The sequence below is a fragment of the Microtus oregoni genome, unplaced genomic scaffold, assembly GCF_018167655.1.
Source record: "Microtus oregoni isolate MIOR12 unplaced genomic scaffold, Mior012 000042F_ref0000377, whole genome shotgun sequence".
Lineage (NCBI taxonomy): Eukaryota > Metazoa > Chordata > Mammalia > Rodentia > Cricetidae > Microtus > Microtus oregoni.
Genome location: NW_024543209.1, coordinates 9,614,681 through 9,758,859, shown reverse-complemented (window position 1 = coordinate 9,758,859; position 144,179 = coordinate 9,614,681). Strand labels below are relative to the sequence as shown.

The 144,179-nt window shown below is 44.5% G+C and overlaps 2 protein-coding genes across 3 annotated transcripts; both read left to right on the top strand.

Moving 5' to 3' along the window:
• The first annotated feature begins 51,787 nt into the window (after positions 1-51,787).
• LOC121434153 (desmoplakin) lies at positions 51,788-101,740 on the top strand. 2 transcript variants are annotated; one of them, XM_041632995.1, is made up of 24 exons: positions 51,788-52,245; positions 64,850-64,952; positions 67,599-67,747; positions 68,637-68,811; positions 72,971-73,099; positions 73,996-74,046; positions 75,176-75,337; positions 76,503-76,607; positions 77,449-77,544; positions 81,929-82,054; positions 82,530-82,682; positions 84,506-84,660; positions 85,410-85,536; positions 86,326-86,527; positions 87,134-87,360; positions 88,436-88,602; positions 88,919-89,057; positions 90,024-90,217; positions 91,026-91,188; positions 91,754-91,837; positions 92,793-92,900; positions 93,521-93,619; positions 94,458-94,955; positions 97,854-101,740. In XM_041632995.1, the coding sequence occupies exons 1-24, from the start codon at positions 52,049-52,051 to the stop codon at positions 101,088-101,090; spliced, it is 6,846 nt and encodes a 2,281-aa protein (XP_041488929.1). In that variant the 5' UTR covers positions 51,788-52,048; the 3' UTR covers positions 101,091-101,740. The 2 variants fall into 2 exon arrangements, with proteins under 2 accessions (XP_041488929.1, XP_041488928.1); XM_041632994.1 differs by having other exon boundaries at positions 51,906-52,245; positions 94,458-96,752.
• Positions 101,741-106,015: 4,275 nt separating this feature from the next.
• Positions 106,016-128,029, top strand: Snrnp48 (small nuclear ribonucleoprotein U11/U12 subunit 48). The gene is made up of 9 exons (XM_041632765.1): positions 106,016-106,197; positions 109,994-110,107; positions 110,320-110,380; positions 111,278-111,352; positions 117,095-117,283; positions 118,151-118,272; positions 122,357-122,442; positions 122,943-123,101; positions 127,292-128,029. Exons 1-9 carry the CDS (start codon positions 106,042-106,044, stop codon positions 127,338-127,340), a joined length of 1,011 nt encoding a protein of 336 aa, XP_041488699.1. The 5' UTR covers positions 106,016-106,041; the 3' UTR covers positions 127,341-128,029.
• The last annotated feature ends 16,150 nt before the right edge of the window (positions 128,030-144,179 follow it).

The window sequence follows — 144,179 nt, the reverse complement described above, 5'->3', positions numbered from 1 at the left end:
GGGAGAAATGAAAAAAACATTTAAGTAAGGAAGCAGGGAAAGGTGTCCTGGAGAGGTAGGAGGAGAGGCCAGTGGTGTTTGGGGAAACCCTTGAGTGCAGTCACAGACAGGGAGGCATGGGAGCCTGGCTAGTTCTGCAACAGCGCATGTGCAGGCCCTGGGTTCCACAGTAAGCAACACTGCAGCAAGGAAATAGGGCAGCAAACCAGGGGAATGAGAAGATGGGGAGGCACCCAGGAGGATGTGTAAGAAGTGCACAGAAAGGAAATAATTAATTTAAATGAAATTTTGATTTCTTTTTTTGTTAGACAAGACTGGGTTTTAACTGTGTCTTTAAATGTGTACAGATGTCTGTCATGTGACAGACAGCAAATGATACTCAACTCTTGTTCTGAGTATCAAGATGTCTTGAAATGCCCATGACTTAAAGCTCCCACCTCTCTCCTTCTCCCCTCCTTTCCCTCTCTGTCTCTTACTGTTGTTTTGAGGCAGGCTATTACTATGCACTTCAGGCTAATCTGGGCACAGGAACCTAGACAACACTCCCCTTCTTGCCTCTGAGATACAGGGATTACAGGCTTGTGCTACACACTCAGCCTGGAAATTCTGTTTCTGAAAAAAAATATTTCCAGTAGTCAAACCGTAGAAATGACCTAAACATCCTTTTAATGCATGGTTCCATTTTTAGGACGTATTCACAACAGGCGAATCCATGAGGCAGACAGCAGGTTAGAATGGCTGCTAGGGACGGCAGCAAGGACGAGGTTGGGGAGAATGGGCTTTCCCTTTGGGGTGAGGAGCTGAAGCAAGACAGTGCTGCTGGGATAGTGATATATAAATGCTAAAAGCCACTGGACTGCAACTTTAGGGTGAATTTTGTGTGTAATTGTGTATTCGCAAATAAAAACGCATTTCTAGGGCTGCAATGAGCGTACTCATTTTGTTGTTATTTATTTTACCTTCCTGGAAATACTGTTATAATCACACGATCAACTCAAAATCCTCTCACTTCCATGCCCTAGCTACTCCATGCCTAGCTCCAAAAAGCCAGGGATATTACCTGTTTCCATGCATAGTCACAAGAGTCACAGATTTTTATGTACACAGGCAAATGAATGCATAGATGCATTCTGCTCCCCTTTGAAGTGAGTAGTGACTTTCGCCTGGTTCTGTACTTTGCCGATCTCCTTACAGGGCGTACATTCACATCCTACATAACCATGTCAGCCAGCAATGGACCTCACAGACAACAGTGGCCTCAAAACATTTTATCATTGTAAAAGGCACGCCTCCAGGACCTACTTCCTACACACACACACACACACACACACACAAGCAAAGACTCACAACTGCCAGGTCAGTACCTGACACCAAGCGTTGCCTGGAACAAACAGTAAATTCTTTCATAGCCTTGGGTCTTTCCAGATTAAGGGGCTGGTTTTCCCCAGGGACTGGAGCGAGATCTGGGAACTTCACTGATACAGGAACTGGTTGCTAAGGTGCTCTGCTCATTTCTTTGGACCTCACACATGAAGATCCCCATGTATACGTAAAATTAGTAAAATGGGTGTAGTTTTATTCAGCACCTCAGAAAGGGAGAAGCGGGGGTACACACCTGTGATCCCAGCACTTGGGAGGTAGAGACGGAGGATTAGAAACTCAAGGACATCCTCGGCTGTATTAAAGGGAGGTTGAAGCCATCCCGGGCTGCATGAGTTTTGTAATCCCAGCACTTGGGAGGTAGAGACGGAGGATTGGAAACTCAAGGACATCCTCGGCTGTATAAAAGGGAGGTTGAGGCCAGCCTGTGCTACCCCAGTCCTTGTCACCAACAACATAGAAGAGAACACGAAGGACAGGGTGAGAAAGTCAGTGTGTTGTGACCGAGAGAAATGTCCTCTGCCTTTCAGACAGCATCGGGCAGGGACTTGGTAGAGTACCTGCCTAGCATGTGTGAGGCCCTGGGTTCCATCCCAGTATAGGAAAATTAATATGTACATACATGTAGGAACTCAAGCAGGGGCCTGTGCTTTATACTTGGAATCATTCAAAAACAGATGCAGCCTGTGTCTGTCAGTGAATGGTTGGGTAAACCCCATGTGCTGTACGTATACAAGGATAAAACATCGTTCAGGCTCAAGGGCTGAGCTAGGGAGAGGGCAGAATGGAGAGCTATTCCTCAATGTTTCAGTTTCATCAGACGAGAGATAGTTAAACGAATGGATGCCGCCCAACTATGTACTTAAAAGAGGTTAAAATGGCCTGTTTTCTGCTGTCTTTTTTTTTTTTTTTTGGTTTTTTTTTTTTGAGACAGGATTTCTCTGTGGTTTTGGAGCCTGTCCTGGAACTCGCTCTTGTAGACCAGGCTGGTCTTGAACTCACAGAGATCCGCCTGCCTCTGCCTTCCGAGTGCTAGGATTAAAGGCGTGCGCCACCACTGCCCGGCTGCTGTCTTTTATTTTACACACGAAACATCATTTTAGATTTGTTCATTTTGTTTTATGTATATAAGCATTTTGCCTGCCTATATGTCTGAGCGCCATGTGCATGGTGCCTGGTGCCTATGGAGGTCAAGAGGGGCTTGGGTTCCCTGGAAGTGGAGTTGCATGTGGATGCTGGGAATTGAACCTGGGTCTTCTGCAAGAGCAATAAGTGCTCTTAACCTCTGAGCCATCCCTCTGGGCCCTTTAACACACACACACACACACACACACACACACACACACACGAAGGAAATTCAGACACATGGAGACCTGTGGGGACATCTTGCGAGGTGAAATGCCAGCCACAAAGGACCAACGCCGGATGATTGCAACTGTTCTTGAGAGACTCAGAGAGCCCCAAGGGCTGGGGGAGAGAAGAAAGTAGTGTTTAATGAGACAAAGTTTCAGTTTTCCGTGCTGTCAAGTTGGCTCAGTGGGTGAAGGTGCTGGATTGTTGCTCAGTGAGGGAAGATGGACAGTCTGAGTTCAGTCCCAATCCTCAAACCCTAAATAAGACAGGAAGAGAGAACGGACTTCATGAAGTTGTCCACTGACTTCTACATGCATGCTGTGATACACACACACACACACACACAAGTGCGTATGCACACACACGTACACTAATAATAATAAATAAAATGTTAAGAAAACATATCACATATCACAGTCTCTTAAAAATAGTTTTTGTTTTTCAAGATGAAAAAGTTCCGTGGATAGAAGAGAGGGCAGCTATACCTAATGCTTTTGAACTACACATAAAAATGATTGAAATGGTAAAATTTATATATGTAACACAATAAAGAACTTGTTGCTGGACATAGTCACACATACAGAAGGTTGAGGCAGGAGAATAGAGATTTTAGAGGTCAGCCAGGGTTGCATGACAAGACCTTGCCGAAAAAAAAAGGAAAGAAAAAAGAAAAAGACAAAGACTAATAAGAAATAAAAAATAAAGAAAAACTACAAACTCAGAAAAGGGAGAATACTCCTCCCCCCACCCCCTTCCATGTATCTTGCATGGAAAACAGTGGGCAGATGATAAGAGAACAGATCAACAATTTGTTCACAGGGAAGTTTTATTGTCCATTTCCCATGGAATGCGGGGAGAGACCTTGGTCCTCCACGCAGACCCTTGCACTCTGGAAGAGAGAGGAAGATCAATGGCTTATCGTCCTCTGGAATGCAGGCAAATGGCTCTGGATTTACCAGCCACGGAGGAGGAAGTGAGCACAGCGCTGGGGAAAACAGTCGTGGTCTTCTTTACAGCATGTCCACGTCTGTCTCTTCGAAAGGCCCAGAGGTGGTAGAGCAAGCACTGAGAGCTGCAGGGAGGCTGCTTTCCCAGAAGTTTGCAGAAAGAAAAAAATTAATATATGACTTAACTAAAACAATTGGAAAAGTGGATAAATGATATAAATCAGTAATTTGGTAAGCAATGGGGCATATGGCAATGCACAGATTATTAGGAATGAGTTAAATGTATATGTAGAAAGAGCTATCCAGTAATAAGCCTGAGCCATTGATGAAACAATTTGTAAGTAATATTAAGCCTCAGAGTGGTTATTTGGGAATAGTGGCCAGGAGAGAAACCTCCAGTTACATGACAATAGTGTATATGATAACAATAAGCCTCTTTTATGTCCCAACAGCTCCACTCCTAGGTTTAAAAAAAATCTTTGGTAGCCTGTTGTGATGGCGCACACCTTAATCCCAGCACTCAGGAGGCAGAGGCAGGTGGATCTCTGAGTTTGAGGCCAGCCTGGTCTACAGAGTGAGATCCAGGATCACCAGGGTTACACAGGGAAACCCTGTCTCAAACAACAACAACAACAAAAAAAACAAAGCAACAACAACAACAACAAATCTTCAGGAGTTGTAAATATACACACCCTAAACCCACTGACAACTGTGTTTGTGGAGACATCATTTGTGACAGTAAGCAATTTTAACTTTATTATTTTTAAAGGCCTTTTTTATTATTTTTTTATGTGTATATATGTGTTTATGTGAGCACAAGAGCCAGTATAGGCGAGAAAAAGAATTGAATTCCCTGGAACTGGAGTTACAGATGGTTGTGAGCTGACATATAGGTGCTGGGAATCAAACTCACCTGGGTTCTCAGCAAGAGTAACCAGTGCTGTTAACTGCTGAGCCATCTCTCCAGCCTCAATTTAAACATTTAAAATACCTGTGTACAGGACCACGGGGAAGTAAATAAATTATTTTTGTTCATACATTGGGATAAATGAGAAATGAGGAAAGCATCCCCCCCCCACACATATACAATGTTAAGCTACAAAAATCAAGTTTGCAAGTGGCTTCATACTCAATGCTGTTCGTATAAAGACATGCGAAACAGCAGCAGCTCTATAGTCACATCACACATGGACATATGAATGGAGGGGAAGTAGTAAGCCCCAGACAGGAAGTGGCTCTGGAGAGAGGAGGAGGAAAAAGAAAGGAGGAGGGTGGGTTACAAAGCACAGCAACCATGCCAGCAACTGTGTGTGCCATTATTCCGGTTTTAGACACTGCGGGAATTTGCACTGAGAATGGAATCTTCACAGTAGAAGCCAAGGTCCAGAGTTACCCTTTGCTCACCTTCAGCCAGCCTCTCCCTATCTCTGCTTGTCCCAAGCATCCGCAACAGGGCGGATGCACTGACAGAGCTGTCTCCCGTATCTCACCGCACAGACGCAGAGGCCGGTGTTGGGGAGCAGGAACACACAGCAGTTACAAGCTATACTCATCCGGGAGAGTGCAAAATTAGTATTTGGCCAGAAGAACACACACAGAACTCTGTGTGATTCTCTCTCTCTCTCTCTCTCTCTCTCTCTCTCTCTCTCTCTCTCTCTCTCACATACACACATGAACACACACACACACACACACACACACACACACAAAATCTTGCTTAAAACTCAACAATGTAGTCAGGGTGGTCTTGAACTCATGATCCTCCTGCCTCAGCCTTCCAAGTGCTAGGATTTCAGCAATGCACCACAGCGCTCAGCTGTGGAGAATTCTGCAGCATGGGAAAGGCTCAGAAGAATGCCCCTTCTAGTATTCAGAAATTGTGCCCCACGAGTTACCTGCTCTTAGTGTCTAGGGTGATAGACTGGGAGATTTTAATGAGATGTCCTAGATGACCTAAGAGTCCAGAGGAAAGCCCCAGGGCCAGTTATCAGTGCTCCATGACAATCACAGGGCACAGGATTAACCCAGTGGAGTTGAAAGGTCATGCCAGACATTGGTAATAGAATGTTGCAAAATTTCACTTAGGTGCCTGGAATAAATACTTCAAACACTTTGGATAACTAAGAAAAAGAAAAGGTTGTTCTTGTTGGTTTTTTTTTAACCTGAAAATGACCTCATTAATTTTTACTCTTTTTTTAGTCTTTGCAAAGAATGTTGCTTAGCAAACAACTGTCCCCATACTACCCTGTAAAGGGACACATCTATTAACTGTGTTCGGTACAATCAGAGGTAACACTGGCTCCCTTGGCTTGCATAGACTTTAAAACAACCACGACTTTCTTACCTCCCTGTAGTACTGTGATGTCCTAGCATCAGCGTGGTTTGCAGATCAGAAGCGAAAGAGCCAGAATTGTTCTTCTGTCTTTTCTCATTTATTGAAAACATGAAGTGGATCCTGGAAAACAGCAGGAAGACTAGCAGTGAAAAGGTTAAGTAAATAACATTGGAACTGATGTTGAAGCTCAGCAGTAGAGCAGGTGCATAGCATGAACAAGGTCCTCAGTTGTATGCTGTTGTCAAGTTCACACACACACACACACACACACACACACACACACACAGAGTCCTAGTCCTAGTCCTGAATCTAGTCCTCAGTTCTCACTGGAGCATCTGTTCTTATGATATGCAGCATGACCGTGACCCCGTCATATTTCAGTTTCCTCAGATTGGAAACTGCCCATGTCACTTCCAGAGAGTGCACGAGGCTTGTACCAAGGGCGTGATTGTAAAGGGTTCTGGGGCCCTCAGATGGAAGAATCAGTCCGGGTTTGTGTGTCATTACAGCCACGCCATGAAGGCCAGGTGGCCTCTTGTTTTGCAGATTCCTTACACTTTGGGCATAATGTGGTCAATTTTTTTTTTTAACCTAGTTCCTGGCTTCTGGGGAAGAGAGGAGAGGATGGTTCAGGGGCAGGGTTAAGCAGATGAAGCAAACCTGAGACCTAGTGACTCAGAGGAAGAGTCATGGGGGCTGGCAGATCCTTACTCTCCAGGGCCTGTCTGCCCACGCATGACTGAAGAGAGCCTGAGCTTCTCACACTGTTGCTGTGATGTGAGGGGGGGGGGGTGTGTATCCACGTTCCCCAGCCTTCCTGTGGGAAGAGCAACTACTGAATGACGTCATTAGTAGCTGGGACATGTGACAACACATAGCAACACATAGCAACGGAGGCAAGCACATGGCTTACTCTCAAAGTGATTTCTAGACACAGCATGGAATAAACATCTGGGAGGGACTCTTGCAGACTCCCCCAGAGGTTGTATGTGGTGACTCCAGAGTGCAGCAGGTCACAGTACACCTAGCGTACAGATGTGCAAAACACATAAGCCAGAGCTCATAAGTGGAGAGAGAGAGAGAGAGAGAGAGAGAGAGAGAGAGAGAGAGATTCTTAAGACACCTTTGGCTGAGGTGTCCAATATACTATTGTTATCAGTAGGCAGCCAGCCTACTGTGTAAGAGCACAGCATGCTGTCTTTATCCTATGTAACTGTAATTTAATAGCCATGGCCAGTAGTGTTTGTCTTAATATCACATATTCTCTTTCATATGCTGAATCTATATGTACAATAACGAAGTAGAAGTAAACCATATGGGGAGAGGAAGTTGTCTAAGGTGGAGGGGGCTGGGGGCAATGTGGTTAGAAAGACAAAAATATTAAGTGTTTTCCATGTGAGGATTTAAATTTAAGTGTTTGTATACACATGGAAACAGAAGGTGGACCATTTAGAAGGAGGAAGGGAATCAGAGAGACAGGAAGGCAGGCATGGGATATTGGGGTAAATCTGATACAATTTAACAGTGTCATAATGGAACCTATTACTTTGTATGCCAACAAATTAGGGGCTGGATGGCTCAGTTGGTAAAGTGCTTGCTGCACAAGGTTGGCCTGAGTTCAGGTCTCCAGCACCACATAAGAGCCGGGCATGATGGTACATGCCACTAACCTCAATGCTGGATGTGTGTGTGTGTCATGCACAGACATGTAATTCTGGGACTTCTGGTCAACCTGTCTAGCTGAACCGTGAGCTTCAGTTTCAGTGAGAGACCCTATCTCAGAAGCTAACCAGGGAGGGAGATACATCCACCTCTGGCCTACACGCAGGGACACATGTAGCTGTATACACACATATATATACATCCTCTACACACGTACACACACATGTATACACAAAGGCACCCAGGACTTTTTCACTACTAGCTTATGTCCTCAAGGTTCACTTGTTTCTAAACTCGAGTCCGAATTTTCTAACTATGTAAGGTTAAGTCGCTCTATATCTCATTGTGTTTATGCGCCACGTCTCATTTGTACGTTCATCTTTCAGTGGATAATTGGCAGTTTTCACAGTTGGCTACTATGATTGGATGTTACCAAGGAGACAGGAAGGAAGCTACTGTCAAGTTTCTGCTTTCAGCATTTAAGGTTTAGCTAGATGAGAGGAGATGTGGTTAGAGGGTTAAGGACCAGAGATTCTGTGCTGGGATGGAGCTCAGTGACACCATAGTGTGGTCTTCTATAGTGTGTGTGAGTACTAGGTTCAAGCCCAGGTACCAAATAAAGAAAAGAAAGAGAGGGTTGGACCAGTGATTCTGACTAGCAGAGGCCTCTGGACTGTTGATCACGTTCTTAGTGGTTCCTCTTCTTAATCCTGAACTCCGAGCACATCCCCAAGTAGAAGCAAGAGTGTTATCACTATTATTTACCATCTCCTGAAACTCAGATATGAAGAGATGCCTGACATCTCACATCTTTTGAAATTCCCATTTTAAAAAGGCAGAATAAAGCTAGGTTAAAACCCAAAGCATGCAGCATGGTAAGGAATGCTGCATCTTAAAAACCCCTACTCGTTTTTGATGTATGACATGCAGTGAAAAACCAGTCACGTGGCGTTTTCCCTGTGTAATTCATGTCCCCAAGAATCAAAGGGCTCCTTTCAGTCTGTTTGCTGCAGCTACAACAGAATGCTGCACACTGGGTAGGCTACAAACACTAGAAGTTTATTTGGCTCCAAGTTTTAGAGGACTAGAAGACTAGGAAGTTCAAGATCAGAGCCTTCTTAGATTGGCATCAGGTATTGAGAGCCGAGAGAAGAGAGATGTGAGTTTGCGTTAAGTCCTTTGTGTCAGGGACCCGTTTCCCAAACAAAGGCAGGAACACATCCAAGGGACAAAGCTCTTGTCCTGATCACCCCTTCAGGGTCTCACCTCCTATCATCACAGCAATTAAGTTTTGGTTTGGTTTCTTAAGACAGAGTTTCTCTGTGTAACCCTGGCCATCCTAGAACTTGCTTTGTAGACCAGACTGACCTCGAACTCAGAGAGATTTGCCTGCCTCTGAGTGCTGGAATTAAAGGTGTGAGCCACCACTGTCTGGTAGCAATTGCTTTTACATGAGTTTTGCGGGGTACATAACAGAGTCAAACAGAAGTGAAGGCGGGTACCGGGAAGATGGTTCAATGGCTACACTGCTCCCTGGGCAAGCATGGAGCTTTGAATTCAGAGCTGCAGAACCACACAGACTTGGATGTGGTAGTGTGTGTGTCCTTACCTCAGAGCTCCGGAAGAGAGGCCTTGTTTCAAAAAAGGTGGGAAGGAAGAATAGACAACCAAGGTTGTTCCCTGAACTTTGTAGGTGTGCCAAGCATGTGACTGCACACACACACACACACACACACACACACACACACTGAAGGCAAATAGATTCTATGTGTCAGGGAAGGAAAAAACAGCTTAAGATGTGATTGAAACACCAAGAGTAATGGGGCTATTGGAACAAATTTACTCAATATAAAACTGTTCATGCCTTATCCCAGATGCATGTGGATTAAGAATAGAAAACAAAACACAGCTCCTTGCAGGACGGAGTGTGTTGTCGTGAGGTAGAGGACATGCTTTACCTATTCAAAACCCTGGGCTTCATACTGAGCACCAGAAGAGCTAACCGAACACCATGGGAAACTGCTTTTGATTTATTTTCTGTTTAGTTTTGAGGTGTCGGGAGTACTGAATTATACATTAAGACTAAAGGAAACAAGCCACAGAGGTTTGCAGCAATTACCTTTGAGGGAAGGATTAGGGATTTTCTTCTTTGTAACCATTCTTATTTGTTTATTTATTTTTAAAGATTACTTTGTTTTTAATTACGTAAATACCTCGGGGGTACGTACACTTGAATGCAAGGTGGCCAGAGGAGCACGGCAGGCCCTGAAGCTCGAGTTGTAAGCAGTTGCGAGTCAGATGTGGATGCTGGGAACCGAACTCAGATTTAGATTCTTAGCAACGGCGATGCACAATCTTAGCCACTGAGCTACCTCTCCAGCCTCGTTTCTTTATTGTATTTTACTTTATTTAAATATATTGAAAATATCAAAAAAAGAACAGGGAGATGGTGTTTTCTTCATTTCTCCTCTTTCCCTCCAAAAAAGGTAGGTGAGAAACACATAAGATTAATGAATATTGAGCTGTAATCTTTTAATTGTGGTGTCTTTGTTGATATAAAGAATGTGGTTTAATGCATCTGCTAAGGGCACTGGCGTGTTCTAAAATAAAGCATTGCTATTAAACAAAAAGAGAGATTTCAAAGTTTAATTTATTTGGCAGGAGGACAGCTTCCCCATCTTTCTCTGTCTCTCTGTCTCTGTCTCTGTCTCTCTCTCTCTCTCACACACACACACACACACACCACACATAGAGTCTTGTTATATAGCCCTAGCTAGACTGGTACTTAATGTGTAGTCCAGCAGCCCTCAAACTCATGGCAATCCTCCTGCCTCAGCGTCTCAAGTGCTGGGTTTATAGGTCCACCTTACCTGATAATCATTAAATTTAATGCTCTAAGTGTTTGTAAGAGGATGACTTGAAATACACACTTGGCTGTCTATCCCTGTTTTAGAATATAGCTTCCTTTCATTGTTCTCCTGGGAAGGATTTACTTTTCTTTGCAGTTAATCCCTAAAGAGAACCAGGAATGCGAGAACTAGTGCAGGCAGCCCCCTGATTTAGCCACTAACAGGAAAGAAATGCCTGCTGCTCTCCACACCTATTCCTGAACTACAAGAAAGAAAACCATCCCTCAGCTGGAAGCCGCCCAGAACACAGGCACAGACCTTACTTCTCCGGCTGTGCCCATTCCCTGAGGTATACCAGCATTCTGAAAGATTCATTGCAGCTGGCACCCCGGGAGGCGTCCTGTTCAGGCAGGCTCGGTGATGTCAAGGCTGCTGGGACAGACAAGGACTTAGGCACTAGGTGTGTGGATACTACACCACACTGCTGAGCTAGGATTTTAGACCTGCTCTCAGCCCTCAGTCACAGAGACCAGGTGGTGAAAAGCTCTGGGAATGGCTCGTTTTCCTTGTCACGTCTTCACGCCCAAAGAAACAAATGGCTGATTATAGCTACACGTGAGAGTTCAGGGGCGTGGCGCTCAAATTCTCTAGATTCCACTGTATAAAACAAAATCTGAATCTAGAACCCACCTAGAGAAGGGCATGGTAGTTCAATGCCTGCAATCTCAGCACGTCAGAGGCTGGAGCAGGAGGATTGCCCTGGATTTGAAGATAGCCAGAGCAATGCTGACATCCTATCTCAAAAAAATAAAAGCTAAAATAAAAAAAGGAAACAAATGAAAAAACCACCCCGACTCAGAGCCCATCTGGGGTTGCTCCGTCCCTCTAGGGTCAGCTTCATGCGCCGACCTCCTCCACTGAGGGTGTTTATCCTGGTGAGGGCATAGGATCTCTTCTGAGGAACGTGGAGCCTGATAAACCTGGTAACAGAGAAAATTTCTGGCTGAGGTGTCCAAAACAGCAGACAAGTCTATGCAAGGGGTTTGGCCCAAATTTAGCCTCAGGGTGTCTAAGCAAAGAGATATTTGGTAAGGATTTCTCGGGAGAACGTCAGCTATCTTTGCTGGTCATACAGGCAAAGGCTTTGCTGGCTCTAGCCCACTCTTCTATGTGACTGTGCCCGTGGCAACCCAAGATTACCTGGATCACTGCAGCTTTATAGTAAGCTTTAAGATCAGACAATAGAGCCAACTTCATCCTTTTTCAAAATTGTTTGGCTCGCCTTTGGTACGTTACCCCCCGGGCCCATAACTTTGAGAGTCAGCTTAACAAATTCCATGTTTTAAAAAGTCTCTTAAGATTCCTGAAGGCTGAGGAGATGGCTCAGTGGGCAAGAATGCTTGCTCTGCACGCGTTAAGGAGTTGTGCTCACATGTAAAAAGCTGGGCATTGCTTTGCATGCCCGTAACTCTAGTGCTGGGGGACAGACAAGAAGATCCTCGGAGCTTCTTGGATGCATCAGTGAACTTCCAGTTTAGTGGGAAACCCTGTCTCAAGTTAAAAAGGTGTAAAAAGGTGGACAGCAATAGAGGAAGGCACCTAATATCCTACTCTGGCCTCTGTACATGGGCACATGAGCCTGCACGCTCTTGTGCACGTAACACACACACACACACACACACACACACACACACACACACACACACCAGACAGAAGGCTTCTGGGTGAAATCATGGACTGGTTAGTCACCTGGGAAGAGGCAACCTCAACTGAGAAAAATGTTTTATTTATGTTGGCCGGTAGTTGAGCAGGGAGGGGGCATTTTCTTGATTAATGATTGGTGTAGGAGGGGCTAGCTCACTGTGGGCTGTACCAGCCCTGGAGAGGTGACCCTGGACTCTATAAAAAAAAAAGCAAGTTGGGCAAGCCATGGGGAGTTACCCAGCAAGCAGCTGTGTTGGCTAGTTTTGTGCCAGCTTGACATATGCTACTGTCATCGGAGAGGAGGGAAACCTCAATTAAGAGAAGGCCGTCACAAGATCAAGCGGTAGGCAAGCCTGTAGGGAATTTTCTTAAATGATTGATGGGGGAGGGCCCAGCCCATTGTGGGTGATGCCATGCCTGGACTGGTAGCTCTGGGTTCTCTAAGAAGACAGGTCAAGCAAGCCATGGGGAGCAAGCCAGTAAGCAGCACCCCTCCAGGACTTTTGCATCAGCTCCTGCCCATGGGTCTCTGCCCCGTTTGAGTGCCTGTCCTGACTTCCTTTGACAACGAGCAGTGACATGGAAGTGTAAGCAGAATAAACCCTTCTCTCCCCAAGTTGCTTTGATCATGAACTGCAGAACACTGAGGCTGCTGGTGAAGCCAAGGGCTCCCATCCCCCACTCCTCGGCACCGCCAACCCCTGCACCAAGCTAAGCTGAGAGAGCACCAAAGAGGGAAACTAGAATTAGGCTGTGCCACCCATCACAGGGTGCCAGAAACTCACTTCCAGCGTGACAGAGAATCCAAAAGTGTGATTGATAAGTAGGTGTGGTGGTTTGCATGTTGTCCCTCGTGGATTTGAACACTGGGTCCCCAGGAGGTGCTGCTATCCACGGAAGTTTTGAAACCTTTAAAAGGTACAGGCTTGCTGGAGGAAGCTCGTCATGGGCAAACTTTGAGGGTTTATAGCCTCTCTGCACTTCTTACTCTTTCTCTGTTTCCTGTGTGTGGATAAAATGTAACCAGCCATGTGTTGTAGAGTACTTTCCACTTTCTCTTCTATCAGGTTCAGTGTGTTCGGACTGATATTGAGGTCTTTAATCCATTTGGACTTGAGTTTTGTGCATGGTGATAAATATGGATCTATTTTCATTCTTCTGCAGGTTGACATCCAGTTTTGCCAGCACAATTTGTTGAAGATGCTTTCATTCTTCCATTGTATACTTTTAGTTCCTTTATCGAAAATCAGGTGTTCATAGGTTTGTGGGTTAATGTCAGGGTCTTCTATTCGATTCCATTGGTCGACTTCTCTGTTTTTATGCCAATACCAAGCTGTTTTCAGTACTGTAGCTCTGTAGTAGAGTTTGAAGTATTCACTGGTAATTGCCACATGCTAAATCCCTATTCAGTTTTAATAAATGGGTCATTTCTGAGAACTGGGAGGGTGCGGTGTCGAGGGTGACTTTTTTCATGCTAGTGGCTTTCTGGTGGAACTTTAAGACTCTTGATTCTGTGGCTTCTGAGATTGTTCACTTTCCCTTCACCAGAATACAATCCAATAACGCAGCTTAGGGTGCATATTTCAGGGTGAAGAGGAACTAACTGTGCAATGGCTCCCACTGTCTCTTGCAGATGAGGGTAAAATGTGGAAGTCCTATGATACACGTACTTCAGGTCCTACGCTCCTGGTCTCAGGTCTCACTGATTCCCCTCTCCTCCCACAGTACTGTTGACCTAGAAGTGGTCATCCCAAGCATCCCAAACAACCACATCTCTTCCTGGAGCTTAAGCACATTCCTGGAGTGTTTGCCTTGACTTTTGTAACCAATCGCCACTCACACTTTACTGTCAGAATGAGAATCACTGATGCCTCCCTGAAGAAAGTTCTGTTCAGTCCGCTGTGTTCACCCAGGACTGTTCCTTCCTCCTGGAGAACCTCCCTACCCCACCCATCTCCCACCCAACTCTCTTTCATCTCTTCTGTTATCAATCTGTCTGTACCCCTTGCTTATCAATGCTTTCCCTTGCTAGCCTGTGAGTGCCAGAGGCTGACAGTGGAAAGTCTTCTCTTTATCTATGGAATAGTGTTTAATTTAATTTGCTGCATGTGTAACTGTGAGTGTGCAGGTGCTGAGACTTGCATGTGGAAGCCAGAAGTCAGTTTTCCAGGATCTCCTTCCACCCTGGTGAGGCAGGGTTCTTTTGTTTTTGTTGATAGCTGACCTGTGAGCTTCTGGGGAATCCTGAGACTTTTCTCTTTCCTGTCTCTACCTTCCATCTCATGGTAGGAGTGTTTTTTGTTTTTTTTTTTTTTAAACAAATTAGAGTTACAAAACAAAACAAAAATCTTTCTGCATGCAACCTGAGTTGAACTCAGGTTGTCAGGCTTGCAAATGCTTTTACATGCCAAACTTCCTCCCTGTGCGTGTACCTGAGGTTTTTGAGACAGGCTCTTTCACTGCACCTAGAGCTCACCATTTTGGTAGGTCCAGCTGACCAGCAAGTCCCCAGGATCTGCCCGCTTCACCTGTGTTACAAGCATGTGCTTTGACACGCCTGTCTTTTATGTGGCGGAGGGGATCCTAACTCAGGTTCGTGTTGTGCAAGCACCTTCCCCACTGAACACCTCCCCAGCCCTCTCTCTATTGTTTTCTTTTGCACAATCATCCTTTGTGCCTGCTGGTAATAATGAACATTATTTTTTTTTTGAAATTTTACATAAGAAGGAAAAAAATTAACGAGGGGAATTTCTGAGCCGAGCTTGTTTTATGCCAACAGGCTAGCAATCTATTTGTAGGGATTGTCCTCATCTTAGTAATTGGTTAGGCTGAAAATTACACTCCCAGAAAAATGGGACACTCCCATTTTGGGGAGACACTCCCAGAAAAGCTAGTAAATTTTCTCAAAGTCTTTGTTTATCTATATGATGGCATGGTGCCACAAAATAAATAATTATACATGTGAAATCTATAATTTGCTATGTAATTAAAGAAGGGATGCTAATTGAATCCACTTTCCCTCAGGCACTGTGTCCTAGTGATGAGTGTTTGGGACCAGCTGTGTGGGGTAGCTGCAGAGCACACCCAAGAACAAAGGAAGCAAAAGAGAACAGCAGGAAACGATGGCACTGCCGTGTCCAGTCTACCCAAAGCTGCTCCGCAGAAGCGCCATTTAAAGGTCCTCTCTTAACTTCTGGGCAAAGGAAGCGTTAGTCACACCACGCCCTTTTATTTTTGCTTTTAGAGAAGCTTGTTTCATTTTAGGAGGTTTAAATATTTGAGGACATACACGACCAGTTGGCAGGTACCTGACTCATCAGTTTAATAGTGGATATCAGTGGAAGTCCTTTCCTGATCCAGGGGAAGGTCTGGAAGCATCCAAGCAAAGCTGCAGAGACGCTTAAAGGGAGTAGAAGTTTAAGAAACTCACGCTTTCTAAAACTCGAACACCCCCCACCACTGCCTCTACCTCCCAAGCGCTAGGACTGCAGGCGTGCACCACCATGCCCTGCTTGCCGATTCTACAAACTTCGTTATGGATCATCTTGTTGAGCAATGACAGTTCTTTACATATCCTGGATATCAGACCTTCATCAGATGTGTGGTCTGCAATCATCTTCCTATTGTATAGATTTCCCTTTCCTTCAATGTCCATAAGTTTTCAGTTCTGAGGTACATTTTGTTTTTGCCTTAGATGCTCATATGTTGGTGTCCTGTCTAAGATTCCCCTGCCACATCCATGGTCATGGCTGCCTTTTGTGTTTTCTTCTGGGCTTTACTGTTTTAATGCTTTTATTTAGGTCACTGATTTATCAGAGTTAAGTTTTGCATGTGGTGAAAGATTTTCTTTTTTCTCACTGCACTGATGTTTCTTTGAGGATCTTTGCAATCCCAAACCAATCTAAGAGGTTATTATGCTTTTAAAGAACAACGAAATACCAAACGACCACAGCTTCTGCCTTCTTCCCCAGGGATTGCCACTTTTACCATTAGGTGTGGGAAGACACCGCCACCTGCAGCTCCTGCCCATGGAATTCCTTTTGGAAGCCTAAGACACTTCTGTGCATGGGGCTAAAGCTTTCTTGAGCTATGTTAGGAGAGCAAGGAGCGGACAGGTGAGATTGGGATTTGAGGCTCATTTCTTCCTTTAAATTACTTTGCGTGTGTGTGCTTCCATGCGCATGCATGTCTCTCTCTCCCTCCCTTTCTCTGTCTCTGTCTCTCTCTCTCTCTGTGAAATTTATGGGGGAGTTTGGATGGTAGATATCTGTACCAGAGGGGTGCTGTATCACTGAACATAATGGTGCTTTTCCTGGTGGTTCAGACGTAGTGGGAAGGTCCAGGGGTTGTGGGGAGGCGCTGCCATGTGAGAACAGAAACAACAAGGGGAGCATGGAGAAGCCATGTGTAATCGAGGTAGGTGACAAGAGAAGACATTCTAGTGGCTCAAAGGGTGTGATAAAGAGAGCTGGGAGCAGCCAGGCAGTGGTTGCACACGCCTTTTATCCCCGCTCTCAGGAGGTAGAGGTAGGAGGATTTCTGTGAGTCTGAGGCCAGCCTGGTCTACAAAGTGAGTTCCTGGAGAGCCAGGACTGTTACACAGAGAAACCTGTCTTGAAAAACAAACAAAACAAAACATAAGGGGGGTGGGGTGGGAAATGACTGCAAAATTCAAGAGTTGGTGGAGTGAGTGGGATGCCTCTGTGAACTTTCTAAAATCTCAGTCTCAGTGCTGCATGAGAAAAGAGGCCCCAACTGCAAGCCAGGGTGGAGCTGGGATGGAGAACCATGAATCAAAAGGAGTTGTCTGAATAGTTGGTGCTGCAGGATTTATAGGCTCATCTCATAGTGCTCTGTTAGCCATAGCTATTCTAGTTTCCTGAGGACCCATTGTTCCTGAGGGGAAGGTGGAATGTGGCCCTCACCACCTGTCAGCAGGTGCAGGAACTGGGAACGAGCGAGCGTCAGGCACACCCGAGTCTCCAGCTTTTGTTCTGGAGCCGCCACCCTAGCCAAGGCCCTAGTCACTCGGCACTGGTTTGATTGAAATAGCCTCTTGTCTGACCTCCCTGCCCTCGGGCTTACCTCTCCTAAACCACAGGGCAATCCACGGCATCCTAAAGCACCCTCAACTACGTCAACACCATGCGTCCATTACTCAAGAGTGCTGTCCAGCGTGGACCCAGGACTTCTCTCTCTAGGGCAATCTCAAGGGTTTCCACGGTTCTCCCCAGCTCTTCCCAGGGCTGGGCTTGAACCTGGGGCCTTGTGTTCAAGTTTCTCAGGAAAAGGCTCTGCCATCGAGCTTGTCTCCAGCCCTGAGTGTGCCCATTCTTAGCATTGCACAACCTCTCCCACTGCACTCTCAAACAAAGCAATTCCATTTGTTTTGTTCATTCACCTTTTCCTGACCATCTAATGTTTCTTAGCCATTAGATCCTATTATTAGGCTGAATGGTGTCACACCCCCAAATTTCTGTTTGAGACCTAACTCCAATACTTCAGAATGTGACTGGGTTTGGAATAGGTTCTTTGTAGAGATAATTAATCTAAAAGGAGGTTATCTTCATGGACCCTTTCTGATATGACTGGCCTTTATAAAAAAAATTAGGTCGCAGACAAACACAGAGGGTGACCCCAAAGACATTTATCTTTGAGACAAGATGAGAGGCCTCAGGAGAAATCTACTCTTCTAGGACCCAGGACTAAGAGACGCTGAGCCTCTGTGGTTCAAATCCCCAGTGCAGTACTCTGTTGTGGTAACTCGGGAAGGTTAACACAAGTCCTTTGCTGAACCTACATTATAGGAGCATTTATAAAAATAAGATATATTTTGCAATGAAATTTCTAATTTTAAATTTTGTTTTTATTTTTGGTTCTGATGAATAGACTCAGTGCCTCACACATTCTGGATACACTCACTCTGCTGTTGAGCCATGCCCCCAGCCTCAACAACTGAAGTTTCAAATTCAGCAATATTCATACACATCTTTCATGTTGGGCTGTATGCTATCTACTGACTTCCTTTTAACATACAGAATGTTTCATAATCTTCTTCCATCTATTTTTCAGTGCATAATATGTGTTTGGTGTGTGTGTGTGTGTGTGGTGTGGGAGTTCCTTCTGTCTGTGTGTTGCTTTTCTTGGCTAATAAATAAAGAAACTGCCTTGGCCTGTTTACAGGGTAGAACTTAGGTATGGGGAGAAGATGGAAATTATACAGTCCATGACCTTCTGTATCTGTCTCCACCACCAACAACCCATATTTGTCTGTTTGGAAATCACACCTGTCTTCAGCCTACAGAATGGAAAAAGATTTTCACCAACCCCACATCAGAAAGAGGGCTGATTTCCAAAATATACAAAGAACTCAAGAAATTGGTCATCAAAAGAACAAATAATCCAATTAAAAAATGGGGTACAGTCCTAAGCAGAGAACTCTCAACAGAGGAATCTAAAATCTAAAATCAACATCCTTAGCCATCAGAGAAATGCAAATCAGAACAACTCTGAGATTCTACCAGTAAGAATGGCCAAGATCAAAAAATGCTGATGACAACTTATGCTGGAGAGGTTTTTGGGGTAAAGGGAACACTCCTGCATTGCTGGTGGGAGTGCAAATTGATATAGCCCATTTGGATATCAGTATGGTGATTTCTCAGAAAATTAGGAAACAACCTATCTCAAGACCAGCAATACCATTTTTGGGTATGTACCCAAAGTATGCTCAATCATACCACAAAAACATGTGCTCAACTATGTTCATAGCAGCCTTGTTTTCATAGACAGAACCCGAAAACAACCTAAATACCCCTTGATTGAATGGATTAGGAAAATGTGGTACATTTACACAATGGAGTACTAAATAGCAGAAAAAAAAATAATGACATCTTGAAATTTGTGGGCAAATGGATGGATCTAGAAAACATCATACTGAGTTTGGTAACCCAGACCCAGAAAGACAATTATCACATGCACTCACTCACAAGTGGTTTTCAGACATAAAGCAAAGAAAACCAGCCTACAATTCACAATCCCAGAGAACCTAGACAACAATGAGGACCCTAAGAGAGAGATGCATGGATCTAATCTACATGGGAAATAGAAAAGAAAAGATCTCCTGAGTAAATTGGGAGCATGTGGACCATGAGAGAGGGTTGAATGGGAGAGGAGAGGAAGGAAGGGAGCAGAGAAAAATGTAGAGCTCAACAAAATCAATAAAAAATAAAAAAAAGAAATCACGCCTGTCTTAAAAGCACACATCCAATTGAATCCATCTCCTGCACAGGTTGCTGAAAGAGCTTTCTGTTTGTTATACTTGCATTCAGATCTCAACATCTCACCAAAGCTTCGAGGCTCCAATGCTGACCTAGGCCTGGTAGCTTCCGTTACTTCCTTCAGTCACTGTAGTCTTGCTATTCTATCCTTTTCTCTGCTTTTAGTTTGTTTTTTGAGACACGGTCTCATGTAGCCCAGGCTAGCCTCACACTTGCTATGTAACAGAGGATGACTTTGAACTTCTGATCCTCCGGTCACTGCCCCTTTAATGCTGGTATTATAGGCATATGCTACGATGCCCACTCTTAGGTGGTTCTGGAGATAGAGACTGAGGATCCATGTACACAAGGCAAACATTCTACCAACTGAGCTTTATCCCAGCTCCTCTTCTCTGTTAATAGCCAATAACATGGGCCAGAGGAAACAATCAGGTGGAACCTTTAGAAAGCCCTGTAAAGCCAGCCTTCCATAGCCAAGGGTGTATGTCTATGGGCTCTGTCCAAGGAATCTACCAACAAGAGAGCAACAAAGTTTTAATTGGGCCGATAACTAACGTGTGCTTACTTTTCTTGTTAGTCTTACTGGAACAAAAATGTATAGCCAGGGTTTGCATAGCATTTATGTTATGTTAGGTATTGTAAGTAACGGAAGGCTGAAGATGGCTTAAGCCCAGAAGTTTGAGTTCAAACTAATGAAATTTCTTTCTTTCTTTCTTTCTTTCTCTCTCTCTCTCTCTCTCTCTCTTTCTCGCTCTCTCCTTCCTTCCTTCCTTCCTTCCTTTCCTCATTCCTTCCTCTTCCCCTCCCACCCTCCCTCTCTTCCTTCCTTCCTGTTTTTCTTCCTTTCTTTTCCTTTCCTTTCCTTTCCTTTCCTTTCCTTTCCTTTCCTTTCCTTTAAGAAGTACCAACGGGGATATGTGTAGGTTTTGGGCAAACACTACACCTTTTACATAAGGGCCTGGAGCATGTTTGGATTTGGCTATCAGAGGCAGGGGGAGGAGAGTGGGCCCACATCCTGGAGCCCAGAAGACCGTGAGTCTCAAATGTCAGAGATTGGACTACATGCTGGACTTCGGTTTGGCTTACGTGTGATTGCTTGTGTGTTCTGGTTCTTCTTGCAGTAAGAAAGCATTGAGCTTGTTTCTACTTCGCAGGAGCCCACAGTTAGTTAAGAGACTTCAGTATTTTAAGGAGATGTTGAGCTTTTAAGTCATCAGCATTTTTAAAAGGAGTGGCACTTTTAAAGTTGTATTGTACTTTATCATACGATAAGAACATAAGATCACGGGGACCAATGAGAAAGGAAAGGGGATGGCTTCACATGACACGCTCGTGTATTAAACTGACAAGGAACGGACTTGTGATGGCTGTTCTTGGGTGTCAACTTGGCACACCTGGGAAGAGGGAACCGCAGCTGAGGAATTGCCTCTATCAGATTGGCTTATGGGCATGCCTGTGGGGACATTTTCTTGGTTGCTAGTTGATGGAGAATGATCTATCCCACCCTGGGCAGTGCCACTCTGGGCAGGTGGTCCAGGGTTGTATAAGGAAGCAGCTGAAGAGAAGCAGGAAGCAAGCCAGGAGGCCTTGACCTCTGGGGTTTCTGTTTCATGCTCCTGCCCCGGCTTCCCTTGATGATGGACTGAAGATGAAATAAGTCCATCCTCCCTAAGTTGCTGCTGGCCAGGGTTTTATCACAGCGACAAAAATCAAAGTAGGACAGAAGCACTGGACGTTTTTTCTGTGACAAAGTAGCTAGCAGGGAGGGGACAATTAGGAAGCCGAGCAATGAATAAGCAGATAGGTTTCGCTATATTTCTGTTTCTGTCTCTCTGTGTCACACACACACACACACACACGCACGCACGCACGCACGCACGAGTACACATTCAGGCACACAGATTAAAAACTTATAAACAATAGAACTCCAGATCTGAAACTTTCTGAGTGGTGATGTGATACCATAAACAGAAAATTCCACACCCGGCCTCATGTGATGGTTGTATTCACAAGGAAGTTGTATACAATTACCGTCAGGCTATGCAGACAAGGTGTACATAGACTAGGAATTAATTTAATGTTGCGCTTTGGGATCTACCTCCAAGATTCCTTATGATACATGTTCTGACACCCCAAAATCTGAAAGAAATCCAAAATCAGAACCACTTGTCTTTCCTGGCATCAGGGATAAGGATTACTCAGCCTGTACACAATGCCTAGAGTGTTGTGGGTTTTAGCTTCCAAGCACTTTTCAGAAGTGAGGTAGCCATGGATCCAAAACAGTTTCAAAGCTTCCTGAGGCACACAGATGGAGAGCTGTGTGCAGACATGAAGAGGAGGATGTCAGCCCATGTGTGAAGTCTTGTCCCTGGTCCCTGGGTGAGGGTGACCTGAACAACAGCCAGGCAAAGGAGGGTGAATAAAAGGGGTAGAGAGGAGAGAGACCCCCACAGGCATATCTGAGAGCACATGAACGCCATGTGAGAGGACGTAAGGGACCTAGAACAATTTTCAAATTTCTGACATGACCATCTAAAAGACGGTGACATCCCTGAGGCGGAAAAAGGGGAAAGCCGCAGAAGAAGGGATGGTGCCGCTGTGATACAGGAAGACGGGGATGAATATCAAGGCAGAGACGTGGGGCACCTGGTTAAGAGCATCAGAAAGGCTCAGAGGGAGCCTGGAACTTCAGTGGGCTTTGAATGAGGGTGACCCAGCTCTCGTCCAGCAAAGCTACAGCAGAGAAGACCTGAGGAGAATAGATGGCAGTGTTGTCAAACTTCCAGCACCATAACAAATGCCTCAGAGACGCAACTTATAAAAAGAGAAGGTTTATCGTGGCTCACTGTTTTGGAGATTTTAGTCTTTGACAAAATTGCTTAAGCCTCCATCTGATGGGGCAGCGTGTCACGGCAGGGATTTGTGGTAGAGCAAAACCCCCTTACACCATGGGTCAGGGAACCAGAAAGAGGAAGGAGAAGGGTCTGGGGGTTCCCACAGTCTGCTTCAAAGACACAAAGACATGCCTTCAATAAGGTCCTCCCAGTGGGTATCATTCTTTCTTTTCAAAGCTGGCAACTGGACCCTTAACACATGGGCCTATGAGGAACATTCTAGATAAAGCTACAGTAGGAAGCTTGCAGTTGTGAGCAGGGAACAGCAGCAGGAGGTTCAGTTAGGACGCCCCTCCTGTGGACTTGAACGGCAAGAAGAGCCCGCTGTTTCAGGCGTGGGGAAAGACCTGGTGGGGTTTGCTAGTGGAAATCCTCCAGGGTTGACCTTGTTAGAATAGACAGCGGGAAGACAGTGGGAAGAACTAGTAGAGTTTTGCATTAATAGTGGGACGAAGTAATGGAACCTTGGATAGGGACCCAAGGGTTGGAGAGAAGAGGGTGATGTGAAGAGACCAGGAGCTGTGCCCTAAATATGAGGATACAGGGTGGGGAGCTAGGCCCAAGACCACCGAGAAAGATTTGAACTTGGGGTCAAAGCAATGAATTCAATTTGGAGAAGATGGCTTGAGATGACAATCTTGTGTCTAGACCATAAGAATAGCCCAGAAGGATGAGACTTTGGTAAAAGCCAAGATTAGAATTGGGGTCACATCCTGCGAGGTTACAGTTGAAATCATGGCAGTGAACAGGAGGGGCTGGGGCGGAGGGAAGAGACAGAAAGGGAAGGCAACAGAAGACGTTGCCTTGTGAAACAACTTGGTCATGGATGAGAGGAATGAGGCCCTACAGGTGAGAGAGGTTGTGGGAAGGAATGAGGCCATGGGGAACTGCACAAGTCAGCAGGGGGGATTTCAGAGGAGGTGGAAAGAGCTAGAAATCACACCAGACAACGACCATTTAGCAGGTTGCTATTTCTTTAGTATTTTGGCCAAAGGGTAGATATCAACTTTTGCCTTTTTCTCTACCTCCTTACGTGTGTTTTTTAAAAAGAGAACTTTTCTAATACGGATGCTTTGTGACCTAAGATGGTACCATGGCTCTATTTAGGGCGCTTTGATTTTATGATGATGTAAAAGGTGTGTTCAGTGGAAGCCAGACATGGTATTCTGGGTATGAATCTTCTCGTGACAATGGCCTTGTGCACTTATCTTTGGCTGCAGGGACCATAGCTCCCTCTGAATGTGACTCTACATAATGAGCTGCCTGCTGAGCCTAGATCGGGGTAAGACGGGTGCAGTAAGTGTGCTTTTGCTCTAATGATAATTTTAACTCTCCATATTATGATGCCATAATTTGAATGGGCATTTGAATCCACGGAGACCAATGACAACCAGACTATAATAGACATGAGATACATGGCATACAGTTAACGCCAGTGCAGCCAGGATTCTCTGAGTGGCTGGTAAATTTCACTCCAGTTCCCTTTACCCTGGTCTCTCTGGGTCCTCATCTGTGCTCTCCTCCTTCAGAGTTTTAATAATTTTGACCTGGCTTTTCGGTCATGACTGGGTCTTGCCTGGCTTTTCTTTTTCTTTGATTAGTGTGCCTGCTTGTTCTGATCAGGGCTATTAGGGATCATGCTACTCCTCGATTCAGACCAAGAGCGCAAGGGCAGATAAAGGAGATACCGTTGGAACGGGGGCTGTGGCTCAGTGGTGGAGCACTGTGTGATGCAGGGCAAGGTCACAGAGCACGAGGCGAGGCTTCCGGGAGACGAGAGGAAGTGTTCTGTCTCCCAGTCACACATGACACAGTGTGATGAGGAGATCTAGACCAAAGTGTGGTCCCTGGCAAAGAGGAAAGGGCGCTGCTGGCCGTTGACATATTTTCCTCATTGTCCTCAGGCAGGTCTGGCCAGAGTAGCTGCAAGGGTCACAGCAGGGTGGAACAAATGGAGTCCCAGCCTCCTCCCTGGAGGTGTCTGACATTCCCTTTCCTCTTTCCCCCTGAATGAAGGCTGGCTGCTCCTAGTGCCTGCTCTGACCTCAGGTCCAGGTGACGAGAGCATATAGAGGCAGAGGCCTTGATGTCCCCTTCCCCCTCAGGTTTGCTCTCCCCTGTGAGATGGAGACGGCTTCTCTGCCATTCTGAGAGTCCTGTCGTGTGGTCCATTTAGAATATGAGTCCTCTGGTCAGGGCATCCACTCCCTGCATGCCTCCTTTCCTCGCTGGCTCTTTGCCTTATAACTGTCCATGTTTTCTCTTCCCTTTTCCTCTAATAAAAGTTCCAAATCAGGGCTGGAGAGATGGCTCAGAGGTTAAGGGCACTTGCTACTCTTCCAGAGAAACAACAGCACCCTTGTTCAGTGGGCTCACAGCTGCTTGTAACTCCACCTCCGGTGAATCTGACGCTCTCTTCTGGCCTTTGCAGGCACCCACACACACATAGCAACCACCCACACACATGTAGCACATACACACACACACACACACACACACATGTTCAGCCTTACACACATAGAATAGTGTGTATTGTTGTTTCTACCCAGTGCTGCCCAGACAAAGCCCATTTATTAAAATTTCAGAAAACGGGGAATGCTGCCGGACATGGTGTTGATCATGTGAAATCTCAGACACTGGCACACACCAGCAGGGTTTGTTTCTCCCTCTTCTGCTAGACTGATGGCTACGAAGAGAGCAGGTTCTGATAACTTATCTTTCATAATGGCTTTCCACTCTGTGTTCTTCCTTCAAGCCGTTGGCTCCGTTCTTTCAGACATGCACTATTTCCTTGAGAGCAGCCAAATCTATTGGCAATGATGTTGCAAATACCCACTTGTGTCCAAGTAAGCATTGCTCAACGTTCAGCCTAAACCATTGTAAGCCTGTCAATGGGCAGCCTCCCTCCCCCGGAAGGCTCCAGCATAACGATTTGTCTCTTACACCATCTGGATGCGACATCAGCCTCCTGATTCTATTTTTTATTTATTTAATTTTTTGTTGTACGTATTCACTCACGATGGATGTGTGGTGTGGTATAGATGTGAACCATGGCACGCAGGTGGAGGCCAGAATACTGCTTCGTGGCGTCCTTTCTTTTCTACTTTTATGTGGGTGCTGAGGACTGAATCCAGGCTGCAGCAAGCACTTTTACCCATCCAGGCAGCTCACTGGCCCTCATGGATTTTTTTTTAACATAATGTTGGTGACCAGGCTACACTTTAGGTATCCACTCTCCCTGACATCAGAGGCACAAAATTTGGATTCTAAATTCTGTTGCTAATGAATACTATGATCCTAGGTAAAAACGTTTGCCTTGCTGAGTGGTGGTGGCACATACCTGGAATTTCAGCACTCGGGAGGCATTGGCAGGTGGATCTTTGTGAGTCTGAGGCCAGCCTGGTCTACAAAGCAAGTTCCAGGAAGGCCAGGGCTGTTGCACAGAGAAACACTGTCTCAAAAAAAAAAAAAAAAAAAAAAAAAAAAAACCAAAAAACTGAAAGAAAGAAAAATTTGTCTTCATGGGCCCCAATATTGTAGGAGAAGGCTGCTTGTTTGTTCCAGTCACCTAGAATCAAAATAATCACACAGAAACTCTATTAATTTAAACACTGCTTGGCCCATTAGCTCTAGCTTCTTATTGGCTAACGCTTACATTAATTTAACCCATTTCTATCATTTTGTATATTGCCACGAGGCAGTGGCTTAACGGCAAAGATTTGACATGTCTGACTCTGGCGGCTCCATGGTGTCTCTCTGACTCTGCCTTTTTCCTCCCAGCATTCTGTTTAGTTCCCCCCCCCCCCCCCGCCTACCTAAGTTCTGCCCTATCAACAGGCCAAGGCAGTTTCTTTATTCATTAATGGCAATCACAGCACACAGAGGTGACTCCCACATCACAAATCTTATCTATGAATGAAGGGAATGAGGAGTTTGCACATCAACAATGAGCTGATAAACTGTAGCCATCAGTCTAGCAGAAGAGGGAGATACAAGCCCTGCTGGTGTGTGCCAGTGTCTGTGATTTCACATGTTCAACTTCAGCACCATGTCCGGCAGCATTCCCCACTTCCTGAAATTTTAATAAATGGGCTTTGTCTGGGCAGCACAGGATAGAAACAACAATACGTATTATTCTAAGGCTGAAAATGTTATTATTAGCTTGAGACAGAGTCTCATGTAGCCCAGGCTGGCCTCGAACTCACGATAGCCAAGGATAATCTTCTGCCTCCATCTCCTGGATATTGGGATTACACCCCCCTACTTGATTTTGACAGTACTGGGGAGTGAACCAGGGCTTTCTTCAGCTAGGCAAGCACTCTACCAGCTACCTCCCCAGACTTAATCCTGAAATTCTGTGATGTTGAGATCTTAAATCCCGTTCAACCCTAAAAGACTGAAATCCTATGATTCTGATGCTGGGTCAGTATACACAGCACTCGGGGCATCAGCATCCTGATTCCCCCGACTGTGGTCCAGATTGCAATAACCTCCCATCTTGTGAATGACACTGGTCTGACGGGCTGAAAAGACACCGACTTTGAGTTGGGACATCCAGCCTCGCGCTGCTCCGGAGTGAGAGCCGCTCAGCCTTCCCTGTGGTGTGGGTCAGACGGGGCATGAGTCATCCTGTGTCATCTCAGCCACTGCTTCCCAGGGTGCTGGGAAGCAAGGAGGCCAGAGAGCACGAAAACAGACAGAGGGAAAACAAGGAGGAGGAGGAGAAAGGGCTCCTCCTCGGGCAGGGCCTCCCAGGCGAGAGTGAGTCACCACTCGCTCACTGCCTGCCTGCCACACCTCTGAACGTCAGGTGGAGAATTTGCCGAGACCAAGCGCCCTTGATCAAGTCAAAACAAGTTTCCTAAAGACTGGGCCCATTAAGATCAATGGACTCAAAATAGGCCAGTCTTTTCTGGAATGTGCTTTCTTTCTGTTCTACCTGTAGCAAGAGCTGGAAGTCCAAAAGGGGGCCGGGCAACAGGCGTATTGTGCTTGTATCTGGGAGGCTGGGGAATGGCAGAGAACAGGGATGAACTCGCACAATGCCTTCCTAACCTTCCTGACCAGTGTTAAAGAGCTGAGAACGGTGAGGGATGTTCTGGGCACGGTTCCTCACAACCTAACTTTACTGCAATCAAGATCTGCCCATCCGGAGTGCATGTGTGCACAGCACCGCCGCTGAATTACGGGAAGGTCTAGTGTGGGTTTTTAAGTGAACTTGAAATCCTGAGGGATGCAGGTCACTTGCATCAGGATGTCACGCTGTGTATATTTTTCTGTAATTTGCAAAACTTCTACACACATAACAATGACCAAAATCCTTGAAGACAAACGGCCTTAGGTTTTTCAATAAATAAGGTTTCATAATCAATAAGACTTTGGCCAAATAATGTGACCATGTGAGTCTGTTTTGTCCTATCAGAGAGAGTGATGGCAAGCAATCCCAAAGGCTGGCCTAAGGTTTGAGCGATATAGTATGGGTAAGACTGTTGCTATGCTTTGTCATACAGCAAGGGCTCAATAGGTGTTAGCTATTGCTATTATTGAAACATGCCGTTATTGGACTTCTACAGATGAAGGTCCGTAGAAGCTGCCATGAACAGTCTTGTCTAACTTGTCTTTTTTGACTTGGTTCAGAAGGAGAATAAAGGAATTTTTTTACCATTCATATTCACATCCGGAAGCGTATATATCATTAAGACTGTATACAAATATGTGCTGGAAAAATGAGCTGAGATCTCCAGTTGGCATTTTTACATTTATTTCCCCCACTACTGAGAACAGAACTCAAGGTCTTGCATGTGGTAGGTCAGTGCTCTGACCACTGAACTACACCCCCAGCTCCGGCCAGCGTTCTTAACTTGTCTTTTCTGCTAATAGTGCAGAGTCTCTCTTTGCCTCTAGGCTGGTGGCATTTAGAAGTGGTTTAGGTTTATCAGCACCATCAGATTACACCTTGGTTTTCTCTGAGGAACTATGAGATTGGTGCCTGAAGAGTGTGGTCCACATGAGCTTTAGGGAAAAAGCCCACAGGCACCAAGCCAAGGCTGTTACTCGGGCAGTGGTGGTAGCAAGGCGACTCTCTACCCCCCACCCAGAATCCTTAACTACACACGGGTCGCCTCAGGTTCCCTCTGTGCCAAGTTGCCAACACACAGCACTTTTGGGAGATTCGTGGGCAAGTTCATCCTCTCCTAGGGATGCCCAAAAGGCAAGGACAGCGACGGAGTGCTAGACTTTGTACAAGATCTCAGTAAGTAGGGATGAGATCTGCAAGAAGAGAAAATGTTCTGCTAAAGAAGGTTTGTAGGACAGGGCTTCTCAGATGGGGATGGCCTGTCCCCACTGCTGCCTGGGGTCGCATGCAGAGCATTCTTGAGTGTCACAGGCTTGCGTCCAGTGGTTGGAGGCCACGGATCCTGCAGAGATTCTATAATCCCCAGGATGTGTCATTCACAATGACAATTGTCCAGCCTGCAGGGCCAGCCACTCTGAGGCTAAGAGGGCTAATCCCAGAACAACCAGGAAGAATGGAAACCAATCATTTTCTCCCTGAACAGAGAGAGGGTGAGAGGAGAGATCTGTTAAAAGGGGATGATTAGAGGAGGCCCAAAGGAAAAAGTCAGCTCGTGGGAGCTATTTGAGAATAATAATAATAAAAAAAATCTGTCTTTATATTCACGAATGTGTGTACTCACATGCACACACATGCCCAAACCTTCATCAACTGATCATTATTGTTAATGTTTGTTTGTTTATTTGTTTTGAGGTCAGGTTTGGCTCTGTAGCCCAAGCTCCTGTCTTAACTTCCTGAGTACTGAGACTACAGGCATGGTCCACACACCTAGTATCGTTTATGTGTTTTATTATTTGTTTGGTAGCGTCTTTCTTTTGGAAACATTTAACACTAGGTTTGGTAAAGCCAGGGGGCTTACACTGGGCTCATGCTCCAATCCTAGCACCTGGGAAGCTGATTGCCATGACCGACCGGGCTACATACGCCTGGCCAGCTTGGAACAGTGCCTAAAACAAAACAAAACCTTTATTATTTTTTTCTAAGAGGATTTCCTCTATAGAGTATCTAGTCTAGGCTGCTTTGGCGAGGCCTCCACCAGCACCGGTCTGAACTTGTTTCCTATCTTCCACTTTCAGGAGGAATTTGTTCAAACATGAAATCCTTTTAGGCTTCACAGTGGGTTACCCCTGGGAAACCGCTTTATGAGGCACAGATTAAAGTGGGAAAAGGGTCTGGGAAAGCTGTACCGAATGGTCTGTGGAGAACTCTGAGAACGCAAGAGCCTCCCTGTGGCCTGGGACCCTAACCTCAGCTGAAGACGCGGCAGGATAGCCACAAACCTCTTCCAAATGCTCAGGGTTGTGTCCTGTGATCACAAGATAACCTATGTGGCCTCTGGCAAGTCACCAGACTTCTTGGTGATTTTGTCTTCTCATCCAAGAAATATGCATACCAAGAGAATGCACTTTACCTGGTTGTTGGGTAGATTAATGAGAGAGCAAGTCCTGGGAATGTGTTAGCCGCTCCAATTGGGATGTAAAAGTCAAAACCAGGCTTCTATTCACTGTTGACTTAGATGGGAGCTCCCATGGGCACATTTTTCACACCGGGCTTCTCCCTTAAGCTCTGCATGTGAGAATTTCTCCAACCGTGCACCCATTTGCCATTTGCACCTGACTTTCGGAGCAGATAAGCTTGCAGATGCAGGTGTCAAGTGACAGCACCCCCAGGGTGTATCAGGAATCTTTCAGAATCATATTTTCTCTCCACACCTTTTCTGTGGACCTTGGATTATCAGGCGACAGTGGCAGTCCAATACAAAGAATATTCTAATTCTAATATTCTCCTCTTGTTAGGGTCGGCCCCAGGTGGGCAGACAGGGATCACCGGGAACCTCGTCTTTTTCAGTCACCTATCTGATACTAAGTTTGCTGAGCCTGGCAAGCTCAACCAGGCTTGCGACACCTCTCCCTGCTTGTGAAAGCACAGATAGGCCATGGAGCTTCCAGCCTGCAGGACAAACCTGCTCTCCTGCACCGCAAACCAGTCAGTGTAGAAATACCTTTGACAGCCAACCCTACAGTCGGGTGCAAGGGCCTCTTTTAAGAGGGTAGTGTGAGGAACAGGTTCCCGAGAAACAATCAAAGCACCAGAGACAGCTCTGTTCCCATTACCAGGAATCCCACAAATAGACCAAGCTGCACAGCTGTCTCATATATGCAGAGAACCTAGGCCAGTCCAAAGCAGGTTCCCTGGTTGTTGGTTCTGACTATGTGAGTTCCCATGAGCCAGGGTAGGCGAGGGTTTCCCTGCTGGTGTCCCTGGCCACTCCTCCGGCTCCAACAATCCCTCCTCTCCTCAGCAGGGCTTCTGGAGGTTGGTTCAATGCTTGGCCACGGGTCTCTGAATTTGCCACCCTCAGTCATGGGATAAAGGCTCTCCTCTGACAACCTGGGTAGTCACCAATCCGATCACAGGGGATGACCAGTTCAGCCTACGTATCCCCTGCTGCCAAGAATTAGCTGGGGTCATTTTTGTAGACTTGTGGGAGTTTCCCTTGCATCAGGCTTCTACCCAACCCCATAAAGCCCCCCTCACCTTTTTAGTCATCTCTTTTAGTACTCTCCCCCTCTGCCCACTCCCCAACCTGATCCTTCAAGTTTCCATCCCCAGCCACCCCCAGACCACCAAGGATATTTCTATTTCCCCTTCCCAAGACGATGCCCCCTTGCCCTTGGTCCCTCCTTGTTACCTAGCCTCTCTATGTCTGTGGATTGTAGCCTGGTTATCTTTTACTTTATAGTTAATATCCACTTAGGAGTGAGTACAACCATGTTTGTCTTTCTGGGTTACCCCACTCAAGATGACTTTTTTCTAGTTATCCATTTACCTTCAAATTGATGTCATTGTTTGTTTTTGACAGCTGAGTAATATTCCACTGTGTAAACGCACAACATTTTCTTTATCCACTCTTCATTTGAGGGGCATCTAGGCTGTTTCCAGGTTCTGACTATTACAAACAAGGCTGCTGTGAACATAGCTGAACAAATGTCCTTGTGGTATTGAGCATCCTTTCTTTGGTATACGCCCTTGCCCAGACTGAATACGGGGGGGAGAACTTGGTCTTATGGCACCTTGTTAGACCACGCTTTGCTGATACACAGGAGAAAAACCTACCCTTTTCTGAGTGAATAAGGAGGAGGTGTGGATGGTGGTGGGGATGGCAGAGAGGAGGGAAGGGAGTGAGAGGAGAAGTTGAGGTTGGGATGTAAAATAAACCAAACAAACAAGCAAATAAAAATGTAAAGGGCAGTGTGGATTTTTTCTTATTAAAAGCAATCGTTGCTGAGTGTGGTGGCCCACTCCTGGTGTCCCAGTTACTGGGAGGCTGAGGTGGAAGGACCACAAGTTTAAAACTAGTCTGGGCAGCTTAGCTGGACCCTGTCTCAGAATGAAATGAAATGAAGTAATAAATACAAGTGGCAGGAGGCTATCTCCTTGGTAGGATTCTTAGCTCACGTGGGAGAAGCCCTGTGTTCAATCAAATTAGCCTGATAAATGTCTTCCCATTCTTTAACATGAAAATTTCTGCTGGCCACGTGGGTCTAATTGTTCCCTGTAACTACACAGTAAGGGGTGGGGATGCCCAGAGAGGCCCCTGTCCCTTCCTGTTTTTGTTTGTTTGTTTGTTTACAATTTGTGGGATGAGCCAGCCGGTGGTGGCGCATGCCTTTAATCCCAGCACTCGGGAGGCAGAGGCAGGCGGATCTCTGGGAGTCGAGACCAGCCTGGTCTACAAGAGCTAGTTCCGGGACAGGCACCAAAGCTACAGAGAAACCCTGTCTCAAAAAACCAAACCAAACCAAAACAAAACAAAAACAAACAAACAAACAAACAAAAAAACCCAAACAATTTGTGGGATGTTGTAATACACACAACTTATTTCTAAGGGAGGACAGGTTTACTTAGTCTCACGTTTTGAGGGTTACCTGTAGTAATATGAGCGGCGGGGCTGCGTCCCCAGCACCTGGGCCGCCTGCTAGCTTATGCCCCGAAATAATTACACGGACACTGTATTCTTTTAAACACTGCTTAGCCCATTAGCTCTAGCCCTTACTGGCTAATTCTGCTATCCCGATCAACCCATCTCTAATAAACTGTGTAGCATCGATCTTACTGGGAAAGATTCAGCATGTCTGACCTGGCGGCTTGCTCCATTGCATCTGCTTCAGAGAGCAGAGCTATCGTGTCTGCCCAGGAGAGGGGAGCATGGCGTCTCTGAGCTCACTTCCTCTTCCTCCCAGCATTTTGTTCTGTTTACTCCACCCACCTATGTTCTAACCAATAAAATGGGCCAAGGCAGTTTCTTTATTATAATTAACCAATGACCTTCCTCCATCAGTTACCATCTTCATGGCCAACAGGCATGGTGACTCTGTGACAGTTGGTGGCTGGGGCTGTAGAGCTTGCAGCAGTTGGTTATGTCCCATCATTAGTCAAAAAGATAACGCTCTTGTTAAATGACATTAAATGGAAATCCTCTTTCTTTCTGATCTGCTTGTATTCACTAGGGAAAACAGATGCATCTGTGTGGTCACATCCTCCATTATAAGCTGCCCACAGCTTTTGGTAAGAGATTTTCCTGTGCTCCGGAGGTCTCCTGCTGAGTTTATCGGCCTTTTGAAAATACAGTTCTGGGGGCTGGAGAGATGACTCATCAGTTGAGAGCACTGGCTGCTCTTCCAGAGGATCTGGGTTCAGTTCCTGGTACCCACATGGCAGCTCACAGCTGTCTGTAACTCCAAAATCTGACTCCCTGACACAGACTTACATACAGTGAAAATATCAATGCACATAAAATAAACATAAATTTAAAATGAAAAAATACAGTTCTGTTATAGAAATTGGTTTAGGTAGGTAGAGTTCCTTCTAATGGAGTTATCAGTTCTCTTTTTCTGATAGGGTCTCGCTAGTCTAGGCTGGCCTTGAACTTGCGATCCTTCTGTTTCAGTCTGCGGCATGCTGAGATTATTCCAGAGTATGAGTCAGCTCACCATTACTATCATTATGCCCTGAGGATAGGATTCTTAGCTCACATGGGAGAAGCCCTGTGTTCAATCAAATTAGCCTGATAAATGTCTTCCTGGGGCATCCTGGGGTTAGGATGGCAGCTGAACAGCTCTAGAGAACCACCCATACTCCTATAAGCTAATCTGCTTTGCTGACTATTGAATCCTTCCTTGGGACAGTTTAATATCAAATGCTCATTTTTTTCTAAAGCTTGCCCTTCCCTTTCCACCCATGTAACAGAGTAATCATCGCCAGGCAGTTCTTCCTACAAGCGCTTACTGAATACTGAAAGCCTTGGGAATTTAAGAATGGCGGTGAGGGCCAGCAAGATAGCTCAGCCCGTAAAGGGACTTGCCAGCAAGCTTGACGACCTGAGTTCAATCCCTGGGGTTCACATGGTAGAAGGAGAGATGCAATGACACAAGCTGGCCTCTGACCTCCACATGTATGATATGGAGGTGCATGCTCCTTCCGCCATCAGCCTTTGACTTCCCGTAGGAGATGCTTCCGGGCTCTGACTTTGTGGTATAGGAAGCCCATGAGTAATGGTTCTTATGCATGAGCATTGCCTCAGGAGATCTGATAAGGTCCAGTGTCCAGGCTGCACTCTGGACCAGGTGAGTCAGAGTCTCTGGAGAGATGACTCAGCTATGTCCTTTTTAAAGCTACCTGAGCAATTCTGGCGTAAAGCTGGGGTCAAGAACTAGGCCTTGGGTCAATGACTGTCATCAAAGAGGCTGCATGGTAGAACCTTCTGGGGAGATTTTGTAAAAATGAATCACACTGCCTAAGCCTCATCCCAGGGCAGATGAGTGAGAATCTTTGGGACAGGAGTCTGGGTCACTGGAGTCTTCCAAAACTCCTCCAGGTGATCTGAAAAATACCAAGTGTTGGAAATCACGACTATATGCAGTCTTGGATTGAAGGCATGCCCATCTCTTTGACCCTGATTCACACATGGCTGTGGAAGATGGGTTACTCCACCAGGACACATGGAGAAATGGAGGCAGTATAGCTGAGAAGCTGGAGACACTGAAGGTATGGGCCCCACTGTGGCTTTGTCACAGTTGTTTTGTGTCATGTCAGACAAGGCACATCCGTCTTGGGGTAAGAGTCCTGCTCACCAAACCACAATCCTGTCCTCTTTCCACCGTACAGGGTTTCTTAGCATTTTCCTTTAATTGATATTTTACTGGCTTTTGTTTGCTAATCAAAAGTCAACCTAATGACTTAAGTGTCTATGTTGATACACATGTGTGTAGTTTTTCGTAGAAGTCCTAAAAATGTAAAAAAGCTAAGCAACTGCAACTTTTTGCTTAATCGTTGTCCAATTAGCCTTTCAGCTCACTACTCGAGAACAGTGCCTTCTTTAAAAGAGGCTTTTTGAGCTAGGGAGAAGACTCCATTGGTAAAGCACTTACATTGCAAGCAGCAAGTTTGTTCTCTAAAACTTGTCAAAATGTTGGGCGTGGCAGCCCATTTTTGTAACCCCATTACTGAGGAGATAGAGACAGGCACATTCCTGGACTTGTTGGCCAGCCTTGCCTACTTGGCAAGTTCTAGGCTAATGAGAGACCCTGTCAAAAACCGAAAAACCAAAACTGAAAAAGGTGGATGCCACGGGAGAAATGGCAGCTGAGGCCCTCTGGTCTCCACAGGCATGTGAGTGCACATGACTGCATGAAGGCACACATAAAGAAACTTTCAAATGCCGTTATCTTAAAATAATGATAATGTTTTAAGCTTCATTTTTTCCCCAAGAGTTGGTGAGATGGCTCACAGAGTAAGAGTGCTAGTTTTGTGAGCATGAGGACCTGAGTTCAAACCCATAGCACCCACATAAAAAGCTGGGCGTGGCTATGTGTGACTGTAACCCCAGGACTGGGGTGCAGAGAAAGGAGAATCCCAACAGCTTGCTGGTTAGTTAGCATAGCTAAAATGGCGTGCTTCTGTTGACAGAGGTTTCTGTCCTGCCCAGTCCTGCAGCCGTTCAGTCCCAAAGAAACACACAGAGGTCTGCATTAATTATAAGCTGGTTGGTCTGTTAGCTCAGGCTTTCTTATTAACTAAATCTTACATCTTGATCCATAATTCTTGTCTGTGTTAGCCACGTGGCTTGGTTCCTTTTATCAGTGAGGCATTCTCATCTTGCTTCCTCTGTGTCTTGGTGACACTACAGACTGAGCCTTTTCTCTTCCCAGAATTCTCCTATTCTGGTCTCCCCACCTATATACTACCTGCCTGGCTCCTGGCCAATTAGTGTTTTATTAAATTAATACAAGTGACAAGTCTTTACGGGGTACAAGACCATTGTCCCATAGCATGGTTCAGCTTCAGTGGGACTGTTCAAAGGCAATAATGGCTCATAGATACTCATGCAGGAAGGCATACTGTCCTTCTCTGACTATCATATGAGTATACATGGGCACACATGTCCACACACTCATTCATGTGCATGTACTCCCCCCTTAGAAGTCATGATTTCGTATCATATGCATCCACTGCTCAGGGTGTCCAGTCTTTCACAGCATATCACCAAAGGCATGAGGAAAGCCAGACCACCACAGACAATGATGCTACTGGGGACACTCCATGGAGCTCAGATCAGGAAGCAGTTTTAGAAACTGTCCTCAACCAGAAGAGAGCAAAACAAAACTAAGCGCGTGCAATGTTTCCGGCAAGACAGATACAGGACTGTATCTTCAAACGGACACTTGATGGTGTTTCTCGTTACAGAGTAGTGTTTTGAAGGTTTCTACCTGTGTCAAATGTACGTGCATCTACTCAAGAAAGGCCCTGTGTGACTGAGTGCTTTGTCCTCAGGACACCCTGGTTCCATCCTCAGCACCAAACCCACCCTCTGCATAGATGAAATAGTTGACAAACGATTCATCTGGCTCCACGAGAAGGTGATACTGAGATTAACTCTGAGACTCGGTCCTGGCTGCTAATCAGATTTGGCTTCTTGTTCTTCTACCCTATCATCCATCACCTGGCCTCTACTTGTCTGAGCAGCTCGCTTTTCCACGGGAGAATCTTTAATTTCTGGGTCAGGCAGGTGGACTCTTTTCCTCCTTTTACAACTTCCTGACTTTGTTTTTGTTTGTTTGTTTGTTTGTTTTTTCGCTTGCTGGCTGGCTGATTGGCTGACTTCTAAATGAGTTCTGCTATTTCAGGAACAGTTGGTCTGGTGATAGATCACCAGACTCCTTTTGGGCTCTCCCTTGAGACAGAGGAGATGCCCCCTTTCCTAGGTGTTTTGTCAAGATGTGGAGAACAAAAGCGTTTGTGGGGCTGGTTCAGTGAATGTCTAGGCCCACTGATGATGCTGCACTTACCATGGCTAAGCTGATGATGCAAACTCTGTTTTCAAACTTAAGTGTACCAGATTGTGTGTGTGTGTGTGTGTGTGTGTGTGTGTGTGTGTGTGCAGGCCAGAGATCAGCCTTGGGTGTTATTCCTAGGGAGCCATCTACCTTGTGTATTAAAACAGGGTCTCTAATTAGTCTGGATCTTGCTGAGTAGGCTAGCCTGTTCCAGAGATTTGCCTATCCCTGTCTCCTTCGCACTGGGATTACATAGTGGATTCTGCCACTATGCCCACCTATTCATTCAATCATACATTTATTTTTTATTTAAAAACCTGGGTTCTGAGAATGGAACACAGGTCCTCACCCTTGTTCAACAGGCACTTTGCTGACTGAGCCAGCTCCCTAGCTGTAGAAATCCTGTCATATATGACATCTTGCAGAAAGCCTGCTGTTTCCAGGGCTGCAAGTGGCCGTGACTGTCACAGCAGAAAGCGCTTTGTGGAAATGCTGGTAAACATGCCTAAACTCCTTGCTGGGCTGTCACAGAACACTGACATATTATGAGCATTGGCTATGAAAGATGATAAAAACAAACCTTTTGAGGATTCTCTTTTCATAAGTAGAATCACTGATCCTGTTTCTCACTTCTGATGGAAAGCTGGATGGTAGATACTGACGGCACATTCCTGGGAACCGGCAGCTCCTATAGTCCCGTGTCTGTCAGTGGAGGAGTGGAATCCCTGGGTGAAATGGGAAAGAAGCCAAACCCAAAGCCTGACCAGAGAAGAACGTGGCACCCCTCAGGTGCCTCCATCCACCACAGATGGGCAGAAGGGACATTTCCTCCTAGGGGAGGATACGGCTGTGACACAGTTATAGGGGATGCCATCGCTCCCAAGGACTAATAGAGTACTGTCAGTCAGCATTCCGCCACAGTGACAGAACACCCGGGCTCACTGACTGACACAGAGGAAAAGCTGAATTCAAGAGTTTCACTCATGGTCTCTAGTCTTGTTTGGGACACGTGGCAGCACAAGTCATGGTGGTGGGAGAGAGCTGATCATCTTAGGGCAGCCAGGAAGCAAAGAGAAGGATGAAGGGATGGAGGCTGCCTTCAAGGACACACCCCAGGGACCTAACTTCCTTCCACCAGGCCGCATCCACTAAATGTTCCACCAGCTTCCCAAGACTGTTGCAGGTGGGAGACGAAGCCGTTAACACAGTGGCATTTGCAAGATACTCCCACGCCACACAGTAGCAAGTGCTTCCTGAATCCATCAGCGACTGCTTACCCAACAGTCCCTACCAGGTGACCCGTGACCTTGGTTAATGACCCCTAATCTGGATTCATTGTTTACCAGCAGTTTAATAAGGCCTTTAATGACCTCAGTGAAGAAAACAATTCCTAAAGTACAGCCCAGGTGACCCCGTGACCTGCAGAGAGTCTGGACTTTTATCTGACCAATCAGTTTGGGGTCTGAAGTAAGTGTCGTCAATATTTTTTTAATTATATTTTATTTATATTTTAATTATATCCGACTAGTGTCTCATCCCCAGGGGAAATTCCAAATGCTTGACTCAGTAGCCTACCCATCAGCTACACTTCTTAAAGAGCATATGCATATGATTTGAAATTGTGTTAATGTGGAGATTTCTGTATAGGCACTTCAAGTAAACTCTCATTGAAGTTTATCATACATTGATTAAATAGGGCCGTGTCCCTAGATGAAGTAATAAAATTACCATCATTCCAGAAACCCCTCTTTGTCCCTCTCTGTCACCGTCTACTCAAAGTACCCCAGCCCTAATTCTAACTCTGGGTGCTAATACTCTCTGGCTTTGTGGGTTTCTATTGTAACAGCCAGCCACTTTAAATCCATTGCCATAGACAGAGAATATGCTTGCTCATATTTCACCTCAGCGACTACAACAAGGGACTCTTTCTTCACCTTCTTCTTTAATGCCCCAATGTGAATTAGACAAGTTGGATAGAGCATTAGAGAGTTCAAAGACTACAGATGGTGGTTCGTTTGTTAGCTTTCAATTACTCTAACGAGTACCTGGGTGCTCAGCTTATAAAGAAAAAAGGCTCGTTTAAGGTGAAAATTTTGCAAGTGTCAGTCCCTGGTCAGGTGGTCTTCTTGTTTTGAGGCCTGTGTTAGGCATCACGCCAAAGTGGGCAATAAATGGTAGATTCAAGCCACCCACCTCATAGCTGGGGGTAGGGGTGGGGTGGGATGAGGTGCGGATGAAATCTTCTTCAAGGGCATACCTCCAATGATCCCAAGACCTCTCGCTAGGCCCCACCCCTTAAAGCATTTACCACTTCCCAACGGCACAAAGCTGAGGCTCTGGGACTGTGATCCAGACCCAAACTACAGTGGATGGAGCCAGCCTTGTTATTTAACCATTTGGCCAAGAGTCTGAACAGCTCTTTCTTTTTTTGAAATTGGTTTTATTGAACTTTATATTTTTCTCCGCTCCCCTCCCTTCTACCCTCTCCCATGATTCCCATGCTCCCAATTTAGTCAGGAGATCCTGTCTTTTTTCTGCTTCCCATGTAGATTAGATCCATGTATGTCTCTCTTTGTTGTCTAGGTTCTCTGGGATTGTGATTTGTAGGCCGGTTTTTCTTTGCATTCTGTCTAAAAGCCACTTATGAGTGAATACATATTATATCTGTCTTTCTGGGTCTGTGTTACCTCATTCAATATGATGTTTTCTAGATCCATCCATTTGCCCTCAAATTTCAAGATGTCATTATTTTTTCCACTGTGTGAGTACTCAATTGTATAAATGTACCACATTTTCCTTATTCATTCTTCGATTGAAGGGTATTTAGGTTGTTTCCAGGTTCTGTCTATGACAAACAATGCTGCTATGAACATAGTTGAGCACATGTCCTTGTGGCACAATTGAGCATACTTTGGGTGTACAACCAAAACTGGTATTACTAAGTCTTGAGGTAGATTGTTTCCTAATTTTCTGAGAAGTCGCCATACTGAAATCCAAAGCGACTGTACCAGCTTGCACCAGCAATGCAGAAGTGTTCCCTTTATCCCATATCCTCTCCAGCATAAGTTGTCCCAAAGCTTGATGGACTGGATCTACATTTTAGAACATCTTCAACCGGTGATCCCTGAAAAAAAAAAAAACCCACAAGAGAAAAGGTCACCCACAAAATGAATGCTATTAGAATAAAATTGGGGTCACCTGAAGATGAATACCCTCTGTAGCACCTGAGAAGGTCCCATGGCACCTTTCTGGTAAAGCAAGGATAGCCCAACTGCTTCTTTAAAGACTTTAACCACAAACAGGCACTCTGACCATCAGGACATACAGCAGACAGATACAGCTTCAGTTTCCTCGGCTCTCCAGGACCTGATTGCCTCCCCATTCTCAATACTAACACGTAATTATTCTTTCCTTCCTTGGCTGCTGTCAGAAGTATAATTTTGCTTAGGAGCAAGATACACGATTTTTAATAATAAAATGGCCCGTATAATTTAAAAAAGTTCAGGGGGTTATTGAGAGTGTTAGCCATCTGTTAAATCATGTTTGAGTTCCTCTTACCTTTGTAAAGATGAGGTGTCGACTTTACAGGGCTCTTACTTAGAGTGTTTAGAACCAATCTGTGATTCCCACTCTGAACATGATATGATAGTCTGGATTATCTCACGGTGTTTACAAATCTACTTGCGGAAACAGGAAATGACGAGTTAAGAAACCACAAGAAGACAACACACTGTAAAGGTCTATCAAAGGCTGTGTGCCTAGAAGAAAGGGGAAGGGACAAAAAACATAAGGAGTGCGAAAGAGAACCTGGAAATGACGGCCTCGCTAATTAGTGCTGAGTGACCATGGAGCGATAGCCTGGTCCATGAACTTATTTTATCTCAATAAAATCAAGGTTACATAATGCCACTCAAGGTGTTATTCTTAAGATAATGGCAAAACATTTTACCTGGCCTGTGTTGCCTCTAGGATGTAGTACACTGTGTTAGTTTCTTTCCTGTGACTGAGACAATACCGGAGCAAACAAAGAAAATAGTTTTTCATTTTGCTTTGTTTTATCCTGGTTTCAGAGATTTCACTCCATGGTGCTGGCTCTGCTACTCTTGGGATGAAGCAAATTGAAACATCACAGTGGAGGGAGTGTGTGCTGAAGGTTGTTCTCGCCACCCAGGAAGAGAGAGAACAGCCTGAGAGAAAGACCAACATGCTGCAGGATACCTTTCTAAGGCATGAACCCACCTTCACCATGCCTCAAATGGGGACGCTCATTCCACCACCTCTCAATAGTCCATTTAATTAATTATGAAATCATCAATGAATTGATCTATTGAGTAGATCTAAGCTCTCAGACACCTCAACGATTGGATCTGTTAGCTAGAGACCAAGCCTTCAGACATGAACCCTTGGGAGTGGAGTGGAGGGGAACACAGCTTATCTAAGCTGTAACATATACACAAACGAAATGATAACAGCTTCCTGTTTTCTTAGGCCATGAACCTTCCAGGATGGGAAATAAAATTTGCTTAATTTTCCTTTCCAGGTATCTAGCACAATGTCTGGTTCATAGTAGAGACCCCAAAAACCTTGTTGAGTGAAGAGACGGAAGGGATGGTGTGGAGTGTTTTGTTTTGAATGAATTATGAAGAACATGGGAGAGTCTTGGGATGTAAAGATTCAAAGTCTTTTGTGGAACAAGTTGGAGGCATTGCAACAGGAGAGAAGCAAGGACCAAGGAAAAGATTAGGAAATGACCACAAACTGCATGCTCTTTCACCAAAACAACCCAGCAATTCGGTTCCAAGCACAACAGCACTTTTGAACTGAAAGAACTGTATTTGAATGTCAGCCTTGGTCCTATCCTGTTGGCAAGTCAATCACGTCCATACCTCAGCTACACCTCATAATAACTGGGCTGGTTTCAAGGATTAATTCAGACAAAAGGTGGAACAATTAGCAATGATGTCTGGAGCCATTCAGAGTTTGCTTTTCTATTGCTGTCAGATAAAGCATTCTGATCCAAAGCAGCTTAGGGAAGCGTTTCTTTGGTTTGCACTTCCACGTCACGATCGCTGCGGGAAACCAGGGCAGAAATTGAGGCCAGTACTGAAGCAGAGGCTAGAGGTGAACGCTGCTACTGGCTTGCTCTCCGAGGTTTGCCCAGTTTCCTTTCTTATACAGCCCAGCACCATCTGCCCAGGAGTAGCACAGCCCACAATGAGCAGGGCCCTCCCACATCAATCATGAATCAAGAAAATGCCCCTCAGACTTGCCTACAGGCTTTTCTCAATGGAAGGTCCTACAAAAAACTAAGCAGGGCAAAGACTAGCCATCTTTGTGGGTGTGACCTATTCCTAAAAGGTGGTGTGTGATCTGGGATAGAAAAGTGCACTTAGGTGATAGACCGGGAAGCTGCAAGGACACCCAAAGAAGAGCAGTGGGGACCTGAAGGGTATGAACACGGCCGAAAGCTCTGTGGAGATCTTTGATGACCACCTGAAGGGTGGCTCCCAGTGTGTGGGAATGGAAGCCTCAAGGACTTGAGGGTCCAGGGAAGTACAAGTCTGCCTTGCAGCATAGGAAAAGATTGATTCTTCTCTAGCAAGAAAAACAAATGCCTCTGAGATGAGACAAGGGTAGAGGAGTTGCAGTGATGGGGGCGGAGGAGGCATCAGGATCTTTTGAGGCTTTGTCTTGCCCAGCGACTCTCTGAGAACAGTAACAATATCTCTCCTGCACTGGGTATCCAGCTAGAAAAGCTTGTAGTTTAAGATCTAAAAATGACGAGGTCTGGGAGTGTGTCACATTGTGAGTTCCTGGGTCCCGTCCCCAGGACCACAAGGAAACCAAGACAAAACAGGGACGTTCTGGTGTCTGAAAGTTTTATAAAATGCACAGAGAAACAGGGTACGTCTGTGCCTCTCAACAGCACTCTGCAAGCAGTGAAGATAAGAGTAATTCTCTCGACAATATGAGGGTCAATTGTTCCCAAGCTGGAATTCCATAACTCGTCAAATGATCAAGTAAAGTGAACGCTGGGATAGGGACACTTTCAGACAAACAAGTCCTAGAAAAAAAAAAATGGACCTTGCATGCACTCACAGTCAGGCAAGTTTCTGGGAGATGTGTGTCTCCAAAGTGAGGGTGTAAGTGAAGAAAAGGAAAACCACTGGCCCCTGAAGAGAGAGGTTACAGCTCACGCATGGCAGAGGTCAGACAAAGTGGGGAATCACAGAAGCTAAGGGGCTCACTTGAAAACAAGCCCGGTGATTCCAGCTGATTTCTCTAGGCAATGAAATGGATAGAATACCTGATACAAGCGATGTATTGAGATACCCAACAAGAGCGGAGTTTGGGGATGAATCGGTGATAACAACAGCAACTAAGCAAAGGTGAAAAGTTAAAGCTCTGAGGGATGGGGAAGTTGTAATAGGAAAGGATTATAATAAATTTATTGCATAAAATAATCTACCAGCGTTGTTTACAATAGCCAATAGGTGGAAGCAATCCAGATGTCCGTCAACAGATGAGTGGCCAGACAAAACGTGGTGTGTCCATACCATGGAATATTACTTAACCTTAAGAAGGAAGGAAATTCTGACACTCGCTGCAGCATGGGTAATCCTTGAAGGATTATGATCGGTGAAATAGGCCAGAAATGAACAAGGACTGTGTAATTCTACTTAAATTCATTCTCTAGGGCCATCAGATTCATAGGGTCTTCTAGAATGGTGGTGTCAGGGGTGATGAGGAGGGAGGGGTGAGGAGTTGGCATTTGGTGGAGTTTCAGTTTGAAATGGTGTCTGAGTTCAGGAGGTGGGTGATGGTCATGGTTGTATTTAATGTCACCAAGAACACTTGTAGGGCAAGTGTGAGGACCTAAGTGGGAATCCCCAGACCCGAGCATAACACCAGAAGCTCTGGCAACTCTCAGGCCAGCTTCTGTGAACGAGAGACTCTGCTTCAAACAAGCTGGGAAGGGAGGTCTTAGCCTCTGACCTCGGCATGTGCATCAGGTGTATGAGCATCTGCATTTACGCACATGAACATGCACACACAACCAAATGCACACATGAACACACATCATACATGTACATCCACATTGATTAAAAGACTTCTCATTTTGTTTTCTCTCAAGTCTGTATTCACACAATGAAAGAAATAAAAAACAGGTCAGAGTGACCTAATTCTTTTCTGCCTGAATCACGCTGTTTAGGCTAGGCTAAAATACTTCATACGTGACAAGGGCCAGGAGCTGATCACAACTGGGAAAGTATTGCTTCAAGGATAGCCAAGAACTGGCCAATTAAAAATATATCCATAGTATGCTTCATCTACAGATAGGAATGGGCCAACTGAGAACATACTCACATCCATACTTCATTTACATAATGATAACATGCTTTTTGAATTTGCTGTCCTCCATTAGGTCCAGGTATGAAAATTAGGTGAAAACAGGTGGTCCTGCAAGATTGTCTATAAAAAGTCCTGTAATCTTTAGAAGGCAGCTCTTCTCGCCCTCATTGCGTTGAGTGTGCTGGACGAGTTCCTGCCTAGGCTCATACTGCGCTTTGGAATAAAGTTTGCTTTTGCATCCAAGTCCCGGTTCCCTGGTGGTCTCTTTAGGGAGCAAGAGTCTGGGCATAGCAATAAATATACTCATTTTCTTAATATGTATTTGTAACAATAACTGGAAAATGTTTCATATCAAGGTAAGTACCTCTTTAGAGCCAAATTCCTCATAATTAAAAAGGAAACTCTCAAACACATCCTTTTGTATATCATATTGTCCAGGGAAGCAAACAGGAGCCTTGGCTTTTTGTTGTTGTTGTTGAGAAGACAGGAGTCCCTTTTTAAAGCCATGCAATTCTTTTTTTTTTTTTTTTTTTCCCTATCTAGTAAAGCACAGTCGAAGGTTTGGGGGCGATGACAAAAGATATTTCTTCTGGGTGCCATGGTGGGAAAGGACGCTTTGTTCCAGTCCACTTGAAGGCAAACTGCTAAGTAGTTAAAACTCAGGAGCGGTCAGGCTGGTTTAGCGAGAATGACGTGTCCCTCTCGACACCCACCTTTGTAAGACAAAACTGATTCACCGGGTGGTGGAGCCTGCGCGGAACATGCTTAGGCTTCGCTAGAGTTGAAGTGTGTCTCCTGACAGCCTGGCTTAGCTGTTTCAGAGTGAAATCCCACAAGCATGTAGACAATGCACCAAGTGACTGCAGCTGGATGTGGGGCACAGAAACCGTCCTTTTGGCTCCCCGGGTGATGTGTACAACTTTCTCCTGCTGGACTTTCGCTTAAGTTGTGAGGCAGCAGTTCAAGAAACCGGAAGTAGCTCAGTTGTCTATGTGAGCAGGGATAGTTCAGGCAGTGAAGGTAATTCCATCTCTGGCATCTGCAGCCCTATGCTGAGAGCTCAGGACTGTTGGGAACCCTACAAGGAAATGCCTGCATTCCTCAGAGTTTTCTTAACCACCATTTGATGATGGCTGTAACCACTTTACACAAAGTCATTGCTCACTGCCTTCCCTCTCCGTGGTTTCCATCAAGAGTGAATCCTTCTTACTGTGAATATGAAACATTCTAGAAGAAAGGTAAACTGTCGCTTCTATGGGAGGCGCTGAGATGTGTGGCCATTTTCAAAGAGCCTTCAACAACAACAAAACGAGACAAAAAACCAACAACCATTAAAACACACACACACCCTTTAAAAGCGATACTAACAATGTATTTTAAATGAGGTGAGAAGTTGCTTATGATAAACAAGGTTCAAATAAGAAGCTAAACTCAAAACTGTGCATATAATAGGACATCAGTTAGGAAAAATGTCTATTGTCAGGGTGGAAACCTGGGCAAAAGCCAAAGACATTTAGCACGATTGCTTTGGCTGGTTGGCACAGATACAGTTTCTTAGCCTTCTCTCCACTTCCACTGCCCTTGTGAGTGTTTTACAGCCAATGTACACTTGTATATTCAGGAGGAAAACAGTCTTCAAGTTCAGGTTCATCTGTCTGAGATAACTTATTTGATTTGCTAATTGGCCTCTTGTCTCTAACATGAGCTTTACTTCAGGCTCACAGGTTGGGACTTTAGGCAGTGACTTTTTTATGATGCTTTTTTTCCTGGGGGAAGTTCTCAGGTTAGGGTCCAGGTTAGGGGACTCAGTTAAAATGCTCCCCCGACCCCAGTTGGTGCTTTATCTAGATGCCCACTTATTGTGTTTTATTGGTTATTTTCCTAGTTCTTTAGTCTCCTGGATGCCAATATTCCTCTTTGCAGTAGGGGTGGGGGCAGGGCAGGGGGACAGAGTATCACTGTGTATGCTTTAGGTAACGGTGTGGGGTGCTGGGAACTTGTCTATTGGGGGCTTGAGAATGTCACCTCAGAAACTAGATTATGCCTTCAAATATGAATCTATGTTGTTTAGTATATAAACATCTAATTTCAATTTTTCTGTATAATAAAAACTGTGTTCAAAACCAAATCAAGGGCCAAGGGGCCGAGGAAGATGGCTCAGTTAGAAAAAGTGCTTGTCAAACCCTTGAAACCCATGCAAAAGCTGGACGCAGTGAGGTGTGTCTGTAATCCCAGCATTTCTACAGTGAGATGGGAGGCAGAGACAGGAGGATGCCCCTGGAAGTTCACTGGCCAGCTACCTGGAGTACACAGGATAGTGGCAAATGGTGAAAAAGATCTTTTATAGACAATGTAGACGGTAAGGACTCACCCCTGAGGTTTTCTTCTTCTTTTTTTGTTTGTTGTTTTTTTGAAACAGGGTTTCTCTGTGTAACAACATGTGATGATCTTCTGTTATTCACAAGCGTGACATCCATACACACACACACACCTACACACATACACACAGAAAGACACACAAATATAGTCTCTGTAATAGTCAGAAATTGATGCTAGGGTTCTCCTCAGATAGCAAAATGCATGTATGCTCAAGTCCCTTGCATCTTTTAAATAATCTCTAGCTATGTATAATACTCAATATAATGAAATTGTAATTGCTATACTGTATAAAGAAATAATGACAGAATTCTGTATATGTTCAGTGTAGGAGCTTTTTTTCAGTCTGATTACTGACAGTGGGAGGAGAAGGGGTTTTGTAGAACTCTGGCTATTCATGCTTTGTGACTTGAGATCACCAAGAGAAACAGGAAGAAGATCAAATATAATAATACCTGTGCTTTGTGTGACCTCGGGCAGCAGGCCCATCTTTTCATTATTATCGAGATCCGGACACTCTGTTCACTTAGATTAGAAAAATACCAGACACTCTGTTCACTTAGTTTAGGAAAATAACAATTAATAGAACACTTCCTTGGTTTCAGGTGGGCTATCAAATCTTGTTCAGAAATGTGTTCTTTCATGACTGACTGGACAGGAATTTTGAAGAGCTTAGAAAATTACTTAGCGAGAATATTAAAAAGGAAACAGGGTGGTGGGGGTGGGGGGAGTGTGATGAGCCCGTGTAATTGGTCCCTGCCCAGAGAGGAGATCAGAGATGCCCAATGCCTTCTCTGAAGAGCGGTCAGCAGGCAAGACAGAGAGCAGGGCATTAAAGCTGAGGCCCTCCCTTACCATCCTAGCTCAAGATCACTAGGCTTTCCTGCTCTACTCTCCAAAAGCCCAAGGGGTAGGGTGTGGCTGGGGAGATGCTCAGTGGTTAAGAGCGCTGGCTGCTCTTCCAGAAGATCTGGGTCCTATTCCCAGCACCCACATGACAGTTCACAACTACCTGTAACTCCAGAATCAGGGGATCTGATGCCTTCTTCTGGTTTCCATGGGCACCAAGCATTGTGGGATAATTTTTTTTATACATTGTGAAAATGTGTCTCTACCAAGATACCTTCTGATTGGTTTAATAAAGAGATGAATGGCCAATAGCTAGACAGGAAAGGATAGGTGGGACTTCTGGATAGAAATAGGAACTCAGAGGAAGAATCAGAGAGGCAGAGATTTGCCAGCAAGATACAGAGGAAGCCAGTCATACAGTATGGAGGAGAGGTAATGAGGAGCCATGTGGCAGAACATCGATTAATATTAATTAATGGGTTAATTTAAGTTGGAAAGAAGCCTAAGCTAAGGCTAAGCTTTCATACTTAATAAAAACTCCTCATATCATTATTTAAGAGCTGGTGGTCCAAAGAAAGTCTGACTACAGCCAAGCATGCATGCGGCAGATATACATGCAGGCAAAACATCTATACACATAAAACAAAAAAAAAATTTACAGACTATGCTCAAGAAAATAAAATCAAAAATAGACAAACAGACACAAGTCACTGCAGACAGAAAAATTCTCCTGTTAATCAGGAAACTTAAACCAAGAAAAATAAAAAAAAAACAGTTTTGGCCTAAAAACAATATTTGAACATTTTCCTTTTTCTGGAGTAGATTTTATTTGCTTTATCACAAAAGGTCATATATATTTTACACACACACACACACACACACACACACACACAGTTTGCAGCTCTGTGGATCAAGCACTGGCTCAAATGTGTCAGACAAGCGCTTTCCCTCAGAATCATTACTTCTAACCACTACATATTAGTCACTAAAAAATGATCTGCCATTTTAATAGATCTTTTACTTTACCGCACATACTTTTGTCCAAGCTTCTGTGTGATCTGGTTTATAAAAATACTCTTCTTCTCCCAGGAGGACTGGCTGTTTTGAACTCAGGGGGCTGTAAATGGTTTTTGAACAAAGATGTGTCACTTCCTACAAAGAGCTAATGAGGGGGATCCTGTGGGGTTCTGAGCCAGCAAATGGTATCTCTTAATCTCATTGAAATCCAGGTGGTCTGTTTAGTGTTTTAAATCTGCTCTGGGGACAGTTTAGGGCTCTTTCCCAGCTGCAAGGTCATTTCTAACGTTAACCAGAGACAAGGTTGCCTGTCAGGGAACTGTCTCTATCAGTACAAGGGAAGCTATCTACAAGTGGCAGGGAAAAAATAGCTGACCTCAGTCAGCCTGGCTAGTGACGACTTCCAGGCTTCCAGTCCTGTACTTTGAAAAGCCATTTGTAAGAAACAGGGCTTACAGCCCTGTACTGTGTCCCCACAGTTCCAGGAATATAATAGCATATGTGATGCTCTGTTGTGGTCGCTTTCCTAATGCGGATTTCGATGTTCTACAGGACAAGGGCTGCATCTTCTCTACCTTTGCGTGTCTAGCATTGAGCCTGTGGGCTCGTCCATGCTATATATTCAATATGGCTCATTATAGGAATGTATGTTAACAAGAAGATTTCTGGTGTAGATATCAAGATGGAAACACTAAAGCTTTACACCTAGCCAAGAGTTTTTGGTTCAGTGGGTGGTACCTTAAGCTTTATTTTTTCTTTTTATTATCTACTTATTATTATTGTTGTTATTATTATTATTAGTTTTTTTAAATATTTATTTATTTATTTATTGTGTGTACAATATTCTGTCTGTATGCCTGAAGGCCAGAAGAGGGCGCCAGACCTCTTTACAGATGGTTGTGAGCCACCATGTGGTTGCTGGGAATTGAACTCAGGACCTTTGGAAGAGCAGGCAATGCTCTTAACCACTGAGCCATCTCTCCAGCCCTATTATTAGTTTTTTGAGACAGGGTTTCTCTGTATCTCTGGAGTCTGTCCTGGAACTCGCTCTGTAGACCAGGCTGGCCTCAAACTTACAAAGATCCTCTTGCCTCTGCCTCTCGAGTGCTGGGATTAAAGGTATGCGCCACTACTGCCTGGCTCATCTATTTAGTTTACATCCTGGCCGCAGCCTACAGCTTCCATTTTTAAGAATGATTCTATGTGGTACTTCATCTCTGGTCCTTACCTATCTGGCAAGGCAGATATTGCGATTTCTATTTTCTGAGCTGCATCCTTGGCTGAGTAAATTATAATAGCACAAAGGTCAGAACGATGGCCTTCTGATGTTCAGCGTTATCATGGCATGAGCCAGCCTAAACAACTGATGTTGTGTGTATGTCTGGAGTCCATCTTCCTAGCAGGTCAACCTACTTATTTCATCCTGTTATCTACCTGACTCACCCCCAGAAAAAAGATAAACGAAATCACTGTCTTCACAGGCAGGCATGTTTGGTCAGTTTTAGAGCCACAATATTCTTGGGAGGACTAGAAGAGGAGGAAGATGCAGTGAGGTAGGTCGGGTAGCAAGAATGGTCACAAATCTACATCAGGTGGGCTGCTGTTTTCAATTCTTTTCCCCTTTGCAAATAGATTGACCAATTGTGGTGTGGGCAGCCTGGCTCCTGATGAGCCAATGTGAGCGCTCAGACCTTTGGCTGAGAAGGGTGTTTCTTGCTGTGAGGTGTTTTTGCAGATAAATGGCTTGTATTTAAGGTGAATTCCCAGGTCAGTTGTATATCCTTTTGAGTACTGGAGAAAGGGGCTGTTTGTGGGGAGGCTGACTTCAGATACTGATTCTGTCCCTGAGAAAGCAGCTTTGGCTACACTTTTTGGCCAGGTGAATTCTTTATTAGAAATGACAAGAAACTGAGCTGGCAGTGGAAATTAGTAGGAGTGTTAACAGGGGTAAACTGTTACCTCACGGTGTGTTTATCTCCTTGGATTTAAGTTGGTCTGCTCCGGCCAGTCATGAAACAAAAGCACAAGCATGATCTGTTGTCAAAACTCATGTCCAAATGGTTGATGTGTCAATGGAGAAGTAGCTATGACACACATTTAGAGATTTAGAAACTCCTCTTTTTTCCTTCCCCCCTGTCAGTGTAGTATTGTTATTAATATTTTGGTTTTGTGAGACAGGGTTTCTGTGTATAATAACTCTGATTGTTCTGGAGCCCACTTTGTAGACTAGGCTGGCCTCGAACTCACAGAGATTCACCTTCTTCTGCTTCCCAAGTGCTGGGATTAAAGCCACCACCTCCCGGCTGATATTTACTTTTTGGGTTGCTTTAACCAACTTATAAACATTTGAAAATACAGTGAACAACCAGGAAAACTTACTGGCATTATTTTGGAAGGTGAGAAATATTTATTACAAAGTTCTTTAAGTGTTGTTATCCAAGCTGTCCCAAGTTATCCAAACAGCTTTTACTGTCCAGTGTACTGAGTCTGTATCTAAAGCCACTTCATGGAGACTAAGGTGTAGTTAACACTGTCTACACACTGGGAGTGGCCTTGGAACAAATCGGTGGAATGTCCTGACTGGGCGTTACTCATCCACGACGCTATCTGTCCTGGGTTCTCAGGCACAGAAAGGGACCCAGGTTGGGGCTCAGGAGCCAATTGCAAGCACACTCATGACTCTTTTAGCAAAATGGAAGGCCGTGTCTGGTTTCTGTGTGAGGCAAAGTCCTTGTCTGTAGCCCTAGCCTTGAACTCAGGCCCGCTTCGGGAGTGCCAGGATTATAAACAACACCAGGTTGAAAACGTAGGTCCTGTGTTTTAAATCTTCACAGCTTCTTGTTAAAAACGAGAGTCAAAAGGGAAAATAAGAAACTAACTTTTACTGTTCTGTAATTCAATGGAAAACAGTGGAAGAAATGTCTTTATCCTCACCACAAGTTTTTCGGGATTCTCTGTAAAAATAGTTTCTCTGTAAAAATCGAACTCCTGGGGCAATTTAAATAGAAGCTGGCGAGGCTTCCTTGGGATAAGCAAAAAGTTAATGTTTCGCTAGAGTCGTCCTATCGAGTGTCCCTTCCAGTCCACTTTATTTCCGTCCCTGGTATGTAGGGGGGTCCCCAAAAGGTGGGCCACCGTGGCCGAGCTGGACACCTAGTGCTGGAGCAAGTCTCCTGCAGTCCAGGTGACCAGAGGAGGTCGGGTCGCCAGGCCCCCGCCTCTCGGCTGCTCAGGCTTAGGTGGCGCAGGGCGGAGCCGCAGGTTGGGGAGGGCGGCCCCAGGCGTCGGTGACACGCGGGGGGCGGGGGAGGCGAGGCGGCCGCACCCGGCCCTGGGAAGAAACCGGCCAGGTGTGGCCTGGGCGCCTGGTGCCAGCGGGGAGGAGACTCGCGCCGCCTCGACCAACACCAACACCCAGCCACGACCCAGCTCCTCTGAGCCCTCGCCGCCCTCCGAGCCACAGCTCCGGTCCGGCTCCCGCGTCCAGCCAGTCGCCGTCCCCGTCTCCGCCCTGCTGGAGCGCTGAGCGCCCTCGCCAGCCTCCCGCGCCCCGCGCTCCTCTCCGGGAACCCCTCGTGTGGTCCGAGGCAGCGCCTCGCGTATGCCGCGGTGCTGAGCTGCTCTCCTAGTGACCGGCGACATGAGCTGCAACGGCGGCTCCCACCCGCGGATCAACACGCTGGGCCGCATGACCCGCGCGGAGTCCGGCCCTGACCTGCGCTATGAGATGACTTGCGGCGGCGTTGGCGGCGGTGGCGGTGGCGGGGGCGGTGGCACCAGCAGGATGTACTACTCCCGGCGCTGCACCGTCAACGACCAGAACTCCGACGGCTACTGGTGGGTACCCGCCTGCCGCCGCCTAACTCAGTCCTGGATCTTGGGCCAGGGAAGGGCCCCGCCTTCGGGGCCGACCAGGAAACCCAGGTCTAGGCAAGGAAAGTGCTCTGCCCCAGGTCACGGAAGCGCAGGACCGGGTGTCCAGACGCCCAGCGCTCTCCACTGAGACCAGGGAGCGTGGGTGTGCCCAGGGACCCGGGCAACAGCCTCACGGTGAGCCTGGGCCGGGTCCCACGGACCTCACCTGGCTTCTGTCCTAGAGCGTGGCCCTAGGGGCGCCCCCTTTCCGTCTCCGCTGTGAAGGGGAGCTGTAGACGGCAGGGACACAGGTTCTTCCGTTGTGTCACCCTCACCCCACCCCGGCTGTTCCCCTGCTCGGTGGGCCAGGCTGCGATCGCCTTTGTTCCAGCCGATAGGTGGGAGGTGAGGCAATGCTGGGCAGCGGCTACAAAACGCAGCTTACAAAGTAAAGTACAACTGTCGAGGGGCAGGGTCCCCTTTGCCGTCCGGGGGGCCTCGGAGGGACTCGGGGCTCATAACTTATGGTCGCTCCAGGGCTATGGCAGCGGTGGTGCTTAGGTTACTTGGCTACCCGAGGGCATTTACATGGAAGTTGCGTCCTTCGCCAGGCCTGAGACTCCCCTGTCACGCTAACGGGGCTCCTCTGCAGGCTTGGCCTCTGGGTGCGGGGTGCCTCTTTCCCACTCCAGGCACTCTGCAACCCAGATCGCACGCGAGGCTCCGCTCCCACTTTAAAAAGACAAACAAACAAAAAAACCTAGCGGAGAAGTCTCCTGAGCGACTTTGTAAGAAGTATTAGTCATCTCTTTGATCTGTGTAGAGTGGGCTCAAGTTCTGGATGAGAGGGTGACCCTGGAGAAAGCACCGTGGCGCCCAGGCCAAGGAACCGCAGAGGAACCCACAGCACAAAGGGCTGGGTCCTCCTCACGGGCCCGTCGGGGAAATACAGCCAGGGAGTCACGGGTGGGTGGGAGAAGGTAATGAGCATCCTTTCACACAGTCCCCAGAGCAGATCTCTGCGAGCCCACGTGAGCCGTGGGACTTTTGCGACCCGCCCCTTCCCAGCCCTACCCTGCTCGCGCCTCTGGGAAAGAGGCGGCTCTCCCACCGCGTTGAGACTTCCGCAGCGCTCTGGCCGCAGGCGGAGGAGGAGAAACCTGACGGCTCCGCTGGAGTTTTGTTTTGCAAGCAGTTTTAGAGACCGGACAGTCCTCCCAGTAGCAACCTGTTTTCTCCTTAACATTATTTATTTATTTCTCGAGCGTCAGGGTACCTTTCCTCATTTTTAGAGATCTTTGCTTTCTGAACAAAATGTGCCCGGGGATTTCCACGAACGATTGTGTCCGGTAACACCAGGTTTTAAAACTTGGTTTTTAAAAGTTTATTTTAAAATTTGGCCGGCCATCGAAATCTCAAATTTACTTTCTGTTTTAGCCTTCCTGGAATTACGGAGCCCCCGCGTCCTCCTTTTTTTTTTTTTTTTAAAATAATGTGTGGGTTACACAATTCTAGTCTGGGTCATAATACGTAGGAATTCTTTAGTAGTTCTCAGCACTTTATGAACCAAGTTTTTATTATTATTAATCTTACTATTTAGTCTGCTTCTACTAGCCTAGCTTTCTTATCTTTTGTTATTTTTGCTGTCTTGGCCTTGCACACAGTAGGCTAGTGTCCTCCTGATCTATACCCTATCCCTCTTAAACTGACAACCATCAGTGCCTAGCAATTGGATATTTTACTTCCTCGGCTTCTTAAAGTTTTATAAAGAAGTAATATTTTTAATTTATCCATTGATATGTGAGCTGTGTAAAGATACATGTTTCATTAGGATTCTTCCTTAAAACATTTAATTTGGTGGAGGAATGTTTTTCGTTGTACGGTATTTCTGCGTTCTTGCCCCCCCACAAAGAAAAGCCTGTCGAACGTTATAGCTTCTGGAAGGGAAAACAGACCGAAGTGGAAAATGACCTCACTTTGAGAAAGGAGTTTATCCCCCTAAGGATTGCTGTTGGTCATGCTGTGTCGGGGTGGACCTTGAATCAGAGACTGCCATTCTTCCCTCGAGACCCAGGTGATAGCGCCCCCTCCCCCAAGCCCGTTGGACCTGTCCTCGGGCTGCTGGACAGAAAATGGCTCATAAGTGCTGACTTCTACATTTTCAATTAATGGAGGCCGAGTGGGGCGTCCGACCGTGCACCCGGACCTGTTTTTCCGGTCGCGGTTTAGTTTTGCGTGGAGGGAGCTCATCGTTCATTGCCTAGACTTTGCAGAAGTAAGGAGGCCCTGTCTGCCCGAGAGAGTAGGAGACCTAAGTGAACAATGACGAATTTAATAAGTATTTGTTTCTTCCTCTCTGTACAGAACTCCGTTTAGAAGCTGCTAGTTGAGTTTAAACTTACTTGTGTCGACGGGTTGAATTCAATCAGTGACTTTTGAAGTTGTGTGTGGCTCTTCCCTATGTAAACCAGTCACTGTAGAGAACTCGGATCTTCTTTTTGCCACTGAAGTCGCCTCAGAGTGTCTCTGTCTCGGTTTCATTATTAACTCTTGCTCATTTTCACAACAGGGTTAGATCACATTTACGTTGCAACACCCTCCCTCTCCTTTCCCCAGCATCCGTCTGTCCCGGGTTTACTTTAGGTTAGATGGACCTATATCTACTTCATCTTCTCCTTGTGTTCCTCTTAGTAGGGTTTATACACTTGGTAATATAAAAGGTCTGAATTTTGAAAATAAATTTTGGATTTCTTTCTGTAAGACATCATATTAGTGCTCCTTTGAATGAAGGCAAAATTTCTGGGATCTTATTCTTGTAGCTAAAATGAAATATTGATCACTAAAATGTATTTGTCACCAAAGTAACCAGATCTCACCCTCAGCTCTTCCACCAATCCAAGTGTAGATTTTTGTGGATGGATTAAAGGCAGTAGGCATTCGGCTTCAGAAATATGTGGTTGTAATATCAAGGCTTATTGTTGTCCAGATCTGTTGTTACTAGTTAATATATGTAAAGTTCCAGTCTTTCATTGACTTAGGAAGTATTTTCTGAGCATTTCATGCATGTGTGAAGTTTATGGAGTTAAGGTGAGCAAACATGAGAGGGGTGTGTGCTCGAGCCCATACAACTACAAAGATACGAAAGGGTAGACTTGAGGGTATAGCCTGGTGCTGTAGTGTTTGCCCAGCAATCTCAATGACTTGGCTTGCATCTTTTGCAGCACATACACACGCATGCACGCACAAACACATGGACATACACACACACATGTGCGTTCGCACGCATGCACATACACAGGCATGCACGCACAAACATATGCACGCACAAACACATACACACACATGCACGCACAAACACATACATACATACACATGCACACACAAGAGCACACACAAGCTGGTGGTATGAAAATAGCTTCAAAGCTTTCACAGGTAGAAATAACATCTGTCATGGGGGCCTTGGTGAGACTTTATAAAAAAGCAGTGTTTACTTAGTGTAGTAGTAATTCAGCAGGTACAGACGGGTGTAGAGAGCAAGGGCAAAGTTCAAGAGGTGTGTGGAGTGGGCTCCTTGTTGAACATTCACTGAAAAGTGGAAAGGAGAAAGGAGGAAGGATTTTGGGAAAGCCTGGTGGAGGAATTTGGCTAGAGATGGAATCCATGCCAGGTTTTCATTGCCGCCAGACCCCCCCCCCCCCCCCCCCCCCCCCCCCCCCCGCCCCCCGCCCCATTCTTTAGCCCGGGGAGGTGTGGTGGTCCGTGTGCTTCAGGAGGGCTCTTTCTGTGGCTGCTCTGAGGAGAGTAGTGCCCTGGGTGAATCTGTCAGAAGTCTGGGTGAGAGCGCCATTGCTCCACTGCAGGAGGACGAAAGGAAGTCTGGGTGTGGGCAGTTCAGCGAGCCATATGAGAAAGTAGACACTGCCCAGGTGGAGTCATGCTTTACCTGGTTCACCTGGTGTGAGATATTAGGAGAGCCTGAGGACAGAGCTCAGAACCTAGGTAACTCAGAGGATGCATATTCTAATTTTTTTTTTTTGCATGATGGCAAAATAAGTTTCAGGTAAATTCAATATATGGCAGATAACATTGGCATTGTTATTAAAGCCTGGGTAAATTGTATATTTTATCAAACATTAGATCCATGGTTAATAATAGCTCCCGTCACCTGCTAGACACCGCTATAAGCCAGATAGTATGCACACCTCATGTAATCACAAACCTCACCACCAACATCCCAGTTTGCAGATGGGGAACTGAGGCCAAAGTGGGGAAAACCCTTTGCCCAAGGTCTTGCAGCTCACGAGTGGTTTAATTTATTATCCAGATCATCAGGCCAGCTGAGCAAAGATCAGACCTCTGTCGTTAAATTCATCTTTTCTACCTCAACCTTTTTCTAGCCAGTACAGCTTTTGACTCCATTTTAATTCTGTTGCATCCTCACTCTGCATTTGGTGAGATACTTATTTTCTAATGCGTTGTTTGTTAATGCCTGTATGAGGAGCTTCGTGTGTTTAGGAAAACCCCACCCAACATGATTCTGTATTACATAGACTAATTGTTGATTCTGTATTATGATGCTGTGTGATTGTTATTTAATGGGACAAAATAGCTTTCAACAGTAGTTTTTTTTTTCCTTCTAAACATGGGCATGGTGTGATTGTAGTTCAGGATATTGTAATGTCTTGGGAAGAGAAGATCTGCTGATGTTCTGATGTCTCAGCGCTGACTTCTTCAGGTGGAGCAAAGAGAAGCTGGGTGTGACTCTGAGAATCCACCTTAGCTCGGGTAACCAGTCTTTCCAGATGAGGAACTTCTAGAAGATTTTGGAAGTGCTCTGCCTGGATGAGTGGTTGGCAGCTCTGCTCCCTGCTCAACTCTCCTCCTCCTCCTCCTCCTCCTCCTCCTCCTCCTCCTCCTCCTCCTCCTCCTCCTCCTCCTCCATCTTCCTGGGTCCCAGTGACCCTGACTCTTAGAAACTGAAAATGATCAGAGGTAGTGCTGGGTGTGAAGCCACAGCCCCAGAGATCCCAAGACCAAGACACTAAGACAATGAGCCATCACCAGAAACAACATCCTAGGACCTGCTAGTTCAGCCCCTCAATTTACACCTCACCACAGGGTGGAGGGGCTCATTTGCTTTGCCTCCACGGACAACGAGAAGGCTACATTTCATCAAAATAGGACCCCTTAGTGAGAAGTAACAGCAAACAGTTGAAGGTTGTGCATGGAAATAAGATTTTTGACACATAAACATCTCACCTCCGGTTTTATCTGCCTTCTGGGGAAGAAGGAGCTGACATCTTCAGGGATGACAGGACAATATATAGATAATTTTTTGAGGTTCAATAAAACAAATGTTTTCACGTAGGAAAATATTTCAAACCAGAAATCTCTATTTTGGCGTTGAATTTGTAAGAACCAAATATTTTGGTGTCGTTTCCACTGAGCAATAAAAACAAACGAATTTTCTTACTCCTTCAAGAATCCTTTTGTACTGCTAGAACACACCACTCTCATTTCATCACCTGAAAGCTGCTTTTGAGTTTTACAGGACTCCTGGATGCTGCACACTTAATACCCAATCTGTTCCCTCTTTCCCTCCTTAAATACACTATTTTAACGACTCTACTGCAGCATAAAATTGTATGTCTTCACAAAGGATGCTGCAGAAGTTCAATGTATGAATCCACCATCCTTTCCTTGTTTTCCTGTTGTTCCTTGTCTACTTTTTTTCTGCACGTTGTCCTTAAAATAATAGCTTGGGGCAGAGACAGTAGCACAAAAAGGAAATTTCAGGACCACTTCTTAACAGCAGGAGCAGCCACCACAGGCAGAGCCCCTGGAGTCCACTTCTACAGCCCTCCACCTGCTGGAGATGCAGGCAGTCAGGCAAGCAGCTGGAGTAGCATGCTGGCTTCGTTATAAAGTCATAGACTATACAGCTGGGAGTGGTGGAACTGGGAATGAGCTCCCCTGGTCCCAACTCTCGGGTCTCTGAGAAGGTTGTGGCAGGTATGACCAGTTTGTCCCTAACACATAGTAAATGGTGGAGAACCACCCTAAAAGAAGATGGGCATTTTATTGGACGACTGCCCCCACAGGTTTGTTTGTTTGTTTTTGAGACAGGGTTTCTTCATGTAACCGTTGCTGTCCTGGAATTAGCTTTGTAGACCAGGACTGTATCTGCTTCCCGAAGGATGGGATTAAATGTGTGAGCCACTCCGCTACCACCACTCAGCCACCGTTCTTATACTGGGACAAAATTTAAGGTCAGAGGAGACTTGTTCATCTAAACCTGTACGGAAAGAGTCCTTTACCCCTCATTTGTTGCATGGGAACAGCGACTGGGAACGCTCCCCGGTTGAGCTTTTCAGTCAGGGCCACCAGTTTTTTTTTTTTTTTTTTTTTTTTTTTTGGTTTTCCGAGACAGGGTTTCTCTGTGGTTTTGGAGCCTGTCCTGGAACTAGCTCTTGTAGACCAGGCTGGTCTCGAACTCACAGAGATCCGCCTGCCTCTGCCTCCCGAGTGCTGGGATTAAAGGCGTGTGCCACCACCGCCCAGCCATCAGTTTAATGTCATCAGATAGTCACTTATTCGCCTTTGTTTTTCTTCCGCTCTACTGAGCCCTACAAGCAGGCATTAAGAGCCCGCAGTGTGCAAAGCCTTGTGTTGTTAGGTGCTTGTAGGAGGGGAAGATGATGAAAGTGTGGGGTAGCCACACCTGTGTGTGCAGAAATGTAGGCAGGGGAGTGTGGGTAAGCCCCAGGGAAGAGGTGTCATTGGGTCTGTCACTCCTGAGGAATGGCCATCCAACAATCCAGCTGATGGCGAGGGTGTTAAGTGAGTTAAGCATTAATAGGCTAAAATTACACTTTCTGCTTTGCTTTACTTAAGATTCTTGGAAGAAGCTAACAATGTTGGATACATGAAAGACTACTTTGAAAATTATAAAGAGAATTGATTAGGCCTGAAGGTAAAGTTGCAATTTCCCACAGACATTTATCGAGGTTTGGGGGAGGGCATTATTCGATGAATCTGAATACAGAGAGATATACAACTTCATTTCTGGCATACCTAAAAGACCCTAAATGGCACAAAAGAGAAAGGGAGGGAGAGAGGAAGGAAAGCCGTAACATTTGGAAGAGGTTATGTACACACAGAAGAAATCTAGTAAGGTGGACTGGACGGCCAGTGAGCAATAAAGATTATTATGAAATTATTTTGTAAAGCAACACAACTTTGCCTTGAAATGTTTTGTGTCTGTCACCAATTTTTTCCCTATTATATTCTAGGAGCAGATGTTCAACAAATGCTTTAAGATAGCTAATTTTGGAGTCTTTTTTCCTTTTTTTAAAAAAAGTGAATGTTATTTGAACACGCTGAGATAAAACATAGCTGGATGCTGTTCACATACACAATTGTGTAGTCTGTTTTTGGACTGAACTCCAGAGCGCATTTTCCTTTTAACCTGATGAAGAGATCCTTTTACAAAAGCTTAGTGCCATTCTTGTTTAAACAAGTTTTAGAATGAATTTTTAAAAATGTTTGCACAGGCAGGTTCTGTGCGGGCTGAGTCATCTGTCTTTCTGAGTTTGAAGATAAAACAATGTCGGAAGAGTTCATCTTCTAAGGATGACCCTTTCACTACCCGAGAATATCTATCAATTTTAGCCTGGACGTCAATAGTCTTATCATTTAATCCACTTGAGCTCTCCCCCGCCCATATCTTTTACCTTCTGTGTCTATAAAACAAAACACATTTTTAAAGTGGAACATAGTTCAATTCTGAATGTGGTTTATAAGCTCGTCACTTTGGGCTGGGAATGAAGCTTGGTTGGCAGAGGGCTTGCCTAGCATGCACAGAGCCCTGGGTACTCCCCTGGCCTCCATATAAGCTGGGTGTGGCTGTGTAGCCTTTTGAGCCTAGCATTCAGAGATGGAGAGAGAGGGCTGCCAAGGTACACTGGGTAAGAGTAAGCTCAAGCAACTGGTGGTATAAGCTAGCAGTTGAACATTTGCCTTGCTTCAAGACAAGGGTTCGAATCCTAATACCAAAAAAAAAAAAGTAAAGAAAAAAATAAAAAATAGTGTGTTTCCTGAAGCTGCTTCCAACACTGGTTAAGGAGGCTTCCTTTAAGGATGAGATAATAGAGTCTTCTCTGCTACCCATGGCTTCGTTTTCTGTCCTTTCTGTTGCCTATTGGTCAACCACTGTCCAAAACCACCAAATGGACATTAGGCAGGAGTGGTAGGTAGCTCATGCTTGGAATCCCAGCACTGGGGAGATAGAAGCAGGGTTAGAAATTCAAGTTGACCCTTAGCCACAGAGCTAGTTTGAGGTCAACGTGGGAACATGAGATCTTGTCTCAAAAAATAAATAAATAAGTGGGGTGAGGGGAGTGGCTCACTCCTGTACTCTCAACACTCAAAAAAGACCGAAGGAGGAGGAGTGCCGTGACAGTAGGAGGCCAGCCTTGGTTACACATGAAGGTCCTGTCTCAAAACCAACATACAAAAAGTAAAACAAGCAAAAAACTGGATGACTCTAGAAATAAACATTCTAAAGCTTGAAATGCCCGTTACTACGATGCGCTGTTATATTTAGGTATGACAGCTCTGTTTTGTTATCACTATTATCTTATTGCACCTTGTTTATAGATTAGGCATCACCTAATTCATATACATGTATGAACAGGAGAAACGACAGCTTTCGGTACTGTGAAAATAGATTTTTAAGGCTACAGTGAAACAGGCTTCACACCTGGCTCGGTGGCTGTAACTGCGGCACTCAGGAGGCCAAGGTAGGAGTACCATGAGTTTGAAGTCAGCCTGATTATATCGTGGCTTCTGGACTAGCCTGTGCTATAGAGTGAGAAGCCACTTCAACAACACATGGATTTTAGTGCTCGCCAAGGTTTTGGACATCTTGCTGAGAGTCTTGGTGCTCGGTTACTTGGATATAGTAAATTAGGCAAAAAAAAAAAACAAAAACAAAAAACAAAAAACAAAAACCCAACAATGGCAAGAGTTCTTACTTTGACTATTCAAACAATTTAGTCTTTCCCTTTTTTGTTTTGTTTCAGTTTTAAAGAAACCTGATTTCTGTGTATCCCTCTTCATTTACTAAGATGCAAGGCAAAACACAGGTTAGTGTAGCCAGGACATTTGGTGAACACATGCAAGTCCTTTAGGAAAAGGTTTAGAGCTGTTTAGAATTATTAACAGCACACGGAAACCCCCCTTTGTAAGGACTGTTCACATATGTGTGGGCAGGGTGAGAGGGTCAGACGTCTTGTCTTAGGTAGGATCCAACAGGTCTCCAGTCATACAACTGTCTTCCACACTACGAGGGCATAACCAAGCTGAGCTACCTGGCTGCTCTCACCCAGTGTGACTGTCCCAACTCCCTGGTGTCAACTCACATGTGAGTGTCGTGTCCTGCCTAATAGTGAGGTTTCAGAAGCTCCAGAATTTATGTTTTGTTATCCAAAGAATTTCACCTTGTAAACTGACATAAAATGTGTATGGCACTCTGGATACGTTTATTGTTTATTCATAATTGAGTTTGGACTTCCTGCGTCTGTCTATATTTGGTGTGTGTGTGTGTGTGTGTGTGTGTGTGCGCATGTGCACGCGCGCGGTGCTGGGGATTGAACCCATGGCCATGCTCGAGTTATGCACATCCTCTACCAGCCAAAAGCCCTAGTTAATACATTTTTATTCCAAAGTAGATTTTGATTTACAGGAAAGTTGCCAAGCTGGTACAAAGTTCTAATGCATGCCGTACCCAGGTGCCCTTAATTATCTGTCTTATGGCTCAGGTTATTGCCATTTTTACTGTGGCATACCTTGTTAAGTCGGTTAAGAAAGTCTGACTTTTATTGTATGGAGAGACAACTCTTTCATTCATGTGCCTAGAACTGGCATTCTCTGTGGACATCGCCGCCTGAGCCACCTTGTTGAACAGAACTTTCCCAAATGTTCCAGAAGGAAGGTACTCACCTTTTAGTGGAGAAAACAAGTTGGCTGTGAATCCCAGCCCTCAGTAAGCTGAGGCAGGAGGATTGCTATGAGAATGAGGCCAGCCTGGGCTACATAGTGAGTTTCAGGCCTGCCTAGGCCATGGGGTGAGACCCTGTCTCAAATAACCAAAAGAGTAAAAGGAGGGAGAAAAAAGGAAGAAAAATAAAGAAAACAATTGTAATTATACAGGACTTAATCTAATCCTTTCCCTCCCTCCATTTTTTATTTTATGTGAAATCTCACTGTTGCCCAGTTTGGTTTTGAACTCCTGAACCCAAGCCATCTTCTTACCCCAGCCTCCCAAATGTCCTCTGTGATTTCTTCTTTGTCCTAGAATCCTTAATGAAGTCCCTGTGTGTCTCTCTTTTTCCCTTTGTTCCTTACATTTCCTCCTGCTTTCTGGCAGGTACATTGGGAAAGTGTTCTAAGGCAGCTGGAATTCTGTACAAGTCAGGACAACAGATGTAATCGTGTCTCCGACCCAGCCGTGTGGGAATTGTGCCAGATTTCCTCTGTAATGCTGAGCGGAAGAGAGACTGGTTGTACTCACGGTGCGGGAGTGGGGGAGGCTGCCCAGGTTTTGACAGGTGGACGCTCAGGCCGTGCGCTGCCTGGGCCTGCCTCAAGGAGCCAGTGTCGTCATTTGGGAGTGGTTCCCAGGGAAAGCTGGGATCCTCACCCACATCCAGCTAGTGCTGGCTTGTTGGGGAGCCTTGCTTGCAGGGAGGAACCCCAAATAGGTGGCAGAAAAAAAAAAGAAAGAAAATGCTTTCCTGTGGTGTGGTAATGTGTAGTCAGGCACTGAGGGAGAGGTTCCCACATTCATGTGGGCCTCCCCATCTGGGTATGTGATAGCTATTGTTTTCTTGAGTTTTTTTTTTTTTCCAGTGCTAAGCTTGTAACCCAGGGCACATGCCAGGCAAGGGCTGTGCCATTCAACTGAACCCCTAGCTCAACGCCCCATTTCTTTTAACAGTGGCATTCTTTCTTTAAAGTCTACAGGGTGGGCTGGAGAGATGAATCAGCTGTTGAGAGCATCAACCGGTCTTGAAGAGAACCTAAGTTCGGTTCCTAGTACCGATGTTGGGTAGCTCACAACCGCCCGTAACACCAGTTTCAGGGAATCAAATGTCCTCCTGCATTCAAGTGCACAGATGCACACACAGCTCTGCACACACTAAGGCACATAATTAAAAACCAGATAAACCTTATAAAAGAGGGACACACACACAGATCGCAGTTTGGTAGAAAGTTACTGAACAGGTAGAAACTGGTACAAATCGGAGGTAGCTGAAGGACCAGGTGCCTCTGAAACCCGATAAGCAATTGAAATTTGTTTAAAGTATGTGTATGAGTATATGCATGGATATTCAGGTGTTCCTGGGGGCCAGAAGAGGGTGTCTGAGCACAGGAGTTGGAGTTACAGAACTTCCCGTATGAGCTGCCCAGTGTGGGCACTGGGAACTGAATCCAGGTCCTCTGCAAGAGGGGTGAAAGACCTTGGCCACTAGCTGTCTACCCCCGGAGTTCAGCATCTTGCAGCATCTTCATCCATCCATTCACACACACTACATACAGTTTGATGTGCTTTAAATCTCTCTTAAGCCAAGCTGCAGTAGGCAGGCCTGCAGCTGGACTCATGTCATCGAATTGACGTAGAATGAGCCTCATTGTGGGAAGAAACTTCTACTCATGGGCTATCTTGAAAGCGACAAAATATGCTTAAATCTGCCATCTTTCCCCCCATACCACGATCCCTTCATTCTTCCTGCTTCTTGGTGCGAATGTGGAAAATACTTTTGTAGAGTTAACTTTGCTCCTGTCTCCTGCTTTCCTATGACTGGATTTGCTAGTGACACTCTGTTCTCTGTGCTTGACCTGCTGACTTCTTGCCATAGAAGGACATGTGCCGGGGACTTGACTGTTGGGAGGGAGTAGGAGTGACAGACTGATGAGGTCACTGGCTGCAATTGCTGCTCATGTGTTTTTGCTCGTCAGAAAGTTTGTTCTGGGTTAGATCTTTGACCTGAGGAGAAATCGTTACAAAGGACATTTTTGAGTTAATTTATGAAATTTTGGTGGCTCACAGCTCTAGTCCCAGCTCCTGGGAGGCAAAGACACAGAGCTCTATGAGTTCAAGGCCAGCCTGAGCTATGTAGTGAGTTTCACGCCAGCCAGGATACACAGCGAGACCTTGTCTCAAAAACAAACAAACTAACGAAACAAAACACAAAGTTCTGTAGGTTAAAAAATAGTATGATATCCATTTTAATTTCCCTGACTTGGACAATTGTGCCATGGTTATATCACTAATTGTCTTCATTATTAGGAAATATATATTGGAATGTGGTGTGAGAGGGCACTGCCATTGTCAGATGGGTCAGGAAAGGGTGTTGTAACCACACGCACATATTCATGGGGGGGGAAACATTGACGTGTGAGCAGTTGTGGAGTGAGGATCACAGGACCACATCTGGGCCAGTTTGTGCAACTTTTATGAAAGTTTGATATGTTTTTAAATTGATTAAAATCATCTCCTGTCTGTTTTTTTTTATCTCCACAGTCAAACTGGCACCATGTCCCGGCACCAGAACCAGAACACTATCCAGGAGCTGCTGCAGAACTGCGCGGACTGTCTGATGCGGGCGGAGCTGATCGCCCAGCCGGTAACTCTCTCTTCTCACTCCTCAGAGTCCGGTGACCCACGCTGGTTTCTGAGGAGCTCACGCCCTCGCCACAGCCTGCACATCCCTGTTGCTGGGTCTCTCACATTATTAGTGTCCTGCGATGGTCCTTTCAGACCAGACGAGACAGGGATGTTATCTTAATCTCTTTTCTGTTGCTAGCAACGACGCCACAGACTGGGCAAACTATAAAAGAAAAGAGGTTTGGTTTGGCTCCTGGTTCTGGCCCAAGCTCAGGGCAGCATCTGGCGATGACCTCCTTCCTGGCAGAGTCCCCAGGTGGCAGAAGGCATCACATGGCAACAGACAAAGAGCACACACCACTTCTAGCCAACTTAGCTTTTGTAACAGATCCACCCCGAAGATAACCTATTCATCCACTAATCACATGTAACGATTAGTCACCCCTTGAAGTTCTCACTTCTTAAAAGATTTATTTTGACTTTTATCTTCTGTGTCTGGGTGTTTTGTCTGCATGTATGTCTGTGCTCCACAGGCCTGGAGCCTGCCGGGGCCAGAAGGATACTCAGGCCCTCTGGAACCGGAGTTATCAGTGGTTGGGAGCAGCCCTGTGGGTGCTGGGAATCGAACCTGGATCCTCTGGAAGAGGCGTCTGTTCTCTTAACCACCGAGCCATCTGTCCGGCCCTAAGTCTTTTTAAAACACTGTAGCGCTCATAGCAGTTCTGGATTTTCTAAAAACTAGCTCGAGAATGATGGCTGGTAGTCACCTTTTCTGTCTTCCTCATGAGTGATACGTGTTTTCAGCACAGGACTTGAGATTTAGTCTCCCCCGGGTTGACATTAACACTTGGATTACATCCAGAACCTGTCACACTGCAAGCATTTTAATCCAGAAAATTTATGTTTTTTCCCTTTTGAAGATTATCTTAATGTTCTAATTTTTTAATTTAGATACTGTGTAGATTCTCATAGCGCCCGACTCAAAGACTATGTCCATTCGTGTGTGCTGCCCCATGCTGGTGATCACAGCCAGCACATAGGAAGCAGAGGCAGGGGGATTCTAAGTTTGAGGCCGGCCTGAGCTGCACAGTGAAACTCTCCCAATGAACCAGAGGGATTGACGGTATAGCGAAGGAGAGCGGGAGGGAAGGAGAGGAGAAAAATACAAGTTATCAATTCATGGTAAACGGATTTGGGGGTCAGCCCAGTCACTTACCTACTGACTGACTGACACCTTCATCCAAAGCAGATAGGGGTATCAGTACTCAATTTGGAGCATACATGAAGCCCTGTGTGTTAGTTTGTGGTGACCGTGGGTATGTTTACCCACAGTGTAATGCCATAGGGTTCCCAGTTTATCTCTTTTCTTTTTCTTTCTTTCTTTCTTTCTTTCTTTTTGTTTTTCTTTTTTGGTTTTTCAAAACAGGGTTTCTCTGTAGCTTTGGAGCCTGTCCTGGAACTAGCTCTTGTAGACCAGGCTGGCCTCGAACTCAGGCCTGCCTCTGCCTCCCAAGTGCTGGGATTAAAGGCGTGCACCACCACAGCCCGGCCTCCCAGTTTACTTCTATTAACATGCATTCTAATACTACAAACAAGTGCTTGGGAAGTAGTATCACATTGGCTAACATTTCGTGTATAGAAGTAAGATTCGTTTGGCTGCTGCTGGAGGAGAGCAGCAAGAGGAAGATGGAGAACAAACTGCTGAAAGGCATTGAGCCGCGGGGGAGGCTTTCTGCTTAACAGTTTGGTGTGATGCTCACACGCCTGTCACCCAGCCCCCTCCACTGGTGGCATCTGACACAGCTGTAGTTCGTCATTTTTTTTTTTTTCTTAAAGAGCTGAAAAGCTTTGTTCCTCTGTCATACAGGGAAGGCTCAGCGGTGTTCAGAAGCTACCTAGTAAATGGTCCAGCCATCTTAGCTCAGTCAAAGCACAGTAGACAGGGGCTGGTGTAAGACGGAAGATGGAAATTCAGCATCTTGAAGAAGTGGGAAGATGAACAGTCTGCGGATTTACCTTTAGAGCCCTCCTGAAGGGCTGGCAAGTTGGCTCAGTGGGTAAAGGCCCTTGCCGGGCAGGCCTGGTGGCTATGGCTTGATTCCTGGAGCCTGTATAAGTCTGGAAGGAAAGAACTGACCCCACATATAAACACACACACACACATACATACAAATATTATATACATACATATATATGTATATAATATTTTGAACCATTTTTTAATACATTTGTGTGTGTCTGTGTGCACACACATGCTTGTGTATGTGAGTGAGTGAGTGTCAGGGAATGAGTGTGGAGGTCAAAGGACAATTTCCGGGAGTTGGCTCTCTCCTTCCACCATGAGGGTACCTGGCATCAAACTCAGATTGCCAGGCTTGGTGGCAGGCACCTTTGCCCACTGAGCCATCTCATTGGCCCTGTTTGTTTTTAAGACAGACTCTCTCTCTATAGTACAGGCCAGCCTCAAACTCCTGATCCTCTTGCCTCAGTTTCCAAAGGTGTGGGATTAGGAGCGTGCTCCACCATGCTCAGCTCAGATAGAAATAAGCAGTTTATACTGGGTTTATGCCGTCTGTTCCGTTACAGTAGATGGGTTACTCTCGTTGACTCACGCGAAACTTTCCCTAATAAGCTTATACATTTTCATGCAAATCCCTTCTGCTAGGAACTGAAGTATGGAGACGGAATACAGCTGGCCCGGAGTCGGGAGCTGGACGAGTGCTTCGCACAGGCCAACGATCAGATGGAAATCACAGATAACTTGATCCGGGAGATGCGGCAGATGGGCCAGCCCTGTGACGCTTATCAGAAAAGGTGTGGTCTGCAGAGCATGGTTGGGGGGACCTCCAGCAGGTGACCTCAGGCTTTTTCCAGAGGAAGCCCTCACATGCCCCAAGAACATCTCCCTGGCTTGGAGCTTTGCAGTGTTATCCCTTTCGAATATAAAACTGCAATCTTCATCTTTTGTGGACCCAAGAGATGCTACGAGAATTATATAGACCTGAAAGAAAATAACCATTCAAAAACTCTACCTTCTCCTGGAATGGTAGCAGAGCCCTGAGATTCTGGGTACTCAGGAGGCCAAGGCAGAGAGGATCAAAAGTTCAAGGCTCGCCTGGACAATTTAGTGAGACCTTAGCTCAAAATTAATTAATTAACTAAATGGGTTTTGCTTTTTAAAGAAGGACAAAGGATGTGGTAGAGTACTTGCCTTGGGCTCAGTCCCCAGTGCTGTAAAGATTCTATGACGGTCTGAGAGGCCGAATGGGTCATGAGCCTTCCGTCCATTTAGATGGCAGCAGAGGCCTCTGGTGCAGCAGCTGACCTCTCCAGAGGCTACTACCAAGCTTTGTTTAGTCAACTGAGACTCTTGGAGTTGGAAGAGACCACTCCACAGCAGAGATGTGTAGTACGAATTTGCTCCCATGCTGTTGAGGCCCAGGGAAAGATGAATTCCTGGATGGAGCTCAACAAGAAATCAAAGCTAGGCACAAGCAGTGACCCTTCTCATGACATTTTGGGTTGCGAGTGGTTTTCTAGCATTGATACTTCCATCAAGTGATCAAGTTGGGAGTCATGGGGTAAAGGAAAAAAATCCTCCAATTCACCCCGGTTGGCTGTAGATTGACCCAAAGGAAACACAGGAAAGGGATTTCGTAGGCTGTTTTCCTGTGACGACAACATTGTTTGCCTTCCCTTTCAGGCTGCTTCAGCTTCAGGAGCAAATGCGAGCCCTTTACAAGGCCATCAGCGTCCCTCGCGTCCGAAGGGCCAGCTCCAAGGGAGGCGGAGGCTACACCTGCCAGAGTGGCTCTGGGTGGGATGAGTTCACCAAGCGCCTCACGGGCGAGTGTCTGGGCTGGATGAGGCAGCAGAGGGTAAGTGGCGGCCAGGCAAACCCATGTGTGCTGGTTCTCAGACCCCTGAACCCAGGTAGTTCAACTGCAGGCAGACCTCCAGTGGCTGCAGCCTGCCAAGTCACAGGGTCGTTCTGTCTGACTTACAACTGGCCTCATCTGTATCATGCATAGACTGGAAAGAAAGAAAGAAAGAAAGAAAGGGAAAGGAAAGGAAAGAAAGAAGGAAGGAAGAAAAGAAGGAAAAAAGAATTCTTTGATGGCTAATTTGAAATAGTAACACAAGAGTGAGAAACGTTAAAATTAAAAAATAAGTTATAAAGTATTATCATGTAGGAAGAGCTGGACACCGTGACACTGGGTGTTCTGGTGTGGGCTCCTTCATGGTCCCCCACACCTTTGGTGATTTTTTTGAAGTTCAGCTGTCTGGCTGTGCAAGGCTCACGTCACTCGTGTGGGTGTGAAGTCAAGTCATGGCACCAGAAGGATGCGCTGATCCTTTCCCTGCAACTGGAATTTCTACAAAGTATTTTTCAATGCTAATTACTGTTTTGTTGTTTTATGTAGTAATTAAGCCCGATAATGAACAGGTGGCCGGGGAAACATGCCATAATCATGTAGATGGGAATTTTATAATGAAAACCTTCTACGGAGCCATCCTTCTTTGAGACGTGGATGTGTTAGAATGATACATTGTGGGGGAGATTGTTATGCTATGCTATAAGCACTTGATTAATTGTTGGACCAATTTCTAAGTGGTTCTAAAATTTCTTAGCTATTTAAACATCCCCCCTACCCTTTCTTTGAGTCTTTGTTAAATCGTGTTGCCCAGGCTAGTCTTGAACACGCAGACTCAAGCCATTCTCCCAGGTCAACCTTCAGAATATCTAGAGCCACAGGCAAGTGCCACTGACATGGACCCAGCCTTTAAAAGGTTTTTGGTGTATTCTTGTGTGGCGATTTCTTTTGCCACTAATCATTCATTCAGTCACTCATTCAGTTATTTTTTTATTTTTTTCCGTTTGCTTTTTTGTTGTTGTTGTTTGTTTGTTTTGGTTTTTCAAGACAGGGTTTCTCCATGTAGCTTTTGGAGCCTGTCCTGGAACTTGCTAACTCACTCTGTAGACCAGGTTGGCTTCAAACTCAGAGCTCTGCCTGCCTCTGCCTCCTGAGTGCTGGGATTAGAGGCATGCACCACCACTGCCCGACTTCTTTTCATTTTTTTTTATGTGTACAGTGTTTTGTCTGCATATATCTCTGTGTACCACATGCATGCAGTGCCCACAGAGGCCAGAAGAGGGCACTGAATCCCCTAGAACTGGGCTTACAGAGGGTTGTGGGCCACCATGTGGGGGCTGGGAATCAAACCCAGGTCCTCTAAAAGAACAGTCAGGGCTCTTAACCCATGAGACATCTCTCCAGGCCTTATTTGTTTTTGTTTTTGAGACAGGGTCTTGCTTTGTAGCTTTGGTGAGCCTTGAACTTGTGACCCTCCTGTCTCATCTTCCAAGATACTGGGATTCTAGTGTGTTCTACCACGCCTATCCCCAAACCTGTTTTTATTATGAAGACCATAAACTCTTCTGGAAGGTGGAGAAACAGCGATTATCTCAGAAACCTAACTATAAACTTGTTTGCATGTCTTCAGATTCCCTGCAAGTCTTTGAAACCCTATTTATTTATTTATTTATTTATTTGAGACAGGGTCTCATAGAGCCCAGAGTGCCTTGAACTAGCTATGGAACTCAGCATGGCTCTGAGCTGCCCAGGCCCTGACTTCCGTCTCTGAACACACATTTCTTGAGGGTTTATCTATATTGGCACCATGGTAGAAACTGAGGGCTCAAAAATTATGGTCCATAGTTATGAAGATGAATATTATCGACGGCAACAAGATACACGTCAAATGCCAAATAATTGCCTTGCGAGAGCTATAATAAAATCTTGCTCAGGAGTTGGGGGAGAGTGGCACTTAGTCCTGAGGAAGACTTGAATTCATGGGGCTTGGCCTGTACCCTCAAGGATCCTTGATGAGTGGCAGGACAAACTTTGAACCAAAGTAATTATGAGACGTCATATCCCTGATGTCTTCTGAGACAGCGTGACAGTTATATTAAGTGACAGCTCAGAGTTAGTCATTTTCGGTATACCTGTGGGCGTAGTACTGTAAGAATTCTTTCCAGAGCTGGGTGTGCCTATAATCTCGGCCTGGGCTACACAGGGAAACTCTGTTTCCAACACCAACAAATGGGCAAACAAGAGCCACACACACACACAGACACACAGACACACACACACACAAATTAAAACAAAATATTTGGTAGAAAAATCTCTACCTCTTTAAACTTCAGGAAGTGACGTTTGCACACAAACATATTGTTCCATCAGTGTCTAACACCCCTCTGTGAACCATGTTTTTAATATTGTCAGGTAGCTCAGGGTTCTGGGGAACTAAGAGCTGTTTGATTCCTGCTGTAGGCTTGCTGGGATTCTGTGTGGCCTTTCCCTTCCCAGCCCACCTCCCCCCACACATAGTCTGCATTCTTTATGGCTCCCCAGAGACCCAGCTGCCTGGCCTCAGCTGATAAGAGGAGCCCTTTCCCTAGCCCTGTGTTCAGGAGGCAGACACATCTCCCTGCCGGGTTTCTGCTTTGTTTCCCTGATCTGGGCTTCTGCCGATGGGCCGGCCAGATACTATACACCTGGCAGGTAATGAGCTGTGTGAGCTGGCCCCAGGTCATCTCTACCTTCCCAGGGGAACACCTGCCTTTTCTGCTTTGAGGCACTGGCAGTTGCAGGAGACCAGGGCAAAGTTCTTGCTCAGTTTCAGTTCTCGGACTCTGGAAGGGCTTCTCTCTGAAGCCTTGCCAAGGGCACTAAGAACACGGGTGTGGCTTAGGACAATTGCATTCTGTTCTTGCTGCCTTCCCAGCTTGGGATGTTTGCCATTGGCATGCCCGAGAGATGACACAGGTGATTTAGACATTTACATGTGCTCCTGCAAAAGGAGGAAGAGACGCTGGACTGGACCGGAATGAAACTTGCCAGATATTTGATTCTTACCGTGAAACATTCTTAAATTTCAGACTTAAATGATGAATCTTGTTGGGTTTCACATTTAAAAAGCAAATGTAAACCCATAATCCTCATATTGTTAATCCGAAAAAAGAGTCTTGAGTTTGCATAGGAACTTTCCTTTGAAGTGGACCATAGAGTTTTTACAGTTTGAAAGGGGTTTTTAAAGTGCTGTATATCTGAGCCAGCAGTTAACTATATAACATTCATCAGCATTACTTAGGGCTGGATGTGTAGCCTCATGGCCACTTAAAAGAAAAAAGAAAAAAAACAATGAAAACTTCTTTAGGTTAGTGGTTTAGTTTGAGAGGCAGTGCCTGACTGTGTCATTAATGATTTCTGACACACTTTTAAAATGATTGAATAAAGAAATGTCTTTTAGTGCTTACAAAGTATCATATTCATACCAGTATCTAGTCATACAAATTTACATCCTCCTTTTTATCTTTTTTTTTTTACAATGTCATCATTGCCATTGTTTGTGAGGGCAGGACATGGATATAGGGGTCAGAGGAAAATTTTCGGACATCAGTTTTCTCTTTCTGCTGTGGGTTCTGAGAATCAGAATCCAGTAGCAATTCCTTTTAGCTGCTGAGCCATTTTGCCAGCTCCACCCAACCCCTGCATTCTCATGTGTAGATTCTTCCTTCAGAAGAATGATCTAGGTCACAAGGAACCTGTTATTGAATTTCTTCCTCAGTTCATCTTGGCCTGGAGCCAAATTAACTGAGCATGTATTTGGTGATTCTCATTGGCTATTTGACAATCTTGAAATATCAACAAATGTTTTGGCTTCAGACATACTTCATATAGTTTTTCCTTCCTTCCTTCCTTCCTTCCTTCCTTCCTTCTTTCCTCCCTCTCTCTCTCTCCCTCCCTCCCTCCCTTCCTTTTTGAGAGAGGGCCTTGCTGTGTACTTAGGCCAGTTTTGAACACCTATGCTCGAGCAATCCTCCTACCTTAGCTTCCCGGGTGGTTGTATGTTTTGAGTTTTATCTGAATGAAGCAGAGCTGTGTATGCTATCTTGATCCCCAACTCTATAGAGAAATGAGTCTTTGGCAGAGGCGGGACAATAAAGGGTGTGCCCTGCCCCTCTCTCTGCAGGCAGAGATGGACCTGATGGCCTGGGGTGTGGACTTGGGCGCAGTAGAAGAGCACATCAACAGCCACAGGAGCATCCACAACGCCATCGGAGACTACCGCTGGCAGCTGGACAAAATCAAAGCCGACCTGGTACTTCTCGCGTTCATCCTGGACTCTCTAGCAGGGTGTATCACTTAGGCAAATCTGTCTGAAACACACGGCTATTGTTTTCTGTCCAAGAGACTAGAAATTAAAACAAAAAAACACTCCATTGTGTAAAAGGCAAGTGGAAATAGATTTATGGGACCCAGAGAAGGAGTTGAACCAAATGCTGAGTTTGTACAGGATATCACAAGTTTACGGCTTATGAATAAGCCTCTGGGGAGGTGGTAGGTAGACCTTTACTGTAGAAAGCAAGGCATCACCTATCAGAAGAAAATGAAATTAGCATGTAGCTTATATTGCTGGTAACTCCGCGAGTTCCCTTCTGGGTGAGACTAAAGTCACATTTGTCCGAAGGAAACTGTGTCTCATACCTCTCCTGTGCTGGATAAAAATCAGACTTGGGGTGGGTGGAGGGTGACAGCAGTAGACGGTAGTCGGATCTTGGCGCTCAGTTGTGTCCCCGCGTCCTGCCCCCACCACCCCTTTCCTGAAACCACTAGCAGTGAAACTTAAACCAGAGTTTTCATTTTCACTTTGCCCTGCCTCTGTTATAATTTACACCTTACTCCTGCCCACTTGAGTATCTGCCCAGCTTTCTCCTTCAAGTCTCTAAGGACCGGAGGATCCAAAAATCTATTTTCCTCAGCAAGTCTTTAATTGATGAAGTATCTGCTTTGTGGAGAAGGCATGAATGTCTGGAAAAGGGGCCCTCAAACCATCCAGGGAAAGGTCACTGTGGGCAAAAGACTTCATAGAGCAATTGCATCTTTTCGCTGAGGGAGCCGAGGCCAGCATCTTACAAAGAGGCATAGAGGGGCTCTACTTTCTATAGAACTCCATGAGGGGGATGAAATAATTACCCGCATTTTCTTTTTTCCCAGCGCGAGAAGTCTGCAATCTACCAGTTGGAGGAGGAATATGAAAACCTGTTGGTAAGCCCATCCAGCCTTTATTGTCAACTCAGTTCAGTTCCTCTAGTGGCAAGCATCCCTGGTGGACCACACACGTGGCTTAGTGGTCACCAAAGAGCCTGGACACACACTGGCTCTGGTGTTCACAGATGATCATTCTGTTGTTGCTGATTTTCTTTTAGAAGTGACCTTTCAAAGGCTTTGTTTTGGTTGTTTCTGAGGGCAGTGCCTAGCACTGTTCTGTTTTCTGGTTAAATTTCACACAAATGACTCTTGCTAGATGGTGTGAGGTGATAAAGAATTGCAGCCTTTCTGAGCAAATATAAACAGAGACACAATAGGTTTTCCTCACAGATTTTACCAGCCTGTCATCATTCCTAAGCAGCGGTTTCCACTTTCTAATTGTGTCATCTTATTTTCACCCTTTCCATATTTCCTTGCTGGTTACAATGCTTTTAAAATAGCATGGCTACTGGGACCATCGGAATGGGCATAAAACTGATGGCACCTTAAATTTGTGTGGTCAAAGCGACATACCTAAGAGAAAACACTCGATTTATCTAAGAGTCTAGTTTCCCTTAATTATATAAAATTATTAAACCCAAACATCATTATCTTTTAATTTTTTTGTTTATTAGAATTGGGGTGTGCATACATGTGCGTGTGTGAGTGTATGTGTGTGTGCATGTGTCTATGTATATGTATATTCCTATGCTATAATGTACATGGGGTCACAGGATAGCTTTGTCGACAGTACTTTGCGTGGGACCTGGGGATTGAACTCAGGTCACCAGGTTTGTCCAGAAAATGCTTTATCCACTGAGCCATCTGGCTGGCCTCAATTATTGTCTGAATCAAGACTCTTCAGAGGCTGGAGATGTAGCTCAAAAGTAGAGCATGAGGGAGACTGGGAGTCTCTCCAGCACCAGGGGAGAAAAGGATGAGAGGAATTAGGATATCTGCGTCTGAGATTGCCATAAGCTCGCAAGCATCACAAATTTGGACAGGGCCTTTCTCTTATCCCAGCGGAATGCAGCAGGTTAAGAGATTTTACCTGGCCACAGATGGTCTGGGTAAGGAACGACACAGGTCTGTCTGCACAGTCTGTGAGAACGCTGTTATCCTAACGCTGCTCCCCGCTTGTCTGCAGAAAGCATCCTTCGAGAGGATGGACCACCTGCGCCAGCTGCAGAACATCATCCAGGCCACCTCTCGCGAGATCATGTGGATCAATGACTGCGAGGAGGAGGAGCTGCTGTATGACTGGAGCGACAAGAATACAAACATCGCTCAGAAGCAGGAGGCCTTCTCTGTAAGAGCCCCGCCTTGCCTTTAGCCTGTTGCTGGCGGGGGATGGGGGGGGGGGGTGGGGGGGTGGGTGAGGATGAGAGATCTTTTAAATAAATTGATCAGCCACTTGTAATTTAACCTTGGGAACATTGTTCAGTGATGGAAGACTTATTTAGTTTTATGTGTTTGCCTGTACATGTATCTGTGTGCCATGTGCATGCAGTGCCCACAAGTGCCAGAAGAGGGCATCATATTCCCAGGAACTGGAGTTACAGGCTCTTGTAAACTGCTATGTGGGTACTGGGACTTGAACCCAGGTCCTCTGGAAGAGTAATCAGTGCTCTTAACTACTGAGCATCCCTCCAGCCTTTCTCCCTTATTTGTAAAGGTAGGGGTTCCCTCTGGTAGTCAGTAAGGCCACTGCATTTTGGAACTCAAATAATCATCTTGCCTTATCCTATCAAATAGATAGGACTATGGGGACATGCCATTGCTGGCTAAGCAACCCTACCCACAAGTTTATTGTTTAGTATCCCTGAAGATCGTGATTCATAGGTAGCATGGAAGTTAGTCCATCCGGAAACCCTAGAGTGGGGGGCACTGTAGAACAGTGGATCAAAACCCAGAGTTAGGAATCAAAATCTGTTGAGCACCTGTAATTTGAAAATCTGAAATCCAGAAGACTCTCTACAAAAGTTTTTTGAGTGCCACCATGATACCATAAGTAGAATATTCCACACCTGACTTCAGGTGAGAGGTGGCAATCAAAATCTAGGGGCCCCCCAAATATTGTATAAAATTATCTTCAGGCTATGTGGGTAGGAAACATGAATGAATTTTGTCTTTAGACTTGGGTCCTATCTCCAGTGTATATGTAAATATTCCACAATAGTAAATCCCAGATCTGAAACACCGTGGTCCCAAGCGCCTGGAGTTAGGGTTGCTCAATGTGTATTAGTGGCCATGTTGTTAATTCCCTGAGTGGTCTTGGTCAGGCCATGTGAGAAGTCTCACCTCAGCCCCTTTCTAACCTAAATGCTGTCATTCTTGAGGACAAGGTAATGTGAGTCCTTAGCATCACTCATTCCCAAAATACACTTCGGCATGTACCGCCGCCTCTGCATAGTGCAGTGTAACAGAAGCCTAACTGTGACTCTCTGTAAAGGGTTTGGTCTTTCCGTTCACAGATCCGCATGAGCCAACTGGAAGTCAAGGAAAAGGAACTAAATAAACTTAAACAAGAAAGTGACCAGCTTGTCCTCAATCAGCATCCAGCTTCAGACAAAATTGAGGTAGGCTTCATGAGATTTACATTTCCACTAGGGAAAAACCTTTTCATAAAATACATCTTTGTGGGTGAATGATGCTTCTCCATTATGAAGCTGTGCCCACATTATCTTATATTTTGGGATCAGCACCCTAGGCTAGGTTTTTTTTTTTTCCTGGAAAATCTTGAAATATTTTATACTTTATCAGATGATCTCTGTCACAATTATTTAACTCTGTTCTTATATCACAAAAGCAGCTATGGGCAGTGTGTAAATGAATAACTGTGGCCATGTTCCAATAAAGCTTTATTTATACCTAAAAGCAGTGGGCCAGATGTAGCCCTTGGGCAGTATTTGCTGGCTTTTGCTGGAGACTGCTGTCTGCGAACTTGACTCAAGGCTGATGTAGGTGGTAGGGCTGCTATGGCCATATTAGTTGTTAAACTGAAATGCCCATGTGAGCTGGTAAAAGTTACTACCTTAAGTCTCTAAAGCCTTCTACCCGAATACATCCCACCTCCCCATGATCGAGTGCCCGTCTAAGAACAGGCTTGGTGTGCCAGCGGGAATCCCACTCCAGCGCTGTCCCCAGTGTCTGTTCTGATTGGTCAGTAACTGCTCGATTTGGGCAAGACCTATTTTGGCTGTTAGCCCTTCGATCATAGCTGTTTGTAAGAACGGATTGCACCAAGGACTCTCTAGAGGGATACTCTGTCTCCAGCCATTGGTGAAAGTTTGCTTGACTTGGGGTGGGCTAAAGAGGTATCTGTTGCATCTGGCTCACGGGTCTGTGCAGGAGGCAGCCCTCTGTGCCTCTGAGTAGGGCCTGTGGGATGGCTGATGCCTTGGCGCTCTCTTGTTTCAGGCGTACATGGACACACTTCAGACGCAGTGGAGCTGGATTCTGCAGATTACCAAGTGCATCGATGTCCATCTCAAAGAAAATGCTGCCTACTTTCAGGTTGTTAGGCATAACTTTTAAAAAAAATCTACATTCATTTGTGTGTGTGTGTGTCTCTGTGTGTGCCTGTGTGTGTGTCTATGTGTGTCTCTGTGTGTGTGTGCGCGTCTGTGTGCGTGTGCATGTGTGTGTGTGCGTGTGTGGTGGCTGCATGCCACAATGGGAACGTGGAGGTCAGAGGACCACCTGCTTGAGTTGGCCCTCTTCTTCCACTGCGTGGGTCCTTGAGATAGGGCTCAGCTCCTGAGACCTGGTGACAGGCATCTTTACCCCCTGAGCCACCTTGCTGGCCCTGGCTGATATTGTAGAGGGGCCATGGGACTTTGAGACAAAGTATTCATGACAATGATGGAGTCTGGTTCCAGCCCTTCTACCGTGTATTTGTGTAATCTTTGTACACATCACACACAGCTCCAGGCTTCTGTTTCTCATGCATGAAATGGGGAGATCAGACCCACGATCTCCAGGGAACTTTCCCTAGTCTAAGATAATATGGCACAAGCATGCATTGTATGGATGAGGGTATTAATAAGCACATATGCTACACAGATATGTGTAGGAATAATGGGGTCATATGCAGTGCAATGCCATCACTACCTTATCTTCTGAGTATGTTTTTGAAGCAAGAGAGCACTCTTGAAGGTCTTGCGTAAATCCTACATACTGTCCTTGGCCTAGAGGAACACAGATCTGTAACACTGTCCCTCAGCCCTGCTACCAAGCCTGTGAAGGCTTCTGCTCTGATCTTTTTCTTCAACCACTTTAGCAGAGGCTTGGGGTGGGGATTGTGGTTCTTGAAACAGAACTAAGTGATTGTGTTGGTTAACTTTCCCCTAGTGTTAGCAAAATGCCCAGGATAATTAACTTAAACTGAGAAAACGTGTATTTGGGCAACAGTTTTAGAAGGTCCAGTCTGTGGCCCATGATCCACTAGCCAGTGAAGAGCTTAGGCATCACAGTGGGGAGTGCAGGATAGAATAAAACAGCCAGAGTAGGCGGAGGAAGAAAAGGAGGTTGGGGTCCCATGTTTCTCTCTGAGGGACCCCAATGATCCCAAGATTTCACCCCATGAAGTGCCACTCTGGGAACCGTGCCTTTAACCCAAACACCTTTGGGTGACATTCAAGATCCGAACCCTGCCATTGAGTGCTGATGGAGGAAGGTCATTGGCTAATAAAGGCACTGCCCTGGCCCATTTTATTGGTTAGAGGATAGGTGGGAGGAGTAAACAGAACAAAATGCTGGGAGGAAGAGGAAGTGAGCTCAGAGACTCCACAGCTCTCTCGGGAGCAGACGCCTCAGAGGGAGACGCCATACTCCCAGCTCCCAGGCAGACACACGCCATGAAGCTCGACCCAGGATGGACTAGGCTAGAATCTTCCCGGTAAGACCGGTGCTCACCGATTATTAGAGATGGGTTGATCGGGATATCAGAATTAGCCAGTAAGGGCTAGGGCAGAAGGGCCAAGCAGTGATTAAATGAATACAGTGTCCGTGTAATTATTTCGGGGCATAAGCTAGCCGAACAGGCGGCCGGGGTGCTGGGGACGCAGCCCCGCCGCCCCTATTACCACATATGGCGCCCACGTGGACAACTGCTTCCACATAAAGCCTGAGACAGCTTGGGAAGTAATTCTAGAACAAAGTGAAAGCATTGTGCCTGGTTTCTTGGTAGCAGCAATTTCTGGGTTCTACTCTGCTTGCTAGAGGCAAGCAAGCGCCTCATCTAAGAGAGGCTTCCTGACTCAGCTTTAGCTGCAAAGCCTGCAGCTCATTAAGAGGTCCTGCCACGAAACACTTAAATGGTGTTGACGAAAAGCTGAACGCATGCTTTTCGGTTTTCAGCCGTAGCAGGAAAAAAGCTGCGCCGTTTAAAAATGCTGGCTTTCTGGGCCATCCTGCCAGGGCAAACTCTGACTGTTTAAGGCAGGAGGGCCGGCTACCAAGAGAGGACGTGAGTGTTGTCTGTTGTAGCTCACTTGCTGGCAGGGACCTTGAAATGCCATACAGTTGTTGCAGTAAACATGGCTACAGCCTGTATATCCGCCATGAGGCTGGAAAGCTAAGGAATGGACTGGATCTAGCTGGCAAAGCCACGCCTTTAATCCTTCCCATATTGCTCAGTAATTTAAAGGCTCGTGTGGTCAGAAAAAGAGAGATATACAGTAAAGAGAGATTCAAAGACAAAGAAAATTTCTGAATGGTTTAAAGTGTGTTAAAAATATATGCAGACTAAAAGTTGAAGTTCTTAAAGTAAAAAACAAAAAAAGAAAGAGAGTTTTTGTGTGTGATAGCACACGCCTTTAATCCCAGTGCCTAGAAGGCAGAGACTAACAGATCTCTGTGAGTTCAAGGTGTAGTAGCAAACACCTTTAATCCTGAATGCCTGGGAGGCAGAGACAGGCGGATCTCTGAGAGTTCAAAGACAGCCTGGTCTACAGAGTTACTTCAGGTCAAAGATACAGAGAACCTGTCTCAAAAAGCAAAGAGTTAAAAGTAAAAATAAACAAAATAGAGGTTAAAACAAAGCTGCACAAAGATGGAAAATACACAGAGAATCTTGATACTGTATGCTATTATGCTCTCTTTAAATTATTTAAACGCTGAGGAAGGAGCAACAGATGCTAAAAGATATTTATTTATAAATGCTGCTGAACTAATCCAACATAGATATTTTGAAAATGCCTTGAATTTGAAATTTGGATCTAAGGACATGATACTTTGGAAAGGAGTTTCTTATTTTGTTTTCACAGAGGATGAGACGCTGTTCATTTCTTCTATTCCAATTTGGTATGATGGACCACGCCCTCCTGAAGGGTTGGTGTGAACGCCTTCAAAAAATTGCTTCACTCAACTGCCAACTGAGATGAAACTAGCACACAGTTTATACCATAAAAGACCTAATTAACGACGCCCCCATTCAGCAGGAAGCAGTTTGGAGAGAAAAAACTGCGCCCATGTTCCCAAATATGGTTTATAAACGTTCTTTTACATTTTAAGGGGGATATGATATAGGTATGAATAATTTGCATTAGTATAGATTTTGCTTTATTGATAGAGATTTAAGGTCAATTTTGTTATATGTATATGTATTTCTGATATTGATTAAGGTGTTGTGATTGTGTAGTTCATTTAAAAATGTAATATATATAGGTTGTTAATGGATAATCATCGATAATAGTAAAGCTTGTAGTCATGTTAGTTAGATTTTCTAGATATATAGAGATATATTTTAGATAGACATTCTTCATGTCTTTCAAAGATTACAGAATAGGACATTTAATGTTTTAATAACTTAGGAATTTTCATGACAATGAGACACTCTGCTCCTGGCAGCACCAATGTACTTCAAGAGGAAGATGGGCATCGAAGAGGCACCTTATGGAGTTTGATAGCCATTTGGGCAAGAAACTGCTCTTGCCTGGACTATTGCATAAACTGGACACAGAGAACCCACAGAGAGAGGACTACTGAACTTGCCTAACGTGAGATGATCTTTCGGGGTTCCTGATTCATGAAAGAGTCTGCGAGACATTCTGCAGGACACAACAGATAGTGACTGAATTGACTTTGAATTTTCCTGCTTTATGGAAATGTCTGCTGGATACCATGGGCCTAAAGGCTGAAGATGGATGCCCCAACGGTACAGAGGAACTTTGGGTGACTGTCCAGGCAGCGAGATGTCTCTGTCATTTCTAGAGTTTTAAAAGTTGCTTTTTTCTTGTTTGCTTAGGTAGTATTGTATCTTTCTGGAGTCTTTGATGGAGTTAAGAATAGTTAGTTATAGTTTTCCTTAGTTATGATAAAGATTATTGTAACTTTTACTTGATAACTGTTTTGTTATATGTAATTTTGCTATGTTAAAGTTAAAGCTTTTTTTTTTTTTTTTTTTTTTGTTTAAACCGAAAAAGGGGAAATGATGGAGGAAGGTCATTGGCTAATAAAGGCACTGCCCTGGCCCATTTTATTGGTTAGAGGATAGGTGGGAGGAGTAAACAGAACAAAATGCTGGGAGGAAGAGGAAGTGAGCTCAGAGACTCCACAGCTCTCTCGGGAGCAGACGCCTCAGAGGGAGACGCCATACTCCCAGCTCCCAGGCAGACACACGCCATGAAGCTCGACCCAGGATGGACTAGGCTAGAATCTTCCCGGTAAGACCGGTGCTCACCGATTATTAGAGATGGGTTGATCGGGATATCAGAATTAGCCAGTAAGGGCTAGGGCAGAAGGGCCAAGCAGTGATTAAATGAATACAGTGTCCGTGTAATTATTTCGGGGCATAAGCTAGCCGAACAGGCGGCCGGGGTGCTGGGGACGCAGCCCCGCCGCCCCTATTACCACAGAGTGCCTTTTCATTGACTGAGGTTGTTGCCATCCCTAACAGTTTTTTGAAGAGGCTCAGTCAACCGAAGCCTACCTGAAGGGCCTGCAGGACTCTATCAGGAAGAAGTACCCCTGCGATAAGAACATGCCCCTGCAGCACTTGCTGGAGCAGATCAAAGAGTTGGAGGTACTGTGACACACCCAGACCCTCAGCAGCCGCCCCCAGGGGAGTTGATGCACCCCAGACCCAGGGCAGGCTGTGATGGAGTACAGCACACACCCAGAGCCTGTACCCTGATTTCTGCATCTTTCAGTGGCTTCGCTGTGTGCCCAGCTTTGGTAGGGATGGGCCTTTGCTTCAGTAGCTCAGTAATGGGCTAAAAACCAGAGTGGCAAGAATGTCTTGATTTTGCTTGTCAAGTTCCTTGGGAAAACATGCTTCTACTCTTATCTACATTGGCCCTTTCACAGAGGTGGTCTCTCCTTCCCAGCTAATTCAACAGGCTTCCTGTAGGCTATCTTCCCTTGCGATGAATTTGTGGCTCATTACCATGAGTGGAGCTATAACCGTATTTAACTTTGATGTCATGGCAGCTTCTCCAAGAGGTCTCTAAACCTCACAGAGCACCTGTGTTTAAGGCAGATTGTCATTGCAATTGCAGAAAGAACGGGAGAAAATTCTGGAATACAAGCGTCAGGTGCAGAACTTGGTAAACAAGTCTAAGAAGATTGTGCAGCTGAAACCTCGGAACCCAGACTACAGGAGCAACAAGCCCATTATTCTCAGGGCTCTCTGTGACTACAAACAAGACCAGGTGTGTACTTTGTGTTCAGAAGCATAGCAAAGCCTTCCCTTTTTTTACCTGAGCTTTCGTCAGTCAAGAGAGCAAAACTAATCTTGGTTTCAATAGGCATCATGGTCATGTCTTTTCTAAGTAAAGCAATCTCGTGTTGAACAAATGCAGCAGCTTAGCTGAATCTCTGGGGACTGTCAGGACTCGGGACAGTAGCTGCTTTCTTTGGGTGCTGGGGGAGGAAGGCAAAGCTTCATGCTATGTGGAGCGTGTATCACCCCTCACCTGCACAACGGTTATCCCGAAGGTTTAGAATCTTTCTAAGGTTGACCACTTCCTTCTGGAGATACCCAGAACTTACTTATTTGTGATCGCCCCCATCTTTAAGTTTCAGACAAGATAAATGGAAGTGGGAAGTGATGCCATCATTGCTCCTGCAAGTTCTTGACAGTTCTGGATCACACCAGTCCTGTAGGCTCCCTGAGAAGCACAGGCTTACAGAGAAAGGGGCTACTCTCTGTTCTTGTCTGTGTGACTCCCACCATTCTGCTTTCTTACAATAAGAATAGGAGGGATCTAAGAAGCAAGATGTGATTACCTGGTTAGGTGAGCTTTATTAAACAGGAGTCTGGTCTTCCCTGTGGAATGTTCAAGAACTTGTGTAGTGAGAAAGAAGTTGGGCTGGTCATGGTGGCATACACCTGTGACCCCAGCATTTGGGAAGCTGGAACAGAATTCCCTCAGATTGGAAGCCAGACCAGGGTACAGAGAGAGACCTTGTTTCAAGCAATTACCCCCACCTCCACACACACACACACACACACACAAAAAAAAAAAAAAAAAAAGGAAAGAAAAGGAAAGGAGAAAAAAAAAGATCAGATCAAAATATGAGGTGAAAAAAAGTATAGTTTCTTATGTTTTACCAGTTTATATAGTTGCCTTAATATGTAGGTTGTTTTTTTTGTTTTTGTTTTTCTCTTCTGTGGTGCTTGGAGTCACAGTTACACACACATCTTGTCACCCTCTGAGCTGTACCTCTAGCCCCTATTTTAAGAAGTCATATAGGGCCGGGTGTGGGGCTGCAAGCCTTTAATCCTGGCATTCTGGAGGCAGAAACAGGAGGCTGTCCGTATTCAGGGTCATCCTGGTCTGCATAATGAGTTTCAGGCCAGTCCAGGCCACATGGTGAGATCCTGCCTCAAAAAAGGGGGGGAGGCTGGAATTAGTTTATTGAATTTATTTATTTATTTTATTGTATTGGCCGTTAAACCTAGGGCCCCACACATGGAGGCAGTCACATATGTCCAGGTCTTTTTGTACCTACTATTTTGAGACATGATCTTGCTAAAAGGACCAGGCTATCTTTAATCTTGCTCATATCTCAGGCAGTCTTTGAATTTGTACCCCTCCTGCCCTGCCTCATGAGTAGATGGAATTACAGGCCTGAGCCACCAGGCCTGGCAGACGTTCATTTAGAAGGTTGATTTTTTAACAGACTAATGCGAGGGTGTTTTTATTTTTAAAACTTAAGAGCAAGTGAGTGAGATGAATGACACCCCCCCCCCCATATTAAAGTCTAACATAAAAAGCATGACCTCAAAACAGGAAGAAGATATGATGAGGGTTTGCCTTGTGGAAGAGGTTCTCTCACATTCCTGGGCGATCTTTGAAGAGTTTCCTTCTCTAACTCACTTAGGATGTAGCTAACTTTTTAGAGGCCCCCTTGGCTCACGTGTATTATTTACACAGATTCTGCTAGGGAGGGTCACGATGGCAGAAAGCAAGCGTGAGAGTGTCCGCGGTATCCGTGGCTTCCTTTTCATCCCTGTTTCTTTGCCTGGCAGAAAATCGTCCACAAAGGGGACGAATGTATCCTGAAGGACAACAATGAGCGTAGCAAGTGGTATGTGACGGGGCCCGGAGGCGTCGACATGCTCGTTCCTTCCGTGGGCCTGATCATCCCTCCTCCAAACCCACTGGCTGTGGACCTTTCTTGCAAGTAAGTTCTGAAGTCCCTAGCAGCTGTGGCACTGAACGGTGGGGGTGGGGGGGAGTGCTTGTGCCCAAACGAGATGCTTAAAGCCCTGCCTGCTTACTGTCATCGTCCCCCAGAAAGGGAACTTACCGGAGTCACCTTTACTGTGTCTTGTAAGTTATGTTGAAGCTTTTATTACGGATCTAAGAGAATGTCTGACCATTTAGAAGAGCCGGAGCAGGCATGAGTGACGCTTGCCACACCTTTTGAAGCTGCTGTTTTCAAGTTCCTCCCTTTTCTAGCAAATCAGCTGTTTCGTGTATAGTTACGCCCCTCAGGTCAGGATTTGTTCACCAGCAGGTGGAACATTGCATTTTATAGACTGTGTGCAGCAGATTCGTTCAAATGTTTTAGTTGGGAAATCTTGAGCCTTACACAGAGTGGGGAGTGTTGGGCAACGCATCCTTCCCTCTCCTGTCAAGTTCAGGGGTGGTCAGCATTTGAGCCACTTACCAATCAAAACACTGCTCGCAGTCAATACAACCAAAAAATGAGATAGCCTGTCTCAACCAGAATGATTTAAATGATCCATATAGTCATATACAGACTATAGATACAGACTGTAGATAAAGTTGGGAATTTACTTCTGGGCAGTAGATTAGTCTGTATCTATTGATGTGTTGACAGTTTAAAAATTACACGATCGCTTCCTAAGGTTTGGTTTAGATTTCTGGGCAGTTTGGGCTGGAGTGTTGTCCTTTTCTGCCTTCCAGGATCGAGCAGTACTATGAAGCCATCCTGGCTCTGTGGAACCAGCTGTACATCAACATGAAGAGCCTGGTGTCTTGGCACTACTGCATGATCGACATTGAGAAGATCAGGGCTATGACTATTGCCAAGGTATGTCCCCGGGGCTGCCTAGAGGCTCCCTCGCTGCTTGGCGATTCATTGGACAAAAGAGGATTTTGTGTCTCACCACAGGAGGCCTCTTGGTCTTCCACAGAACTGGTCTGTTCAGTGCCATACAGAATGGAGTGGGGCTCAGGGGTAGAAAGCTTGCTTAGCATGCGGGAAGCCTTGGGTGCTTCTGCTAGTGCCCCAAAATAGGAAGGAATTGGCACATGACTGGTTATGAGATGAACAGAAACATTCACTGTAGTGACCCAAAAAGCCACAAATACCTATGGAAAAAGACAGTGTGGGTCCCTAGCTCCCTAAAGATGATGGGTATGAGGTCCATTAGGACCCAGCAATAATATCTATCCACGGAAACATTGCCGAGGGGGAAGTCAGGATGATTCTTGGAAGATCTCCAAAAGCATTCCCCTAAGTCAGAGGTCCTTAAAGTATGGTTGGCAGAGCACTGGGTCGAGGACTCCCTTAGTGAAATGAGAAGGGAGCAGGCTAGGAAGCTTTAGGGCCCCGGAGCCCCCTTCTCTTCATGGCTTGGCGGAGCTTCATTGAGCTTTATTTGCATTTGAGCTTCTGCACAATATTTTGTTTGAAGAAAAATATCCTGTGAAGGAAAAGCCACTGGCAAACTACTGCTGTGCCCCATAGCCACAGGGATGAAGCCCCAAACCCTTTTTCATCCTAGTTGGCCTGTGAGGAGTGCTGCCTTGCCCTCTTCTTATGGGGATATGAGAACATTCATACCTTCTCAACTCACCGTGCCTTATTCACCTCCAGCTGAAAACCATGAGACAGGAGGATTACATGAAGACCATCGAAGACCTCGAGCTCCATTACCAAGATTTCATCAAAAACAGCCAAGGCTCGGAGATGTTTGGGGACGATGACAAGCGGAGGATGCAGTCTCAGTTCACTGATGCTCAGAAGCATTATCAGACCCTGGTCATTCAGCTTCCTGGCCACCCCCAGCACCAGACAGGTCAGCCTGGACCGCCTTTTCTCAGTCACTTACATAGTGTTGTGTCAAGCTGTTCCTCTGAAAGATTCTTAGCATGCCCTGTGTTGATAGGACAAAACACCTGAAGTTGGATGGTTTGTAAAGAAAAGAAGTTTGTTAGTTCGTTACTTTGAAGGCTGGGGGACAGTATAGAGCCTGGGGCTCTGTCATAATTCAAACAGAGAAGTAGAAGGAGAACAGTAACATGTAACATGAAGAAAAGACTGAAAGCCTGGAGTGCCTTTAGAATAATTGATTCTGTTGAGGACTAGTCAGTGCCGTAACTTAACCAACACCCAGAAGATAGGCATTCATCCTTGCTGAGTGTGGTACCCTCATAATCTAATCGTCTTCTGCTAGGTCCACCTCTCAAAGGCTCCCCTTCATTAGGGCCCAGTCCTCTAGCACATCAATACCTGGGGGATAATAAGCCTTATCTTTTAAATGGCAGATAATAGAAAATACTTTGTACGCCAGAGTTCTAGAATTAAGTCACGGGGAGTAGGCATATTTTTCTACAGCTGAGGTGCCTAGCACCTTGCCAGCTGGGCAGTCTGTTGTATTTATGGTCCTAATCTGTTTTTACAGTCACCAAGACAGAAATCACCCATGTGGGCTCCTGCCAAGATGTCAACCACAATAAAGTAATTGAAACCAACAGAGAGAACGACAAGCAGGAGACATGGCTGCTGATGGAGCTGCAGAAGATCCGCAGGCAGATGGAGCATTGCGAGGGCAGGATGACACTTAAAAATCTCCTGCTCACAGACCAAGGCTCCACACATCACATCACAGTGAAAATCAACGAGCTCAAGGTAGGATCTGTTTGTGTTAATCTCCTGAGTCCACGGGGCCTCGTGGCTTATATGTTTACAGGCAAGTGTATTTGCTTTCCATTGCTACACTAGAGAAGTTTTTAAGATTAAAACCTAATCTTAAGAATCACTGCTGGGTGGTGGTGGCGCACGCCTTTAATCCCAGCGCTGGGGAGGCAGAGGCAGGCAGATCTCTGTGAGTTTGAGGCCAGCCTGATCTACAAAGTGAGTTCCAGGACAGCCAGGACTACACAGAGAAACCCAGTCCCCAACCCTCCCAAAAAAAATCACAGTTACAGTGCAGTGTGTGTGTGTGTGTGTGTGTGTGTGTGTGTGTGTATGCAGGTTGCTAAACTTGTGGTATTGCTACATTATGGAATATGTATTTATTCTAAATTGTGGCAAGGTCAGAGAGGCATGGACACATGAGTATGGGTACCTACGGAAAAGGGTGTCAGATCCTCTAGAGCTGAAGTTGTAGACACTTAACTCAGGTCTTCTGCAAGAGCCGTGCAGGCTCCTAACCCCTGAGTCATTTCTCCAGCCCAACATGGAATATTAGTTTTAAAATCTCAGTTTTAAAGAAGAATGAAAAATTCAGAATTGTGTGGCCTTGAGGGATGCTGTGCTGAGTGTTATGGATCAAGTGCAGAAAGACAAACAGTTTGTGATCTCACGTACATGTGCAGTTTAAAAAGGAGTCAAACATAGAGAAACAGATGGATAGCGATGACCAGGGTTGGGGCCATGGAGGGAGTGAGGAGATGTAGGTCTGAGGCTACACACTTGCAGTAAGGTAAGTCCGAGATCTGGCATGCAGCTGGGGACTGTGGGTGATAACATATTCATTGAATGTTGCTGAGGGATTAGACTTCGGGTGCTCATACCTGTCAGGCGCCTGACATGTTACTTGCATATATGCTTATTATCATATATATATGGTATACATATACATACATATGCATATTCATATGCAGAGCAGAACAGCATGCTGCAGACTTTAAAGGCGCGAGACAAAAATGAGTTAAAAACAATCGCACAGCTAGTGAGATGCGCTTCCCTTCTTTTCCGACAGAGCGTACAGAATGACTCACAAGCCATCGCCGAGGTTCTCAATCAGCTGAAAGACATGCTCGCCAACTTCCGAGGGTCTGAAAAATACTGCTATTTGCAGAACGAGATATTCGGACTGTTCCAGAAGCTGGAAAATATCAACGGTGTCACAGATGGCTACTTAAACAGGTGAGGACGGCTAATATCCCTCAAGAATAGTTTGTGTTTTCAAGCTTACTTCTGCCTTCCCTGGTGTGGGTGGGAGTGGGATAGGATCCGGTGTGACTACTCTCTCCCTGAGCCACATCCCCAACCCAGCCCTGCTAGGCTTCATTCGTGCCGGACTTCATCTGTTGTATGTGCTTGGCTTTTTGGAGCTTGTGCCTTATAGACTCCCTGATGCGTTAGCATCGTCCTGTCTCCTGAACAGTGATGAGAGCCGATAGTCACCCCCCCCCCCCATGATGTCACTGGGAACTTTATTCGCCTCTCTTGCTCTTTCCAGCCTGTGCTCTGTGAGAGCTCTTCTCCAGGCTGTCCTGCAAACAGAAGACATGCTGAAGGTCTACGAAGCGAGGCTGACGGAGGAGGAAACTGTCTGTCTGGACCTGGATAAAGTGGAGGCTTACCGCTGTGGACTGAAGGTGACACAAGGGGTCGCAGCTGTGACCTGGCCTCCAGGAAGTGACAGGGACTTGGCCCTCGGCAGCAAAACCTCACTCCATTTTCATGAGTGTTTTATTTTAGTTCACTCTTTGAAAATATACTTTATTTTTTTTGAATAATTATAGGCTTATAGGAAAATGAACAGGATAGAGCGAGCCCATATACCCTGGGTCTGGTTCCTTCTAGGGTCAGCATCATGTATTTGTGTGGTCTGTTTGATAGAATTGGTGAGTTGGTGATGACGTATTACTACAGGCTGAAATCCACACCTTTTGTTTCTTTGTAAAGAAATCACCCCATGGATGTTGCACTGGTCTCAAAAGCACCAGTGTGCGTAGCTGAGGCTGGCCTAGAACTCCTGATCCTCTTGCCTCTTCCTCCCAGCACTGGGATTACAGGTGTGCCGCACCTGACGCACCCACAGCCCATGTTTTATCCATAGGTGCACCTAGGACTATGGGGTTCGAAACTTTCTTGCTTTCGTTGGCCACAAGTGACTGATGTTGGTCGCTGACAGGGAACTCTGTTGTCAGTGGACGGGTATAGAAGTGGTTTGTGGCGGGAATTGGGGAGAGAGTGCAGAGTTAGAATGACTTCTTCCCTTTGGGACCTCTCAGTCAAATGTGGTTGTTCATGCCTGTGATCCCAGTACTTGAGAGGCAGAGGCAGAGGGACTACTGTCTTTGAGATATTGAGGATCAAGCCCAGAGCCTTGTGGCTGTGAAGTTCCTGCTCCAAGGCCGGGCTGTACCCCTAGGCCTTCCTCTTTCGCAGTTAGTGATATGAGCCAGTATGCAGCTCTGTGGTGAGTGTTAGGATGCTATTTGCCTCAGCACCAGAAATAGGTAGACAAGTAAACAAAATAAACAGTGGCTTGGGGGTGGCAGGCGATGGAGAAAGAGCTTCACTTGTATGAACTCCCCCCACCCCCCTTTAATTTGCAGAAAATAAAAAATGACTTGAACTTGAAGAAGTCGCTGCTGGCCACCATGAAGACAGAGCTGCAGAAGGCCCAGCAGATCCATGCTCAGTCCTCGCAGCAGTATCCACTCTACGACCTGGACCTGGGCAAATTCAGCGAGAAAGTGATGCAGCTGACGGACCGCTGGCAGAAGATAGACAAACAGATAGACTTCAGGTGTGTCAGCATCCTTGCCTGTGGCCTTCCCATTCGCTGGTTCAAATGCCACTAGAAACCACTGTTGTCCAAAATCAGAGCCTTTGCTTGGCCAGCCTTCTCTCTGTCCCTGGTTTTGTACAGTGTCCTCATTCAGCGTGTAGACTTTTGTGAGTCGCTTCCATGCTTCATGTCTACTGTCTCATGTTCTGTGCACCTAGTTCATTTCCTCTTATCTGTTTATGTCTTTGGTAGTAGGGATTGAACCCATGGCCTTGCCCCTTCTAGACAAGTGCACTACCTCTGACCTACTCCCCGAGCCCTAGGGGTTTTGAAATAGGGCTATGCTATGTAGCTTAGGCTGGTTTGGAACTTGTGATCCTCCTGCCTTAGCCTCCTAAGTACTCGGATTCACTTGAGTCCTTTCTTCTCATCTGTCTTTAAAAAATGGTATTAACTTTCCACAAGTTGAACTTGGTCTTTCTTTTTAGTTTTTTGTAGGGGAGGTGGTAAGATAGACCTTGTATAACACTGGCTGACTTCCCATGCCCTATGCAGCCAAGATTGGCCTTATACTCTTGATCTTCCTGCCTCTACCCAAGGGCTCCCACACCCAGTTCTTCATCTCTTTTTGTGGCTCGGAACTATTCCTTTTATTCGGAATGGTACCACAGTTGATGGACATTTGCGGTTTTAGATTAGGGATAGGATGAAACATGCGATGATGAATATTCCCATTGAAGTTGTTGTGTTTGCATGGTTTCAGTTTCTTAAGAAGAATTTTAGAAGCTAATAAGAGAGTCTCAATCGTTTTGTCCATTTCCCCCAGACTGTGGGACCTGGAGAAGCAGATCAAACAACTGAGGAATTACCGCGATAACTACCAGAGCTTCTGCAAGTGGCTGTACGATGCCAAGCGCCGCCAGGACTCTTTAGAGTCCATGAAGTTTGGAGATTCCAACACAGTCATGCGATTTTTGAATGAGCAGAAGGTATAAACACACGTGTCATTCCCAAGCGCTCTGTGGAGACTAGTTGGTTTTAAACTGTCTTTGTGCCTGGTTTGAAATGATGAATATTTCATATTATGAATCTACCTTGTAAATGTTTAAAGCGTGCACAGAGGAGAAGCCACTGGGATGTTTAGAAAGAAATACAACTGGAAAATAGTAACAACGGAGGTTGTTTTCATGTCACGGTGAATAACCGTTAGAGTTTGAGCTGATGTCATGAATGCCTGTAGTCCCAGGGCTTGGGAATTGAGATAGGAGGTCCCTGAGTTCAAGGCCAACCTTGATCTATCTCAAAAAAGAAAAGAAAAAGTAAAAAAGACGTGATAGGCGTGTGAAGTTGTGCTGGTTGAAAGTATCCCCTTGTAAGTAATAGATCGCAGGGCTTTCTTCTCCTTTCTGAATGGAGAAAAGTTCTTCTCTCAAGCCAGTACTAAATGTGAGTCCCCAGAGCAGTAAACGGAAAGAAAAACTAACCACTGTAAAAGTGAAATAATGCTTGCATTTGTCTGCTTTAACATCTGCACGTGTCTCATTCTCTGTATAGAACCTGCATGGCGAGATATCCGGCAAACGAGATAAGTCAGAAGAAGTCAGTAAAATTGCTGAACTTTGCGCAAACTCAATTAAGGTATATTGGTTTCATTAAGCATGCTGGTACAGTGGGGGAGGGTATAGAATTGAAATCCACTGTATTCATGTATGAAACTACCAAAGAATAGAAGAAAGAGTGGTTGGTGCTGTCTGGCAGGATGGCTCATTTAGAGGAAGGTGCTTGCCACCAAGTCTGCAACCTGAGTTTGATCCCCAGAATTCACGTGTTGGGAGAAAACTGACTTTTTACAAGTTGTCCTCTGACCTCCACATGCATAACCTCAGAGTAAATCTTTCAAAAATTGAAAGGTTGTAGTTATTCATCAAGAATATTATTAATTGCGTTATTTGTTTTTTGCTTTAAAGATTATAAACTTCTTAAAGGTGGTAATCGTATATATTCTGGCCTGAAGAACCTGTGAAAGTTTGTTATTCATTTACTTGAATTCAGGCTAGAGAGATAGCTCAACCATTCAAGGCCCACACTTCTGAATGGCAAAGTTGGGTCCTGTTTACTTGAATCACTGCACTTTGGAAATACCCCTGGGCAAAGGGCAAGTCTTTATTCATTAGGCGGGCGCTCTATGCAAAAATGAACATTTCGTTTAATAACAATATTAACTGATTGTTGCCAATGGCCTTTGTAGGTAATTTTAAGAAATAATTTGTGCTATAAATCTGTGGAATTATAAACTGTTAGTGACCCTTTTTAGGTCTCTTAAGACTTTTTTGAGCTAGATGTGATGGATTACATATGCAACCCCAGCACTCAGGAGGCTGGGGCAGGAGTATTGCTGTGAATTCAAGTCAGCCTGAATAAGACAATGAGTTCCAGGCCATTTCGGAACAGAGTGAGACTTGGTCTCAAAAGCAAAAACAAAGACAAAGGACTGGGGTAGAGCTTAGTGGTAGTATTTGCCTGGCACACAAGATCCTGGGTTTGAATACCCACCAAAACAAAGATGCCCTTCTTAAACTTTGTTATTCTGCAGGATTATGAACTCCAGCTGGCATCATACACCTCTGGCCTGGAAACCCTACTGAACATACCTATCAAGAGGACCATGGTTCAGTCCCCATCTGGGGTGATTCTTCAAGAGGTATTATAAGTCATTACATATCTCTTAATGTCTGCCATCAAATTTGTTGCTTATCTCTTCGTGTCTGTTGTCCCTCCTGCCTATCTTTTCCCTGATTCCTGCCCAGCTTCCCTACCATGCCTGAATATATCCCTGGTACAGAGGAGCCACTGAAATTCAAGGCTTATTAGCAGCTCTAGGCTCCCTCTCCTGAGAGCCATCTACACATGACACAGTTTAGGAAATGATCCTGATGTCCACGTGTGTCGTGTATATATTGGACTTGACTTGCTGTATTTGGGATAAGGTAGACTCCTAAGAAGTGGAAGCTATGTAGTATATTTCTAAATGACAGCTTTCCCCAGAGATGTCAGAGAATGTCTGCTGTGGGCTGGGGGTGGGGGGGTGGGGGGGGAGCCTGGAACTGTGAGGATGAAACCCAGAGCGCTCTGGTCCTTTGTGTGGCTATAGTTCTAGATCCTGGATCCAGCACAACTGACCGAAGGGAATTCACTCTTCATATTATAATGCCACTGTTTTATTATTTTAAGAAAACAACCATTAATCACCTTGCACAGAACTTTTTAAAACTTCAGTATACATAGATATCTACATTTTTTTTTTTATCTCTTTTCCCCAAGGCTGCAGATATTCATGCACGGTACATAGAACTGCTGACAAGGTCTGGAGACTACTATAGGTTCTTAAGCGAGATGCTGAAGAGTTTGGAGGATCTGAAGGTAACTCATTTTCTTGGATTTTTGTTGTTTTTAAAGAAAGAAACAGCATAGGACCTTATTATTTCTGCTTCATTATAACATGGTTTGGTCAAGATGCATTCCCTCCAAACATTGGTATGACACAGCTTGAGTCTGGGCTCAGTGCTGTGCTCTTGTGCGACTGCTCCAAGTTAACGTAGGTAGTTTTTGCCAAATTGTGATTACATAACTTTGCCCAAACCCGTGCTTTCATTCAGTGCTTAGCTGAGGAATTTGCTTTATTTCCGAAAAATTTTAGAGAAGCTCACTATGGACTAGGTGTCTTTTAATCTTTAATATCAAGTAATTACTCAATTTATTCTCCCTTTTTGAGAGAGGAATTGAGTCCACATGGATATTTGCTCTGTATCTTTTGAATAAAAGGTACACGATGTATCAAGTCATAAGCTTTTGGATTTTGTTTCTGAGACAAAAAGCAAAAGTAGGCTGGCCTCAGAGTCACAATCCTCCTGCCTGAGCCCTCAGAAGTGCAGGATTATAGGATGTGCCACCATGCACAGTTAATCAGAAGCTTTTGATCGTGGGGGAAACTACTTCATTTAAAAAACGGAGGAGAATGGGGTTCAAAGTTGGTATGTCATTCCCTAAGATCAGATGAGTAGCTGATGAAAGATTACGATAGGCATGGAGGGTCTTTGAATTTTTTCTGGTGACTTTCGTTTTATATCATTTTTTTTTTTTTTTGTGTGTGTGTGTGTGTAAATAAAACACACACCGGTCTGAAGAGGAAAAGTGCTGTTTCTTCCTTGTGGTACAAAGTGCTTTCTTTTCAATATGATTTCTAATTTCATATCCACAGCTGAAAAACACCAAGATTGAAGTTTTGGAAGAGGAGCTAAGACTGGCCCGAGATGCCAACTCTGAAAACTGCAATAAGAATAAGTTCCTGGATCAGAACCTGCAGAAATACCAGGCAGAGTGTTCCCAGTTCAAAGCAAAGCTTGTGAGCCTGGAGGAGCTGAAGAGACAAGCTGAGCTGGATGGGAAATCAGCCAAGCAAAACCTAGACAAGTGCTACGGCCAAATCAAAGAGCTCAATGAGAAGATCACCCGGCTGACGTACGAGATCGAAGATGAGAAGCGCAGGAGAAAGACCGTGGAAGACAGATTTGACCAACAGAAGAATGACTATGACCAGTTGCAGAAGGCAAGGCAAAGTGAGAAGGAGAACCTTGGCTGGCAGAAGCTGGAGTCTGAGAAAGCCATCAAGGAGAAGGAGTACGAGATAGAGAGGTTGAGGGTTCTGCTGCAGGAGGAGGGCGCCCGGAAGAGAGAATACGAAAATGAGCTGGCAAAGGTAAGAAACCACTATAATGAGGAGATGAGTAATTTGAGGAACAAGTATGAAACAGAGATTAACATTACGAAGACCACCATCAAGGAGATCTCGATGCAGAAGGAAGACGATTCCAAGAATCTCAGAAACCAGCTTGACAGAGTCACCCGGGAGAACCGAGATCTCAAGGATGAGATTGTCAGGCTCAACGACAGCATCTTGCAGGCCACGGAGCAGCGGAGGCGGGCTGAGGAAAACGCCCTTCAGCAGAAAGCCTGTGGCTCCGAAATCATGCAAAAGAAACAACACCTGGAGATCGAACTGAAGCAGGTCATCCAGCAGCGCTCGGAGGACAATGCCAGGCACAAGCAGTCCCTGGAGGAGGCTGCTAAGACGATTCAGGACAAAAACAAAGAGATCGAAAGGCTCAAAGCCGAGTTTCAGGATGAGGCCAAGCGCCGCTGGGAATACGAAAATGAACTGAGTAAGGTAAGAAACAGTTACGATGAGGAGATCATTAGCTTAAAAAACCAGTTTGAGACGGAGATCAACATCACCAAGACCACCATCCACCAGCTGACCATGCAAAAGGAAGAGGACACCAGTGGCTACCGAGCTCAGATAGACAATCTCACCAGAGAAAACAGGAGCTTATCTGAGGAGGTCAAGAGGCTGAAGAACACACTAGCCCAGACCACCGAGAATCTCAGGAGGGTTGAAGAAAATGTCCAGCAGCAAAAGGCCACTGGCTCAGAGATGTCTCAGAGGAAACAGCAGCTGGAGATGGAGCTACGACAGGTCACACAGATGCGAACTGAAGAGAGCATGAGATACAAGCAGTCCCTAGATGATGCTGCCAAGACCATCCAGGATAAAAACAAGGAGATCGAAAGGCTCAAACAACTGGTAGAAAAAGAGACCAATGAGAGGAAATGTCTGGAGGATGAAAATTCCAAGTTACAGAGAGTGCAGTATGATCTGCAGAAAGCCAACAGCAGCGCAACCGAGACCATAAGCAAACTGAAGGTGACGGAGCAGGAACTGACGCGCCTGAGAATTGACTATGAAAGGGTTTCCCAGGAGAGGACCGTGAAGGATCAGGACATCACGAGGTTCCAGAGCTCCCTGAAGGATCTGCAGTTGCAGAAGCAGAAAGTGGAAGAGGAGCTGAACAGGCTGAAAAGAACAGCCTCCGATGATTCCTCTAAGAGGAAGATGCTGGAGGAGGAGCTGGAAGGCATGAGGAGGTCTTTGAAAGAGCAAGCCATTAAAATCACCAGCCTGACCCAGCAACTGGAGCAGGCGTCCATCATCAAGAAAAGGAGTGAGGACGATCTCAGACAGCAGAGGGATGTGCTGGATGGCCACCTCAGGGAGAAGCAGAGAACCCAGGAGGAGCTGAGGAGGCTCTCCTTGGATGTGGAGGCCCTCAGGCGGCAGTTGGTGCAGGAACAGGAGAATGTCAAGCAGGCTCACTTGAGGAACGAGCATTTCCAGAAGGCCATAGAAGACAAAAGCAGAAGCCTCAATGAGAGTAAAATAGAGATCGAGAGGTTACAGTCTCTCACCGAGAACCTGACCAAGGAGCACTTGATGCTGGAGGAGGAGCTGCGCAACTTGAGGCTGGAGTATGATGACCTGCGGAGAGGCCGAAGCGAAGCAGACAGCGATAAAAATGCAACCATCTCGGAGCTAAGGAGCCAGCTGCAGATCAGCAACAACCGAACCCTGGAACTGCAGGGGCTCATTAATGATTTACAGAGAGAGAGGGAAAATTTGAGACAGGAAATTGAGAAATTCCAAAAGCAGGCTTTAGAGGTATTCACAAATATTTGATCAAAGCTTCACTGCTTCTTAAATACTGACGCCAGCTCTAATCTGACCTATTCTCTTGCTGCTATTTTCTTCAGAATATCTAATTTTTTTTTCCTTTTTCCTGTTCATGCACTTACTACTTGTTAGATCTATATTATGGCTTTAAAATAATTCTAATGCCGTGTGCCCTTCTGATCTGTTGTTGTGTTCAATGCATTGGAAGCCTGTGCTTGGTCCTACTTCAAAAGCATGAGAAAAACATCTAAGATATTCCCATGAATGTTCCACTCTCCTTCTAGAAGGTAGCTCTTGGCCGGGGCTCTCACTGAGTGGTAGATCATGCACTTGGCATGCACAAGGTCCTGGGTTCAATTCCCAACATCAAAATTTTAACATACTAAAATAGGAGGTGGTTCTTATTTCATGGTCTGTATGTACATCTTTAATTCAATTTTTTTCTCAGTGAAATTTATTAATTCTTACACAATTTTAAATCTCCACCTTGCTTAGATGACTTTTTCTGCATGCATTATCCTGTTGTCTTTTGAATAGGAGCCTAACATTTCTTTCTTTTTGACTTTTCTTCCTATAACAGGTTCTAATTTTAAAATAACCTCTAATATATTTGACCTCTATGGACAATATTTGTGTGGGGCGGGGTGTTGTATGTATATTTGTAAATTTGTATTGCTTTATTAAATGTGTCAGTATAATATACCAGCTGAGATGTAGGTACAGCAGGGATGCTAACTTGGAAGAAAATTATTGCCCCCCCTTTTCAAACTATAATTACTGTTAGAAGTAAGGCAGGCCTACAACTTCTAGTTCTGTCTATGGAAAAGGAACACAAAACAGTAAGTATGAAGCCATTTACCAAAGTGGCAATCTACATTTTCATATTTTTTTTCCAGAACTGTGTAAGGTAACAAATTAACAGTATATGCAGGGAAAATACAGACAGGAAAAATGAGACTATGTTTTATATATATATATATATATATATATATATATATATATATATATATGAAGAGAGGTTAAATTACAATGATCAGATGTTAGCGTCTAAACAATATTTTTTTCCATTTCTTTCTTTTTAAATTCTAGGCATCTAATAGGATTCAGGAGTCAAAGAGTCAGTGCACTCAAGTGGTTCAGGAGAGAGAGAGCCTGCTGGTGAAAATTAAGGTCCTGGAGCAAGACAAGGCAAGGCTGCAGAGGCTGGAGGACGAGCTGAACCGTGCCAAAGCAACGCTGGAGGCAGAAAGCAGGGTGAAGCAACGCTTGGAGAGTGAGAAGCAGCAGATCCAGAACGACCTGAACCAGTGGAAAACGCAGTATTCCCGCAAGGAGGAGGCCATTAGGAAGATAGAGTCAGAAAGAGAGAAGAGCGAGAGAGAGAAGAACAGCCTCAGAAGTGAGATCGAGAGGCTCCAAGCGGAGATCAAGAGGATTGAAGAGAGGTGCAGGCGGAAGCTGGAGGATTCTACTAGGGAGACTCAGTCCCAGCTGGAAACGGAGCGCTGCCGTCTCCAGAGGGAGATTGACAAACTCAGGCAGCGCCCTTATGGGTCCCATCGGGAGACCCAGACAGAATATGAGTGGACTGTGGACTCATCTAAGTTGGTGTTTGATGGGCTGAGGAAGAAGGTGACGGCCATGCAGCTCTATGAGTGCCAGCTGATCGACAAGGCCACGCTGGACAAGCTATTGAAGGGGAAGAAGTCAGTGGAGGAGGTGGCTTCCGAGATCCAACCTTTCCTCCGGGGCGCAGGGGCCATCGCTGGTGCTTCTGCTTCTCCCAAGGAAAAATACTCTTTGGTGGAGGCCAAGAGAAAGAAATTCATCACCCCAGAATCCACAGTCATGCTTCTGGAGGCCCAGGCAGCCACGGGTGGTATCATCGATCCCCATCGGAATGAGAAGCTCACCGTAGACAACGCCATAGCTCGCGATCTCATTGACTTTGACGACCGCCAGCAGATCTACACAGCGGAGAAAGCCATCACTGGCTTTGATGACCCGTTTTCAGGCAAGACAGTCTCTGTTTCAGAAGCCATCAAGAAGAATTTGATTGACAGAGAAACCGGAATGCGCCTGCTGGAAGCCCAGCTTGCTTCAGGGGGTGTAGTAGACCCCGTCAACAGTGTCTTTTTGCCAAAAGATGTTGCCTTGGCCCGTGGGCTGATTGACAGAGATTTGTATCGCTCCCTGAATGATCCTCGAGATAGTCAGAAAAACTTTGTGGATCCAGTCACCAAGAAGAAGGTCAGCTACATGCAGCTGAGGGAACGGTGCAGAATCGAACCCCACACGGGTCTGCTGCTGCTGTCAGTACAGAAGAGAAGCATGTCCTTCCAGGGAATCAGACAACCTGTGACCGTCACTGAGCTGGTTAATTCCGGCATATTGAGACCATCCACTGTAAATGAACTGGAATCGGGTCAGATTTCTTACGACGAGGTTGGTGAGAGAATTAAGGACTTCCTCCAGGGTTCAAGCTGCATAGCGGGCATATATAATGAGACCACTAAGCAGAAGCTTGGCATTTATGAGGCTATGAAGATTGGCTTAGTTCGACCCGGTACCGCTCTGGAGTTGCTCGAAGCCCAGGCAGCTACTGGTTTTATAGTGGATCCCGTCAGCAATTTGCGGTTACCCGTGGAGGAAGCCTACAAAAGAGGTCTGGTGGGCATTGAGTTCAAAGAGAAGCTGCTGTCTGCAGAGCGAGCTGTCACTGGGTACAATGATCCTGAAACCGGAAACATCATCTCTTTGTTCCAAGCGATGAACAAAGAACTCATCGAGAAGGGCCATGGCATCCGCCTACTGGAAGCACAGATCGCAACTGGCGGTATCATCGATCCCAAGGAGAGCCACCGTTTACCGGTCGACATGGCGTATAAGAGGGGATATTTTAATGAGGAGCTTAGTGAGATCCTCTCAGACCCGAGTGATGATACCAAAGGCTTTTTTGATCCAAACACTGAAGAAAACCTGACCTATCTGCAGCTGAAGGAAAGATGCATCAAAGACGAGGAGACAGGGCTCTGTCTTCTGCCTCTGAGAGAAAAGAAGAAGCAGGTGCAGACGTCACAAAAGAACACCCTCCGGAAGCGGCGAGTGGTCATCGTTGACCCAGAAACCGACAAGGAGATGTCTGTTCAGGAGGCCTACAAGAAAGGCCTTATTGATTATGAAACCTTCAAAGAGCTCTGTGAGCAGGAGTGTGAATGGGAAGAAATAACCATCACAGGATCAGATGGCTCCACCAGGGTGGTCCTGGTTGACAGGAAGACAGGCAGCCAGTATGACATTCAAGATGCTATTGACAAAGGCCTCGTTGACAGGAAGTTCTTCGATCAGTACCGATCCGGCAGCCTTAGCCTCACGCAGTTTGCTGATATGATCTCCTTGAAAAATGGCATTGGCAATAGCGGTGGCTTGAGCAGCGGCGGTGTCAACGATGATGTTTTTAGCAGTTCCCGCCATGAGTCAGTAAGTAAGATCTCCACCGTGTCCAGCGTTAGAAATTTAACCATCAGAAGTAGCTCTCTGTCTGACCCCCTGGAGGAGTCAAGCCCCATTGCAGCCATCTTTGACACAGAAAACCTGGAGAAAATCTCTATTACAGAGGGTATTGAGAGGGGCATTGTCGATAGCATCACTGGTCAGAGGCTTCTGGAGGCTCAGGCCTGCACTGGCGGCATCATCCACCCGACCACGGGTCAGAAGCTGTCTCTTCAAGATGCGGTCTCCCAGGGTCTTATCGACCAAGATATGGCCACCAGGCTGAAGCCTGCCCAGAAAGCCTTCATTGGCTTTGAAGGTGTGAAGGGAAAGAAGAAGATGTCTGCAGCCGAGGCAGTGAAAGAAAAATGGCTCCCCTATGAGGCAGGCCAGCGCTTCCTGGAGTTCCAGTTCCTCACTGGAGGCCTTGTCGACCCGGAAGTGCATGGGAGGATCAGCACCGAAGAAGCCATTCGGAAAGGTTTCATCGATGGCCGTGCAGCTCAGAGGTTGCAGGACATCAGCAGCTATGCCAAAATCCTCACCTGCCCCAAAACCAAGTTAAAAATCTCCTACAAAGATGCCATGAATCGCTCCATGGTGGAAGATATCACTGGGTTGCGCCTTCTGGAAGCTGCCTCCGTGTCCTCCAAGGGCTTGCCCAGCCCTTATAACATGTCTGCCCCAGGTTCCCGCTCTGGTTCGCGGTCCGGATCTCGCTCAGGCTCCCGCTCTGGTTCCCGCAGCGGGTCTCGGAGAGGAAGCTTCGACGCTACCGGGAATTCGTCCTACTCCTACTCCTATTCATTTAGCAGTAGCTCCATTGGGCACTAGTGGTCAGAAATGGTGGCCATACTTTAGAATCATTTGTACGAATTTATCTTAAATGGCAAAGAAAACCCGGTGCTTGCAGTATAGCGGTAGAAAGTTCTAGGCTTCAAAGGTAGCTGCAATAAAATTCCCGTAGCAAAGGCTCGTTGGGCTCTGCAGCTTTTGGCTCAGCTAGTGTAGTGTCCTTCCCTGTAGCGAATGTGCAGTGGCAATCACTTGTAAGGATAGCACAAATTGAATTTAGAATTTATTGCTTCTCTTCTGTGTTTTGATCAATTTTCTGTAACTTTTCTTGGCCTATAAGGTCCAGTTTCTACAATTGGAGATAGAAGTGAAGCTGACTGCTGGTGCTTTTTTGGTGCTTCCCACCTAAATAGTCATCTTTCTGTACGAGGAGAAGACTGCTCACTCCCCACTCCAAGCATGTAGGCCCAAGTTTCCTTTAGTTTGAGAGCATAGATTGTATTACCTGAATCCTCTTACATGCACTTGTTCGGTTTGGTATTACTTTGACTATGCCCACAGCAGCAGCAAACTTTGCTTTTTTGTTAGTCAAGGTTTTCTGTTTGTTTGGCTTGTCATTTTCTATGTGCTTTAAAAAGGTGTCTTTATGAAGTTTGCTGTTCTGGCAATAAACTTTCAGACTTTGAAAATCTTTGTGTATTGACTTAATTAGGCCTTCTACATACAAGGACATTTAGTGACTTATTTTAATGTGCCATGAAATAGGTTTCAATGATTATTTACTAACTAACGTCGCAAGAAAACCCCTGAAAATACTAGTTTGGAATTTATTGTTTTAAAGAAGAGATGGCCTTCTGAATCTAGTTCTTTCAATTTGGCTCCTTGCAAAGAAACTTATGGAAGTAATCTTTCTAGGGACCAAGCAAAATAAATCATAATACTGGGGAAAAAAAATAAAATGGCTGAGACTTCTTTCTGGAGAGCCTCAAAATAAATAATGTTGTATTTTATCCTTCAAAAGGAAAAATGTGTTCTTGAATCTATGAGGATGGTCCCTGAAGAGTTCTTGACTCTAAACTGAAAAATGAAATATGAGCTTATGAACAAGGACTGATTTATTCTGCCTCATGGTTTCAGTCCATAATCCTTGGCTCCATTGCCTCTGGGTGCATAGGGAAAGCAGAACTTCATGGCATGGAGGATACATGATAGGATACTTCAGGGTGTGCAGGAAAGGGCCGGGAGATGGAAGGGAGGGGCATGCGGTCAGTAACCCACTTCCTCTATCTAGGCTCTGCCCCCTAAAATTTCCAACATCTCTAAGTATGTTCCATCTCTACCATTTGGGGACCAACCATTCCACGACAAGCCTATGGAAGACATTTCAAACACATACTGTGTCTGGTATTGGGCAAAGTTCTGCAAGAATTCAATAGAATTGGGGCTGGAGAGATGGCTCAGTGGTTAAGAGCACTGACTGCTCTTCCAGAGATCCTGAGTTCAATTCCTAGCAACCACATGGTGGCTCACAGCCATCTATGAGACCTGGTGCCCTCTTTTGGCTTGTGGGCACACATGGAAGGAATGCTGTACACATAATAAATAAATAAGTAAATAAATAAATATTTTTAAAAAAGAATTCAATAGAATTTACTAACTGCAAGACCTTTGCAGTTTGGATGGGGACAAGAGACACCTAAAACAATCAGTGGGATAACTTCCGTTCACCAACAGGATATGCACAATCAAACACATTTCATAGAGATAAAATATAGAACCGCAAATAAAATGCTAAACATGCAGAAGAAGAAAATCAATAAGATCAGATAAGCTATTGGGGTTGAGACAGGGTTAGGAAGGAGAGCTTAAAGTGGACGATTAGAAAAGGTCTCCCTCGCCAGGCAGTAGTGCCACACACCTTTAATCTCAGCCCTTAGGAGGCAGAGGCAGGAAGATCTCAGTGAGTTCGAGGCCAAGCTGGTCTACAAAGCAAGTTCCAGGACAGCCAGGACTGTCACACAGAGGAAGCCTGTCTTGAAAAACCTAAAAAAACAAACAAACAAAAAACTCCCTTGTGGACAGCATGGACAGGGAGAACTGGGGAGAAACTGGAAGCGGGAGAGGGAGAGAGAGAGAACAAACCTTCAGAGAAATCTCCCTCAAACAAAGGAGACTCTGACGTTTAGTTTAGGATTGCTGGCGTGAAGTTCCACCCCACATACATGCCAAGGAGCGTCTACTGGGTAGAACCGAAAGTTTACCATGCAGCTGTGGGGGTGGGAGAGGGCTGGGTTGGTTTGCTGCCTACCCACCTCATCTGTGTGCTCTAACCTCCACAACAGGGATTAGTCAGCTGCAGCCTGCATTCTGGAAGAGAAGGTGAGGGCAGAGCCGGGAAAGGAAGGGCACAGCTACTGGGTCTGTGATCAACACCTACCACTTGGCTATGAAAATAAAACAAAAAAGCAACGACTCTGGGTGGAGCGTGAATAAAGACTCTAGAGCTCAACCCTAACTCCACACCTGCTTGAAGCTGCTGACCCCCTTCTGTTTCTACTGGTGCCATGTTTTCCTCACAACACTCTTCTCTTATTGTTTACTGAATGACCGTACTCTTTTTTTAAATTAAAAGGTGGGCGCTATACTATTTGCCTTTGGAAATGACTGGCAACCAAAATTTCCCTCATAGTTCTTCCCCTGGTGGTAAAGGAAACGGGAAGGGGAGCATGGATCTGATAAGGAGAGATAATTGGTTCTGGGGATCAAAATAAGACAGGGAGACGAAAGGCCGAGTCGTACAAAAGCAGAGATTCGCCTGGGTTAAAGCGAAGCGTGGAACACTAACAGAGCTGTGTCACAGACATGGAGGAGGGAGGGATGATTTCCCCTGGTCAGATCTACGGCAACTTGGCTATTAACAGAATTATAATGATAGTGAAATAATAATACTACATTTTAAAACCCAAATTTAAAACGTCCCCCCCCATATCTATGGTGAAATAAATGATAAAATGGAGACTGGACAGAACGCTAGGTTGGTTGGTGTCACCTGTCAAGCTGACAAAATCTGGAGGGAATCTAAGCACGAATCCCTCTGTGAGAGATAATATTTTTTCATGTCTTTTATTATGAAGGTATAGCATGTATCTTTTTTAACAATGACCTTTCCTTAGATAAACACGCCCAGCCATCCGTAAGGTTGCACCGGCTGACACAATCACATGGTGAGCTCCAGGGTGGCTAATAAACTTGCTTCTGACAATTTAATTTTAAACAAAAATGTTTACATTTTGCTCTAGTGAATCAAGCTTGCCTATATCAAACTCCATTTTAGAAAATGATCACATAATTGCTACTCTAGTCTTAACCTGCACAGCATAAGTAGACTTTGAAGTCAAAGTGCTGAAACGGAAAGAAAGACATACCAGGTCAGATAGAAGCACACCCACCCGTACAGGAAATTAAAAAAGTTAAAAGCTTAAACGAAAAACCAAACACAAATATGTCCTGAGACCAACCACACAGCGACGTCATATTGTAGGTGATGGAAAGTCATATTTTCTTTTAAATCTCGAAGACTAATACTTAATAAAACCATTGATTTTATCCCTAAAGAGCTCCAGCTGGATAAGCATGTTCAGGTTACATTATATGGATGACAAAAGAAGCAAGAGGGAGGGGCCCACCTCCACACAAATGATTACTGTGTCACTATGAAAATATATAAATCCCGTTAAATAAAATTTCTTGCGATGTTACTAGGGAATGGATTTGCAAAACAGGGGCTGGAGAGAAGACTCAGAGATTAAGAGTATTGCTGCCCTTCCAGAGAACCAAGCTTCATTTCTCAGTACCTACATGGTAGGTCAGAACCATCTGTAACTCCTAACTCCAGCAGATTTCACACCCTCTTCTGACCTCAAAGGCTCTAGGCATACATGTGGTACAGATATATATATATATATATATATATATATATATATATATATAGGCAAAACACCTATACACATAAAAATACACTTCTTAAAATTAAAAAATATTCAAAGCAGTATCTATGAATACCATCTGAATACTACAGTACTAAAGTAACTTTGTTTGTTTGTTTTTTAAGATTCTTGCTTTCTCTGTCCTATCCATGCTCAGAAATGATTGGGTTTGAGAATCTGTAATCTGACATTCCATCATTCTGTTTTCCTAGCTACTACTTGTAACCGCCCACCAAAGGCCCCAAAGAAAATTTTCAGTCCTCTTTCTCTTTTCTTCTCTATTACTACCCCAGACTGGTTGATGCAAGTCTATAACCTCAGCACTTGGAAGGCAGAAGCAGGCAGATCTAGGTCTGGTATCCAAACTGAGTTTCAGGCCAGACAGTGACACTACATAGTGACACTCTTGTCTCAGAAATGGGAAGGGTGAACTGTAGAGAGAGGAGAGGAGGCTGTCTTAAATTAAGAGATTATACTAATTAAAGTCAATTGGTTGAAACATAATACAATTGCTGGAAGAAGAATTCGGCAGATAACAAACTATACGTTACATGATTTTACGAATTTTGTGTTTGGTCATGCATTGCAATTACGTAGGAAAATGTTCTGAGGACGTGCATACTAACATCAGGGATGAAGAGTCAAGAAGATATGAAGACATTTAGAGTAATTAAGAGTGGCAAAATGCTAATGAGCTGGAGGAAGGCTATACCGATACTTTTTTTTGTTTTTCTTTAAGCATTTCTGTCGATATAAATCATTTTTCCTAAAAACGCTGAAGAGGCGTGGAGAAGGATGCTCTGGTAAGCCAGGACGCAAGTGCAAACCAGCTATTAGCAAACGAAATCTGGCCCCGAAGAACCCGGAAGACACCTTTCAAAACTACGGCTCCCGCGGCTCTTTCCTATAAGCTGGCGTCATCCCTAGGCCCCGCCTACAGCTCCCAGAAGCCCGCGCGCTCGGCCAGCAGTTCGACAACTTCCTGCGGCAGGCGAGCGGCGAGCATGGAGCTTGAGCCTCCACCTTTGGAGGAGCGGCGGCGGCTGCAAGAGGAGTTGAGCGAGTTCGTAGAGAGCTGCTGCCGGACTCTGGAGGAGGTGACGGCGTCCCTGGGATGGAGCCTGGACCAGCTGGACCCTGGGGACGAGGCGGCGGCCGAGGTGAGGGAGGCTGTGGCCTGGCCTTTTCGGGGCTGTGGGCTTCTCGCCGAGGGGAAGACGCGCCCAGATCTCTCCAAGCGCTCCATCCCGGTGCGGTGCAGAGGCGGACAGGGCTCGAGGGTGCACGTTCCGGGGGTGCTGCTTGTGGGCTTGGCGATTTGCTCTGTCATCTGTCATAAGGATTCCGCATTGCGTTCAGAGTCAGTGTCTGAAAAGCCGGGGGCGGGAGGTGGGTGTCGAGTTCTCTTTTCTCTGCCTTAAATCCGGACGCCTTCCACTCTGATAGTACCGGTTCCGGAAAGGACGCCACTAAGGAATGGTAGTTAGCAGCTGACCCTTAAGTGTATTTGAGTGAATTATCCTGACTTATTTTGATCGGCCCAGGATGAAGGGGAATTTGCATTGCGCGGAGTTTTCTTATACTCCCACGCGTTTACTATGCTGAAATAATAAGGTTAAGTCGTACGCCAATGGAAATATTTAAGATATGTTAGATGCACATATAAGCTACTTGCTATTAAAATTGAAGTGACAATTAGAAGGAAAATACCCTCTATTGTTCATTTACGAGTATATTTGAAGTTATGAATTAACCAGTTATAGCTCCTGGATTTAAGACTTAGTGACGGTGCTGTAAAGTGGGTATGGGGGAGAACTGAACTTTTTTTTTTAAATAAGCCATTCCTTTTATTATTATTATTATTATTATTATTAATTTATTTATTTTCGAGACAGGGTTTCTCCGTAGCTTTTTGGTTCCTGTCCTGGAACTAGCTCTTGTAGACCAGGCTGGCCTCGAACTCACAGAGATCCACCTGCCTCTGCCTCCCGAGTGCTGGGATTAAAGGCATGTGCCACCACCACCCGGCTGAACATTTTTGAGCTATGTATTAGATGATTTATGAAATTTCCAGGCCTTTGAGCAGGATCCACCTCCCCCTTCTAGGTCACCGTTTGCTTGGCATCAGGATATTAACCCTCACCTAATGCCTTGTATACGGCACCTACATTACTTCCTTTAACATTCTCCTTGACCCTCTGAGGCGAGAATTATTGCCAGCATTCTGCAGATGAGGAAGCAAAATCATCAGAGTGGATACACTGATGATAACTGGCCGCTGGGGTTTGAATGCAGGCCTTGTGGTTTCTAAGAGTGCGTGTACTTAACTGATACCGCGTGTACTTAATTGATACGTAAAATTACTTAGTACATACCATGTGCTAGGCCTTTACTCAAATGTGTTCTGTGTATAAACCCATATATTTATTTAATCTCCATGATATCTTTCTGAGATGAGGGTCTGTTGCTCCCCTTTTATAGATGAAGAAACCGAGTCAAGGAAAGGTTGATTATGTTGCCCAGTATCTTATAGTCAGTAAATGGCAGAGCTAGGGTTTCAAAAATAGCTGCATGGTGGAGACTGGGGTAGAGAGCAGCCATCCCAGAAAGCAGAGATGGAAAGCAATTAGATAGCAGTTGTTATCCAGAGAGGTGGTTGGAGCATCTAGAATTGGAGAAGTGGCGCTGGGGATAGAGAGAATGAAGAGGATTTCAAAGACATTTAAGAGTAAAAACGTCAGGACTAGGCAATTCTTGGATGTGGTGACAAGGGAAGAGGCAGTTTCTGGGCAGGTGGCTCCTTTTACAGAAATGGGAAGAACGCAGCTTTGGGTGCTAGGGGGCTTAGTTACCTCTGTGTTGCTGTGATAAAATACCCAACATTAGCAAGGTTAAGAGAAGGTGTGGGGCTGGAGAGATGGCTCAGTGCTTGAACATTGGCGCTCTTCTAGAGGACCTGGGTTCAGTTCCGAGCACCTACATGGCAGCTCACAACTGCCTGTAACTCAAGTTCCAGATCATCTGACACTCTCACACATATGCATGCAGGTAAAACACCCATGTGCATTAAAAAAAAATAAATTGTTTTTTTAAAAAGAAAGGATGGTGTCATGATCCTTTCACACAGTGCAGAATCACCTGGGACAGATTCTCAATAAGGAATGATCTAAATTAGGTTGGCCTCTGGGCATCCCAGGGAGGGGTTTATTAATTGGATTAATCAAGGTGGGGAAATTCACCCTGAAGAGGGGAGTACCATTTTATGGGCCGGGCCCTGTACTAATTCAAGGGAAAAATAACCCAAACACTAGCGTTTCATACATTCTTGTCTCATCCGTAACTGTGGGTGCATTTGCGCAGCTTTGGGTTCTCTGCAGGGTGGACAGTGACCTGGAACTGTGAACCAAATGAGCTCTTCTTTAAGTTGCTTCTGCAGGTGTTTTATCACAGCAACAGATGCAAAACCAAGGAGGCTTTCAGTTTAAGGTAAAGTCTGTGCTAATAGGGAAGCCAAAGCTACAGGAGCTTGAAGCAGTTGGTCATTGCTTCTGCAACCAAGGGTATAGCTTAGAAACCTGGCCCAGGGAGTAGTTCCACTCACAGTCTTCAACCTCAGTTAACCTAAACAAGATGCTTCTACATGGATACGGGCCCAGAGGCCCTAGGTGAGTCTAGATTGTATCAGTTTGACAATTAAGACCAAACATCACACAAACCATGAATATGTTGAATTTATTTTTGTTCATGTTGGGCTTTTAGTACAACATACTTAATAATTATTAAAACGATTAAAGAAAAATTATTGTGTGTATATGATGCGGGGTGGGTCAGGGCAGTTTTGTGGAATCAGTTTCTCTCTTCCCAACTTTGTATGGGTTTTGGGGATTGTGCTCAGATCATCAGACTTGCTTGGTGAGTACTGCACCCTTTGAGCCACCTTGATCCTAGTATAAGGTACCTAGGAGAGAAACATGATCTCATGACGTAGATTTGGGAACGAAACTGCAGTGAGACCTGAAGGCAGAATATTGGCTAGGAAGCACGTTATCGAGTGACAAGAGGTTAATGATCAGCTTTACATGAAATACCAAGAAGCTAGATGTGGTGATGAGTGCCTGTAATCCCCAGCACTCTGGAGACTAAGGCAGGAAGAGTGCCTTAAGTTCAAAGCCAGCTTGGGCTACATAGCAAGATCCTGCCTCACAAATAAAACAAAGGCTGGGGAGATGGCTCAGTTGATAATGTGCTTGCTTCAGAAACGTGAGAATTCGTAGCACCAGTAACCTCAGTACTGGGGCTTGCTGTTTAGCCAGTCTTGCCAAATAGGTGAGCTTCAGATTTAGTAAGAGACCTTGTCTCAAAAACTAAGGTAGAGAGTGGTTGAGAAAAAGGTTGATCTCCAGCCTCCATATGCACATTTACACATGTGCTCCTATATACATGTGTATACATAAACAACAAGAGAGCAAAGTGGACCAGGAGCTCAAATACAACAGCCATGAAATGTTCTTCAGCTTCAGTAGCAGGAAGAGTGCTAATGGCTGGTGTCAGTCAGGTAGTGAGGACCGAGGTGTAGAGATAAACATTTACCAGTGGCTGTGAGTCTGGGGAGAGTGAATTGATCATTAAGAAAGTTAAGCTCAAGTGGGTAATAGTGGCAGATGTCTTTAAGCACTTGAGAGGCAGAAGCAAGCGGATCTCTCTGAGTTTGAGGCCAGCCTGGTTTACAAAGAGAGAGTTACAGGACAGCCAAGGCTACACCGAGGAACCCTGTCTTGAAAACAAACAACAACAACAACAACAACAAAGAAAGTTAAGCTCTGAAGGACTGGAAAGAGGACTGAGGCTTTAGAATTTTGAAACCTTTTTTTTTTTTTAAATAAGGGAGATCTGCAGAAAAGAAAGTACTAATTGTTGTTTAAATACTATTTTCCTCCTTCTGTTTGATTTTTGCAGGATGAAATCACGATATGCCCTTATGATTCCAATCATCATATGCCTAAATCATCATTAGCAAAGCACATGGAATCTTGCAGATTGAGGAAGCTAGGCTATGCCAAAGAGGAAGAGGTAACATTTGTTTATTGCATCATATCGTGTAATTCATTCTTCAGTAAGTCCAGGAGGGTGTATTATCCCTTTAGAACACAGTACTTTGCCTGACTTCACAAATTGTTAGAAACTTCAGTAGTGGTATTATTTCTATCAAATCTTAAAGCAGACAACTGTGCAGTCTTCAAGAATACTAGCTAAAGTTTCTCTTCTTGTTTTCTCATTGTTAGGATGAAATGTATAATCCTGCTTTTTTCTATGAGAATTTGAAGATTCCTTCAGTTACTTTGAGTAAGTATATTAGATTATAATTGAAAAAATAGTCTAGTTTTTATATTTTTCTTTAGCAAAAGAATGGATATTATAGACATGCTTGTGATCAGTGATAATAGGAGTAATTAGTACACAATGAAGATAATTCATGTAATGTAAAAATAGGATTGGGCATATGTTAACAGAGGTGAAAATCCTGCAAAATTTTGTGTAGTAGACCAGGCATGGTGGCACACACCTCTAATTTCAGCACTTAGGAGGCAGAGGCAGGCGGATCTCTGTGAGTTTGAGGCCAACCTAGTCTGGCAGGGTGAGTTCCAGGACAGCCAGGACTGTTACACAGAGAAACCCTGTCTCAAAACAACAAAGAGAAACAATTATATAGTAGGGCACACGCCTCCCTTCTTGGTTGTAACAAAAATATGACTAAACAACAATGACTGAAGGTACAAGGGAGGGTGGGATCCTGACCCATCCAATGGGAACTGAAGATAAGGAAAGATGAAAATGGGAAATGTGTTCCAGTTGTTTGCAGTATATGGACAAAGTCTTGGTTGATCTCTAGAAACGGACGTCCTGATTCAACGCAGGTATGTAGGTGACTTTTGGTGCACTGTTGCCCTGTTGATTGCCTAAGTTTCATTATTTCTTGTGGTACTGGAGACTGAACCTAGAGTCTGTTATTTTCCAGGAAAGCACACTCTTCCAGACCTTAAAGATTATGATAAATCTAATACACTTCAAATGTTGTCTGGACTCTCATAGATACTAGTTATTAGTTGCTTAAATTTGTACCTGCTAATCCTGAATGCCTGATTATGTTTTCTGAACTAATTGGAAACTGATCACCTAGTGGACTGGAAAAAAAAATTCTTCCTGAGATTATAGACCTTGATTTGGATTTTTCTTTTTCAGATAAGGATTCACAGTTCCAGATAATTAAGCAAGCTAGAACTGCAGCTGGAAACGATGGCGATTGTTACAGTCAAAGTAAGTGTTGTAGTCCGGCTAATTTGTGAATCAAGGTATTTTTCCTCATATAAGCGTGATATTACTTCTCAAGAAAACCCTTGTGGAATGGTTACACTGAAAAAGGATCAGGTTTATATTTAACAGTGGAATAGCTTACATTGTTTCAACTCGATTATTAGCTATTTCCTATTCAGATACACTGGAGGCTCCCTCAGACTCCATCTCAGCCAGGGGTGCTGTTTTGGCATTATCTGATAGGTGTGGTTGCCTTGTGGGTAAGTTGTTAAAAGACAGATTATTTATTGAGTAGGTATGCTGGATAAGGGTGTCTTCTTGCTTTGTTCTATTGGGGTGCCAGTCCCTGTCCCTGAGAGCTTGAAAATGTTGAAATACACATACTGCGAAACCTGTAGTCTTCATTGCCACTCTCGGAACATTCCCTCCTGAGTCTGTACCAGGAAGGCACAAGCACAGTGGTTGATCTGCTCTGGTCTTACACGGTTTGTGGGGTCTCGTACTCAGCTTTGGAGTTGTTTTTCAAAGGGTTCTGCCTTAGAATTCGACAGAAACTAAAATAAAAAAAGTTAACTATGAGCTAAAAGAACAGCTTCACTCAAACAGAAGGAATGAAGATATTAAAGGGGTTAGACTTTTGAGTCTGGGTGTGACATTTAGTCAGAGCACAACTGGCACCTCTTGCCAAGGTTGTCTTTCTGTGGGAGGTGGACTGTTCCTTCCTGTCCCCTGTTCCCCATTGTCTTGTCCCTCCCTGCCCCCACCCCCAAGTCGTTATGCAGGTTTTCTCCCTTGTTGAAATTCAGTCTTTCCCCAAAACTGTTCTAAGAAGCCATGTGTCACTATCTGAGTTGCCCTGTGGCTTTAGAAGGAAGATTTTTTTGTCCTTGGCCTGTGTATCTTGTGTTAGTTACTCAGTAGCTAGAAACACACTTTTGATTTGTGTATTTGTGGGAGGGAGTGGGGTGAGGGTGGCACATGTGCCATAATAAAGTATAGAGGTCCAAGGACAACTTTAGAAGTGAATTCTCTCCTTCCACAATGTGGCTTCTCAAGGTTGAACTCACGTGGTCAGGCTTGGTGGCAGGCATCTTTACCCACTGAGCCATCTTGGCAGCCTAAACACATTTCTTGTATTTCCTTTCAAAGCTCCCACATTGGTGCCTGTTTGCCTTCAGCTCAGCTTTCCAGTTTACAGATTACTGATCTGTGATCACTGAAGTCTTTCATGATCTGTTGTTTCTGTTTTTTGGCTCTGTTAATTAATAGACTAGTAGAATTAATTTTTTTTTTAAAAACGAAGGGTTTTTTTTTTTTTGAGAGTCTTGGCTTTTAAGATATTGACTCTTAACTGTAGACAGAAGTTTCTGCCCTGCCCAGTCCCACAGCTGTTCTTACATTGATTATGAATTGTTTAGTCAATTAGCTCAGGCTTACTATTAGCTAGCTCTTATAGCTTAAATTAACCCATAATTCTTATCTATGTTTAGCCACATGACTTGGTTTCTTTTCTCAGTAAGACATTCTCCTCTTGCTTCCTCTGCTTCTGGATGACAACTGACTCTCTGCCTTTCCTCTTTCCAGAATTCTCTTAGTCTGGTCACCCAGCCTATACTTCCTGCTACTGTCCAGTCATCGTTTTATTAAACTAATACAAGTGACAAATCATTATAGCATGTAAGAGCCTTATTCCACAGCACTTAGCTGGTTTAGATAGATTAATAAATATGTTTTGGAGTTGAAAGAGTATTTGGATCTTGGACTCCAGGGTCTATATTTTACAGATAGTAAACTAACTGGCTGATAGGCCAGTTTGATAACATCCTTGTGTGTTTGTTCTAAAAGCCTGGTGTTTTTGTTCTTTAGTAAGGTTCTCCCCCTCTGCACCCCTCCCCTTGTTTCTTTGAGACAGGGTCTCTAGCTGAGGCTCCCTCAGTCAGACAGTGACCCTATCTCAGCCTCCCTTGTGAATGCTGGAGATCTGGTGTGTGCCACACGTCCAGCTGATCCCCCCCCCCTTTTTTTTTAAGTTCTTTATCCCTGAGCTCTTTTGCGTGTTCCTTTCTTTTTCCCAGCAAGCTGTGCTGTGTTGGAGAACTGTTTTCCCTTCTCTAGGTGAAGCAACACAGAGGGAAGAAACTCATCTTTGCTGGGTAGCAGCAAGGCTGCATCCAGAATGAATTTTTTTCTGTGTCACAGGCTCTCAACTGAGTTATTTTGGGTTAGAAATGATCTTCATGTAGTAAAGTCATGGACTGGAGTTCTTTTCGATGTTCATATGTGTTACATCGCTGTGAGAACATCGGACTGCACACACATGCTCTTGTCAGTGCTGCTCACCCTTTGTCAGTCTAAAGGAGAAAGTCTGCCACCTACTTGCATAAGTAGTGTGAGATTTGTTCTGTGCAGTACAACAGTTGTCTTTTGAGAATAGGCCTGGCAAGTGCTAAAGTAACTGATAGACATTCTGTATGAGAAAAAGCTAATGTGCAGAAAGTATTAGTATGGCATGGATGAGTTTTATATAAGTAAATAATTTAGAAAATGTCACAGTATGAATTTATAAACTAGACAGTAAAATTTAGACGTTGAGCTCACTTCATCACAGAAAGTTACTTTGTTTTTTTGTTTTTTTTTTTTAGTTTTTCCTTTTTTTCTTTTGTGGTCCTGGGGATTAAATTTAGGACATCTGGGAATTGCTTTGCACTTTGTAGAGAAACTTATTTAACTTTGAATTCTGTCTTAAAATTGAATCGTAGCCGTGTCGTGGTGGCATACGACTTTAATCCCAGCACTGAGGAGGCAGAGGCAGATGGATCTCTGAGTTCGAGACCAGCCTGGTCTATAAGAGCTAGTTCCAGGACAGTCACCAAAGCTACACAGAGAAACCCTGTATCAAAAAAACAAAAAACAAACAAACAAAAACCAAAAAAACAAAACCAACCAAACAAACAAAAATACTGAATTGCTTTGAGTAACTATTTTAATGTGATCTGTAACCCTCCTTTAAAAATATGTTTAAATCCCATGTAGGGGTCTGCATTTTTTCTTTTTTTAGCAGAATTATCTTTGTGGTCCACTTATGTCCTAGATATCTTCACATCTTTGACCCGAGGACAGGAATCTCTTTCACTGCCTCCTTACTGATTTATTTGTGTGAATGTGAAGCAGTATGCGTTTCCTCGTCTTACCCCTAGTTTAGGGTACATGAGAGCGGAAGTTTGTTGGCAGTGAATGTGTGTTTTCATTGTGCCTATTGTGCCGGTCAGGCCTCAGCTCTGCTGACCTCCCATGAATGTGAACAGCCTAGGCCTACGTGTTTGTTTGCTGTCTTGTGTAGCTCTTTTTGACTGGTTTTATAACAAAGATACTAATTTTGATCATAAATAGTAACTTTATACTCAGTGGTTTATCTTTTTCTGCAGTATTCAGTGTTTATGCTGCTGTAAGTTCCCTCATGCATATTTGAGACGTGGCCATGACTTGCTGTCAGTGTTCTATACAGGAACCTTGGAGGGCCATTTGAGCAAGTTCGTTTTCTCCCATGAGCTTTATTTATTTTTTAATTTAATATTAGGGCTTGTCCCTGTGTGGGTGTTCTGTACATTCATGAATGCCACACAGAGACAGTTCCTTTTACTAAAATATGTGTGCTGCAGGTAAGTCTTTCTGTGATGGCAAGTGATAACAAGGAAAAATGTGCATTAGAGTAAATGGCTGTCTGGTTTTGGATGGATGAGAGTTCTGGAGATGGGAAGGGGTGATAAATGCATATAGTGAAGTCTGGTCCAGTGCTCTGAACTGTGTAAAAAAACTGCTAAGAAGGATGAATTGTGTTTCATTTGTATTTTACCATAACTTAAAAAATGTGAAGAGGACACAGACTTACAGCAATTACAGCACATAAACCATATGGAAACTTATAGTTTGAAAATTTACACTTCCTATAAATGAAGTTTGCTTAAGTGTGTTATCCTTTTTTTTTTAAATCAAAAATAAACTGTCATGAAAGGTTTGAAATGTAGTTTGTTGCTTAACCTTTTTTGTGCTTTTTCTTTTTCAGTAATTGGGGTGAGTATAAAGAGGAATTAGGAACCTGAATGTACTCCTTATTTAAAGATATGCAGTATCCTTTTTGCAAATGATATCCTTTTAAAAGTATCACTGAAACTTCTGACTTTATCTCAATAGTTGTCACTCTTAGAAGTCTTGGTTTGGAATTCTGATTAAATTTTAATAAGTTTAAGTATTAGTTTCTGTAATAAAGAAATTTAAGATTAATAAAAGAACTTTGAGCTTGATTATTTTGCTGTTTTCTACATTTTGTATTTTTCCTCTCAGATTTTTAAAGCTGATATTCAAAGGAATTAGGCTCACAAAAGCCTGTTTTATATAGTATATTTTGTTAACACCGGCTCCATAAAGTCTTTTGATAGTGCCTCAGCATCAGAGTGATGGGCTGATTAAGAGGGAGTCGTCCCTCCCCACTCATTTCCAGCCCCTTGTAACAGTGTCCAGGTGTCATTATCTCAGCTGTTAACCACAGCCTCGGTGCCACTGAGCTCTCCTGAGCTTGTGAAATGTGATGGCATTTCTTCTTCTATTTCTTTCTTTCTCAGTCTTTTGTATGCTTAGTTCATAGTATGCTCTTATTTGAATTCTTTAGCCTCTTACCTAAGAAGTTAATGAGGGTGACCTAGCAAACATTAGCATTCCTTTAGTAGTGATGTTCTGTTTGCAGTGGGAAGATTTGTTTTCAGCTGCTTTGTTTACAGTTACAATCATTTTATTTCTTTGAGAATATTTGAATCTCAAAACAAAATTTTTCTTCGATGTTTTAATACATCATACCAAGGTATTGTATATATTTATTGTTCGTTCATGAGCAGATTTTAGAATGATCATAACCATTGCGTGCACTGCTGTTACCTTTTCTATTTGGTTTACTTAAGCCAGCATACTTCCTATTTCGGAAATTAAAGCTAGTTTAAATAGTCTCCTGGTCTTAGGAAGTTTAGGATTTCTACTTAAAAAAAAAAAAATAGTCTCACTGTGTTGCCCACCCAGGTTGAACTCTTGTTGTGTAGGCCTGGCTGTGATCTTCCCAATCCTGAGAGCTAAGATTACCAGTGTGTGCCACCACTCTTGACTTAATTTACGTTTTTTGATTCCCTATTCTAGTCATTGCACAGATGTAATGAATTTGAGTATTGAACTATCTAATGCTTCATTTGAGTTATTTTTACATATTCATAGCCCCTTGGTTTGTTTTCAGAGGGAAAAATGTACATTGCCTACTAAAAATATTTTCAGCTTTTATGAGGGAAAAAAGGCAAATACACGGAAATAATTCCTACTTTGTATAGAGGTTGTACTTAATAAATTATACAAAAGCTTTCTTAGCCTTTTCCTATGGGTTGTGCCGATAGCCTGAGCTACTTGGGAAGCTGAGACAGGAGAAGCCTTCAAGAATGCCTTGTAGAGAGTCTGTTTCAGCCTGGCAAGCATGGCGGGAACACAGGCTTTCTAATGAGCGAGTTGATTCCTGTGTTATTACTGCCTGGTTCCATAGACCTGGCTTAACCTTGTTTGGAGAGAATAGCAGACATCATGAACATTAGCATTTACCACATCCTTTTTATGTAAAAAAAAGTAGCTGTGTTAGTATTGCATTGTTATAGCATGTATTTAAAGAGAGTGTATAAGTCCACACGCTTCATTTGCTCTTGTCTTATTTTACCTTAGGAATGTATTCTTCAGTGCCTGTTGAAGTTCCTCTGAATCACAAACGATCTGTGTGTGACCTCACCCAAGCAGATCGCCTTGCCCTTTATGATTTTGTCATTGAGGAGACAAAGAAAAAGCGCTCTGGTTCTCAAGTCATTGAAAACGACAGCGATCTGTTTGTAGACTTGGCTGCTAAAGTCAATCAAGGTTAAAGATGAACAGCATTCTTTACATTTCTTGTCATTCTGTCTCATGAGTGTTAGTAAAGTGATTTCATTTTTGTGCCACGAGGTGGGGTATGGTGGTTTTGTATCATCTCTTATTGACATTATTGATTAATGGTATTGCTTATGCATGGAGTTTTACTTTGACTTGTACTTTAAATAGCTCCACCTATAAAAATGCTATTTGTCTGTAATCTGTGGAGTTGAACAATTCTATGTTTACCTAGTGGGTTTAAAAAAAAAGGGGAGTCAGGTGGTGGTGGTGCACACCTTTAATCCCAGCACTCGGGAGGCAGAGGCAAGAGGATCTTTGTGAGTTCGAGGCCAGCCTGGTCTACAAGAGCTAGTTCCAGGACAGGCACCAAAAACTACAGAGAAACCCTGTCTCAAAAATCCAAAAAAAAAAAGGGGGGGGGGGGGGGAGCTGGGCTGTGGTGGTGGAGCATGCCTTTAATTCCAGCACTTGGGAGCCAGAGGTAGGCGGATCTCTGAGTTTGAGGCCAGCCTGGTCTACAGAGTGAGTTCCAGGACAGGACAGGACCTTGAAACATACTGAACAGGATTATTCCTAACAATAGGTTCTTAATTTAAAAGTGAGGCTAGAGAGAGATCAGTGGTTAAGAGCTTGTAAGGCTCTTTCAGAGAACTCAAGTTTGGTTCTCAGTACCCACATTGGGTGCTCACAGTTGCCCGTAACTCCAGCTCCAAGTGATCAGATGTCCTCAGGACTCTCCAGACACCCTCACTCACATGGACAAACCCACAAACATATACATACTATAATATATATATATTACATATTATGAATTGAAAAGCTTCTAAGGATGTAATAAGTTTATTCTTTCATTAGATAATAGCCGAAAAAGTCCAAAATCTTACCTGGAAATCCTGGCAGAAGTGAGAGATTATAAAAGAAGACGGCAGTCCTATAGAGCCAAGAATGTTCACATAACCAAGAAGTCATACACTGAGGTGAGTGTCACATCATTCTGTGGTGTTTGTGTGGAGAATAAAAATTCCCCATGGTTTTCTGGTCTGGTTTATGCCCTTGGAGTTTTTTTCTAAAGTGTCCTGAGAGTGCCACACAGGTCTGTACTTTCCCAGTGTTTGCAGGCAGAGGCTTTCCTGGTAATCACATCATCTGTGGAGGTTGTGTGTAGCCTTCTAAAGACATTTCTTTTGGAGAAAGTGGCAGTGTTGTCATGAGAGTATAAATTTGGGTTCTCACCTGCCCTTGGCTTGAGAGGGTGGGGAGTATGTTGAGATTGGCTCTCTATGTAGTCCTCTCTGTCCTGGAACTTGCCAGGTTGGTCTTGAACTCACAGATCCTCTTGCCTCTACTTCCTGAATGCTGGAATTAAAGGCATGCACCACCATGTTCCTTGGCTGAGTTTTGACTCTGCTGTTTGTCATTGACTTGCATGAGTTATTTGAGCTTTTTTTATTTTAAAATTTTATATATGCATATGCTTAGTATATATGTGTGCATTATGTATGTTTAGGTGCCCATATCATCCAGAAGAGGGTGTTGGATCTGGAACTGGATTATAGATGCTTGTGAGCCACCATATGGGTGCTGAGAATTGAACCTGGGTCTTTTTGAAGAGCAGCCAATGCTCTTAGCATCCTTTCCAGCCCCCACTGAGCTTTCTTAGATTCTGGGAGAGACCCTTCCTCCTTTTTATAATAGTACAGCCTTAGCAGGGTTATCATGAGGATTAATAAAGATAATACAAATTCCTCAGCCAGGCAGTGGTGGCACTTATCTTTAATCTCAGCACTAGCAAGGCAGAAACAGGTGGATCTCTGAGTTCGAGGCCAACCTGGTCCACAGAGTGAGTTCCAAGATAGCTAAGGCTAGCTATACAGAGAAACCCTGTCTTAAAAAAACAAAACAAAACTGAAAAAAGAAAAAGAAAAAGAAATTCCTCAGTAAATAACTGTTACTTTTTGCATAAATATTTTTCAAGATTTATTCTTATTTCATGTATGCTTTGCTTGCATCTGTGTCAGTGTATCACATGTGTGCAGAGGCCGGAAGTGTTAGATCGCTGAGAGTGGAGTCAGGAGTGTCTGTGAGCTGCCGTGTGGGTACTGGAACTGAGTGCAGGTCCTCTGCAAGACAAACCCGTGCTCTCAGCTGCTCACTTGTTTCCCCAGCCTCTTTTGCAGATATTTTAACATGCTTTTACAATATTTTACCGAATATTTAGCCTGAATTTTTTTTTAAGTATTTATTTATTTATTTATTTATTATGTATACAATATTCTGTGTGCATGTCTGCAGGCCAGAAGAGGGCACCAGACCTCTTTACAGATGGTTGTGAGCCACCATATGGTTGCTGGGAATCGAACTCAGGGCCTTTGGAAGAGCAGGCAGTGCTCTTAACCACTGAGCCATCTCTCCAGCCCTTAGCCTGAATTTTTAAAAAATTTTTATTAATTCAGTCATTGGCTCATTCATTCACTGAGACAGGTTCCCTCACTGTCTGTAACCCAGAGCTCAGGCTGTCCTGGAACTCACAGAGTAGCTCAGGTGAACTTATTCTTAGTAGTCTTTCTTTCTGTACTCGTGAGTGCTGGGCTTACTTTCATTAGCAGCCATGCCTGGTGAGAAATGTTGTGCTTTTTATTGTAAATCAGTCTCTTTATGATAAAATATCTAGACTTATTTTTAGGTATCGTTTAAGTTGGAAAAATTGATGAATTTTTGGTACATAAATTACCCAGACCCAGTCTCAGTTCCCATATTAAACTCTAATTGTTCTATATGATTTCGTCCCTGATGTCAAAGGTTTGGCAATCTAGCCTCATTTTGTCTGTATTTTTGCTTTCGTCCAACGTGCCTTTGAATCTGTCTGGTGACCTATTCTTCCCTCCGTGCTCTGACACATGGTGCTGCCTTACATGCAGGTCTTCTTTTCTGCCACTCCGAGTCTCAGTGGGCTTAAGGGCCACTCCTCCACGTCCACAGTGTACTGGCTGCCGCTGCTTCTGAGCTGTCGCTGGTTTGTTAAAATAACACTTTGCCACACACCCAACCTTGCTTTTCTTACAGTGATTTTCATAATTAGAATATATTTTAGACTTGCCTATTTCAGGAGAAGTCTCGAGCTGTATGGTGCTATAGGCTCTCAAATATTTGATTCTTCACTAGGTCCCCTCTGGTCTCATCTCCTTGGAATCATGTTACTATTGGTATTCTTTATCATTTTATGATTGACCTTTTCTTATGAAAATATTTAAGCATACTCAAGGGAACAGCACAGTGTAGGGAGTTTATGTTCTCATAATTGTCTCCCTCCTGCCTGTACACTCGACAGTTTACCCTTCTTCTGGCTTTGTTTGCATTTTACCCTTTCCTAGCTCCCATTTCATGCCTTATCTAGTTTAGTTTGCTCTGGACTAGAACCTGAATTTTGACAAGTTTCAGCAAAAGTTACATATTATAGTTACCATGCACAGCACAGTGCTGTAAGGTGTGCAAAGGTGATGGTAACAAGATGTCATCTGAGCTTTTAGTGCTGTGAGTGAAACATGTCACAGACTCTGAGTGCTAAAGTCTGAGGGAGCGGTGCTTCTTTTTAAAAGGTTAGACGTGTGTGAGGTCATAGAGGCCATAGCTCTGAGGGAAAAGGGAAGCAAGGAAACTTTAGGAAACTCCTGGCCTTTTCTGTGTGGTAGGCCTGTGCTAGGTGGGTTCTAGGTAGGTATCTAAGTTAGGGTTTCTGTTGCTGTGTAGAGGCACCATGACCACAGCAAGTCTTTTTTTTTTTTTTTTTTTTTTTTTTTTTTAGGCTGAAGCAGCTTCTTTATTAACCAATGTTAATAAAACATATTCTTAGCATACAGAGGGGAATCCCACATCATCTCCCCTTTCCTGTCTAAATAAAAAGGAAGGTTTTAACTTTAACATAGCAAAATTACATATAACAAAACAGTTATCATGCAAGAATTATAGTTACAATAATTAGTCCATTTATATTTGGCAAATTAAGGAACATACTTTATCATGTATACTATGTTCATGACTCTAAAGTTTTATATCTAATTTATCTTTTATCGTAACTAAGGAAAACTATATGTATCTGTCTTCAAGTCTTCAAAGACCCCAGAAGGATGTAATATTACCTAAGTAAACAGGAAGTGCATAAAGGAAAACATTTAATTGGGGGTGTTATTATTCAGCGGTTTAGTCCATTATCATCATGGCAGGAAGCATGGCAGCCTGCAGGTAGACATAGTGCTGGAGAAGTTGCTGAGTTCTACATCTGGATCAGCAGGCAGCAGGAAGAGAGAGAGACACTGAGCCTGTCTTGAGCTTCTGAGACCTCAAAGCCCACCCCCAGTGACATAATTCCTCCAACAAGGCCATACCTCCAATAATTCTGTGGGAGCCATTTTCATTCAGACCACCACAGTAGGCTTTCATGAGCTCATGCAGAGCTATCAAAAAGTAGTCTAAGCAGGGCAGTGGTGGTGCACACCTTTAATCCCAGCACTTGGGAGGCAGAGGCAGGTGGATCTCTGTGAGTCAAGGCCACCCTGGTCTATAAGAACTAGTTCCAGGACAGCTAGGGCTGTTACACAGAGAAACCCTGTCTCGGGGTAAAAAAAATAGTCTAAGGGGGTTGCTCTAGAGATAGTACTAGAGCTGGGCTGTGACTGCGGGTGTGTGTGGCTCATGCACTTCTCCTGGCTCAGACTGGGCTGCCTTGGGGTTTCTGTGGGAGAATATATAGTGGGTAAGAAGTAGGGGTAAGGATTTTCCAGATGGAAAGCAGTGGGCATTGGTAAGTACAGATTGAAAATGTTAGGGTCCTGTGGAAACTGCCTAGTGTGCTCACTAAGGCAGAGAGGACATCAGATCCCCACATTTTGAGTTATAGGTGATTGTAAGCCACATCACCTAGATGCTGGAACCAAACTTGTTCTTCTGGAAGAGCAACATAGTCCTTTAACCTTGAACCGTCTCTCCAGCCCCATTTTTCAGGTGTTAGGATCTTAAGTTTTAGAGCAACTTCCCTGTCTGACATTTGGTTTTTACTCCTTCAAGGTAATTCGGGATGTGATAAAGGTACACATGGAAGAGCTCAGCAACCACTGGCAAGAACAGGAACGAGCAGAAGATGGTGCTGAAAAGTATGCCGTTGTCTTTACTGATGCGGCGTTTGCTTATTTAATTTTCTGTTTGTGTTGAACCCAGGGCCATGCACTTGCTGTATAGTAGTGTGTCTCTTATGTGCTGTAATTGTGGGCATGCACACTATGTCTGGCTTAAAGTAGTATCTTTTTAACTATCACCTATATGTACTATTAAACCATAGCATTTCCAAGATTCTTGGTAATATACTATGATTCATTGGTGCTTGTTTATTGCCAGTGCTCAGAATTACTGTTCTTAGAGTTGTGATATTGTCAGGTTTAGGGATAAGCAATCATATTAGGGAAATAAGTAAGTAATATTATAGTGGTTGTTTCTTTGACTGCTACCTTTGTGGAGTATAAGATTAAGCTTGTTTTTTTTTACACTCTCTCTGCCATTGGTATGATACAGAATATTATACTTTAGGTTGTTGGTCTGTGTGTGCAATGAGACCACTGGTGGAAGGAACTGATGGGTATTCCTTTCTGTGCTGCAGGAATGAAGAAAGGCGATCAGCTTCGGTAGACTCACGACAGTCTGGTGGAAGCTGTTTGGATGCGGAAAATTCACGACATAGAAGGGCTCGGAGTAGGAGCCCACACAAACGAAAAAGAAATAAGGATAAAAATTCCGAGTCAAGAAGAAGAAAAGAGAGGTGAGTCTGTTTACCCCTGAGTTATCCAGCATTGTTGACTTTGTTGTAGAATGCAGGAAAATACATTGTAGGAATAAGCTAAGGTGGGGGAGGAATCAGTGGAATTCTTCAGATTCACTGTAGCTAACTTCATAGACTACCTCTGTAGTGTTGTATTCCTAGTTCTGTGTGTGTGGTAAAACATTGCCCTAGAGGCTCCTGCATGGTAGACCAAGTGCTCTACTCCTGATCTGTAACTTCAGTTCTTTTCTATATATATAATTTTGAGACAGAAACTAACTCTGTTACCCAGTCTGGCCTTGAACTCACTATAGAACCCAGGCTGACCTTGAACCTTTGATCCTCTTGCCTCTGCTTGCCAAGTAGCCTGGATTATAGACTTGTACCACCAGGTGACTTGCTTGGTGCCCCCACTTCTTTTTTTAAAAAATAACTTCTTAACCTGATGTGAAAATAATGTCTAGATAAGGCAGTGTTGTGATATTGCTTAGACCTTTCTCCTGTTTCTCATTCTTCATGCTAATTCTCTAGTTGAAATATTAGAATCAGACACATCCTAATTTCAACCAGTAAATTTTACTCTTGATAGTATAATTTTGATAACTAGAAGATATGAATTAATGTTAAATAATATATTTAAACTATCTAATCTTGTATGGCATCCCCCCGGATGTCACATTCACCAGGGCTCTGACTAAACTGTTTCTTGTTCTGTCCTTCTTCCTCAGTATTCCTGTCCTGGTTGGAGGGACAACCCTCTCAGTCTTACCTAAGACGGAAACCAGGTCCAAATTCCTGTCCCTTGTGCTGTGTGCCTCCCTCCTGTTCCCGTTGCTGTCTGGACAGACTAGAGAATAATGTTCGTCTTTTGGGTTGCTGTCTGAACTTAAACTCTGTGGCTCCATTTCTACTGTGCTGCCCAAGTGAATTCTCTTAAAAACGGAGCAGCAGCAAAATCCCCACTCCTTTGAATGGCTTTCCACATTTAGGATCAGTTTCTGCTTGTTTCTTGTACCTTCCATTACCCCATGGAGTGCAGAATCTTCCCTGGGTAGCCTGACTTGAGTTCTCATTCATTGAACACAGTGCTATGCCATTTTGCACTGTGTCCTTTTTTTTTTCTTTTTAAAGGCTTGCTTGGTAAAGTCTTATCTTCCTGAGTTCTCTTGCTCAAGCAAAAAGGACAATCTTACCTAGCACAATATTGTTTGTTGAACTTAGTAGTTCCTTCCCCAGGAGAAGGGTAGCTTCTGGAAGGCAGGTTCTGTGTCCTACTTAGTTTTGTTGTATCTGTTTTTTGTTTTTCTGAGACAGAGTCTCACTGGGTTGCTCTGGTTGTCGTTGAACTCACTATGTAGACAAGCTGGTTTTAAATTCACAGAGATTATACCTACCTCTGCCTCCCAAATTCTGGGATTAAAGGTGTGCACCATCATGCCTGGCTCTTTGGTTTGATGTGCACAGTGCTGTCAAACACTAGGTTTTCACAGGATGTGTCTCTGCAGGGCCAATGGTAAAGAAGAAATTAGTGAATCTTTTTTTAAAAAGTTATTGGCCGGGCTGTGTTGGCACATGCCTTTAATCCCAGCATTCAGGAGGCAGAGGCAGGTGATTTTGAGGCCAGCCTGTTCTACAAAGTGAGTTCCAGAGCAGTCAGGACTGTTAAACAGAGAAACTGTGTTTAGAAAAAAAAAATAATAAAAGTTACTTATGTTTATGTGTGTGTGTGTGCTTGCATGAGCTTATGTACACCCAATGTGTGCAGGGGCCCAAGGAGGCCAGAAGAAGGCATTGAGTGCCCTGGACCTGTAGCTACGAGCATTTGTAAGCTGCCTGGGTGATGGGAACTGAACCCTGGTTCTCTGCAAGAGCAGTCAACATTCAAGCAAGCTCTCTAGCCCAAGTAAAGCTTTTTGTATTGGTCTGACAGTTTTGCTAATCTTACTGTCATTCTGTAGGTCTAAAGTTGGCTGTGATGCAGTTCTCCTACAATGATGAAACGCTTGCTTAGTTACCCCTCTGACTCCCACAGATGAACTCTTGTCTATCTAGTAGACACTGTGCTTTGGCTCTTTACAGAGTTGACATCTCTAATCAATCCCTATAAACTTACATTGCAAGTCTGCAATGTGAATATGAAGTAGTCTTGTTAGAGAGGATAACCAGTGTACGCACAGGAAATACTCCTCCTAGTGATTTCTACATTCATTCCTAAGATGGAATGAGTTAGAGAAGGTTGAGGCAGCAGCCAGAATAAAGAAATCAGATAATTTAAATTTTTTCTGTACCTTTAGTATTCTAAATTGAAATGGATTCTCTGGTCATCTAACATTAACATATATTCAGAGTTATTTTAAAGCAAATCTCCAAAATATAATCCTATTTTGCTTACCATTTTCCCCCTTTCTTTTACTTTTGAGATATCATATCCTCCTCCTTGTCATTCCTCCCTCCAAACTTCTATATACCCCTCCTTGCTCTTTCAAATTCATGACCTTTTTTCACTAATTGTCCTTACATGCATATATGTATATGCAGATGAATTCCTAAATATAGCCTGCTCAGTCTATATGTTACTTGTATATGTGTCTTCATAGCTGACCATTTGGTATTGATTGGATAACCAAATGGTTGCTCTTTCAGAATACTATTTCTCCTGCTCTGAGAATTCCTTAGTTGCCTGAAGTTCTTTGTGTAGGCTAGAGGCTTCATGGGCTTTCCCCAGTTCTCTTTGGCATGTCTGATGTTGTCTTTGCTCTGGTCCTGTAGGTAGTTATGTTAGTGAGACTTTATGAGTGTAATTTCTGAAATTTCTAGGAGACACAGTCATTCCCTGATCCTCTGGCTCTTACCATCTCCCTGCCCCGTCTTCTGCAGTATCCCCTGAGCCTTAGGTGTGGGGGTGTTTTGTAGATGTATCTGTCCATTGGTACTAGGCTCCACAACTCCACATTTTGGTTAGTTGTGATTTTCTGTAATGGTCTTGTGTCTGTTGTAAAGAGAAATTTCCTTCATGAGGGGTGATGATTACATTTAACTGTGGGTATAAGGACAAATATTATAAGTAAAGTTAGGGGTTATGCTGGTTTAATAAAGTGGTAGTTGAAGGCTCTCTTCCAAGATCCATGACTTCACTAGGCCTGGGTAGTTAGCTAGGTTTCCTGTACCAGGCATGACTCCCCTCTTGTTGAGCAGGCCTTAAGTCCTATTAGAGAACTTTTGGTTACCAACAAGGTATTTGTGGCACTGTAGCACCCATAGGGCTGTTGTGCCATGCTTGTTGCTGTGGTTCCTAAGTATCATAGCTGGGTGGGACTGTTGGTTGCTTCCCTCCTTTGGAAGTTTACATGGTGATTTCTGGTACCCTGAAAGCTAGTCCTCAAGGAGAAGGAATTTATTCATGTCAGTTCCAGCTCAGGGATCTCTGGGCTCTGTGTCTGAAGTGCGTGGTGTCTTCAGCAATAGGGACTTACCTTCCGCCTCTGAGGGACAGCCAAGAACAGCAGCAATAACCTTTACTTCTTTGGGAGTTTCTTGAACAATTCCCACCAGCAACTCAAAAGAAGGCTTGTAATACTAGGTTTGGGGTTTTGTTAGGGGTCTTTGGCTCTTGGAGGGAGCATTGTCAGCCCAGGTGAGAAAATTTCATATAAATTGTATATTTGTAAACAGAGTTAGGTTTTGTTTTTGTTTTTGTTAGTTAGTTAGCAGTATGATTCCTTATAACTTCTTTCAGACATCTTTATTATTATTTTGCCCTCTTATTTCTTTTGTATTTATCTTTCTTCCTCTCCCTAATTAGAGCCTCCCCATTTTGCTTACCTGTATTTTAATCTTGATCTTAATCAAGATCTTAATTTTAATCTTGATCTTAATTTTAGTCTTTTAACTTTCTCTTTTTACTATTAAGTAAAGAGTATTGTCAGCTGGGAGTGGTGATATATGTCTTTAACCTCAGTACTTGAGGCAAAGACAGGTGGATCTTTGAGTTCAAGGCCAACCTGGTCTACATAGTAAGTTCTAGGCTAGCTGGGGCTATATAGTGAGATTGTCTCAAAAAAAAAGTATTCAGTTGTAAATGCATGTCTTAGCTTACCATAATTTATGTCTGGTAAAAATAACTTTGCTGAATTACTGTAAAGCTCTAATATAAATAATATGTCTCATAATTTTATGCCTATTTATTTCAGGGATGGAGAAAGACATCATAGTCATAAAAGAAGAAAGCAAAAACTATAAACAGAATGTGACTGCTTTTGGAATACATATGCTGGTGTTTTAATTGTAATCTTTGCATAGAAGAAAATGGCTGTTATGATCATATACTCAGTATTTTAATAAATGTTCAAACCGTCAATCAAATTGTACCGTGCATGTTTGCATTTTCCTTAGTATTTTAATAGATTCTTATTATTTGTTTCATTGTTTTTGTAATATAGTTAACAGTTTTCTTTTTTTTAACTACTCAGTACTTCAAATAGGCAAATTATACATGAGAACATTGTCCTTGTAGGAAGTTAAACTGAGGCTAGAGTGACCCAGCAGTGACTCCTGGAGAGTTGTAATCTGTGAGAGCAATCTGATTATCTTTCTTTATGGGGATGGCCTGGCTGAGTAAACCATGGTGTAGTCAGTCATAGGTTAAAGTATTGTATTAGCAGTAAAAGGAATAACCTGGATCTGTGTTCACATGGATAGATAGGTCTTTAAAATGTAATGATAAGGGGGAGTTTTAAGTAGTAGGTATATTTAAGTCAGCATTAGACCCATGTGCAAATAATACTATGTGTTTCTTACGGATGTATATGTATATGATTGTATTTTAAAGGTTTATTTGAAGCCATTCCAAATTCCTAATTATATGTGGGGAAGGATGTAGGAGAAATTGAGGTAGATAACAAGATTGGGAGGTTAGTCTAAGGAAACTTGAGCTTGTCGATAATATATATTCATATTTTGTTTGATAATTAAAAGCTGCTATCATTTTGTATCTCGTTTGATGTATGGTGTGCACTCACTAACGTGCTTGTTTTAGCTGCATTTCATCCCGTGTGCCTGGCGTCTGTCTGCACCACCAGTGTAGAATAGAAGTTTGCTACCTGCCCGTGGTTCCTCTACCCTAACATAGTGCAGCCACAGCTCCGCTTTTTGTTACCATCGATTGGATTTCTCTTGACTACAGCTCTTGGCAGTTGAATGCCTCAGTGTGAGCTTTGCCTTTGACACAAGGGTATTTTGTGTTTGTTTTTGTCTTTGAGCCCAGGTTGGCTCTGAATTTGAATTTCTGTGTCAGTCTTCCAAATGCTGGGATTATAGGCATGTGTCACCATGCTTGGTAACTTCACATTTTTGGTATTGCTCCTGTTGTGTATGTTGGTAGCACATTCCTTTTTGTTGAATACTATGTTCTGTTTAGTCTAGAACAATCAGTGTTAAGTATCTCACTTAAATTAGCTGTAGCCTGCACTTTTGAAACCCAGCTAAAGATTTCATTTCCAAACAAATTATTACTTGAATAGTAATTGACAATGATTGATTGATTGATTGAATTTTGACCAGATTGACTCTAGGTTTCAAACATGACAGATGGGCTCAGTTCTGCTTTTTGTTTTTTCTAATCCATGCTTTTGATATGTATCCCAAGCTGGCCTTAAACTGAAGAAGAGCAGTCCTTCCGCCTCAGCCCACCAAGTGCTGGGATTATAGCTGGGCACTGCTGGGCACACTGTTCTTTATAAGTTAGAGATACCTGGTCACTTTCTAATGTGTAGTTTTGTTGGACTAAATTAATGGAATTCGGGTTTCACGGCACCCTTTCCTTTAAGGCACTGACTTTGAACTTAGAGCCCTGTATGTGCTAAGTGTGTCCTATGACTGAGGTATACAGTACTCTTCCCTGAAACTCAACCTCAAAACCTAAGGCTGGGGGCTGGTTTAGTCAAGTCTTTGCCATGTTGAGTTCATCCCCAGAACCCATGGTTTGTAATCCCAGCTCCAAGAAGGTAGAGATAGCTATAGGTGGATCCCTGGGGTTGCTGACCTGCCAGCCTAGCTTACATTGGTGAGTTCCATTCACTGAGAGACTGAACAGAAAACAAAGTAGATGCTGCTTGGAGGTTGGCCTTTGGCCTCTACATGCCTGCTCATAGATGTGAAGGTACACATCCAGGCGCGTGCACACACACACACATACACACCATACAAACCAAGGACCTAGGAGTTCCAGTAATACTGAATCATACAGAATCACTGCTTTTGTAAATCAAAACCATACAGATTACTAGCAGTTTAATATTGTATGCTCAATTTACAATTTTGTTTTAAATTATTTCTATTTCTACCTACTAGGAGAAACTGAAGAGTAAGACTGGATGGCGTATTTAGATATTTTATAGAACAAATCAATGGAAAGGAATGGTGTGGAAGAATTGGGGACAAGTAGGGCAGGATGGAAAAAGGAAAGAGCTAAGAGGTAGGCCAAGTTCCTTACAGATTTTTAAGTGTATAATGAGCTGATGAAGATGTGGAGTTAGCGGTAACGAGAACAGAAGGTGCTTGGGGCAGTTTTCATACTGTTGGTGCTTCTGACCGCCCACGATGAGTACCTCAAGAGCAAGGCTAGGACAGCTGTTGCTCCTGTACTGTAGATGTATTATTTTAAATCTGACAGAAGCAGCTTCAGACCCAGCATCTTGCACTTAATATTGTTAATTAATATTAAAATTCATAGTCAATTTATGAATTGCTGCTGTTAGTCGTTCTTATAGCTGTCCCTCCCCCTTTTGTACGTGCTGTGATCAAACCCAAGGTCTTATTCACACATACAATAGGCAAGCGCTTTACCACCCATGGAATCCATCATTTTTGTTGTTTTAAAGACAGTCTCTCTATGTAGCCCAGGCTAACATCAGATTCGTAGTCCTGCCTCTACCTCCAGCTTACATGTTTGTTCAAACCTGCCTTTCCCACCAACATTTCCCATCTCACAATACTTTTTATTCGCCCTGGACTTCGTTAAATAAACTAAGAATAGTTAATGCTTACTATGTACCTAGTGGCCAATTTCTGAGACTTAAAACACCAATTTGATGGCACATGCTTTTAGTCCCAGCACACAAGATGCTGAGGCAGGCGGATTGCTTGAACACAGAGAACCTGATTCCATAGGCATGGGTGCATTCTTTTTAGATAAGAAAAATGAGGCACGGTATGACTTCCAGTCACAGTAAGAATTCCTCTCAAAGAATGATAAAAGCTGCTAAGAATTGGTTTTATAGCCAGAAGGTGGCAGGGGGATCAAGTACCCAATACCCAGAGGCTGAGGCAAAAGGATTGTTTGAGCCTAGGCAATATACTAAGATACTGTCTTTATTAAACTGAAATTTAAAAATATTCGATGTATAAGTTTAAAATGCCCAGGGTATAGCAAGAATTTAAACTATGTTGTGTAGCAAGAATTGGGAGAGGAAAACTATTGCTTTCATTTGTCTAATGTTTAAAGGTTTGTAAACAGCTTGTACTGACATTCCATGATTTGCTTGCATACCTGCAGAAGGAGGTAGGGAAGTAAGCTTATTCCCACATCCCTGCACTTCCTTCTCCCACCCTGGACGTTCACTTTGCTGATTCCTGTGTGCATCATGCCCTTGTGTCTGTCCCCAATAGACACTGGTCTTGCTTTTCAACTGTTCCAGACAGTTTCCTCTGCAGCCAGCTCTCTTATGCTGCCACGCTGTGGGGCATCCGTGCGTACTTCTTTCCTGTGCCCACTGTGTGCACAGCTCCAGCTTGCTCCCTTCTTCTGCTTAGGAACATCTGCCTGTCCCGTGGGACTCCTGCTGCACACATTTGAGCTGTGAGTGTTTTCCCATTTGTCCTAGATGATGTGCCAATGATTCTTGAGCACGTAGACCTCTGGAACTTCTGCATCTATGAGAGTTTCCAAAAGTGTTTGCCAACAATGTCAGATGCATACCTTCCCCTTCGCCTAACATCCTCAGGGAGCCTGAGTCCTGTCCTGCTTGGACAGTGGCCTAGACGGATGCTGTCTGTGACTGGAGAGAGGAGGATGCAGGAGTGTTTTCCAGGTAGTCTTGGGGATCCCCAGAGAGTTGTGCTGTGTGGGTGTGATGGACACCTGGGGTCTCTGGCTGCAGCACGGTGGCCTAATCCTTTGCAGTCACCTACAGGTGGGTTTCCTGTAGGAAGTCGGAGATGTCTCCTCTGGGCCTATTGCCTCTCTCAGATATTAGCACTGTAGGGGTCTGTATATCCCTGGCCACCTGCTCTCTCCAGTAGGCCTTCATCTTCCTCTGCCCCTATACCATCTTCTCTTAGCCCATCCCAAGGCCACCAACCACCTGCCTCAGGAGGGCTTGGCAGTTTTTGAAAGAGCTGGCTGCAGGTGTCTGCTCCCAGTAGGGCCCCACCTGCCCTATGACTTCGAGAGGCTTCTTCAGCTTTGTGCCATGACCCTTACCTCCACAACCCTGCATCCCAGGACTGGTTTTGGATGCTGCTTATCATCTCGGGAGCAGGAAGAGATCTATGACTGAGGAGCATCAGGAAAGAGGTTTAGTGTGACCTATGCCCAATCTAGGAGCCCTTCCTTCCCCTGGGTCAGTCCTGGTCCAGGCCTCCACCTGCCTTGTTCCAGTCCCCAGCCTTCACAGTTGGAGACTCAGGTTCTTGGCCGTCAGCTAAGTCCCGCCAAACTGTGGGATACCTTTGTAGATGAGTGGGTTTCCCAACTACACCTGACTTTGGGGGTCTGCAGGGCAGTTCTGGTTTCTGGTCTGGATGTGTTTGTAACCTTTACCTTCTTGACACCAGCAGTGCTCAGAGCCACCTGCTTGTCACTGCGCTTGAATGTTCTGTGGCCCCTTTGGCAGGTCCTTCAGAGTTGATGGCTGCAGAAGCCCTGGAGTGGATCTACTGAGCAGTGCCTTCCTCCTGCCCTCCCCCAACCCCCAGTCCTTTTCCCCAACAAAGACAGAAGAGGGTGGCCCAGTCACGTCAGGAGGTCAGAAGGTGAACTTTACTCTCCTGTTTGGTGTGCTTGTGTGTCCCAAGGGGAGCAGGAAGAATGGGGGTTGGAAGACAAAGTGAAGGTAGAAGCATCAAGTTCGTTGTCTTAATGGATGCAGTGACCCCTGGCAACACCTGTCTGACAGCCTTTGGTGCTAGAGGAGCAGCCAGCACAGAACTAATTCCCGACAAAAGGCCTGGGCACCTGTTTTGTATCTTGAACTCCTAGGACTGTTGGGAAGGGCTGTGTCCATGTTGCCTGCCTCACCCCCCACCCCCAACTCCCTTCTCAAACTCTCTCCCCCCTAACTATACACTGTATTGATTTATACAGAGTTTGTGCATGGCAATTGTAATGGCCAGTCTGGTTGTCAGCTTGACACACCTGGGCAGCGGGACTCTCATGTGAGGGGCTGCCTTCCTCAGAGTGTCCTGTTGGCATGTCTGTGGAGCGTTTCCTTGATTGCTAATGGATGCAGGTGGGCCCAGTCCTTTGTGGGCGGTACCATTCCCAGGCAGGTGGGCCTTGGCTGTGTAACTGAGCAAGTCAGAGGACAACAAGCCCGTAACTAGAATTCCCGTGTGGTCCGTGCTTCAGTTCTTGCCTTGAGTTCCTGTCCTGGCTTCCCTTGATGAACTGTAACCTGTAAGCTGAAGGAAAGTTTGCTCCAGACATTGCTTCTCAGTCAGAGCTTATGATAGCAACAGAGAAGCCAGCTAGGGTAACTGAGTGGGCAGATTAAGGCTCCCACCAAAGGAGACACTTTCCAGTAGTTAGAACTGTCCTGCAGCGACGCTGCCAGGGTTGAGGCGGTGAATGTTCAAGAAGCCCGTGGGGGCCACCTTGGTGTTGCAGAGGGGATTTCAAGATGCAAAGTGGGAGTCCAGCTGCGATGTTGGCCCCCTGGTCTGTGCTGGAGAAGCACTCAGGTGGGCTTAGAAGTGGCAGCGCCTCCATCAGTGACTCTCGCCCTTGAGCAATTTTTAATGTAGTATGTTTTCCTGCCACGACTGGGAAAGCCCAACAACTTGGCAGAACCAGCTCTTTGGCTATCTTCTCAGTCGCCCTGACGCCATCATCCTGGGCACACAGAGACAGACCTGGGCTCTCCTTTCTTCTGTCTCAGCACAGGCATTCCAGGAGGTAAGTGACCTGCTTCTTACAGTTGTGGATGGGGATTTTGAGAAACCTCGAGGGAAGGAAGGTCATGGTGAGGCTCTCTTCCCAGAAGCCTAGACCCAGTCAGTATGTGCTCGCAAGCAGTGGCTGGTCAGCCTGCCAGTGCTTTGTGTGGGTGGAGAAGTGATGACCACGCTCTTTAGTCACAGCACAACAGCAGCTGGCCCCGCTGGAAGCTCCACCTCAGCCCTTTAGACTGCTCCCTCCCGTAGGCCCAGTTCTACCTTCATAGCATGTATTAATCTTAAAAAATTTAAATTCTGCACATGAAAAGAAAACATTTATCTTTCTGATTCTTGCTTATTTCATTTACCACAACAATCTCCAGTTCCAACTGTTTTTCTGCAAAAGGCATAACTTCATTATCTTTTACAGCTGGATAAAACACCACTGTGTGCGCGCGACATTTCTTTGTCTATGCTGGCTGCCTATCTTGGCTATGGTGAATAATTCAGCGAGAGTAGGTGTGCAAATATCTCTGTGGCGTGGTGACTTCGATTCTGCCAGGTGTGCAGGGAGCAGCATAGCTGGGTCGTGTCGTAGCTCTCATTTCCCATTTCCGAGGATCCTCCATACTGACTTCCACAGTAGCTACACTGGCTCACATTCCCGCCAGCAGCGGGTAAGCACCTCGCCTGCATTTGATGTCGTGATAGCTAGTCTGATTGGGGTGAGACAGACGTTAACATATTTAATTTTTATTTCCCCAGTGCTAAGGGTGTTAAACATTTTTCTCTATATTTGCTGCGATTTTTTTCTTTGGAGAATGAGAACTGTTAGTCTTTATTAATGTTCAGTTAGTGCCCATTCGTTGGCTGGCTCTGTGTGTGTGTGTGTTGAAAGGATAAATAAAAAGGAAGGCCAAGTGGGTACCTTTCAACAGGCCCTGCCAAGGTATGCCACTAAGCAAACGTGCCATGTGCAACAGAGTTAGTGCAAGAGGTTATGGGGGGAGAGCAAAAGGGTGAAAGACGTGTTAGGGAGGGGACAAGAAGAGGCAAGAGAGGAAAGAAGAGGCCAAGAGAGGAGGAGTAAGAGGCAAGAGAAACAAGAAACAAGAGAGTGAGCTGTGCTCTGGTGGGCATGTTTAAAGGGTGCCCATGTCGCTTAGCTGACCGTGGGAAGGCACCTGGCAACAGGTGATGCCATCACTGCTTTGGCGGCAGAGGCAGGCTGCTGTGGTGGCAGAAACTGACTCGTGTTCAAGTTTCTTATTTATAGATTCTTGATATTAGTCTCATGTTAGATGTGGATGCCCAGATTTTCTCCCATTCTGGAGACCATGGATGCCTAGTCCTGCCTGAGTGACATGCAGCTTGGAGTAGGTATGAACGTGGGTCAACACAACCTTACACTTATTAAAACACCATGAGATTTACAGAAAAATATAATGCAGTTGAATGGTTCTCAAGAATGAACTATGATATCATGTCTATATGTAAAATAAATGTGTATACATTTGTACTATCTGTGCAACTGTATGGGCTTCAGTGTTTTGTGTGTAGTTTCTGGTATTCTGGGTATTTTGCTTGCATGTATGTCTAGGTACCAAGTGTATGCAGTGCCTACTGAGGTCAGATGAGAATATCAGATACCCTGGAACTAGAGTTATAGACAGTTGTGAGCTGCCATGTGGATGCTGGGAGTCAAACCTGGGTGTTCTGGAGGAGCAGCCATTGCTCCTGACTGTGGGCCCATCTCTCCAGCCTATGAGTCAGCTGTATGGTGGTGTGCAGACTCCAAGTGCAGAAGTTGAATTGGCACCATTAGATGTTCTGTGTGCTCAAGGCCACTTGGGTGACACTCAGCAATTATAAATAATAGTTTAACATATTGCAAATTATAGGTGCATATGATATTTGTCCTTCTGGGTCTGGGTTACCTCACTCAATATGAAGTTTTCTAGATCCATCCATTTGCCTGCAAATTCAAGAAATTATTTTTTTCTGCTGTATAGTACTCCGTTATGTAATTGTACCACATTTCCCTTATCCATTCTTCAGTCATGGGGCATTTAGGTTGTTTCCAGGTTCTGGCTATGACAAACAAGGCTGCTATGAACATAGTTGAGCACATGTCCTTGTGGTACGATTGAGCATTCTTTGGGTATATACCCCAAAGTGATATTGCTGGGTCTTGAGGAAGGTTGTTTCCTAATTTTCTGAGAAATCACCATACTGATATCCAAAGGGGCTGTACCAGCTTACACTCCACCAGCAATGCATGAAGCCACATGATCATCTCATTAGATACTGAAAAAGCTTTTGACAAAATACAACATCCCTTCATGATAAAGGTCTTGTAGAGAGCAGGGATACAAGGAACATACATAAACATAATAAAGGCAATATACAGTAGCCAACAACCAACATCAATCTAAATGCAGAGAAACTCCCAGCGATCCCACTGAAATCAGGAACAAAACAAAGTTGTCCACTCTCTCCATATTTATTCAATATAGTTCTTGAGGTCCTAGCCAGAGCAATAAGACAACAAAAGGAGATCAAGGGAATACAAATAGGAAAAGAAGTCAAACTCTCATGATTTGCTGATGATATAATAATTTACATAAGTGACCCCAAAGATGAAGTCAAACTCTCATGATTTGCTGATGATATAATAATTTACATAAGTGACCCCAAAGATTCTACTAAGGAATTTCTATAACTCATAAACACTTTCAGTAATGTAGCAGGATACAAGATTAACTCAAAAAACCAGTAGCCCTCCTGTACACAGATGATAAATAGGCAGAGAAAGAAATCAGAGAAATATCACCCTTCACAATAGCCACAAATAGCATAAAATATCTAGGAGTAACTCTAACCAAATAAGTGGAAGACTTGTATGACAAGAATTTTAAATCTTTGAAGAAAGAAATTGAAGAAAACACCAGAAAGTGGAAAGAGCTCCCATGCGCTTGGGTAGGTAGAATTAACATAGTAAAAATGGCAATCTTACCAAAAGTACTCTGCAGATTCAATGCAATCCCCAGCAAAATTCTTCAAAGACCTCGAAAGAACAGTACTCAACTTCATATGGAAAAGCAAAAAACCCAGGATAGCAAAAACAATGCTATACAATAAAGGAACTTCTGGAGGAATCACAATTCCTGACTTCAAACTCTACTACAGAGCTACAGTAGTGAAAACAGCCTGGTATTGGCATAAAAACAGACAGGAGGACCAATGGAACCAAATCGAAGACCCAGATATTAATCCACACACCTAAGAATACCTCATTTTTAACAAAGAAGCAAAAAATATAAAATGGAAAAAAAGCATATTTAACAAATGGTGCTGGCATAACTGGATATCAACATGTAGAAGAATGAAAATAGATCTATATCTATCACCATGCACAAAACTCAAGTCCAAATGGATCAAAGACCTCAATATCAAGCCAGCCACACTGACCCCATAGAAGAGAAAGTGGGAACGATACTTAATACATTGGCACAGGACAGCACTTCCTAAATATAACCCCAGTAGCACAGACACTGAGAGAAACAATTAATAAATGGGACCTCCTGAAAAGCTTCTGTAAAGCAAAGAACAACAAGACGATCTTTTCTTTTTTAAGATTTATTTATTTATTATGTATACAGTGTTCTGTCTGCATGTGTGCCTGTTTGCCAGAAGAGGGCGCCAGATCTCATTACAGATGGTTGTGAGCTACCATGTGGTTGCTGGGAATTGAACTCAGGACCTCTGGAAGAGTAGCCAGTATTCTTAACCATGAAAACGTCTTGCCAGTCCTCATGCGTTAATCTTGATGCTCTGTCCACATCCTATTCTCTGGTCATAAATCCCTGTAAGAGGATTCTCCCAGGAATCTGTGGTTGGGGGTGGGAGAGGAAGCGGAAGAGTGATACAGTCAGCCTTCTACTTCTTCCACGGTGGTGAGACCACAAAACTCTTACTACTTTATCTGCGGTGGGCAGTGGGAGAGGAGTCTAACACAGTCCTGGCTGTGCTAGAACTCCCTCTGTAGACCAGGCCGGCCTGGAACTCACAGAGGTCAGCCTGCTTCTGCTGCATGAGTGCTGGAATTAAAGGCACTCACCACCCCACACCTGGCACGCTGGAGGAGACTTTGGATTTCCTCTAGTAGGGATTGGCTGTAATCCCTACATAGTAAGGATTTCCGTTTGGAAGGGTCACATATCCCAAAAGACACAATTTTATAAGATTAAGAATATAGGGCTTTGTGGGAGCCTAGGCAGTTTGGATGCTCACCTTACTAGACCTGGATGGAGGTGGGTGGTCCTTGGACTTCCCACAGAGCAGGGAACCCTGATAGCTCTATGGGCTGACAAGGGAGGGGAACTTGATTGGGGGAGGGGGAGGGAAATGGGAGGCGGTGGCAGGGAAGAGACAGAAATCTTTAATAAATAAATAAACAGAAAACCAAAACAAACAAAAAAAAAGTTGGAAACAGCCAGAATATTTTCCAGACTGACTTCCATGAAGGGCAAGGGATTGAACTGTTGGTGATCCCAGGAATTCCTCAAAAGAAGAGACTTTTTGGAAGTAGATGGACATGTCAAAGCCAAATGGATGGAAGGGTTTTTTTTTCCCTTCTAAATTTGAAATATGTTATTATTTATAGAATCAAAACAAAATTTGTGCCAGAACATCCTGCATTTCTAGTGGATTTAAACACTTGAATGAGTTCAACATGTGTCTTCAAGGTGAAACTGACTTACGGCCCCGTTGCTTCAGATCCAGATGAAGACATGGTTCGCTCACATCAGGCAGGTTTATGCATTTTGACACATGGGCTAAACACAGTCCTTTGAATATGAAAATATGTGGCTTTGCTTTTTGAGTTTGTATGAAAGACTTGAAAACATTGTAAGATTTCTGGGAAAGTAATCACTATTTTGGTATATTTGCGATTTCATTTTTAGTCAACATAAATGCAGTAACTTCCAATTTCAGATAGCACACACACGGCTACAGTCTAATGTAAATATTTGATCATATCTATTGACTAGAGTTGAGCCCTCTAATTAATTATCCAATACTGAGCGGTCAGCCTTGAAATCATATGCATACAGCCCCGCTAAACAAATTTAGCAGATTGTGTTTCTATATTAATGCATTTCTATATAATTATATATTAATGGTTGTGATATGTGTGTGTGTGTCTGTAAAATATTTTAAACTAAGATGAAAAAGAGACCATCAATTTGAGAGGGAAGAAGGGGAGGGACATGGGAGGATTTCAAGGACAATAGGGAAGAGGGGAATGATGTCATTATATTTTAATTTTTAAAAATTCCTAGCAAAAACAATAGAAAAGAAAAACAAAGCCAAAGGTTTCCCAATAGTGGAAAAAGTTCAAAAATAAAATTAGATAAATATAAGAAGGGTAATAAAACCATAAATATTTAAAAATCCAACAAAGTCAAAAATACTATTAAAGGTGTACATGAACACAGAGGACGAGAAAGAAAAGAAGAAACTAAGGAAAATGAGTATTGTCCGTAAATGGGAAAAAATACAATGTAGGCAGGGGAGCAATAAAAAGAAAAAGAAAAATGGAAAAAATATGTAGTTACTGTAAAAATGCATCTAAGTATGAGTTGGGGAAGGAATCTCATGGCGAAAGGAAAATGATGCGTTGTTGGAACACGTTCTTTCTGGGGCTTCACAGACTGGAGACTCAGTTATCCTCGGAGTGGGGAGGTCTGGTGAACTTGTGATCTCATGGTTTGTGCTGTGGCTGAGCCTGTGTGGGACAAGTGTCTGATGACAACGCCCTGTCACAGCGCTTGTTTTCTTTCTTTGTGCACTGGGACCTCTGCTGGGCACATTTAACCTTGCAGTTGATGGCCTGAGTGGATTCTTTAACCCTCCTGGATGCTCCAGGCACTTCAGGTGCCTTGTGACTGTGTTGGCAACGCGGCTCCCACTATGACTGGTACAGCAGAGGACCTGCTCTGGATTTTCAAAGCCTTTTGAGTTACTGGCAGTCACCCTGCTGGAGGGATGCGACTGTGGGCATCACGCACACACCTGGAGCTTGGTCGTTCAGGTCCTCCATTAGTGAGGCGTGGGCAGATGGCTTCAGGATGGGATCCATTTGCTGACTTTAGGCTCAGAGCTGTCAGCCTTCAGGGTAGTGCTCTGATGATGAGCCCTGTTCCAGGCTGCTAAGAGGGGTTATGTCAGCTTTTGTACTTCTAACCTGAGCCGACCTCTGGCTACCTGTACCCTTTGACTGGTCAGTGTCTGTTCTGGTGTGTTACAAGGGATATTTTGGAGGATGAAAATAGTTACTGAAAGAGCCCATAGGGTAAGATCTGGAAGGCTCAGAGCTTAGAAGTCTCGATGAATTGCAATTTTATGCCACTGTCTCCAAACTTGGGTGTGTTCAGCAACCTGGACTCTCACTGAGCCCTGTCTTCTGGGTTCTTACTGAGGCCTTCCTGAGAAGACATAGTTGTTTAAATCATTGGTAAACAGTGAGCAACTCCATCTTTACCCCCTCTCTCCTCTATTGGAGGTGGGGCTAAAAGTTCCAGCTCTCTGAGGCCTTGATTGGTTTTCCTGGTAACACCCCCTTCTGAGGTTGTCCTGGCGCTCCCAGCCACAGTCTGCACATTGGTGTTTGTATCAGTTATGATTCTCCTCAGTGTGACACCCACCTGCTGGGAAGTAACTTAGGGAGAAGGGTTTATCCGGGTAATTCTGTGGTGGCAGGAACACATGGCTGGGCCTCCTCAGTTCACTGGAATTAGAACAGAAAGAGGAGAGCTGACAGGACCGGGAGGCTGTCCCCAGAGACTCATTTTCTCCAGTATTACCCCATGAACTCTCCAAATGGAGCCAGCAGCAGGAGCACATGAGCCTCCAGAGGACATGTTACATTTGAACTGAAGTAGTGTTCGGAGAGGCACACTACTCCAGTGTAGTGCCCAGAAACAAGACCACAGGTGGACTTCATAAACCCAGCATCATGTTCCTCTGCCCTGGATCTGGTGCCAAGCATCTCTAGCCTATACTGAGGTACCATCTCCTAATTGGTCACCGACTCTCTTCATACTTAGATCAGCCCCACTGTTGGATGCCAAAACAACTGCCTGCCCTCCTCTCCCCAGCTCTTTCCCCGTCCCCAGATTCACAACAAAGCTGAAACGAGTCTACAGAAACATTCTGTATGCTCCCCATTCCAACCCAGGAAGAACTGGCCCATTGTCAGGTTCCTCACCAGAGTGAAGCGTTTGTTACAGTTGATGGATTGATTGATGATGGCATAAAATAGTTTGCTTTAAAGGCAATGGGAAAAAAGCATATTCTGAGCCAACTCTGGGTGACTGTAACTCATGGGTGAGCACTCACATTACCCTGAATGACATGTCTCATCATCACATGAACTTTTCAGTCACAAAACAGAAACGTCATGGATGACATTAGGAGAAGCACCAGGTGGGAGGCTATTCCTCTGGGGGGTCTCTTGGTTTTAGGGTTTGTGGGAGCCAGAGGTCCACTAAACTTAGTGATATCCCCAAGTCTTTTCCCATAGCCATGAGACTATTTGGTTTCATACAAAAGCCAAGGTATTGCCCACTAAAGGGCTGGAGAGAGCCTAAGATGATGGCTTTAGCTATAGACTTGTGACACTAAGGTATTGCCCACTAAAGGGCTGGAGAGAGCCTGAGATGGCTTTAGCTCTAAAGCTGCAACATTCCATCACAATCACAGTTTTCTACTCGGTCAAGGTCAAAAGGGGGAACTTTAGTTCACACGGTGTTGATGTACCATTAGCACTTGAGGTCCGTGTTTACATTGGGTTCCTTCTTGGTGTGGCCTGTTCTATGGGTTTAGACAAACGGATAGTGACGGAACCCTAAAAAAATCACACGTTCTACCTATCATGTTCTACCTGTTGAACGTTCCACCGCCCCGACTCATAAAAATCATTGATCCTTTCTTTCATTTTCTGCATACTCTTATCTTTTCCAGAATGTCAGTGTCCTGTACTAGTAGCCACTTCCGACTGGCTTCCTCCTTTTAATAATAAACACTGTTGTGTTCTCCACGTCTATTTATGACATGACAGCGCATTTGTTTTCAGCACAGAATAATCCGTGCCTGTACTTCAGTTTATCTACTCACTTACTGAAGGAACCTTGGTTGCTTCCATGCTTTGGTAATTCTGAACAAAGCTGTTAATGCATCTTTGTGCTTTGTTTTTGTTTTTGTTTTTCGTAGATACATTTTCAAGTGCTTAAGTAAAAATTTGACATGTGAAATTTTTAGGCTTTATTGCAGTCATGTGTTCACTTTTTTCTCTTGATTTTACTTTAATTATGCGTAAGTGTGTGCATATGAATGTGGGTTTGTGCACTAGGAAGAGACGAGGAGGCAGAAACGTGTGCTCTAGAACGCGTGTTGTGTTACATATATGTATTCAAAATCATCTCCAGCTCTCGCCTGTTTCCCAGAGGTGCTCTTCAGAGGCAGTGAGTGTTCATGAAGCTGTTTACTGCCACCTCATGGTAAGATGGTTGAGAAGAGCCGTTCACACATGAAAGTTTTGTGGATTTTTAAAACTTGATCATTTTTCAGTTCATTTTGTTCCAGAAAAAGGATGAACATATTATTCTATGTTTGCTGCTTAAAAATCACTCTTCTAAAAGAATTTCTATTTCTTTTCTCTTCCCTTCTTTCTTTCTTTCTTTCTTTTTTTTCTCCAGACAGGGTTTCTCTGTGTAGCCTTGGCTGTCCTGGAACTCAGTCAGTAGCCCATGCTGACTTTGAGAACAACCTGCTTCTTTCTCCAGACGGCTAGGATTAAAGGCATTTACCACCACTTCTGGCTAAAGAATTTATTTTCTTATCTTTAATTCTGTGACAGAGTATAAGTGAATATATGTGGGTCATGTTCACAGAAATGCAGATGTCCTCTGTCCTCCTGGAGCCTGAGTTACAGGTAGTTGTGAGTCACGTGATGTGGGTGCTCGGAACCAAACTCTAGTCCCGTATAGGAGCATGTGCTCTTAACCCCTGAGCCCCCTCCTCTTCATACATGCTGGGCACTGACTTCATTTATTCACGCATCATAACCTGTCCCTCTGTTTGCCTTAAGTTTCCCCTCTCTAGTCACTCACTTCCCTCAGTCAGAGCATCCACTGCAGCACGAAACAGCATCACCAACATCCACCCTTGCAGCCCTGTTCTTTCTTGTCAGCGCTCCCTTCTCCCCTTTGCGACAGAACTCTACACACGTTTCTAGATGTTTTTCTCTCTTTCTCTTTTCTTATCTAGATTCTGTTATCAACACGCACACACACATATATGTATACACACACACACACATACATATAAATATACATTTTTTGGCCTCCTTGGCTTGGCCAAGGCCACAAAAAGATATTTGTATTGCTAGCTTTGACTGCCAACTCTGACTGCCAGCTCTCTGCTTCATCTTGATCTTGAGGCAGGAGAGAAAGGCAGTCATTATGGGGACAGAAGAGGAGGAACCCCTTCTCCAAGAAATCAGCTGAAGTCAATGCCATATGAAAAGCAAGAATCCTAGCACAATTAGCAAAGCTTATACCTTCCCCTTCCAAGATTTAAACTTGCTGCTTTCTAAGATTATCACTAGAAACACTGATTGGAGGGAAAGGCCACGTACTAAATGACTTGTACAGTCTTGGTTTTACTTTAGCAGATTAAAAATCCATCCAAGGCATCTTTGGAGCCACTTTAGAACCTCACTTCTCAAAAGAGGGGTGGAGGAGAGGAAAAACAAGTCTCCTAGCTATTAGTATTCAGGAATCTGTACTGGCCTGCCGCTGGGGTCCTGATAGGCTACATCCTTGGCTGCAGCCATTAAGAGCACCCCCTGTTACATTCATCATGTTTCCCTTTAAAAGGTGGACCTGCCCACCTCTTGTCTCTCTCCATTTCTCTTTTTTTCTCTCTCTTTCTCTTCTGCCACTCTTGTCCCCAGGGACCAGTCTCTGCCCACCTGCCTCCTCTCTGCTCCCTTCTCTGCCCATTCTACCCCCTTTTCCAGTAAACCTCCTATGTGAGCCTTGTTACATGTTGTGACTTCTCTTTGAGGTGTTTTTTGTTTTTTTAATTACAACACCAGCAATCTTTTGAAATGAACTTGAGAGCCACAAAAATGGCACATATGGCCAATGCTAAGACACTTAATTGTGACCCTCCCTGGGAACCCTTGGGAGTGTCTTATTTCTGAGCTTCTCTTTTTCTTCTAACCCTGGTGCATAAAGTCCATATTAAAATAATGTCAATAAAACTACAATTCTGCCTCATACTGACTAGTCCAGAAATTTTTTTCTGCATCGAAGCTACAAATCCTGTATTTGCCTAATTTGAGTTTCCCTTAGAGGAACTCCTCAGGCTGCAGAGGAGTGTCTTGTCTGTCTGTGTCCCCTCATCACGGACGACCCAACTGTGGCTGAGTGTTGTTGACTTTGGAGACCACACTTCTGGTTTTCTCTTCTGCTTCCCAGGCTGTCTTGGTCTCTGAGACCAGTCCCTCTTCTGAGTTCCAGCTCTGGGCTGTCCAAGACTCACGTTTTCATCTCTCTTATTTTTATCACTTCCCAGGGGCTCTGCTTTAAGTCCTGTTTCTATCCTTTCCAGCCTTTCCCCTGTACTCTGCACTGGACATCACTCGTTTACAGTGACTTGTCTCTAGCAAAAGACAGGTTAACAGGGGAAGAGCAACCAGGCATGGCGGTGCAGGCAATCCCAGCACTTCAGAGGCAGGAGTACCCATGCAAGCTAGCTTGCTCTACATATAATTGTGGGTCAGACAGGGATACATGGGAGGAGATATAAAAAACAAACCAAAAGAAACCACAAACAACCATGAAAACCCACACA

What these genes read in the sequence shown, in the direction of transcription:
- LOC121434153 (XM_041632994.1), top strand. Translation starts at nt 52,049, where the DNA reads ATGAGCTGCAACGGCGGCTCCCACCCGCGGATCAACACGCTGGGCCGC. An exon ending in GCTGTGGACCTTTCTTGCAA is followed by an intron (nt 84,661 to 85,409) that starts GTAAGTTCTGAA and finishes TCTGCCTTCCAG; the next exon opens with GATCGAGCAGTACTATGAAG. An exon ending in ACAGATGGCTACTTAAACAG is followed by an intron (nt 88,603 to 88,918) that starts GTGAGGACGGCT and finishes TGCTCTTTCCAG; the next exon opens with CCTGTGCTCTGTGAGAGCTC.
- Snrnp48 (XM_041632765.1), top strand. Translation starts at nt 106,042, where the DNA reads ATGGAGCTTGAGCCTCCACCTTTGGAGGAGCGGCGGCGGCTGCAAGAG. An exon ending in GCTATGCCAAAGAGGAAGAG is followed by an intron (nt 110,108 to 110,319) that starts GTAACATTTGTT and finishes TCTCATTGTTAG; the next exon opens with GATGAAATGTATAATCCTGC. An exon ending in GGCTGCTAAAGTCAATCAAG is followed by an intron (nt 117,284 to 118,150) that starts GTTAAAGATGAA and finishes TTCTTTCATTAG; the next exon opens with ATAATAGCCGAAAAAGTCCA.